Below are 144,179 nucleotides of genomic sequence, written 5' to 3'. Positions count from 1 at the left end.
ACACATTGCACCTCACACAATAATAGTGGGAGATTTCAACACCCCACTCTCATCAATGGACAGATCATGGAAACAGAAATTAAACAGTGATGTCGACAGACTAAGAGAAGTCATGAGCCAAATGGACTTAACGGATATTTATAGAACATTCTATCCTAAAGCAAAAGGATATACCTTCTTCTCAGCTCCTCATGGTACTTTCTCCAAAATTGACCATATAATTGGTCAAAAAACGGGCCTCAACAGGTATAGAAAGATAGAAATAATCCCATGCGTGCTATCGGACCACCACGGCCTAAAACTCGTCTTCAATAACAATAAGGGAAGAATGCCCACATATAGGTGGAAATTGAATAATGCTCTACTCAATGATAACCTGGTCAAGGAAGAAATAAAGAAAGAAATTAAAGACTTTTTAGAATTTAATGAAAATGAAGGTACAACAAACCCAAACTTATGGGACACAATGAAAGCTGTGCTAAGAGGAAAACACATAGCGCTGAGTGCCTGAAGAAAGAAAAAGGAAAGAGCATATGTCAGCAGCTTGACAGCACACCTAAAAGCTCTAGAACAAAAAGAAGCAAATACACCCAGGAGGAGTAGAAGGCAGGAAATAATCAAACTCAGAGCTCAAATCAACCAAGTAGAAACAAAAAGGACCATAGAAAGAATCAACAGAACCAAAAGTTGGTTCTTTGAGAAAATCAACAAGATAGATAAACCCCTAGCCAGACTAACGAGAGGACACAGAGAGTGCGTCCAAATTAACAAAATCAGAAATGAAAAGGGAGACATAACTACAGATTCAGAGGAAATTCAAAAAATCATCAGATCTTACTATAAAAACCTATATTCAACAAAACTTGAAAATCTTCAGGAAATGGACAATTTCCTAGACAGATACCAGGTATCGAAGTTAAATCAGGAACAGATAAACCAGTTAAACAACCCCATAACTCCTAAGGAAATAGAAGCAGTCATTAAAGGTCTCCCAACCAAAAAGAGCCCAGGTCCAGACGGGTTTAGTGCAGAATTCTATCAAACCTTCATAGAAGACCTCATACCAATATTATCCAAACTATTCCTCAAAATAGAAACAGATGGAGCACTACCGAATTCCTTCTACGAAGCCACAATTACTCTTATACCTAAACCACTCAAAGACACAACAAAGAAAGAGAACTTCAGACCAATTTCCCTTATGAATATCGACGCAAAAATACTCAATAAAATTCTGGCAAACCGAATTCAAGAGGACATCAAAACAATCATCCACCATGATCAAGTAGGCTTCATCCCAGGCATGCAGGGATGGTTTAATATGTGGAAAACCATCAATGTGATCCATTATATAAACAAACTGAAAGAACAGAACCACATGATCATTTCATTAGATGCTGAGAAAGCATTTGACAAAATTCAACACCCCTTCATGATAAAAGTCCTGGAAAGAATAGGAATTCAAGGCCCATACCTGAACATAGTAAAAGCCATATACAGCAAACCAGTTGCTAACATTAAACTAAATGGAGAGAAACTTGAAGCAATCCCACTAAAATCAGGGACTAGACAAGGCTGCCCACTCTCTCCCTACTTATTCAATATAGTTCTTGAATTTCTAGCCAGAGCAATCAGACAACAAAAGGAGATCAAGGGGATACAGATCGGAAAAGAAGAGGTCAAAATATCACTATTTGCAGATGACATGATAGTATATTTAAGTGATCCCAAAAGTTCCACCAGAGAACTACTAAAGCTGATAAACAACTTCAGCAAAGTGGCTGGGTATAAAATTAACTCAAAGAAATCAGTTGCCTTCCTCTATACAAAAGAGAAACAAGCCGAGAAAGAAATTAGGGAAACGACACCCTTCATAATAGACCCAAATAATATAAAGTACCTCGGTGTGACTTTAACCAAGCAAGTAAAAGATCTGTACAATAAGAACTTCAAGACACTGAGGAAAGAAATTGAAGAAGACCTCAGAAGATGGAAAGATCTCCCATGCTCATGGATTGGCAGGATTAATTTAGTAAAAATGGCCATTTTACCAAAAGCAATCTACAGATTCAATGCAATCCCCATCAAAATACCAATCCAATTCTTCAAAGAGTTAGACAGAACAATTTGCAAATTCATCTGGAATAACAAAAAACCCAGGATAGCTAAAGCTATCCTCAACAATAAAAGGACTTCAGGGGGAATCACTATCCCTGAACTCAAGCAGTATTACAGAGCAATAGTGATAAAAACTGCATGGTATTGGTACAGAGACAGACAGATAGACCAATGGAATAGAATTGAAGACCCAGAAATGAACCCACACACCTATGGTCACTTGATTTTTGACAAAGGAGCCAAAACCATCCAATGGAAAAAAGATAGCATTTTCAGCAAATGGTGCTGGTTCAACTGGAGAGCAACATATAGAAGAATGCAGATTGATCCATGCTTATCACCCTGTACAAAGCTTAAGTCCAAGTGGATCAAGGACCTCCACATCAAACCAGACACACTCACACTAATAGAAGAAAAACTAGGGAAGCATCTGGAACACATGGGCACTGGAAAAAATTTCCTGAACAAAACACCAATGGCTTATGCTCTAAGATCAAGAATCGACAAATGGGATCTCATAAAACTGCAAAGCTTCTGTAAGGCAAAGGACACTGTTGTTAGGACAAAACGGCAACCAACAGATTGGGAAAAGATCTTTACCAATCCTACAACAGATAGAGGCCTTATATCCAAAATATACAAAGAACTCAAGAAGGTAGACCGCAGGGAAACAAATAACCCTATTAAAAATGGGGTTCAGAGCTAAACAAAGAATTCACAGCTGAGGAATGCCGAATGGCTGAGAAACACCTAAAGAAATGTTCAACATCTTTAGTCATAAGGGAAATGCAAATCAAAACAACCCTGAGATTTCACCTCACACCAGTGAGAATGGCTAAGATCAAAAACTCAGGTGACAGCAGATGCTGGCGAGGATGTGGAGAAAGAGGAACACTCCTCCATTGTTGGTGGGATTCCAGACTGGTAAAACCATTCTGGAAATCAGTCTGGAGGTTCCTCAGAAAATTGGACATTGAACTGCCTGAGGATCCAGCTATACCTCTCTTGGGCATATACCCAAAAGATGCCTCAACATATAAAAGAGACACGTGCTCCACTGTGTTCATCGCAGCCTTATTTATAATAGCCAGAAAATGGAAAGAACCCAGATGCCCTTCAACAGAGGAATGGATACAGAAAATGTGGTACATCTACACAATGGAATATTACTCAGCTATCAAAAACAACGAGTTTATGAAATTCGTAGGCAAATGGTTGGAACTGGAAAATATCATCCTGAGTGAGCTAACCCAATCACAGAAAGACATACATGGTATGCACTCATTGATAAGTGGCTATTAGCCCAAATGCTTGAATTACCCTAGATCCCTAGAACAAACGAAACTCAAGACGGATGATCAAAATGTGAATGCTTCACTCCTTCTTTAAATGAGGAAAAAGAATACCCTTGGCAGGGAAGGGAGAGGCAAAGATTAAAACAGAGACTGAAGGAACACCCATTCAGAGCCTGCCCCACATGTGGCCCATACATATACAGCCACCCAATTAGACAAGATGGATGAAGCAAAGAAGTGCAGACCAACAGGAGCTGGATGTAGATCGCTCCTGAGAGACACAGCCAGAATACAGCAAATACAGAGGCGAATGCCAGCAGCAAACCACTGAACTGAGAATAGGTCCCCCGTTGAAGGAATTAGAGAAAGAACTGGAAGAGCTTGAAGGGGCTCGAGACCCCAAAGGTACAACAATGTCAAGCAACCAGAGCTTCCAGGGACTAAACCACTACCTAAAGACTATACATGGACTGACCCTGGACTCTGACCCCATAGGTAGCAATGAATATCCTAGTAAGAGCACCAGTGGAAGGGGAAGCCCTGGGTCCTGCTAAGACTGAACCCCCAGTGAACTAGACTATGGGGGGAGGCCGGCAATGGGGGTAGGGTTGGGAGGGGAACACCCATAGGGAAGGGGAGGGGGGAGGGGGATATTTGCCCGGAAACCGGGAAAGGGAATAGCACTTTAAATGTATATAAGAAATACTCAAGTTAATAAAAAAAAAAAAAGAAAAAAAAAAGAAAACAGTTTAAAAAAAAAAAAGAAAGATGGATATGTCTGGATACTACTATGTTTTGGATGTCATAAATACAGAACAAAACTTCAGCCAAACACAAAATGCCCCAGCTATTAAACTACTTTTCAGAATGTTTACTTTTATTGATACTTATAATAATGCTAATAGGGAAATCTTGAACACTGCCTAAGTATATTCATTCTTCTTAGAATTAAAATTATTCTTAAAATAGCATAGATCTTTGAGGCATTTTCCTGTGGACTGGCTTTATAGTGACGGGAGACAGCACCAATTCCCCCAATAGCTGTCACTGTATCTGATTTTATTAGTTTTGTCCAAATGGGTCTCTAGTTTCAACATAGAGAAATATGGCTATGTCAACTCTAGACCAAATATTTCATAGGCAATATGTGAACGTCTTATTCACCAACAATATTCCCAAATTGTCAGGCCATGTCATGCAATTGAGCCTCTGGTACATTTCAGTAGGCTCTAGATAACTGTGTACACCCTTTCAGTTATAAAAGGTTACAGCATCATACTCACAGTATATCCATATCCATTTTAATAAGTAATACATTACTACCATATATTTCACTTTTAAAAACAATTTTAGTGTATGTATGTGTGTGGGAGGTATACTACATGTGCCAGTGCCCTTGGGAAGCAGAAGAACACATTGGATCCCTTGGAACTGAATTTACAGGCAATAATAAGCCCTCTGACATGTGTGTTGGGGATGAGACTTGGATCTTCTAGAAAAATAGCAAGTGCTCGTAACTACTGACCCACCTCTCCAGCTGCAACTGCCCTATGTTTCTATGTATAACTTTTTATAATATACCCAAGATAAAGTGAGTACCAGTTAAATAATAAGTTATTCTCAATTTTAATTATTTGTCAGAACATTTACAGTAACTGAAATTGTTGTATATTTTTGAGTTTTATTTGATATTTTATGGTAAACTTCTGATTATATTTTATTTTATAGTCATGATACCTTCAGAAACTACTTCTTAAAGATATTCAGTTCCAAACAGCAATTGAATCAGGCTATCCAAATTTTCCAATTATAAAAAAATGCAATTATCTTAGGAAATATGGGTGTACGTTTTCAACATTCCTGTTCTCAAGCAGATTTCTTATAAGCTTAGTAGAATGCTAAAGAATTTTTATAGTTCTAAATATGCTTTAAAAATTCACTGAGATTGTCTATTTAAAATTCAATTTTCTGTATTTTTTAAGGATGCAGATTTGAGAGATTTAGAAATGACTCAACTTCCTTATTCAAATTAAAAATTATTTTTAAATATTTAAAGATGATTTTTCCATTAGTAAAAGTTTCTTTTGCTCATTCTTATTGAAAAAATATCTTTGAAGAGAACTATTAAGTTTCAAATTATAATTCTTCCTGCAAAATAAAAAAACCAGATGTGGAAATCCACATACTGCATAAGATGCTCTTATGACATTCCACATAATGTGAAAGATGAAAAGTAGAGGTCACCCTAATGCCTGAGGTGAAGCTATGGGTGAAGGAGTAACTACGAAGGACACATTGGAGTTGCAGAGAAAGATAGAGTGGTTTGGTATGACGAGTTATTTATAGAGGCATATTCTTGAACCATGATGAGTTAAGCTAACAATTTGCTATTTGAAAAAAATCAACAGACATGTCCAGAATCTTAAAACAGAAAGCCAACCGTGACCTTGGCCTTGTGTTCACGTGTATATTGCACACATGAGGTGGGGAAAGCGAGCTACGTTAAGTAAAGTTGGAAGCCATTGTTTTGAATGACTTCAGTAAAGGTATATGCATGTAAGAAATAGATACAATGACTATTTATTATTAGTTAACTTCATCCATCAATGGCGCATGTTTTGCCAATTGTGAGACTAATGACTAGTGAAGTTCACAAAGTAAGTATAGGTAATGCAGCCATAATCTCATTTTAGGGAAAGGAAATATAAATTAATGCAGATGGGTATAGGAGTATTAATGGTACGACCACCACTAAACATTTGGTAATAATAATGTTTAAATAATTATTTTATATAAACAATTTGTACAAATATGTGAGAGAGTATGCCTATATGTCTCCTATTCATATCCACAGAGAGACCTGTAGTGGTAAATATTAAAAAAAACGGAACACTAGCCAAGCCGCCACGCCTACGCTCTGAGCCCACGAGCAGCCACCCTCTTACAACTTTCTTGCTGTGGATTCGGCTCACAGTCCCAGCATCTGCCCTTTGTGGTTATAGTCATGACTCCCAGCAACCCTTTAAAATCAAAACCCAATAAGCTTATAATTTAGCAATGAGATTTATAACTTAATTCTCATTCCACAAAATATCCACACAACAAACTCACGACCAATTAATAATGATATAAACCTCCCACCTGGATAAGATAAATCGTCCTTTAAAGTTCCATCCCTCATGAGATATTCATAACCTCCTGTGGCCACTTAAGGCCGCATGCATCTGGGACATCCTTCTTGCTTCCATCTTGGTTCCTCTCTTTTCTTTTCCTCTCTCCTGCCTTACAACGGCTGTCCCAACCTTACTTTTCATGGCCCAGTCACAGGCCTTGCCTTATCGTGTGCCAGCCCTCACCTGCATATAGACACCAAAAACAGAGACCTTGTCCCATCAGGGCATACCTGATGATCTTATAAAGAAATGATCCTTTTATACTATCAGGAAACAACACTTTCAAGAGAAATAGATGGCTGTATGTATCCACAAGATGAGGATGGGAGATCATGGTTCATTTAAACAAAACCAAATCAAAATTAAAGAAAGAAATTCTATGGCTAAAGCTTGAAATTTTTGACCAATGAAATAAATGATGATATGATACTAGCCCCACAAATAAATCAATATCCATAAATCACTTTCCCCAATGGAGGAGTTAGAGAAAGGACTGAAGGAGCTGAAGGGGTTTCCAACCCCATAGGAAGAATAACAATATCAACTAACCAGAACCTGTATAACTCCCAGGGACTAAACCACCAACCAGAGTACACATGGAGGGATCCATGGCTCCAGCTGCATATGTAGCAGACGATGACCTTGTTGGACATTAATGGGAGAGGCCCTAGGTCTTAGGAAGGCTCCATGTTCCACTGTAGGGAATGCCAAGGCGGGGAGGCAGGAACAGGGATGAGGGGGAGGGAGGATGGGATAGTGTGTTTTTGGAGGGGAAACAGAAAAAGGGGATAATATTTGAAATATAAATAAATAAAATATCCAATAAGAAAAGAAAAAAGTCCTTAGGCCAGTATAGTTGTAAATAAATGTGTAGAACAAAGTAGAAGTGGTATGTTTCATTCAAAAATCCAAATAACAAGTACAGAAGAATCAAAAGAAATAAAAAAACCCCACATAATTAGAGAAAAACCATAGTGCTAATTGCTATAACATGCTAGATCTTTGGGTAGATTCAAAAACTAGTGGGTAAAATTTAAAACAAAAGTCTTGATAGTTCCACAAAATGAGCCTCTCCAATTTTGTCATCATGATGGATTTTACACAGTCCCACAAATTACTTTGTAACTATCTCTTTTCAAGGTATAAATTTTAATTTCTCACCTTTAAGTTTGAGCAGGATCCAGTTAGAATCCTAATGAATATAGTTAGAAAATGGAAAATAGAATTTTCCATGGAAGTTGCATGGACTCCCATGACCAACAATGAAAGATTTCCCATGTCTAACATGGGTGTTTAGTTAGGTAACTATGGATCTTTGGTGGAATGGAGACCATTGTCTCGTTAACTGGATAACTTCAATTGAATGATATATACATTTGTATGTGTACATATAAACATATATATGTAAGTTTAAGTAATTATAAAATAATATAATTCCTGTGGCTTTTCAAACATATTTTTTCCTCTTCATTCACTGTACATAGGAGGGAGTTCATGGCGACCTTATAAGCTTAGTCAACTATGGATGATTAGCTGTAGCAGGGCCCATGGTGTTGTCTCTATGTAAATGCTGGGGGCCTACACAGCCAGAAAATCATCTCCTGCAAAAGTACCTAATTGAGGGCTTCCTGAGAGAGCACGGATTGCTGGTGCAAATAATGCCAGGCAGTCAGGAACTACTGTTTAGAAGAGATGCTTTTTTGGGATCAATGGGGGTGCAGGTGGAGGGTATTATGGGAGCTTCCCGCAGTGTTCAGAGAGCTTGCTGCTTTGTTTCCCACCTGCTCCCAGAGTCTGTGTTGATGACTCTGCACCAACTTGCCTCCAACCCTCAAGGGCAGGTAGGGTCAGGCAGATAAATGACCAGGGCACAGGCATCAGTTATCAAGACCATGGAACCTAGAGGAAGACCAATTACTGGCAGTTTCCTAAACTAATATAATTTCTAATTGCATTAAAAATACGTATTTTTATATACACATAACTGTAGCTCTCCCCTACCATCAAAGCAGTTTCTTTTTGCAGTAGATAGAGACCATTACAGAAAATCATAATTGGTCAAAATGCAGAGATCAACTGACATGTGCCCACCCCCATTAATACATTTATGGTACTAAACCCGAACTTAAGGTTTAGGAAACATTACAGAAAAAGGGTGAGAGCAACAAAAATTACCAGAGGACAGGAAAATCTGACATGAGATAGTGTTTTCTAACAAACAAAAATGGCAATAAACTGGGCAAGTGTAGAGAAGAGAAAGAGGTGGCTCTAGGAGGAGCTGAGAGAAGGATAAGGGAAGAGGAGGAGGAGGGAATGTTTAATAGCTGTTATATGAAATTGTAAAAATATTAAATATACTATTTTTTTTAAAAAAGATGGATTTAAATGGACTTGGAATGGAGAAGATGAGAAGATAATGTGGATAGAATAACAAATATTGTGTACTTTTATAAGTAGCATCTAGATGAGATAAACATTTGAATGTATATGTCTATATAAATATATATTGTGAAATTATAAAGAGAACTATGAAAAGAGGAGAGGAATGTTTAAACTAAAAGGACCAGAAGGAGAGATATAAGGTGACCAACCTGTAGGAAGCTTGATCCTGGAAACTGACCAGCAGCCATGATGGAAGGAAGAAAAGCCATGCACACACGCGCACAGGTACAGCACATCAGCTATCAAGTGTGCTGTGCTTTCTCCGGTGGAACCACACCAACTATGCACCACTGGGAACCTCTGCATGTCCACTGTGTGCAGCACAGGGGGGAGAGTTGCCGAGTCTCCTCTGTACCCAGTTTCTGTGGGTAAGCAGTCTCTGGCTGTAAACATTCAGAGCAAGATGCATTTGCTAGGTTTGCACACACTGGTAAATGTTTCATACATGCTTGTATTTGCACATACTCTCAATATTCTCACTTGGACCAGAGAAGAGCTTTGCCATATCTCTGACGGGATGCTGGAGGTGAGGAGGTAGGGGATTGTGGAAGTGTGGGTGGGACAAGATTTGCTAATTTTCCATGAGCCTGAGGCATAGCAGTGCCCATGTCAAAACCAGAAATTTACATGGGATTTGAGCCCTATCTTCTATAAGTATGTATACCTTTTAAGGTGCTAGCAACAACAGGAAGTAATAACCCCTAAACATATTATGTCTGCATATAATATAATATATTACTTATATACGATTTCATATATATGCATAATTTCATAATGTCAAAATGAAAGCATTTTTACTCAGAACTTAATTTTCCTGTCCAGTGTGTGTGGTTTGTTACTCAGAATTTCAAGTGCTGGTAACTTGATTCTTTTTTTTCTTATTTTTTATTAGATATATTTCTTTACTTACATTTCAAATGTTATTCCCCTTCTTGGTTTCCTGTGATAAGTTCCCATCCCCTCCCCTTACCCTCCCTCATATGGCTATTCTCCCCATATATTCCCCTTACTAACCTCCCCACCCAGATATTCCCCTGCACTAGGGGTTCAACCTTGGAAAGACCAAGGGCTTCCCGTTCCACTGGTGCCCCTACAAGGCTATTCTCTGCTACATATGCAGTTGGAGCCCTGGGGCAGTCCTTGTATAGTCTTTCAGTAGTCATTTAGTCCCTGGGAGCTCTGGTTGGTTGGCATTGTTGTTATTACGGGGTTGCAAGCTCCTTCAACTCTTCCAATACTCCCTCTAATTCCCCCCCAAGTGGGTCCTGTTCTTAGCTCAGGGGTTTGCTGCTAGCATTAACCTCTGTTTTGGACATGCTCTGGATGTGTCTCTCAGGAGAAATCTGTATCTTGTCCCTTTCAGCATGCATTTTATAGCTTCATCAATCTTATCTAGTTTTGTATATATATGGGCCACATGTGAGGCAGGCTCTGAATGGCCGTGCCTTGAGTTCTTCAGATTCTGTTCTTATGTCTCCCTTTTCATTTCTGATATTGTTAATTTTGATACACTCTCTGTGACCTCTGGTTGGTCTGGCTAAGGGTTTATCTACCTTGTTGATCTTTTTCAAAGAACCAGCTCCCTGTTTTGTTGATTCTCTGTACAGTCCTTTTTGTTTCTACTTGGTTGACTTCAACTCTGAATTTGATTATTTCTTGCCTTCTACTCCTCCTGGGTGTATTTGGTTCTTTTTGTTCTAGAGCTTCTAGGTGTGCAAGAGCTGCTGATGTATGCTTTCTCCTGTTTCTTTCTGCAGGCACTCAGAGCTAAGAGTTTTCCTCTTAGTATCAGTTTCATTGTGTCCCATAAGTTTGGGAATGTTGTATCTTCATTTTCATTAAATTCTAAGAAGTCTTTAATTTCTTTCTTTATTTCTTCCTTTACCAAGTTGTCATTGAGTAGAACATTATTCAACTTCCATGTATATGTGGGCTTTCTGCCATTATTGTTGTTATTGAAGATCAGTCTTAGTGCGTGGTGATCTGATAGGATGCATGGGATTATTTCTATCTTCCTGTATCTGTTGAGGCCTATTTTGTGATCGATTACATGCTGAATTTTAGAGAAGGTTCCATGAGGTGCTGAGAAGAAGGTATATCCTTTTGATTTATAATGTTCTATAAATATCTGTTAAATCCATTTGGTTCATAACTCCTGTTAGTTTCTCTATGTCTCTGTTTAATTTCTGTTTCCATGATCTGTCCATTGATGAGAGTCGGGTGTTGCAATCTCCTACTATTATTGTGTGAGGTGTAATGTGTTCTTTGAGCTTTAGTAAGGTTTCTTTTATGAATGTAGGTGCTCTTGCATTTGGAGCATAGATATTTAGGATTGAGAGTTGATCTTGGTGGATTTTTCCTTTGATGAATATGAAGTGTCCTTCCTTACCTTTTGTAATGACTTTTGGTTGAAAGTCAATTTTATTTGATATTAGAATGGCAACTCCAGTTTGTTTCTTTGGGTCATTTGCTTGAAAAGTTGTTTTCCAGCCATTTACTCTAAGGTAGTATCTGTCTTTGTCTCTGAGGTGTGTTTCCTACATGCAGCAAAATGCTGGTTCCTCTATACATATCCATTCTGTTTGTCTATGTCTTTTTATTGGGGAATTGAGTTCATTGATGTTGAGAGATATTAAAGAATAGTGATTGTCCCTACTTGTTATTTTCATTGTTAGAGGTGGAATTTGTTTGTCTCTCTTTTGGTTTCATTTCTTGCTTTCTGTACGGTGTAGTTTCTCTCCTTATGTTGGAGTTTTCCATCTATTATCCTTTGTAAGGCTGGATGTGCAGAAAGATATTGTGTAAATTTGGTTTTGTCGTGGAATATCTTAGTTTCTCCATCTATGTTAATTGAGCGTAGTGGATACAGTAACTTGGGCTGGCATTTGTGTTCTCTTAGGGTCTGTATGACATCTGTCCAGGATCTTCTGGCTTTCATAGTCTCTGGTGAGAAGTCTGGTGTAATTCTTATAGGTCTGACTTTATATGTCACTTGACCTTTTTCCCTAACTGCTTCTTATATTCTTTCTTTGTTTGTGCATTTGATGTTTTAACTATTATGTGACAGGAGGAATTTCTCTTCTGGTCCAATCTATTTGGAGTTCTGTAGGCTTCTTGTATGTTTATGGGCATTTCTTTAGGTTAGAGAAGTTTTCTTCTATAATTTTGTTGAATATATTAACTGGCCCTTTACCTTTGGAGTCTTCACTTTCTTCTATACCTATTATACTTAGGTTTGATCTTTTCATTGTGCCCTGCATTTCCTGTATGTTTTGGGCTAGGAGCTTTTTGCGTTTTACGTTGTCTTTGACAATTGAGTCAATGTTTTCTATGGTATCTTCTGCCCCTGAGATTCTCTCTACTATCTCTTATATTCAATTGGTGATGCTTGTATCTACGGCTCTTTGTCTCTTCCTTTGGTTTTCTATGTCCAGGGTTGTCTCCCTTTGTGCTTTTTTTCTGTTTCTATTTCCATTTTCAATTCTTTCACATGTTTGGTTGTGTTTTCCTGTAATTCTTTCAGGGATTTTTGTGTTTCCTCTCTAAGGGGTTCTATTTGTTTACTTGTGTTTTCCTGCATTTCTCTAAGGGAGTTCTTTACGTCTTTCTTAAAGTCCTCCATCATTATCAAAAAATGTGATTTTAAATCTAAATCTTGCTTTTCTGATGTGTTTGGATATCCAGTATTTTCTTTGGTGGGAGAAATGGGCTCTGATGATGTCAAGTAGTCTTGGTTTCTGTTGCTTAGATTCCTGCACTTGCCTCTAGCCATTGTGTTGTCTCTGGTGCTTGCTTGTCTTGCTGTTTCTGGGAGTGACTTGACCCTGCTGTACGCCTCCGTTTCAGCACTCCTGTAGAATTGTTTTCCTGTTTCCTTCCAACATTTCCTGAGAACAGGTGCTCTGATTTCAAGTGTGGAGGTGCTCCTGGAGACTGTCTTTTAGTTCTATGCGTGGGAACGTATCAAAAGGTCCTGCCCCTGATTGCTGCTAGGTCCTTGAACCCAGGGGACACAGTTGGCACTAAGTGATTCCCTCTTGCATCTGGACTGTGGGGAGAGGGTAGTCTCTTCTGACTTCTCAGGAGTATCCACACTTTTGAGGGTCTAGCTTCCTCCACCTCGGGATTTGGGTGCAGGGAGCTGTTTGACTGATTCAGTTCGGTCCTGGGTGCAGACCAGAACTGTGGGTACCTGTGGATGGCTGTGTCTATATTCCTTTGTCCAGAGGCACTGTGCACTTTCTCCTTGGACTAGGGATGTGGGACGAGGTGTGTAGAGGTGGCAGTCTGCCCTGCAGTCTCAGGATGTCTGTACTCCTAGGTGTTCAGCTCTCTTCCCCACAGGATATGGGTTCAGGGAACTGTGGGATGGGAACTGTTCACTTCTGGGCAGAGCCAGAAACAGGAAATGCCCTGACCCAGAGGACATCTGCCTCTGTATATCCTGAGTCCACCAGGCAGGTCACTCAGTAGCAGAAAAGTGTCTTTTACCTCTGCTTTCGGTTGTGTCAGCACTTCTGGTGACTGTCTTCCAGCTCTAGGTGTGGGCAGACTTGATTTTTAATGTAATGTTATTCAGTTGTGAAGTACTTCCTATATTTTAGTCATTTTTAAATTATTTTATTCTTTGACAATTTTACCCCATATATATAAAGGATTCTGGGGACAATTTTAACACCTCCCTTTCTTTTTTTTTAATTTTTTTAATTTTTTTTAATAACTTGAGTATTTCTTATATACATTTCGAGTGTTATTCCCTTTCCCGGTTTCTGGACAAACATCCCCCTCCCCCCTCCCCTTCTTTATGGGTGTTCCCCTCCCCATCCTCCCCCCCTTGCCGCCCTCCCCCCAACAATCTAATTCAATGGGGGTTCAGTCTTAGCAGGACCCAGGGCTTCCCCTTCCACTTGTCCTCTTACTAGGATATTCATTGCTACCTATGAGGTCAGAGTCCAGGGTCAGCCCATGTATAGTCTTTAGGTAGTGGCTTAGTCCCTGGAAGCTCTGGTTGCTTGGCATTGTTGTACATATGGGGTCTCGAGCCCCTTCAAGCTCTTCCAGTTCTTTCTCTGATTCCTTCAACGGGGGTCCTATTCTCAGTTCAGTGGTTTGCTCCTGGCATTCGCCTCTGTGTTTGCTGTATTCTGGCTGTGTCTCTCAGGAGCGATCTACATCTGGCTCCTGTCGGCCTGCACTTCTTTGCTTCATCCATCTTGTCTAATTGGATGGCTGTATATGCATGGGCCACATGTGGGGCAGGCTCTGAATGGGTGTTCCTTCTGTGTCTGTTTTAATCTTTGCCTCTCTATTCCCTGCCAAGGGTATTCTTGTGCCCCTTTTAAAGAAGGAGTGAAGCATTCACATTTTGATCATCCGTCTTGAGTTTCATTTGTTCTAGGCATCTAGGGTAATTCAAGCATTTGGGCTAATAGCCACTTATCAATGAGTGCATACCATGTGTGTTTTTCTGTGATTGGGCTACCTTACTCAGGATGATATTTTCCAGTTCCAACCATTTGCCTACGAATTTCATAAACTCGTTGTTTTTGATAGCTGAGTAATATTCCATTGTGTAGATGTACCACATTTTCTGTATCCATTTCTCTGTTGAAGGGCATCTGAGTTCTTTCCAGCTTCTGGCTATTATAAATAAGGCTGCGATGAACATAGTGGAGCACGTGTCTTTTTTATATGTTGGGGCATCTTTTGGGTATATGCCCAAGAGAGGTATAGCTGGATCCTCAGGCAGTTCAATGTCCAATTTTCTGAGGAACCTCCAGACTGATTTCCAGAATGGTTGTACCAGTCTGCAACCCCACCAACAATGGAGGAGTGTTCCTCTTTCTCCACATCCCCGCCAGCATCTGCTGTCACCTGAGTTTTTGATCTTAGCCATTCTCACTGGTGTGAGGTGAAATTTCTGTTTCCATGATCTGTCCATTGATGAGAGTGGGGTGTTGAAATCTCCCACTATTATTGTGTGAGGTGCAATGTGTGTTTTGAGCTTTAGTAAGGTTTCTTTTACTTATGTAGGTGCCCTTGTATTTGGGGCATAGATATTTAGGACTGAGAGTTCATCTTGATGGATTTTTCCTTTGATGAATATGAAGTGTCCTTCCTTATCTTTTTTGATGACTTTTAGTTGAAAATTGATTTTATTTGATATTAGAATGGCTACTCCAGCTTGCTTTTTCTGACCATTTGCTTGGAAAGTTGTTTTCCAGCCTTTCACTCTGAGGTAGTGTCTGTCTTTGTCTCTGAGGTGTGCTTCCTGTAGGCAGCAGAATGCAGGGTCCTCGTTTCGTATCCAGTTTGGTAATATATGTCTTTTTATTGGGGAGTTGAGGCCATTGATGTTGAGAGATATTAAGTAATAGTATTATTCCTTCCTGTTATATTCATATTTGGATGTGAGGTTATGTTTGTGTGCTTTTCTTCTCTTTGTTTTGTTGCCAAGATGATTAGTTTCTTGCTTCTTCTAGGGTATAGCTTGCCTCCTTATGTTGGGCTTTACCATTTATTATCCTTTGTAGTGCTGGATTTGTAGAAAGATATTGTGTAAATTTGGTTTTGTCATGAAATATCTTGGTTTCTCCATCAATGTTAATTGAGAGTTTTGCTGGATACAGTAACCTGGGCTGGCATTTGTGTTCTCTTAGGGTCTGTATGACATCAGTCTAGGATCTTCTGGCCTTCACAGTTTCTGGCGAGAAGTCTGGTGTGATTCTGATAGGTCTGCCTTTATATGTTACTTGACCTTTTTCCCTTACTGCTTTTAATATTCTTTCTTTATTTTGTGCATTTGGTGTTTTGACTTTTATGTGACGGGAGGAGTTTCTTTTCTGGTCCAATCTATTTGGAGTTCTGTAGGCTTCTTGTATGCCTATGGGTATCTCTTTTTTTAGGTTAGGGAAGTTTTCTTCTATGATTTTGGTGAAGATATTTACTGGTCCTTTGAGCTGGGAGTCTTCACTCTCTTCTATACCTATTATCCTTAGGTTTGATCTTCTCATTGAGTCCTGTATGTTTTGGACCAGTAGCTTTTTCCACTTTACATTATCTTTGATAGTTGAGTCAATGATTTCTATGGAATCTTCTGCTCCTGAGATTCTCTCTTCCATCTCTTGTATTCTGTTGGTGAAGCTCGTATCTACAGCTCCTTGTCTCTTCTTTTGGTTTTCTATATCCAGGGTTGTTTCCATGTGTTCTTTCTTGATTGCTTCTATTTCCATTTTTAATTCCTTCAACTGTTTGTGTTATCCTGGAATTCTTCCAGGGATTTTTGTGACTCCTCTCTATGGGCTTCTACTTGTTTATTTATGATTTCCTGGAATTCTTTCAGGGATTTTTGTGACTCCTCTCTATGGGCTTCTACTTGTTTATTTATGATTTCCTGGAATTCTTTCAGGGATTTTTGCGATTCCTCTCTGTAGGCTTCTACTTGTTCTCTAAGGGAGTTCTTCACGTCTTTCTTGAAGTCCTCCAGCATCATGATCAAATATGATTTTGAAACTAGATCTTGCTTTTCTGGTGTGTTTGGATATTCCGTGTTTGCTTTGGTGGGAGAATTGGGCTCTGATGATGCCATGTAGTCTTGGTTTCTGTTGCTTGGGTTCCTGTGCTTGCCTCTCGCCATCAGATTATCTCTAGTGTTACTTTGTTCTGCTATTTCTGACAGTGGCTAGACTGTCCTATAAGCCTGTGTGTCAGGAGTGCTGTAGACCTGTTTTCCTGTTTTCTTTCAGCCAGTTATGGGGACAGTGTGTTCTGCTTTCGGGCGTGTAGTTTTTCCTCTCTACAGGTCTTCAGCTGTTCCTGTGGGCCTGTGTCTTGAGTTCACCAGGCAGGTCACTTGCAGCAGAAAAGTTGGTCTTACCTGTGGTTCCGAGGCTCAAGTTTGCTCGTGGGGTGCTGCCTAAGAGCTCTCCGTGGCAGCAGCAAACAGGAAGATCTGTGCCGCCCTTTACGGGAGCTTCTGTGCACCAGATTTCCAGGTGGTGTTTGTTGTTTTCCTCTGGCGTCAGAAATGTGTGCAGAGTGCAGTCTCTTCTGGTTTCCCAGGCATGTCTGCCTCTCTGTAGGTTTAGCTCTCCCTCCCACGGGATTTGGGTGCAGAGAACTCAACTCTTCCCTTTCTTATGCTTCTATGATTGACCAAATGTTCCCTCCTACCAACAAAGAACTCTCTCATATGCAAAAGCCACATCACGTTTAGAAGTCAGTTTTTCCACACTGTCTACTCTTACATTTTTTTTCTTAATTTTATTTTTCTTGGATATTTTATGTATTTACATTTCAAATGTTATCCTGTTTCCTCCTCTCCCATACCTCCTAACCCAACTACTATGAGGGTGCTTCTACTCCCATCAACTCACTTCAATCTCAGTGCCCTGGCCTAACCCTATATTGGGAAAACAGTCCTTCACAGGACCAAGGGATTTTCCTTCTACTGATGCTGGGCAATGCCATCCTCTCCTACACATGTGGCTGGGGTCATGTGTGTTGTTGTAAAAATAAAAAAGTATGGGTTGTCTTTTTTTTTTTGTTTTTCTTTTTTTTTTTTTTTTATTAACTTGAGTATTTCTTATATACATTTCGAGTGTTATTCCCTTTCCCGGTTTCCGGGCAAACATCCCCCTCCTCCCTCCCCTTCCTTATGGGTGTTCCCCTCCCAACCCTCCCCCCATTACCGCCCTCCCCCCATAGACTAGTTCACTGGGGGTTCAGTCTTAGCAGGACCCAGGGCTTCCCCTTCCACTGGTGCTCTTACTAGGATATTCATTGCTACCTATGGGGTCAGAGTCCAGGGTCAGTCCATGTATAGTCTTTAGGTAGTGGCTTAGTCCCTGGAAGCTCTGGTTGCTTGGCATTGTTGTACTTTTGGGGTCTCGAGCCCCTTCAAGCTCTTCCAGTTCTTTCTCTGATTCCTTCAATAGGGGACCTATTCTCAGTTCAGTGGTTTGCTGCTGGCATTCGCCTCTATATTTGCTGTATTCTGGCTGTGTCTCTCAGGAGCGATCTACATCCGGCTCCTGTCCATCTGCACTTCTTTGCTTCATCCATCTTGTCTAATTGGGTGGCTGTATATGTATGGGCCACATGTGGGGCAGGCTCTGAATGGGTGTTCCTTCAGTCTCTGTTTTAATCTTTGCCTCTCCCTTCCCTGCCAAGGGTATTCTTTTTCCTCATTTAAAGAAGGAGTGAAGCATTCACATTTTGATCATCCGTCTTGAGTTTCGTTTGTTCTAGGGATCTAGGGTAATTCAAGCATTTGTGCTAATAGCCACTTATCAATGAGTGCATACCATGTATGTCTTTCTGTGATTGGGTTAGCTCACTCAGGATGATATTTTCCAGTTCCAACCATTTGCCTACGAATTTCATAAACTCGTTGTTTTTGATAGCTGAGTAATATTCCATTGTGTAGATGTACCACATTTTCTGTATCCATTCCTCTGTTGAAGGGCATCTGGGTTCTTTCCATTTTCTGGCTATTATAAATAAGGCTGCGATGAACATAGTGGAGCACGTGTCTCTTTTATATGTTGACGCATCTTTTGGGTATATGCCCAAGAGAGGTATAGCTGGATCCTCAGGCAGTTCAGTGTCCAATTTTCTGAGGAACCTCCAGACTGATTTCCAGAATGGTTTTACCAGTCTGCAATCCCACCAACAATGGAGGAGTTTTCCTCTTTCTCCACATCCTCGCCAGCATCTGCTGTCACCTGAGTTTTTGATCTTAGCCAATCGCACTGGTGTGAGGTGAAATCTCAGGGTTGTTTTGATTTGCATTTCCCTTATGACTAAAGATGTTGAACATTTCTTTAGGTGTTTCTCAGCCATTCGGCATTCCTCAGCTGTGAATTCTTTGTTTAGCTCTGAACCCCATTTTTAATAGGGTTATTTGTTTCCCTGCGGTCTAACTTCTTGAGTTCTTTGTATATTTTGGATATAAGGCCTCTATCTGTTGTAGGATTGGTAAAGATCTTTTCAGTATGGGTTGTCTTTTACCCTGTTAGGTCCACACCGCGGTGTCCCAAGATATCTGCTAGATATCTTGGCGGAAACACATCCCAACTCCTCGGCAGCCCAGAGTCTCCTGCCACCGCACAGTTTCCTAAACTCAAACTATCACTTAAAAGAACACACAACACAATAATCTTTGACCCAATTGATAAGATATAATTGCCCACTTAAACATACAAAGCTCGGTACTATCCATCCCTTAGGAACATTGATAATAACCTGTAAGTACACACAGCAGAATCTTAACATCACCTGCCATGGCTTCTCACCCTCTCCTTTTCTCTTATCTCTCTGTTCTAGACTCCTCCTCTTCCTTCAAACTTCTCTCCCGCCCATTCTTCCTTCTCCTCCAATGACAGGACTCCTCCTCTCCTGTACCTGCCCCTCACCTGTACTTTACAAATTCAATGGGGATGTTCTGATGAAGTCACCTGATTCCTGAGTAAGGGACTAGGCAGCTGTTCCTGGGGCAATGGAATTAGCATCAAAATACAGATAACTTCAGGGCAAAGGACAACAGAACAGAAAAGAAGAGAGACTTTACTTTTTCTCACATAGCTTATATTTCCCAACAAAATCTTTCAAGCAGTATAAAAATCACAATATGGTTACATTCTATTTTTCATTAGTGAATTATTACAATGAGTATACATAGAAAACATGTTCTGAATATCCTTACATGAATAAACATTATGTATTATGCATAAAAATTATTCCCAAGAACCCACATGCATTTGTAGTTAAGCAAGGTAATTTTATGAGCCAGTTTCTCTTACTGGCAGGCTGCAATTTGCAGTTACAAAGAAAGGATCAATTATTTTATTATTATCTTAAAAAGTAATCTTAAAAACACTTAAGAGAATGATAAATCTAAACTATTACATAAAAATCAATTAGTCATTTCTACTTTAAATCTTCAGGGTTCATTAACAACCTTTTAAAAATTAAATCCTATCAGGATGCTGAGGGCAAAAATGGGTACATGAAATTAATCATCACCTTGATCAGCAGCCAAGCTTTAGCAAGAAAGGCACATAAGGTGGTCCTTGTTGGGCTACCATTGTTCTTGATCTCTGACCTTATAAAACACTTGCTCAATAATCAAAAGTATGACTTTTTGAACTCTACATTTTTCCCTAAAATTTTTTAAGTCAAAGCTGTTTGCAAAAATATCTTAACCTAATTTTACTAATAGTCTTCTCTAAATTCTTTCTAAGGGTGATGGTCATTGCTCGCAATCTACATCTTAAAATTCTTTCTGAGTGTGGTGGATGAGTCATTAATCTGTGACTGTAGCAATGCTTGAAAATGATCAGTAGATATTATTGTGTCAATGATACTGCCCAGTAAGGAGCTAGAAGCCACTTTAGAGTTTACCAGTGATGTGGTAACTGTGAAGACTACAAAAAGAAAGATGCTTCATAACAGTGTGAAGTCCTCAGGTCCTCAGGCTTTGCCTCTGTGAAGGACACTCTCAGGGCTAATGATTGAGCTGAATATTATGAATTCCAAAGCTGTTTTACTGTTCCTCTTACACAGCCCTCAATATTTGACCTTTCATGAATCTCTTCATTAACTGCCACTCACCAAAAATTTAAATAAATGAATAAATCAATCAATCAATAAATACCCATCTCCCAGCAACAACAGCAGCATCAGTAGCAGCAGCAACGACAACAACAACAACAACAACAACAACAACAACAACAACAACAACAACAGACTGCCAGTTCATGCCTGGTTGCAGCAGGAAACACTGAGACACCACCTCAGACTGAGCACAACCTTCCCTGCACAGAGCATGACTAGAAAGTTGATGGTGAAGTGATGGTGAAAGAAAGAGAAGCAGAGGGCTTTGTGCACTATATGGATAAGGAGAAGTAGAATAGGAGAAGCAAAGGTCATTGATGAACTTGCTCCTTGAGAGATGCTGAATTTCATTGACCATCAGTGAAGCCATTGACCATCAAGTGCCAATGAACCTGTGACTTCTTCCTTTGAGAGAGCCACCCACTGTTTGAGTCTTTTTGACTGCCAAAACTTCATCATAGCCCAGGAAGAAGTGCAGTGCCTGAAGAATGGAGAACCACAACTAACTCAATGTGTTCTGCTGTGTTTATTTGTAATCATTGGCCTATTTGCTGATCTCTTTGGTTGATTGTAGTAGCAGTTTAGCCATGTGACTGGATGGCTCTATGATGAATTATAATTTTTCTATGCCATGTTTCACCTTGGACAGGGATTTATTTCCTTTGGAGTCTTTGTGTTGGACAAGCCTTTGACCATCCTACCTTTCAAAAGATGTCATTGCTGACACAGCACAATGAAGAAATATATAATGGAGAGATGGGAGAGATGGGAGAGCAGAACAGTTTAGGTACTATGAGGAGAAGTAGAACTTGAGACACTAGGATGGTTGTAAGGAATAGCCTGATATATGTAGCCTGAGCTGCCATCTGAGGTCACAGTGTAGTGTGGCCTAATGCTGCCACTAAAGGCCAGGTTTGGATCCATGGCCCTGACCAGCAGTGGTCTGTGTCTATGTCCCTGCTAACACCAAAGGACATGCAGATGGTCCTGGTCTGGGCTACTACTGTCTAGGTCCATGTAAATATCTGAGGTCTGAGCAGGACTGGCCCTTGCAACTTTGCTTGCGCAGCACAGTAGAGCTTGCTTTGTTGGTGGGCCATGAGTGAGGCAGCCTAAGGGTGAGCATAGGAGAGCTGGCTCAACCCCTCCTGTGTCCTTCAATGGCATGGTTGGGGACAGATAGCCTCTGTAGCCCCTAGACTCCTGTAGCACACAGAAGAGCTTGCCCTGCTCCTTTCCTGTGAATCATGAAGGAATGGACTCCTAGGGCCAGAAAAAAGGAGAATAAGGCCCATTCCTCACCTAAGCAGCATTGTAGAACTGTTCCTGGTGGCATGGGTATGAGAGAGCTGGTGGGATCCAGGACTTTGGAGTTAGCCCACACCAACATATACTCCATCTATTAACTACTGGAACATATGAAAAGGCCAGTCCTGCAGAACAAAAGCTGCAGGATCTCCTTGACACAGGACAACAACAAGATATCAGATTGTAAGAGTGGCAGAAGCCAGAGGCTTAGAACTAGTCCAATGACTCATTGCAATAAACATTTGCACACAAAGAAATGTGGACAAAGAGGGTATACTATATGAAACAGTATAGCTTCCCTGCTGAGATTTTTGTTTTCTCTTGTTTGAGGGGAGGATGAGGTTGCAAGGGAGGAGGGCAGATATAGAGGGTATATTTGGGAGCTGGTGAGTGTAAACTCTTGAGTACAAACATAAACATTTAGAAGGTAGTTTGACAAATATCCACTTAACAAGGCAGAAGCAGTAGAAATAGTATACACTAGGGCATATAACTTTCCATTCCATGTATCTTTGGCCAGGTCCATAGTACCAAGTATTTCTTCATGTTGTTGAGCAGCCCTCAGATACAGTAAAAATGTAGTTGGTTATTCCCATAATGGTCATCTCAAAATTGCACCAGTAGACACATCTTGCCTTACAAATTGGTGTTATAGCATGTAAAGTCTATAGCTGTTTTTTTTCTTCCTAAATATTAATCCTGTGGCAACTTAAAAAGAAGGCATCTCTTAGCTCAGTTCTAACATAATTTTTCTATATCTTACATCCAAAGGGTTGCCTTCAGCTCTAGGGTCTTCTTTGCTAGTTCAGTTGGGAAAGCAATAGTAATAGCAACAATCAATATTTGGTGGTGGGGCTTGCTTAGATTCCTTGGCCAGCAAGTCATAGAGAAGTTATCTTTTAATGAGCTATAGTTTCTAGGGTAAGTATTATCCACATATGCAGGGTAAAGAGGTGATTTCTTTAAGAGATGGTTAGGTAAGTAAACAGGACTGATTCTTTTCTTGGAAAAATGATTCATTGCATTTTTATGGCATTGAATTGATCACATGAACAGGTGTTAGAATAATTTTGTTTTCCTTAACTTAATCTTCTGCCTTGTTTTTGTCACATGGCCTCTCTCTTTTTTTAAATTGGCTATTTTATTTATTTACATTTCAAATGTTAACTTCTTTCCCAGTTTCCCCTCTGGAAGCCCCCTACCCCAACTTCCCTTCCCCTTCTTTTATGAGAGTGCTTCCCCCCTACATCCACCAACTCCTGCATCCCTGCCCTGGCATTCTCCTACAATGGGGCATTGAGCCTTCCCAGGACCAAGGGCCTTTTCTCCCATTGATGTCCAACAAGGCCATCCTCTGCTACATATGCAGTTATATACGCCAGCAATGTAAACCCCCTCTATCATTAAAAGATAACTTCTCTATGACTTGCTGGCCAAGGAATCTAAGTAAGCCCCACCACCAAATATTGATTGTTGCTATATATATAGCCAGAGGACTCCTGTCATTAGAATTGTGAGCCAAATAAAGTTGTATTTCTTATACATTATTCCACATTAAGTACTTTATTAAGGAGCACAAAATAGACTGAGAGGAAAGAATTGAACAAAGGTAAAGGAAGGCATGGTTGCTATCAGTGAGTGGTGAAGTCACACCTACTAGGTCCAAAGTCCGTGTTCTTAATGCTCTCTGTACTGTCTTTCTAAGGTTGCCTCAGTAAGGCATTTCCAGAACCATAATTTTGACAACTCTAAATTAATTCATGGTTTGACTTTTATGTCCCCAGAGTCACATGATGCTGTAGATTACTATGTTTATTGGCATTCTATTGCAACTTACAATCTCTGAGTCTGCAGCTTTGTACCAGGAAAGTGTTCTCTTTATGCAAACTGAGAAGAGTGGTGAGCTTAGTTCTAAAGTTCCTAGTGTTGTGGCCATTGAACTTGTAGATTATTGGATGAAGGGATTCTAATCACAGTCCCATCTAGACCAGACTCAGGGCTTAGATGTTGGTCAAACGTTTTGATCTCAAACCTGACTGGAAATACTTATTGTAGACTATTTAACCATTTTTCTTTAAGAACTAGAAAGTATTCAAAGAAAGTAAAATGTAGTATGTTTGAATAGTACTATTATATCATCTGCAAATAGTAACACTATGACTTCCTTCTTTCTGATTTATAATTGCTTAATCTTCACTGGTTGTCTTATTGCTCTGGCTAGAACTTTCTGCTTTTTCTGCCTGTGAAAACTTTTGCATGGATTACATTGGCCAACATGTCTCTTTCTGTACCAAAACAATACCGTTTTTATCATCATTGCTCTGTAGTACAGCTTGAGGTCAGGGATGGTAATTCCTTCTGAAGTTCTTTTATTGTTCAGCTTATCCTGGGTTTTTTATTTTCTCATATGAAGTTGAGAATTGCTCTTTCAAAGTCTACAAAAAATTTTATGTGGAATGCATTGAATCTGTAGATTTCTTTTGGCAAGATGGTCCTTTTCACTATGTAATTCTGACTGTCTATGAGCATGGGAGATCTCTCCATTTTCTGAGGTCTTCTTCAATTTCTCTCTCCAGGGATTTGAAGTTCTTATCATACATATCTTTCACTTGATTGGTTAAGGGTACACCAAGACATTTTATATTATTCATGATTATTGTAAAGGGTGTTGCTTTCCTAATTTCCTTGTCAACCAGTTTATCATTTGTATAAAGAAAGGTTACTGATTTGTTTGAGTTAATTTTGTATCCAGCCATTTTGCTAAAGTTTTAGCTGTAGAAGTTTTGTGGTAGAATTTTTAGGGCCACTTATTTATACTATCATGTCATCTGCAAATAGAGATACTTTGATTTCTTCTTTTTCTGAGTTGCATTCCCTTAATCTCCTTTACCTGTCTCATTGCTTTGGCTAAAATTTCAAGTACTATATTGAATAGACAGGGAGAGAGTGAGCAGCCTTATCTTCTCCCTGACTTTAATGGAATCGCTTTAAATTTCTCTTCATTTAGCTTGATGTTGGCTATTGGCTTATTGTATATTGCTTTGAGTATGTTTAGGTATATGCCTTATATTTCTGATCTTTTTAATTCTTTTAACATTAAGAGGTGTTGAATTTTGATAAAGTTGGTTTTTTGCATCTAATGAGATGATCATGTGATTTTTTTCTTTAGTTTGTGGATTACATTGATGGATTTTCATATATTGAAACATCCCTGCATCCCTGGGATGAAGGCTACTTGATAATGATGGACGATGTTTTTGATGTGTCCCCCAATTTGGTTTGAGAGTATTTTATTGGGTATTTTTTGCATCAATGTTCATAAGAGAAATCAGACTAAAGTTTTATTTCTTTGTTGAGTCATTGTGTGGTTTAGGAATCAGGGCAACTATAGCCTCATAGAAAGAATTAGGCAGTGTTCCGTCTGTTTCTCTTCTGTGGAGAATTTGAGAAAGATTGAAAACCATCTGGCTCTAAGTTATTTTTTGGTTGGGAGGCTTTTAATGACAGCTTCTATTTTCTTAGAAGTTATAGGACTGTGTAGATAGTTTACCTGAACTTGATTTAGCTTTGGTAAGCAAATTCTGTCTAGAAAATCATCTATTTCACTTAGACTTTCCAGTTTTGTGGTATATAGGTTTTGGAGGTAAGACCTACTGATTCTTTGAATTTCCTCAGTTCTCAGTGTCTATTATTATGTTTCTCTTTGTGTGTGTGTGTGTGTGTGTGTGTGTGTAAAAACTTTTTTATTGGCTATATTTTTTTTGACTGTTTGCAATGTCTAGAACCCCTGGCCTTTATTTTTTTCCCTCCATCTTTATTAACTTGGGTATTTCTTATTTACATTTCAATTGTTATTCCCTTTCCCGGTTTCCGGGCCAACATCCCCCTAATCCCTCCCCCTTCCGTTCTATATAAGTGTTCCCCTCCCCATCGAACAACCATTACCACCCTCCCCCCAACAATCACTTTCACTGGAAGTTCAGTCTTGACAGGACCAAGGGCTTCACTTCCACTGGTGCTCTTACTAGGTTATTCATTGCTACGTATGCAGTTGGAGCCCAGGGTCAGTCCATGTAGTCTTTGGGTAATGGTTTAATTCCTGGAAGCTCGGGTTGGTTGGCATTGTTGTTCATATGGGGTCTCAAGCCCCTTCAGCTCTTTCAGTCGTTTCTCTGATTCCTCCAATGGGGGTCCCGTTCTGAGTTCAGTAGTTTGCTGCTGGCAATCGCCTCTGTATTTAACATATTCCGGCTGTGTCTCTCTGAAGAGATCAATATCCAGTACTATAAGCCTGCACTTCTTAGCTTCATCCATCTTATCTAGTTTTGGTGGCTGTTTATGTATGGGCCACATGTGGAACAGGCTCTGAATAGCTATTGCTTCAGTCTCTGCTCTAAACTTTGATCCCTATATCCTCCTATGGGTATTTTTGTTCCCTTTTTGTGAAGCATCCCCATTTTTGTCATCCTTCTTCAGTTTCATGTGGTCTGTGCATCTTGGGTAGTTCGAGCATTTGGGCTAATATCCACTTATCAATGAGTGCATACCAAGTGTGTTTTCCTGTGATTGGGTTATCTCACTCAGGTCGATATTTTCTACTTCCATCCATTTGCCTATGAATTTCATGAAGTTATTGTTTTTGATAGCTGTGTAGTACTCCATTGTCTAGATGTACCACATTTTCTGTATCCATTCCTCTGTTGAAGGGCATCTGGGTTCTTTCAAGCTTCTGGCTATTATAAATAAGACAGCTATGAACATAGTGAAGCATGTAACTTTGTTGTATGTTGGAGCATCTTTGGGGTATATGCCCAAGAGAGGTATAGCTGGATGCTCAGGCAGTTCAATGTCCAATTTTCTGAGGAACCTCCAGATTGAGTTCCAAAGTGGTTGTACCAGTTTGCAATCCCACCAACAATGGAGGAGTGTTCCTCTTTCTCCACATCCTCACCAGCATTTGCTGTCACCTGAGTTTTTGATCTTAGCCATTCTCACTGGTGTGAGGTGAAATCTCAGGGTTGTTTTGATTTGCATTTCCCTTATGACTAAAGATGTTGAACATTTCTCTAGGTATTTCTCAGCCATTTGGCATTCCTCAGCTGTGAATTCTTTGTTTAGCTCTGAACCCCATTTTTTAATAGGGTTATTTGTCTCCCTGCGGTTTAACTTCTTGAGTTCTTTGTATATTTTGGATATAAGGCCTCTATCTGTTGTAGGATTGGTAAAGATCTTTTCCTAATCTGTTGGTTGCGGTTTTGTGCTAACCACAGTGTCCTTTGCCTTACAGAAGCTTTGCAGTTTTATGAGATCCCATTTGTCAATTCTTGATCTTAGAGCATAAGACATTGGTGTTTTGTTCAGGAATTTTTTTCCAGTGTCCATGTGTTCGAGATGCTGCCCTAGTTTTTCTTCTATTAGTTTGAGTGTATCTGGTTTGATGTGGAGGTCCTTGATCTACTTGGACTTAAGCTTTGTACAGGGTGATAATATCCTGGGTTTTTTATTTTCCCATATGAAGTTGAGAATTGCTCTTTCAAAGTCTACAAAAAATTTTATGTGGAATGCACTGAGTCTGTAGATTTCTTTTGGCAAGATGGTTCTTTTCACTATGTAATTCTGACTGTCTATGAGCATGGGAGATCTCTCCATTTTCTGAGGTCTTCCTCAATTTCTTTCTTCAGGGTCTTGAAGTTCTTATTGTACAGATCTTTTACTTGCTTGGTTAAAGTCACACCGAGGTACTTTATATTATTTGGGTCTATTATGAAGGGTGTCGTTTCACTAATTTCTTTCTCGGCTTGTTTTTCTTTTGTGTAGAGGAAGGCTACTGATTTATTTGAGTTAATTTTATACCCAGCCACTTTGTTGAAGTTGTCTATCAGCTTTAGTAGTTCTCTGGTGGAACTTTTGGGATCACTTAAATATACTATCAAATCATCTGCAAATAGTGATATTTTGACTTCTTCTTTTCCGATCTGTATCCCCTTGACCTCCTTTTGTTGTCTGATTTCTCTGGCTAGAACTTCAAGAACAATATTGAATAAGTAGGGAGAGAGTGGGCAACCTTGTCTAGTCCCTGATTTTTTTGGGATTGCTTCAAGTTTCTCTCCATTTAGTTTAATGTTAGCAACTGGTTTACTGTATATAGCTTTTACTATGTTTAGGTATGGGCCTTGAACTCCTATTCTTTCCAGGACTTTTATCATGAAGGGGTGTTGAATTTTGTCAAATGCTTTCTCAGCATCTAATGAAATGATCATGTGGTTTTGTTCTTTCAGTTTGTTTATATAATGGATCACGTTGATGGTTTTCCTTATATTAAACCATCCCTGCATGCCTGGGATGAAGCCTACTTGATCATGGTGGATGATTGTTTTGATGTGCTCTTGGATTCAGTTTGCCAGAATTTTATTGAGTATTTTTGCGTCGATATTCATAAGGGTAACTGGTCTGAAGTTCTCCTTCTTTGTTGGGTATTTGTGTGGTTTAGGTATAAGAGTAATTGTGGCTTCATAGAAGGATTCGGTAGTGCTCCATCTGTTTCAATTTTGTGTAATAGTTTGGATAATATTGGTATGAGGTCTTCTATGAAGGTCCGACAGAATTCTGCACTATACCCGTCTGGACCTGGCCTCTTTTTGGTTGGGAGAACTTTAATGACTGCTTCTATTTCGTTAGGAGTTATGGGGTTGTTTACTTGGTTTATCTGTTCCTGATTTAACTTCAGTGCCTGGTATCTGTCTAGGACATTGTCCCTTTCCTGCAGATTTTCAAGTTTTGTTGAATATAGGCTTTTGTAGTAAGATCTGATGATTTTTTTGAGTTTCCTCTGAATCTGTAGTTATGTCTCCCTTTTCATTTCTGATTTTGTTAATTTGGACACACTCTCTGTGTCCTCTCATTAGTCTGGCTAAGGGTTTATCTATCTTGTTAATTTTCTCAGAGAACCAACTTTTGCTTCTGTTGATTCTTTCTATGGTCCTTTTTGTTTCTACTTGGTTGATTTCAGCTCTGAGTTTGATTATTTCCTGCCTTCTACTCCTCCTGGGTGTATTTGCTTCTTTTTGTTCTAGAGCTTTTAGGTGTGCTGTCAAGCTGCTGACATATGCTCTTTCCTGTTTCTTTCTGCAGGCACTCAGCGCTATGAGTTTTCCTCTTAGCACAGCTTTCATTGTGTCCCATAAGCTTGGGTATGTTGTACCTGTAATTCTTTCAGGAATTTTTGTGATTCCTCTCTATAGGCTTCTACTTGTTTATTTTTGTTTTCCTGCATTTCTCTAACAGAGTTCTTCATGTCTTTCTTGGAGTCCTCCAGCATCATGATCAAGTATGATTTTAAATCTATATCTTGCTTTTCTAGTGTGTTTGGATATTCAGTGTTTCTGTTGGTGAGAGTATTGTGCTCTGATGATGGCTTGTAGTCTTGGTTTCCATTGCTTGGGTTCCTGCGCTTGCCTCTCGCCATCAGATTATCTCTGGTGTCACTTTGTTCTGCCAATTCTGACAGTGGCTAGGCTGTCCTATAGGCCTGTGTGTCAGGAGTGCTGTAGACCTGTTTTCCTGTTTTCTTACAGCCAGTTATGGGAACAGAGTGTTCTGCTTTCGGGCGTGTAGTTTTTCCTGTCTACAGGTCTTCAGCTATTCCTGTGGGCCTGTGTCCTGAGTTCAGCAGACAGGTCGCTTGGAGCAGAAAAGTTGGTCTTACCTGTGGTCCCGTGGCTCAAGTTTGCTCATGCGGTGTTGCTTTTGAGTTCTCCGTGAGGGCAGCAACCAGGATGGCCTGTGCTGCCTTTTCCGGGAGCCCCTGTACACCGGGGTCCCAGATGGCATTAGGTGTTTTCCTCTGGAGTCAGAGATGTGGGCAGAGTGTAGTCTCTTGTAGCTCCCAGGCGTGTCTGCCTCTCTGAAGGTTTAGTTCTCCCTCCCACGGGATTTTGGAGGAGAGAGCTGTTGATCAGGTCCCTTCAGTTCCTGGTGGTGTCTGGAGCGCAGAGGACCTGCAGCTCCAGTGCCATTATCTTCCAGTTCCCAGAGGCCATATACAGTTTCCTTTTGGGCTAGGGATGTGGGCAGGGGTGGGCAATATTGGTGGTCTCTTCCACTCTGCATTCTCAGGAGTGCCCACCTGTCCGGGCGGTGAGCTCTCTTTCCCATGCGGTTTGGGGACAGTGAGGTGAGGACAAGGATCTGCGAGGTTGGGGATCCAGCTAGAAACCGGAAGTATCCGGTCCCAGAGGAATTTTGCGTCTGTGTGTCCTGAGACCACCGTCAGTTTGCTTGGAGCAGAAAAGTTGGTCTTACCTGTGGTCCCGCAACTCAAGTTTGCTAGTGGGGGGCTGCTTTTGAGCTTTCCGTGAGGGCGGCAACCAGGAGGGCCTGCGCTGCCTTTTCCGGTTTATCTGTGCTTGATTTAACTTTGGTACCTGGTATTTGTCTAGAAAATTGTCCAGATTTTCAAGTTTTGTTGAATATAGGCTTTTGTAGTAGGATCTGATAATTTTTTGAATTTCCTCTGGTTCTGTTGGTATGTCTCCCTTTTCATTTTTGATTTTGTTAATTTGGACATACTCTCTGTGCTCTCTGGGTAGTGTGGCTAAGGGTTTATCTATCTTTTTGATTTTCTAAAAGAACGAGCTTTTGGTTCTGTTGATTCTTTTTTTTTTTTCTTTTTTTTTTTTTTATTAACTTGAGTATTTCTTATATACATTTCGAGTGTTATTCCCTTTCCCAGTTTCCGGGCAAACATCCCCCTCCCCCCTCCCCTTTCTTATCGGTGTTCCCCTCCCCACCCTCCCCCCATTGTCTGTTGATTCTTTGTATAGTCCTTTTTGTTTCTACTTGTTTGATTTCAGCCCCGAATTTGATTACTTCCTGCTTTTTACCCATTTTGCGTGTATTTGCTTCTTTTTGTTCTAGAGCTTTTAGGTGTGCTGTCAAGCTGCTGATTTATTCTCTCTGGTTTTCTCTGCAGGCACTCAGATCTAAAGTTTTCCTCTTAGCACAGCTTTCATTGTGTCCCATAAGTTTGGGTATGTTGCAGCTTCATTTTCATTAAATCTTGGAAGGGAAGTCTTTAATTTCTTTATTTCTTCCTTGACCAAGTTATCATTGAGTAGAGCATTGTTCAACTTCTATGTATATGTGGACTTCTTTCTTTATTGTTCTTATTGAAGACCAGCCTTAGTCCATGGTGGTCTGATAGGAAGCATGGTATTATTTCTATCTTTCTGTGTCTGTTGAGGCCTGTTTTGTGACCGACTATTTGCCTTTTTTTGTTCATTTGGGTAATGCCTTTATGAATTTAAGTTAATTTTGCAAAAGGTTTATTTGTCTTGTTCATTTTCTCAAAGAGCCCGCTCTTGGATTTGTTGATTCTTTGTATTGCTTTTTGTTTCTAATTGATTGATTCCAGTTCTGAGTTTATTTTCTGCTATCTACTCCTCTTGGGTGTGTTTTCTTCTTATTTTTCTCCTTCTCCTCCTCCTTCTGCTTCTGCTTCTCCTTTTGTTTCTCCTTCTCCTTCTTCTTTTCCTCCTCCTCTTCCTCCTCCTCCTTCTTCCTTTTCCTCAGTTTGTTTTTGTTTTCTAGAGCTTTTTTATGTACTTTAAAACTGTTAATATAAAACTCATTGATAAGTGAATATTAGCCTAAAAGCTGAAACTACCCAAGATGCAATCCACAGACCACAGGAAACTCAAGAAGGATGACCAAAATGCGGATGCTCCCACTCCTTCTTTAAAGGAGGAAAAAATATCCATAGGAGGGGATATGGAAGCAAAGTTTAGAACAGTAACTGAAGGAATGGCCATTCAGAGCCTGCTGCACACGTGATATATATATATATATATATATATATATATATATATATATATATGTACATATATATATATATATATATATATATATATATATATATATAATCAAAACTATACAATATTGATGAAGCTAAAAATGCATGCTGAAGGGGACCAGATATAGATTTCTCCTGAAAGACATATCCAGAGCATGTCCAATACAGATGTCAATGCTAGCAGCAAGCCACTGAACTGAGAACAGGACACCCTTGGAGGGCATTAGAGGGAATATTGAAAGAGTTGAAGGAACTTGCAACCCCATAAGAGCAACAATGCCAACCAACCAGAGCTCCCAGGGACTAAACCATTACCGAAAGACTATACATGGACTTACTCAGGACTCCAACTGCCTATGTAGCAGAGAATAGCCTTGTTGGGGCACCAGTGGAAGGGGAAGCCCTTTGTCCTGATAAGGTTGGACCCCCAGGACAGGGGAATATGGGGGGCAGTAAGGGGGATGGATGGGGGAATACCCATGTGGTGGAGAGAGGCTTATGGGCACAAAACTGGGAAAGGGAATAAAAATTGAAATGTAAACAAAGAAATATATCTAATAAAAATGAAATGTATCTCTGTAGTTTCTTTATGAAGGCACTTATGCTTTGAACTTTAGCACTGCTTTCATTGTGTTTTATATGTTTAGGTATGTTTTGCCTTCATTTTCATTGAATTCTACAGTCTTTAATTTTTCCCTTTATTTTTACTTTGACTTGGTGGTCATTGACCTAAGAGTTGTTCAGTTTCTATAAATATCTCTGCTGTTTCTGTTGTTGTTGAAATCCAGCTTTAATCCATGGTGGTCAGAGAGGAAACAAGGAGTTATTTCAATTTTCTTGTATCTGGTGAAGCTTGCTTTGTGACTAAGTATATCATCAATTTTGGAGAAGGTTCCATGAGGTAGTAAGAAGAAAGTATAATCTTTTATTTTTGGGTGCAATGTTCTGTAGATATCTATTAGGTGCATTTGATTATTAGCTCTGTTTATTGCATTAATTCTCTGTTTAATTTCTGCCCTGGTGACCTGTTTATTGGTGAGACTAGAGTTTTAATGTCTCCCATGATTAACATATGGGGTATTCTGTGTAATTTAAGCTTTAATAATGTTTCTTTTATGAATGCTTGGGTCCTCGCCCTTTGGGCATAGACTTTCAAAATTCATATGTCTTCTTGGTGTATATTCGCTTTAAATAATATGAAGGGTCCCTCTGTATCTCTTTGGAATAGTTTTGGTTGAAAGTCTATTTTATTATACACTAAAATGGCAACTGCAGCCTGTTTGTTGGGTCCATTTGCTTGGGAAACCTTTTTCTAGCCGTTTACTTGAAGTAATATCTATCTTTGTTGCTGAACTATTTCTTATATCCAGCAGAATGATGATCTACTCTCTTCACTTGTGTCTTTTTGGGGGAATTAGGACCATTGATGTTGAGAGATATTAACAGCCAGTAATCCTTAGTTCCTTTTACTTATGTTGGTGACAATGTTCTCTCTCTCTCTCTCTCTCTCTCTCTCTCTCTCTCTCTCTCTCTCTTTCTCTCTCTGTGTGTGTGTGTGTGTGTGTATTTCTTCTGGTTTTGCTGGTATGGAACAATCAATTTCTTATATTTTCTTAGGTATACTTACGTACCTTTTGTTGGAGTTTTCTTTTTAGTGTTCTCTTATGGTTAGACTAGTGGAAATATATTGTTTAAATTTGGTTTCATCATGCAGTTTCATGTTTTCTCCATCTATGGTGATTGAACTTCTAGGCTGGCATTAGTGATCTCTTAGAGACTGTAAAACATCTGCTCAGGCTCTTCTGACTTTAAGTCTTTGTTGAGAAGTCTGGTGCAATTCTAATAGGTCTTCTTTTACATGTTACTTGGCCAATATCTCTTGTGTTTTTAATATTCTTTCCTTGAACATTTAGTGTGTTCATTATTAGATGGCGGGAAGATTTTCCTTTTTGGTCCACTTTGTAAACTTCTCATACACTTTTAGGCATCTCTTTCCTTAGGTTGGGAAATTATCTTCTACGATTTTGTTGAAGATATTTCCTAGGCCTATAAGTTGGAATTTTAGTACTATCTGAAAGTTTTTAGTTTTAGCATTTTCTTTGACCAGTGTATTGATTTCTTATATTGTATTTTCTATAGTTAAGATTTTCTCTTCCATCTCTTGTATTCTGCTGGTGATACTTGTGTCTGTAGCTCCTGATTTCTTTGTTAGTTTTCTGTCTCCAGGACTCCCTCAGGTTGTGTTCTCTTTACTGCCTCTACTTACACCTTCAGGTCTTGAACAGTTTTGTTCATTTTTCACCTCTTTGATTATAATTTCCTGTACTTTTTATGTTTATTCATTTTCTTTGTTATTGGGTATTTTATTGATTTACATTTCAAATGTTTTCCCCTTTCCCAGTTTGTCCTCTGGAAACCCCATATCCCATCTCTACATACCCCTCCTACTATGAGGGTGCTCCCCCGCTCACCTCCCCATTCCTGCCTTCCTGCCCTGGCATCTCCTACACTGGAGCATTGAGCCTTCACAGGACTAAGGTCCTCTCTTCCCATTGATGTCTGAGAAGGCCATCCTCTGCTATATATGCGGCTGGAGCCATGGGTTGCTCCATGTGTATTCTTTGGTTGGTAGTTTAGTCTGTGGGAGCTTTATGGGGTTTGGTTGGTTGATATTGTTGTTTTTCCTATGGGGTTGCAAACCCCTTCCATTTCTTCAGAGCTTTCTCTCCTTCCTCCATTGGCGACCCTGTTGGCTGTGAGCATCCACTTCTATATTTATCAGGCTCTGGTAGAGCCTCCCAGATCAGTTGTATCAGGCTCCTGTCAGCAAGCACTTCTTGGCATCTGCAATAGTGTCTGGGTTTGATATCTGTATCTAGGATGGATCCCCAGGTGGGGCAGTCTCTGGATAGCCTTTCCCTCAATCTGTACTCTACATTTTGTCTCCATATTTCTTCCCATGAGTATTTTGTTCCCCCTTCTAAGAAGGACAGGAGCACCCACACTTTGGTCTTCCTTTTTGAGGGTCATGTGGTCTCTCAATTGTTTCTTGGGTATTCCACACTTTTGGGGCTAATATCCACTTATCAGTGAGTGCATACCATGTGTGTTCTTTTGTGCCTGGGCTACCTCACTCAGGATGATATTTTTTAGTTCCATCCATTTACCTAAGATTTTCATGAAGTCATTGTTTTTAAAAGCTGAGTAGTACTCCATTGTGTAGATGTACCACATTTTCTGTATTCATTCTGTTGAAGGACATCTGGGTTCTTTCCAGCTTCTGACTATTATAAATAAGGCTGCTGTTAACATAGTAGAACATGTGTTCTTGCTATATGTTGGAGCATCTTTTAGATATATACCCAGGATTGGTGTAGCTGGGTTCTTGGGTAATACTATGTCCAATTTTCTGAGGAACCAGACTGATTTCTCCAATGGTTGTACCATTTTGCAATGTTACCTACAATGGAGGAGGATCTTTCTCCAGATCCTCACCAGCATCTGCAGTCACCTGAGTTTTTGATGTTAGCCATTCTGACTGTTGTGAGGAGGAATCTCAGGGTTGTTTTGATTTGCATTTCCCTGATGACTAAGGATGTTGAACATATCTTTAGATGCTTCATGGACATTTGATATTCCTCAGTTGAGAATTCTGTTTATATCTGTACCCCATTTTTAATAGAATTAATTGATTCTCTGGAGTCTACCTTCTTAAGTTCTTTGTGTATATTAGATATAAGCCATCTATTGAATGCAGGATTAGTAAAGATTTTTTTCCAAATCTGTTGATTGTTGTTTTGTCTTGTTGATAGTGTCATTTGCCTTACAGAAGCTTTGCAATTTTATGAGGTCCCATTTGTTGATTCCTGATCTTTGAGCATAAGCCATTGGTGTTCTGTTCAGGAACATTTCCCCTGTGTCTATGTGTTCGAGGTTCTTCCCCACTTTCTCTTCTATTAATATGAGTGTATCTGGTTTTATGTGGAGGTCCTTGATGTACTTGGACTTCAGCTTTGTACAAGGATGTAAAAAAAGGATCAATTTGCATTCTTCTACATGCAGACCTCCAGTTGAACCAGCACCATTTGTTGAAAATGCTGTCTATTTTCCACTGGATGGTTTTAGTTCCTTTGTCAAAGATCAAGTGACCAGAGGTGTGTGCTGTCATTTCTAGGTCTTCAATTCTATTTCATTGATGTACCTGCCTGTCCCTGTACCAATACCATACAGCTTTTTATCACTATTGCTCTGTAATACAACTTGAAGTCAAAGATGGTGATTCCTCTGAAAGTTCATTTTCTATTTAAGGGCCTCTATTTTTTTCCTGTGTTTCTATAAAGGATTTAATCATTTCCACTTTAAAGGCTTCTATCATTTTCATATGATTTGATACAAGGTAACTTTCCTCTGATTCTGGTATGTGAGGACATTCAGGGCTTTCCGTTGTAGAAGAGTTGGGTTTTTGATGGTGTCATACTACCCTGCCTTTTGTTGATTGTGTTCTTAAGCTGATGTTTAGGCTTATAGCTGTTTCTAGTGTTAGCAGGCCCAGTAGTCCCTGATGGGAGCAGGCTTCTGGGGCTACAGGCAGATATGGTAGTCCCTGATGTAAGTATATCTCTGTCTGTGGAGCTGGTAGTTGCAGTCCTCTATCCTGGAGAGCCACAAGGAGATACTCAAGGAGTTGTGACACGTGAAGTGGAGTGCACTGGGGGTAGAGTAGGTTTGCCTAGAGCAGGTGGCAGGCAGAGAATTGGGTTAGTATCTTACCTGGTGACATGTGATGGCTGCATGCAGGCTTTTGGAATTGTAGTTAAAAGTATGAACCAGAAGATTGAGTGCAGAAGTCACAGGCAGCCTTCATAGCTACTGGGTTTGCTGAGCATCCAGCAGGCAGGGGGTCGAGGTTAGGGATCTCACCTGGTTGACCCTGGCAGCAGTATGCTTCCAGGATTTCAAGTGGACCTGTGACCTTGGGAAGTAAATTGCAGGTGTGGCAGAGAGTTCACTGCTACTGGGTTTGCCCATTGGGAATTGGGGTAGGGGCTTCATCTGGTAGTCCCTGATGGCTGCAGACTTTTTAAATTTTTGGTTAGTGGTGTGGACTGGACTAGAAGATGGAGTGTACGGTGCATTCTCCCAAAAAAACTGTAATAAGTACTGGAAATAGGATTTATTTATTTGTTATATGAGATAGTAGTTGCTAATATGAAGCCCTTGATAGCATCTCAGTCCATTCAAATATTCTTAGCCTAAAATATCAGGGGTCAGAATAGAGGATAATCAACTGTAGGCACAGTGGTTTATTTTTATTGGGAAAATTGACACACATCGATGAGCATTTTTTTGATGGTTTATTCTCGATAAATAGCATCATGTGTTAAATGATGTTTGAGTATTCACAGATGACTGAGCTAGATCGATTTTTATGCTTGGAAGCTTTCTAGTTATCTGTATAACCAAGCAGTGTAATTGCTTCACTGTATTAAAAGTAAGTGGCCTGAACACATCAGATATTTTTCTCAGACAAACTTGCCATCTGAGTATTTTCAAAAATAAATTTGAATAGCCAGACTTATGGAAATTAACAAGGTAATAGCTATGCATAGGAACACAGAAAATTCAATCTATCAGTGCAATGTATTACACAGCATTAGAAGTATATTTTGAATGTCTAGGTCTTTTGTTATATAAAAATCTTTAAGTTTTAATTATATGCTTTGTATGTTAACATTGTAAGAAATTAAAAACTCTGTTAATTTATAAGCATTATACATATAGAAGTATTTCCTTTCTCAGCTAGCTCTTCCCTTTCCTCTGAGCTACAAATCTATTAACGTACCACTTCTGTAACACACATTATTGCTTTAAATCATAATATAGCATAGTCATCTTTTAGAGTTTATGCTTGTCAAATGAAGTGCAATAGACCCTGTAGATACTGGGACTATTAAATGATAAGAATTAACTTTATAATATGGAATATTGTCACTCTCTTAGATTTAAATTAGATGAGATGTGATGGATTTCATTATGGAAATTTCATAAATTATTCCTATGTCTTCTGTAACATACAACTGTGTAACTTCCTCTCAGCCCTGATACCCATCATACTGATTCACTTCACCCCAACCCTCCAAATATTGTCTTTCAAGTCACAAGTAATTCACTACTTCCCTTTTTATTCTTCTCTCCACTAAGATCTCTCTTTCTCCTCCTATTAGGTCATGTATAGTTCCATGACCTCTATTGCCACACCAAACTAACAAACATGTTGTGTCCTTCTGAGTCTGACTTGTTTCATTTAACGTAATGATTTCCATATCATACAATTTTTTCAAATGACATTATTCATTTCCTCCAAGGATAAATAAAATGTTCCTGTATACATGCACCATATTTTCTTTATCCATTCATATTTCATTGGCCATCTAGTCTGATTCCTTTTCCTAGGTTTTATGAATAGTTCTGCAAAACCCATAGATGTGGAAGCATGTCTGGGGGATGACTTAACAGGCCTTTGGGTATAAACTAAGGAGCAGTAAGCAAATTTAGGTCTTAATGTTTTGCTGATTTCCACACTGTCTATACAACTTTCTGTTCTCACTGGTAGTGAACACAGTTTCATCCCTATAACTTCCCTAGCCTTTGTTGTCATTTTTTAAAAATATCATTCATCTTTTTATATATGTCTTCTCAAAGAAATATATTCAAAATGCCTGTGGCACCTACAATTGTCTGAGAATTTTGACTGAAGGGTGTTCATTGAGATCCTGTTAAAAAGAATACTTGTATGGCACAATGGGTATAGACAATTGAATCAATTTGATGGCCTGAGATTTTTCCTCAGAACCTACATGGAACCACCAACCCAAGTTGTCCTCAAAGTTTCATATGTGTACCACCGCCTGTGTGTACATATGTACACATTACATATATATATACAGTGACACACACCTACCTGTAACGCCTGTTACAGAAGATTTAATGCCTTTTGAATTCCACAGGGACCAGTCACACACATGTCAAACAAACCTACTTGAGAGAGGAAAACATTCATACAATAAAATAAACAAAAATGTAGAATTGTAAAAGAAAAATATATTAAGTTGGTATCTGAAGTGTCTCAGTTAGACACTAATAAAATGTGTCTTAGGGTTTCTATTCCTGCACAAACATCATGAGCAAGAAGCAAGTTAAGGAGAAAAGGGTTTATTCAGCTTCCATGTTGCTGTTCATCACCAAAGGAAGTTCGGATTGCAACTCAAGCAGGCCAGGAAGCAGGAGCTGATGCAGAGGCCATGGAGGCTTCACCTGGCTTGCTCAGCTTGCTTTCTTACAAATCTTGAGAGTACAAGCCCAGGAATGGCACCACCCAAAAGGGGCCCCCCACCCTTGATCACTAATTGAGAAAATGCCGAATAGCTGGATCTCAAGGAGGCATTTACTCAAGGGAGGCTCCTTTCTCTGTGATAACTCCAGCTTGTGTCAAGTTGACATGAAGAACCAGCCAGTACAATTGACACCTTGTCAATATGACACACAAACACATCACTATTAAGTCTCAACCCTTACTTTTATATTCATCCCCAAGATCTAATGTTATCTTCCTGTGCCATAATTTCATGGGAGAGGATTTTGTCCAACAATCTCAAGACTTTATGACAGTCATCTTAGAGGTGAATATCTGTGGTCACCTAGCCAGTTTGAGCCATTGCAGTCAAAAAGCGGCCAGGCCAAAATCCAATACGGCTCCCTACACTAAATAACCTTAAAAGTTCCACAGTCTTTACAAATTCTTACATATTAAAATTTCAATTCCTTTAAAATATTCAATCTCTTTTAAAATTCAGGGTCATGATCAGACTTTTACATTTAGCAATCAACAGTATGGGTGAAAAAGGTCTACAGTAAAACCCTTCGTTGGAATGCTTTACACTTTCCATAGGAGAGAAACTAAAATAACCTGTTATACAATTATTCACAGATACAGTCCTGGAGCTTTTGCCCACACACATGAGTATTGTCTAAAACATGTCTTTGTAGCAGCTAGGCCCTGCCAGCACTGTGCTTGGTTGAGTTCACAAATCTGTTGTAACCAGTAGCTCTCTTCGCTTCTCTGTCTCTCCTCTTCTGTTAAGGTTTGTTTTCTGGTTGTAATTAGAACCTCCTGCCACTGCCATAGCTATTGCTGTTCCTGGAATCTCCACAGCCACCTTGGTTTTATGGTTTAGTAACATACTGGCCTCTGCTTTCATAAGGGCAAGAGCTCCTGCCTCCAAAGTGTCCTCCTTTCATCGGTCCAAAATTTAAAGACTGGTTGCTGTAATTGCCTGACAGCACCCACTCTGCCATGGTACTGAGAACCAGGCATAGTCCTGGGGGACTTACCAAAAGACATAGACTCTGGTCATTGGTGCTACAAGAATGCCAAAATTTTACTGAGGTTCACAATATATATGCACCAAGTCCACCAGGTGGAAAAAACCTGGAAGCACAGTGGAAAAACAAGTTTACATTCTCAGGATAAAAACAGGAACATGGAAATGACAAAAACAAGTTTACATTCTCAGGATAAAACAGGAACTGACTCAACAGTGTTACTGCCCATTGGCCAAACAGTAAAGGTGAAGATGTTCTTTTCTTAAAAACAAATGTTTCCATGTGCAGCAGCAAGGTCAGCAGGGGGGGCAAACACTGAGGGAGCCCAGGAGGGTCTGACAATTGCCAAAATCCTTGTAGCTTCCACCACTTCCAAAATTGCTTCCATCATTGCCAAATCCATTATAGCCATCCCCACTGCCATCATATCCACCACCATCACAGCTGCCACCCAAAGCCACCATGACCACTGAAGTTCCCTCCTTGACCAAAATTGTTATTGCCACCAAAACCACCTTCAGAACCTCTTTGACCTCGGAGGTGATTTTCGTGGTTTTGGCTTCAGGCTGGATGAAGCACTAGCCATCTCTTGCTTGATGGAGCCTTTATTACTTCACAGTTGTGGCCATTCACAGTATTGTATTTCCGAATAACAATTTTATCCACAGAGCCATGGTTATCAAAGGTGACAAAACCAAAACCCCTCTTCTTTCCACTGCCTCTATCAGTCATAATTTCAATCACTTCAATTTCCCCATACTGCTCAAAATAATCTCATAGGTGATATTGTTCAGTGTTTTCTTTAATACCACCAACAAAAAATCTTTTTCACAGTTAAGTGGGCACCTGGTCTCTGAGAATCTTCTCTTAAGTTCCGCAACTGTTCCATACCTTGTATGGTCTTTCATGGCAGCGTCCACTTCCGCCACAGTGGCATATGAGAGAAACCCAAAGCCTCCGGATCTTTTGGTATTTGGATCTCTCATTACCACTCCGTCAGTGAGAGTTCCCCATTGCTCAAGATGGTTCCTCAGACTCTCCTCCGTTGTTCAAAGCTCAGTCCTCCAATTAAGTGCTTCTGCAGCTGTTTCGGCTCCTTAGGCTCTGATTTAAATATGATGGCAGGGTGACAAGAGCCTTCAGTGATGCTTCCTCAGCAGTGTCAAAGAGCAGAGAGGCTCAAAGTCTCTTAACTGTGGGCTCAACTAAAATACTTTCTTCTTAAAGAGGGAAAAATATCAGGGCACCATTAAAATCAAAATCAAAATCAAACTCTAACCATCTAATGTTTGGGATCCACTCACAATCTTCTGGGCTCCTCCAAGGATTTGGGTCACTTCTCCAGCTCTGCTGTTTGTAGCACACACCTTTTCTTCTTGGCCCCAATACCTGTACTCCACTGCTACTGCTGTTCTTGGGGGTCATCTCATGGTACTGGCATCTTCAAAATACTGCTGTCTTTTGACTTAACTAGGCTTCACCAATAGCCTCTCATAGGCTCTAATTATGGTGCCAAGCCTCAACTCCCTTGCATGATCCCTTCAGTCCTGAGCCATCAATTGCAACTGAGGCTGCACCTTCATCAATGACCTTCCATGAATTCTCACAGTGCCCAGCCTCAGCTGTTCTTCATGTCTTCAAAATCAGTACTACTTGGTGACTCTTACACAACACCAGGTCCAGCCACAGCATGAGGTACAACCTTGGCTATCTTTAGAACACCGCCTCTTTGTGTTCTCTGAAAACACTTCCAGAAGATTTGATCTCAGTGATTCTGGTCCCTTCTTAATCACCACTAATTACTTAGCTCCAGCTGACCAGTATCAATAGTCCTAGCAATGCAAAGCTTTCACTGTAGTAGTTCTGGTATCTTGTTAATCACAGTTGATTCATCAGCCTCAGCTAACCAAAACCACAGCATTGTGACAATCAAATTAGCAACAGCCCTGAAAAGAGTCTTTAATCTTCCCTCTGAAATTTCATAAGCCAGGCCTCCATTTTCTGCATTTCTCAACATTATTTTCCAAGTTCCTACAGAACTTCCCACAGAGCTCTTAACACCTCAATGGCTTTTCTAATGCAAAGTTCCAAAGTCCCTTTACAGGCCTCCCCAAAACATGGTCAGGTTGTTACAGAAGTACCCTACACCTGGTACCAATTTGTCTTAGTCAGGGTTTCTATTCCTGTACAAACATCATGACCAAGAAGCAAGTTGGGGAGGAAAGGGTTTATTCAACTCATACTTTCCATATTGCTATTCAAAACCAAAGCTAGTCAAGAGTGGAACTCAAGCAAGCCAGTAAGTAATATCCCTCCATGGCCTCTGCATAAGCTCTTGCTTCCTGATCTGCTTGAGTTCCAATCCTGACATCCTTTGGTGATTAACAGCAATGTAGAAAGTGTAAGTTGAATAAACCTTTTCATCCCCAACTTGTTTCTTGGTCATGATATTTGTGCAGGAATAGAAACCCTGATTAAGACACCATGGCAGCTCTTATAAAAGAAAACATTTAGTTTGGGCTAGCTTACAGTTTCCAAAGTTTAGTCCATTATCACCATGGTAAGAAGCATGGCAGTATGCAGACACACATGGTGCCAAAGAAGGAGCTGAGAGTTCTGTATCTTGATCTACAGGCAGCAGAAGGGAGACTCTCACACTAGGCCTAGCTGGGCATATAAGACCTCAAAGCCTAACTGCATAGGAACACACTTCCTCCTACAAGGTCACATCTATTGTAACAAGGTAATGTCTCCTAAAGGGTCATTCCTCTTCACATCACATTCCACTCCCTGACCCGCCCTGGTTTGTAGCCATACCATTATGGAAAGTGCATTCAATCCAACTTCAAAAGTGCCCATAGACTATAGCAACCTCAACCTTATTAAAAGTCCAAAAGACAAAACATCTTCTGAGATCCATGCAATGGCTTAAGTGTAATTCTCTATAAAATTAAAATGAAAAAGCAGATTACATATTTTCAGCATACAATTCTAAAGGATAGTCATTATCATTCTGAAAGGGAGCATAGTGAGGAAATACTAGACTGAAGCAAAACAAAAACTCCAAACTCTGCATGTCTATATTTAATGCCAAAGTGCTCTTCAGATCACCAATTTCTTTCAGCTTTGTTGACAACAGTACACTTCTCTGTCTTGGGCTGGTTCCACTCTCCATTTGCAGCTCACCTTAGCAGGTATCCCAGAGCACTGGAATCTTCAACATTTTGGTGTCTTCAAACAATCTAGGCCTCACCTTCACAGCTTCAATCTAGGCCTCATCTTCACCTTTACCGCACACATGGCCCGAGCAGATTATTTTAGTTTTGGAGGGAGATTCCATAACCCTTTTCTAAACACATATGTGAGAATTCTGTTTGAATATTAAATTTATCAAATGGCTCTTTGGTAATTTATCACTTAATCAATGCTGCACATCAAGATTGTGACACATCTTTATTGTGAAAATAATAGAACTTAAGTGAACAGATAACTCACATTCTCCATGCCAGTGTTTGTGTCCTATAATCTAAGATGGATATTTTAGTAATTTACATGGTATAATATCCAAGTGGATTAATTACAAAATAGTTTAATGGCTTTTAATTTTATTTTAGCAGAATTTTAAAGTGTAGTTTGTCAGTATTAGAAAGGCATGGTAGTAGTCACCATCAATTTTCTTATGGAGTAAAAATAAAAGCAATTTGAAAGAAGTCAGTGAAATGTTGGGCATGTAGACCATTTGCTACTTTCTGACAACTGAAAGCTGAGACAATTGGACACATAAAAATTACATAAAGGTGCGGTAAATGTCACTTTCCAGTACAAATGTTTCACTGGGAAGGTTTCTTGTATTTAAATCTCAGTTGGAAATGTCAACTTATTTACTGATGAATGATGGAGCAATTGTCGTGATTACCAGTGTGAGACTCCCAGACATTAAAGAGAGTGAAGAGACAAAAAAGAAGACTGGACAGATCTTCTAACTTGCAGACTGATATCGACTAGACAAAAGTTCCATTATCAAGCTGTAGAGAAAAATTACAAGAAAATTCTTTACATAGTTCTGCAGAGGATACTGACCCAGTATAAAATAATAGGACTCAATGTAATATGCAACTACTTTGTTCTGCAAAATATTTAGCGGCTATTTTAAACATAAGAACAACTGAACTTTAGTTCACATTTTCTGGAAAACTCAAAAGACAAATATTTAGACTTTTCAAAATGGGAATTTATTGTTGTCATTCTGTTATCAAGAACGAGGAAGACAGAATAGGAAACTACTTCAACTTTTATTATCTAGGGCTTTAGCTGAACCATTGGGTTCCTAATATCTCAATACAATTAATATAGTGTTTCTTCGTTATGACAAACAAGGCCTCTCAAAAACTATAAAGATAACAACAAAGCTGTTAATTTTAAGCTTTATATTTATTTATTACAAAATAAAATAAAAAAACTCATACAGTAGGAATAATGACACCTGCTATAATTCCAGCATTTTGGAAGGTAGTGTCAGGCTGATCATAAATTTAGTCCCAAACTGGGGTACACAGTAAGTAAGAAGCTATACACTGAGGTGATATCTCAAAAAACAACACACACACACACACACACACACACACACACACACACACACACACACCTCCATAGAAATGAGAATGGGTAAGCATTGAAGGGGTCTATTGGTGAGGTTAGAATACTAATTCTTAACGTGGCTCAAATATTGCTGGAATCTTTAATAAAAACTAATTTACAAATATTTGGGCTATGTTCATGGAGTGTCAGAGTAGAGTGACAGAGGTGAGATTCAGTGTTTTCTGAATTCTGTTAAAATCCAGGAATCACTGTGTTATATGAGCTCATAGAGACTGATGCTATAAGCATGGGTCCTGCATGGGTCTGAAACAGGGCCTCTGTTTCTGTTGTGGTTGGCTTTTCCGGCCTGGAGATGAGGGCTTTTATATTATTGAGTCTGTATTTTATGTTGTAGTATTTTCTTGCTGTCTCTTGGAGGCCTGCTCTTTTCTGATAGGAGACAGAGTAGTGGAGCACAGAAAAGGGAATGTGGGATGGAGCTGCGAGGAGAGGAGGGATTGAAAACTCTGGTATGAGAGACAAATCTATTAAAAAGAAAAAAAAAGGAATCTCTAAGCTAGATGAAGGTCCATAAGAACCATTCCCCTGGGGCATGGATGTCCTTTGCACATCTATGAAAAGGGCCAGGATTCTTGTTGTCACACTCTTCTTCACATAGCCTTTCAGTATAGCACCACTGTGACCTTTCTGTATTCAAAGCAGAACAAGATTTATTTGATTTCACAGCAGGATGGTTTTTGAGTCTTGCAACTCATTTAGAAAGAAGAAAAGAGTCTATAAAAATCAACCTACAGTCAAAGTAAGGGTGTTTGGGGACACCTCTTGTAACTCTTTGCTTCCCGTTAAGAGGGTCCCTTTAGTTAATGTCAAGTTATACTTCACATACTCTGTCACAATAATGCGACCGTGCTGCCTACATATTCAGACTTGAGAAATGCTCAAAGTGTTAAAATATATTATCTGTCTGAGAAGAAATTTATTCTTTCTGTAATCTAGTATTGCAGGGTCCTAGCTACACAGGAAGAATATGGTTTGCTGTTTCTATCTTGTATAAATTCGGTGAATTATTTCTTAAGGGTTGTAGAACAAGTTAATGACAATGACATGTCACTTCATTTTCACAACCATTAGCAACATTAAGTGTTAGGTGATGATGCCACAAATGGTTTTAAAGCCATGACATCTCAGCAATGTGGTCAACCAGGGAAAATCCAATGGAAGGAAGTCATTAGTAGTTTTGGTGAACATGGTTCCTGAATGGCTTCTCCATACATAGTATTAATTTTTGGAGTTGTAGCTACAGTAGCAGCAGCAGCAATAGAAACTAATGGTAAAGGAGAGAAAAAAATATGGCTATGCACCAGGTGCAAATATACTATATATTAATATTCTTGCTCTCATTTAATGCCAAGAAGGTGTTTGTTCAACTTATAACATGAAAAACAAAAAGAAGTACAAGTTTGAATCAGAGAGCTCACAAAAAGTATATTCATAAATGTACAAAGTCCTGAACAAACAAAAAGATAAGAAAAAATAAATCATACTGAAAGGTCCCTGAAGCGAGACCCTCACTCAGGTCTCGGGAAGTTGTGGATCCCAGACACATGAGAAACTAATCTTGATGCAATAAGCAGAGGCGAGGTTTATTACGGAGCTCCGGGTCAACATGCATCCCGTGCAGGAGACAGAAGAGTCGACCCTGGGTGGCTAGGAGAAGGGCTATTTAAAGGGAGAAGTCACAAGCCCCAGGAAATGAGGGGATGTCAAAAGAAAATACCAAAAATGTCACAAGGGGAAACTCTCAAAGTCACAGGATTGTTCTTAAAACTCTAGGGTTTAAATCAGGGGAAAGGTCAAGCCCTCATTCTCCTGAGAGCAGATCTTGATTCCTGTTCTTTAGAGTAAATGTTTGTCAGAGTTGACGAAGCAGCTGCATCTGATACACATCTGGTTAGGCTTCAGCCCCGGTTTCCTGGAATACTATCTGCAGGACACAATCGCTGGAACATTATCTGTAGGGCACAATGGGGGCTTGAACAAACATCACAGGGGTAGAACAGAACCCATTACTCATTTACCCTTGTCCTGTGACATCCGGAAGGTCAGTGAGTCAGCACCAGTCCTCCTGCATTTTTAACCATCTGTCTTCCTGAGTCAGATCCTGTTGCTGAGTTTTGAGCTAGTTTAAAACTCTATCTCTCAGTACCACAGCCATTCACTTCTTTTTTCTTCATAAAAGTTGACATTGATGGATGCTACTCATATCTGTGATAAGTGGGTTTCTCAATGCCATGCTAAATAAGACAGGTTGAATTACCTTAGGGCAGGTTGCTTAGGATGCTCTTTTCCAAGAGGAAGAACAGTCAGACAGGAGGGCTGAGCTGTGTGTGCTGCACTTCTATACTCACAAGCCTGGTTTGTGATTCTACTCTTTGAAGACAGAGGATGTAATAGCAAATATAGGTCAGATATGTGGCATCACTAAGATGCAGAATTCGAGAAGAGTGTTCTTCATGGCTACCAAGTCTCAAGACGTTTTTCTTTGCTCAGTGAACAAACCAGTATTACCCATTGAATCAACAATTCATTTTGTTGCAAATTCCCTTCAAACATGAAGCCAACAGTCTATAAGAATCAGGACCCAATTTACAATGTTTCTTTGATATTATCTTGACTGTTGGGAGAATCTCCTTGACCCTACTACTTGATAGTTCAGATTTTATCCTCAGTAGATAAGTTCAGATCTTTTCTTTGAAGATTAACAACTATCTTCAAAATATATTACTTTTTTTAAAGCTCATTATGTTCCACAGTAATATAATCCAACAAAAAATGGATTCACTTTCAATTTCCAATAGGCCTCAAATACTAGTATAGATTAATCCATCATGCCATGTACTTCTACTTCTATATAATATTAATAAAAGGAGACAAAATTATCTTCATAATAAACAAGAAACATTTGACATGCTTAACACAACTTGTTGATGAGTGGCTTGGAACAATATGCATATTTTTGCAACAGATTCATGTATTATAGAAGAGTGGAAAGAAGCAGGGCCCATATGTAATAAGACATCAGGTTCCTATTTTAATGATGTGTATATTAAGATCCAGAGTAATTTTATAGATGAGAAAGTGTAAAGAAATTAGAAATGGAAAATAAGGAAAAACATGAGATGCTACCACCTGATAAGACACAGCATTTACTACAATCATCAATCTCTGTCAGCTATTGATGCTTCCACAAGGTAAGCATGTCAAAAGTCAGGCATATAAGGAGGAAGGCTTCAGGATCCCCAACCCTGACTGCTGAAGTCTCTGCTAGTGATAGATTCAGGGAAAGGCTTTTATTGCCTGTACACATTGAAGACCTCAACAGGATAATGGATAATTCCCATTTAATGGCACACAGATGTCCTTGGCTAAAGTAAAGAGGTCACAAACCCAAACAAAAGTCATCAATCTGTGATAGGAGCTAGCAGGGATGGGGTAGGATAATTAAAGGGAATGGGAAGAAGGTAAAAAGTTTAATCACTATACATTGTGTGCATGAAGTTGCTGACAAAATTAATCAATATAAGTAATTTTGTCATAATGGTGTTAAAAAGTTTACTATTATGAGATTTTAATATATTCTATTTCTTTCTCCTGAAATACAGCAATTTAACCCCTCTCTGATCCTTGTTTTGTTTGTGTATCTTGTATACCTCAAGATCTAGCAAGTAATAGGTCATGCATATCAAATTTAATTTAATTTATTCTTGGCTTCCTTAATGAAAATAGGGAGAAGATGAATCCTTGTAAATTGCTTATGACTGTACCTCATACAAATAAGATATTTATAAAAGTGCTGATTATTATTAGTGGTGCAGTGCACTCAAAATTTAAATCAAAAGCTGATCATTCTGTCACCCATTCCCGTCTTAGTAACAGTATCTGTGCAGTGTGTTACATTATAAATAACACACTTTTTTATGGATAATCTTATGGCGAACACAATTCTCATAAAATATCAGGTAATAGTCAGAGTAAAAGGCACTTCTTGCCCTCTTCAGCCATTGTGGCATTATCTGGTATTCAGGCAGATTTGAATTCACTATGAAACCAAGGATGACCTTAAATTTCTGAAGTTTGATCTTCCTGCTTCCATTTCCTGAGTACTGAGATTAAAATATACACAACCACAGCAAAATTATTGGTCTAGAATCAAACTTTCATGCTAGAAAAGATTGTGCTAAGGGAGCTACATCAGTAGCCACTCTTTCTCCTCTTGTAGTTTTTGTTGTTATTGAAGACCAGTCTTAGTCAGTGGTGATCTGATAGGATGCATGGGATACTTTCTATCTTCTTGTACCTGTTGAGGCCTGTTTTGTGGCCAATTATATGGTCAGTTTTGGAAAGGGATCATGAGGTACTGAGAAGAAGATATATCCTTTTGTTTTAGGATGAAAAGTTTCATAAATATCTGTTAAGTCCATTTAGTTCATAAATTCTGTTAGTTTCTCTATGTCTCTGTTTAATTTCTCTTTCAATGATTTGTCCATTGATGAGAGCGGGGTGTTGAAATCTCCCACTATTATTGTATGAGGTCCAATGAACGATTTGTGTTTCAATAAGGTTCCTTTTATCAATGTAGGTGCCCTTGCATTTGCAGCATATATATTTAAGATTGAGAGTTCATCTTGGTGAATTTTTCCTTTGATGAATATGAAGTGTGCTTCCTTATCTTTTTTGATGACTTTTGGTTAAATGTCGATTTTATTAGATATTAGAATATCTACTCCAGCTTGTTTCTTCAAACCATTTGATTGGAAAACTGTTTTCCAGTCTTTTACTCTGAGGTATTGTCCGTCTTTGTCTCTGAGGTGTGTTTTCTGTATACAGCAAAATGCTGGGTCCTTTTTAACATATCCAGTCTGTTAGTCTAGGCTTTTTATTGGGGAATTGAGTCCATTGATGTTAAGAGGTATAAGGAATAATGATTGTTGCTTCTTGTTATTTTTGTTGTTAGAGGTAGAATTGTGTTTGTGTGTCTTTCTTCTTTTGGTTTCATTGCAATGAGATTTCTTTCTTCGTTTTTCTAGGATGTAGTTTTTCTCCTTGTGTTGGAGTTTTCGATCTATTATCCATTGTAGGGCTGAATTTGTAGAAAGATATTGGTAAATTTATTTTTTGTAAATTTGTAAATTTGGTTTTTTCATGAAATATCTTAGTTTCTCCATCTATATTTATTGAGAGTTTTGCTGGATATAATAGCCTGGGCTGGCTTTTATATTTATATTCTTAGGGTCTGTTTGACGTTTGTCCAGGGTCTTCTGACTTTCATAGTGTCTGGTCAGAAGTCTGAGGTAATTGTCATAGTTCTGCCTTTATATGTTCCTTGATCTTATTCCGTTTCTGCTTTTAATGTTCTTTCTTTCTTTCTTTCTTTCTTTCTTTTTGTGCAGTCGGTGTTTTGACTATTATATGACAGGAGGAATTTCTTTTCTCGTCCAATCTATTTGGAGTTCTGTAGGCTTCTTGTATGTTTATGGGCATCTTTTTCTTTAAGGTAGCAAAGATTTTTCTATAGATTCGAACTTCTCATTGTGTCCTGGATTTCCTAGATGTTTTGGGCTAGGAGCTTTTTGAGTTTTACATTATCTTTGATGGTTGTGTTGATGTTTTCTATGGTATCTTTTGCCCCTGCGATTCATTCTTCTATCTCTTGTATTTTGTTGGTGATGCTTCCATCTATGTCCCCTGACCTCTTCCCTAGGCTTTCTATCTCCATGGCTGTCCCTCTTTGTGCTTTCTTTATTGTTTCTATTTCTATTTTCTAAATTCTGGATGGTTTTGTTCAATTTCTTTTCCTGTTTAGTTGTGTTTCCCGGTAATTCTTTAAGTGATTTTTGTGTTTGCTTCTTAAGGGCTTCTACTTGTTTACTGTGTTGTCCTATAATTCTTTAGGGGAGTCATTTATATCCTTCTTAATCTTCTTCTTCTTCTTCTTCTTCTTCTTCTTCTTCTTCTTCTTCTTCTTCTTCTTCTTCTTCTTCTTCTTCTTTTCTTCTTCTTCTTCTTTTCTTCTTCTTCTTCTTCTTCTTCTTCTTCTTCTTCTTCTTCTTCTTCTTCTTCTTCTTCTTCTTCTTCTTCTTCTTCTTCTCCTCCTCCATCATCATCATCAAGTGTGATTTTAAGTCTAAATCCTGCTTTTCTTGTATGTTTGGATATCTAGTATTTGCTTTTGTGAGAGAACTGGGCTCTGATGATGGCAAGTAGTTTTGGTTTCGGTTGCTTAGGTTCCTTTGCTCGCTTCTTGCCATTAGGTTGTCTCTGCTGTTAGCTTGTTGTGCTGTCTCTGACAGTGGCTTGATCATGTGTCAGCACTTCTGTAGACCTGTTTTTTTAGTTGGATCTGGGAATGAAGAGCTCTGCTCTCGAGTGTGTAGGTGCTCCTGGTGACTGGCTTTCAGCTCTAGGCACAGGCAGATACCCGAACAGTCCCTGACTGCTCCTAGGTCCTTCTGCCCAGAAGGCACAGATGGCAATAGGCAATTTCCTCTTTGGTTAAGAATGTCGGCAGGTTTCAAGACACCACTCCAATAATTGGACAGATCAAGGAAACAGAAATTAAACAGAGACATAGACGAAGAGAAGTCATGAATCAAATGGATTTAACAGATATTTATAGAACATTATATTGTAAAACAAAAGGATATACCTTCTTCTCACGACCTCATGGTACTTTCTCCAAAATTGACCATATAATTGGGCACAAAACATGCCTGAACAGATACAGAAAGATCGAAATAATCCCATGTGTCCTATCAGATCACAACAGGCCACAGCTGGTATTTAATAACAATAAGGAAAGAATGCCCACATGCACATGAAAGTTGAGTAATGCTCCACTCAATGAAAACCTGATCAAGGAAGAAATAAAGAAAGAAATTAAAGACTTTTTAGAATTTAATGAAAATGAAGGTACAACATACTGAAACTAATGGGACATAATGAAAGCTGTGATAAGAGGAAAACTAATAGCTCTGAGTGCCTGCAGAAAGAAATAGGAGAGAACGTATATCAGCAGCTTGACAGCATACCTAAAAGCTCTAGAACAAAAAAGAAGCAAACACACCCAGGAGGAGTAGAAGGCAGGAAATAATCAAACTCAGACCTGAAATCAACCAAGTTAAACAAAAAGGACCATAGAAAGAATCAACAGAACCAAAAGCTGGTTCTTTGAGAAAATCAACAAGATAGATAAACCCTTAGCAAGATAATCAGAGGACACAGAGAGTGTATCCAAATTAACGAAATCAGAAATGAAAAGGGAGACATAACAACAGGGCCAGAGGAAACTCAAAAATCATCAGATCCTACTACGAAAGCCTATATTCAACAAAACTTGAAAATCTGGAGGAAATGGACAATTTCCTAGACAGATTCCAGGTACCAAAGTTAAATCAGGAACAAACAAACCATTTAAACAATCCCATAACTCCTAAAGAAATAGAAGCAGTCATTAAAGGTCTCCCAACCAAAAAGAGCCCAGGTCCAGATGGGTTCAGTGCAGAATTTTATCAGACCTTCATAGAGGACCTCATACCAATACTGTCCAAACTAGTACACGAAATTGAAACAGATGGAGCACTACCAAATTCCTTCTATGAAGGCACGATTACGTTTATACCTAAACCACACAAAGACCCAACAAAGAAAGAGAACTTCAGACCAATTTCTCTTATGAATATTGACGCAAAGATACTCAACAAAATGCTTGCAAACAGAATCTAAGAGCACATCAAAACAATCATGATCAAATAGGCTTCATTCCAGGGATGCAGGGATGGTTTAATATATGGAAAACCATCAACATAATCCACTATATAAACAATCTGAAAGATAAAAACCACATGATCATTTCATTAGATGCTAAGAAAGCATGTGACAAAATTCAACACCCCTTCATGATAAAAGTCCTGGCAAGAACAGGAATTCAAGGCCCATACCTAAACATAGTAAAAGCCATATACAGCAAACCAGTAGCTAATATTAAACTAAATGGAGAGAAACTTGAAGCAATCCCACTAAAATCAGGGACTAGACAAGGCTGCCCACTCTCTCTCTACTTATTTAATATAGTTCTCGAAGTCCTAGCCAGAGCAATCAGACAACAAAAGGAGACCAAAGGGATACAGATTGGAAAAGAAGAAGTCAAAATATCACTATTTGCAGACGCTATGATTATATATTTAAGTGATCCCAAAAGTTCCACCAGAGAACTACTAAAGCTGATAAACACCTTCAGCAAAGTGGCTGGGTACAAAATTAACTCAAATAAATCAGTAGACTTCCTCTACACAAAAGGGAAACAAGCTGATAGGAAATTGGGGAAACAACACTCTTCATAATAGTCCCAAATAATATTAAATACCTTGGTGTGACTTTAACCAACCAAGTGAAAGATCTGTATGATAAGAACTTCAAGCCCCTGAAGAAAGATATTGAAGAAGACCTCTGAAGACGGAAAGAACTCCCATGCTCATGGATTGGCAGGATTAATATAATAAAAATGGAGATTTTACCAAAAGCAATCTACAGATTCAATGCAATCCCCATCAAAATTCCAACTCAATTTTTCATAGAGTTAGACAGAACAATTTGCAAATTCACCTGGAATAACAAAAAACCCAGGATAGCTAAAACTATCCTCAACAATAAAATGATTTCTAGGGGAATCACTATCCCTGAACTGAAGCAGTATTACGAGCAATAGTGATAAAAACCTTCATGGTATTGGTACAGAGACAGACAGCAAGACCAGTGGAATAGAATTGAAGACCCAGAAAAGAACCCACACACCTATGGTCACTTGATTTTAGACAAAGGAGGCAAAACCATCCAATGGAAAAAAGAGCATTTTCAGCAAATGGTGCTGGTTCAACTGGAGGTCAGCATGTAGGAGAATGCAGATCGATCTATTCTTAGCACACTGTACAAAGCTTATGTCCAAGTGGATCAAGGTTCACATCAAACCAGATACACTCAAACTAATAGAAGAAAAAGTGGGGAAGCATCTCAAACACATGGGCACTGGAGAAAATTTCCTGAACAAAACACTAATAGCTTATGCTCTAAGATCAAGGATCGACAAATGGGATCTCATGAAACTGCAAAGCTTCTGTAAGGCAAAGGACACTTTTCGTAGGACAAAACGGCAACCAACAGATTGGGAAAAGATCTTTACCAATCCTACAACTGATAAAGGGCTTATATCCAAAATGTACAAAGAACTCAAGAAGTTAGACCGCAGGGAAACAAATAACCCTATTAAAAAATGGGGTTCAGAGCTAAACAAAGAATTCACAGCTGAGGAATGCTGAATGGCTGAGAAACACCTAAAGAAATGTTCAACATCTTTAGTCATAAGGGAAATGCAATCAAAACAACCCTGAGATTTCACCTCACAGCAGTGAGAATGGTTAAGATAAAAACTCAGATGACAGCAAATGCTGGTGAGGATGTGGAGAAAGAGGAACACTCCTCCATTGTTGGCGGGATTGCAGACTGATTCCGGAAATCAGTCTGGAGGTTCCTCAGAAAATTGGACATTGAACTGCCTGAGGATCCAGCTACACCTCTCTTGGGCATATACCCAAAAGATGCCCCAACATATAACAAAGACACGTGCTCCACTATGTTCATAGCAGCCTTATTTATAATATCCAGAAGCTGGAAAGAAGCCAGATGCCCTTCAACAGAGGAATGGATACAGAAAATGTGGTACATCTACAGAATGGAATACTACTAAGCTATCAAAAACAATGACTTTATGAAATTCACAGGCAAATGGATGGAACTGGAAAATATCATCCTGAGTGAGGTAACCCAATGCCAGAAAAACACACATGGTATGCACTCATTGATAGGTGGATATTAGCCCAAATGCTTGAATTACTCTATGTGCACAGAACAATTGAAACTCAAGAACGATGAGCAAAATGTGAATGCATTTCTCCTTCTTTAAAAGGCGAACAAGAATAACCTTGGGAGGAAATAGGGAGGCAAATTTTAGAACAGGGGCAGAAGGAGCTCCCATTCAGAGCCTGCCCCACATGTGACCCATACATATACAGCCACCAAACTAGATTAGATGGATGAAGCAGAGAAGTGAAGGCTGACAGGAACTGGATGTAGATCTCTCCTGAGAGACACAGCCAGGATAAGGCAAATACATATGTGAATGCCAGCAGAAAACCACTGACCTGAGAACGGGACCCCCGTTGAAGGAATCTTAGAAAGGACTAAAAGAGCTTGAAGGGGCTTGAGTCCCCGTATGAACAATGCTAACCAACCAGAGCTTCCAGGGACTAAGCCACTACCCAAAGACTATACATGGACTGACCCTGGGCTCTGACCTCATAGGTATCAATGAATAGCCTAGTAAGAGCACCTGTGGAAGGGGAAGCCGTTGGTCTTGCTAAGACTGAACCCCCAGTGAATGTGATTGTTGGGTGGAGGGCGGTAATGGGGGTAGGATGGGGAGGGGAACACCCATAGAGAAGGGGGGGAGGAGGGGTTAGGGGGATATTGGCCTGGAAACCGGGAAAGGGAATTACAATGTAAATAAATACTCAAGTTAAGAAAGATGGAAAAAAAATAAGAATGTTTGCAATAAGTAGTTGGCTTCTCTGAGTTCTCAAGAGTGACACACTTCTGAGGGTCTAGCTGTCTCCCCCATACAATTTGGGTGCAGGGAGCTGCTGTTGGATCAATTCAGTTCAATTATAGGAGCAGGCAGAATCCAGCAGATTCCTGTCACTGGCTGTTAATATATTCCTGTATCCAGAAGCACTTTGAAGTTTCTTCTTGGACTGGGAATGTGGGCAGAAGAGGACAGAAGTGGGCAGAAGTGGTGGTCTGTCCTGAGGTCTCAGCATTGTCCGTACTTCTGGGATTTCATTTCTGTCCCCTATGGAATTTGGGTCCAGGAAGCTCTGGGATCAATTCAGTTCAGTTCCGGACACATCCAGAAGGTGGAAGTGTCCTGTCCCAGAGGACTTCTGCCTTTGTGTGTCCTGGGGGCCACTAGGCCACTTGGAGCAGAAAGGTTGGTCTTACCTCTCCTCTCAGATGTAGGTGTTTGTGGGGACTGGCTTTCAGCAGAAGCTCTAAGGGTCCTGCCCTTGACTGCTCCTAGGTCCCTGCACCTAGAGGGCACAGATAGCAGTAGGTGATTTTCTCTTGTGTCAGGAATGTGGGCAGAAAGTAGTTGTCTCCTCTGAGTTCTCTGGAGTGTCCGTACTTCCAAGGGTCCAGCTCTCTCTCCCATGGCATTTGGATGCTGGGAGCTGTGAGACAAGTTCAGTTTGGTTCCAGGAGCAGGTAGAAACCAGCAGGTTCCTACTGCTGACTTCCATATTCCTGTATTCAGAGGCACCATGCAGTTTCCTCTTGGGCTAGCAATGTGAGCAAAAGTGGTCAGAAGTGGCCAGCAATTTTTTTTAACACAGACCTGGAATTATACTAAAATTAAAGATGTGTTAATTATAATATAACATTTATAGATAGTGATACTTTACTGTAAATATATTGTATTGTATTATATTCCAGGCAAATAATTTACTCAAAATTTTACCAGAGTTTGTACATATATTACAAATTAGGAAGTAATGAGTATAGTGTTTATGGATAGGAATTATGAATACTGGAATAATCTGATAATATCTGATAGGGGACACATGAATCATGTTGTGTCATTAATTTAGTTTAATGTCTTAGACAATAATTTCAAGAAACTGAGTATGCTTCTGAACACTGGGAAATAACTTGGATACTGTGATATTTAAAATTAGTTATTGTTGTGATAGGATCTAGAATAACTTAGGAGAGAAACTTCTGGACATGTCTTTGAAATCCACCCAGATGTAGGCAACTCCATCCATGGGTTAGGATCCCAGACTGATTAAGAAGGAAAAAGCAATGAAAGGGCTAGCATTCAACTTTGATTTCTGACTGTGGAAATAATGTGACCGGCCTCTTCAATATCTTCCTGATATGCCTTCCCTACCCCAATAGACTGTATAAGCCTTCAGTCTTTTAATCAAAAACAGCCTCCTTATTCCCTATATGTATATTGTCACTGTGGTAAGAAAATGCCCTTGCACTTACCATTACAGAATTTGACACAAGATGATGAATACAGAAACTGGTAGGTAGGGAAAGGTCTTGAGAGTAGCGGTCTCCAAAGCATTTTAAAATCAGATTAGCTATGTGGACAAGTGTTTTAGAGAGCCCTCTAACTAAAAACTATGTATATTGGAAGATATTACCACCAACACTTGGTTTAAGCAAAGATTTACATTATTATTGTATAGCAAAGCAAACAAGATATAGCTATATAGATCCATTCTGTTGCAAAATTTATGGTGATCTGGGCTAACAGTAGCTCCAAAATGGAGGTTCTCTATGTGCTCAATCAGTACATTCTTCTGCCTTGTTCAGATGAGACTCGAGAGGCTTGAGTTGTTGCTAGCCAACAGGATACCAGTGATGTCAATAACCTCTAGATTTTAGTGGAAAGTTTTTTTCACCTTGTTTTTAGATGTGAATTTTTTTTTACATGATTATAATGTTTGTTCTTTGACTTTTAAGTTTCTTCATCACTTTTATCTATAAGTCAGCTTCCAAGGTTCCAACTACAAGTATGACCCTATTAGGTAAATCTGGGTACTGTTTTGTAGTGAATTAAGCATCTGCCTTTTCAACATCAGAGGAAGGCCTAGTTCCATTGTACTGTAAGATAATTCCATCAGATAGAAAAGTGTTTCTAGCTTCAGAAGCTCAAACATGTTTACATGCATAGAAATAAAATTAGCTGAATAGCAATAATGAAAGCAGCTCATAGGTCCTTATGACTATGTATCCTGTACATGTGATATTAAATTTTGTGACGATATTGATACATCAAATTTCTCATTTAAAATGCTGGTGTACAAAGACTATATACATGGACTGACCCTGGATTCCAACTGCATACGTAGCAGTGAATAGCCTAGAAAAGCACCAGTGGAAGGGGAAGCCCTTGGTCCTGTCTAGACTGAATCACCAGTGAACGTGATTGTTGGGGGGAGGGCGGTAATGGGGGGAGGATAGGGAGGGGAACACCCAAAGGATAGGGGGATGTTGGTCTGGAAACCGGAAAGGAGAATAACAATTGAAATGTAAATAAGAAATACACAAGTTAATAAAGATGAAAAAAAATGCTGGTGTAAATGCCACTTGGAATTGAACATAAGTAAAATTATTTTGTAAATTTCAAATACTTGAATGAATATTCTTTTTATTGGATATTTTATTTATTTACATTTCAAATGCAAATAAACCCTTCTGGGTGTCCCCTCCAGAAATTCCCTATCCCATCCTCCCTCCCCCTGCTTCTATTCTTATATACACAACATAGACTGTATATAAATATATCTAATTTAACCACTTTAATTTTATTTACATGTAATATCATCTTCATTGGTAGGAAAATTGAAAGTATCTTCTATTATAAATTAGGAAACTAGGGTTTTAAGAATTTAAATAAGTTCCAATTACACAGTTAAAAACCTCCTTTGATCTTGTGATACATTTAGTATCTGGCCGTCCGGAAGCTCTATTTGAAGTTTGTAACTAAATGAAAGATTCCATGAATACTCATACACATTTGGATCGTCACAGGATGTGTTTCAATCAATGTCCCTAAGTCTTCATTTTCCAGAATATGATATACTTAAACATTGGTTTCTGAGAAGTTTAGAACATGGAAAATTACGTGACATTTAAACATTTAATAACACTTTTAAATTAGCATAATTTAATGATCATTGAATACATTCCAGTAAGGTATCAGGAATATACTTAGACATAAATTTTTATCTCAAAACTAGATATATTATATATAAATATATTATTTACACACACACACATATATACATATATATGTATATATATATAATTATACATGATTCTTTTATGTAACATTTGCTTTAAAAAGATTGTCATGCTTATTTCAAGAAGTAAAAATGAGAGTAAAGGTCAATACTTTTAAGCAGTCGAGCAACCATTAGAGCATGATTATTTCAGTTATAGAACATGATGGTAAAGCACTGCATTGTTGAATGCAGCTGGATACTTGAATTCCTGGAAATGAATATTTTCATAAACTTTTCAGTTTCTCATTGACACAGTGATTTCATTCTCATCTTTTCTTTTTATCAAAATGAATGTACTCTAAGGCCTATTGTTCATTGGTCAACAACAACAACATAAATTGTTCTGTTCCTGACTTTATTATGTGAACAGAATGTTCTCACCCTGCCAACAGCATACTTTGGTATTTTGGCAAAGGAAAGAAAATGAGTTGCATTTTATTATGATCCGAGTGATTTTGGAAAATTTATTCTTCTGTTATTACGTATTTTCCTCTAGAATATAAGCAAATAGGGCTTTCTGTAGTTAAAGTACATGGTTGGAACTAATTTAGAATTCTAAGGCAGTGCCTACGATACAGACAGTGAAATTCCGCTTTCCACAATTCTCAGTCAAAATAGATTCGCCGTAGCACAGACAGACACCTAGAAAGTTAAGCACAGTGGTAATTTTCCACTATTAACTGACAATCAACAGCAAATTTGTGAAACTCAAGGAATTCTTAGTTGCTCTCACTTGTTTTAACCTCTTTTACTGCTTCTGAGACTCAAAGGCATGCATGTATAGGTGTTATTTCTGAAGTTAATACAGAAAGTTAGTAATTATCCAGGAAAGTTAGTAAATCTGGGATAGTCTGTTTGACTCCAGTGAATGCACAAAAGCCAGTGTTACATTCAATCAATGGTAATTTTATATATAAGAATAAAAAAATCATGTGATTTTTTTTTAGGTAACAGTGTACTCTTATGATGAATATCATAAGAATATCAGGACTCCTTGCTTCCTCAGATTCCTCAACAGATAGCCAAGTCTATATGAGGACGTTTTCTTACCTCCTACATCAGCATAGATGCAAACCATTGTACCTGCACTAAATATTTTCCCATATATCTTTTTATTGGCTAACTTATGTCCTCCCTAGCAGCTTTATCAGACACCATCTCTAACCTGCTTTCATGTAACTACTGCAGCCACATTTCATCTCAGTCCAGTTTCCCATATACAGTCCCATTTAAAGCCTCTCATATGCCATATTCCATAGAAATTTGCCCTTCTCACTAGTCCATGCATTCCTGAAGATAAAGGGAACTCATCACATGTTCAGTTCTAAAATGATCCATACTTTCCTTTCATCTGTCTATAAACCTCAATAAGTTAATTCATAACATGCAGACCTTTAGCCTACTCTGTCTGTCTGGCACATGACATATTAAGATCACTCCATTATGAAAATCTTCCAAATATCAAATGATAAGATATTCACCATTACTGGGCTTTCTATATCCAAACCTAGTAGTCCACTCAAAAATGTGTGCCAGAAAATATATTGTAAATCAAAGACTAGACAGATAACATTTCGTCTCTGAATCTCATCAGATTTATACATCATCCTCTCTCTCTCTCTCTCTCTCACACACACACACACACACACACACACACATCTATCTACCAATCCACTCATCCACCCACCACCCACCATCTCTATCTATCCATCTATCTATCTATCTATCTATCTATCTATCTATCTATCTATCTATCTATCTATCTATCTATCTACTGATTCATCATCTGTCAATTGCTCTATCTCTATTCGCCCAATTACAAATAGTTACTGCACTCCTTAAAGTTGTACCTGAAATGAAGGGCATTATAGCATTCACCATCTTCATTTGAAGCCACTGAAGATGTCCATCATTCTCAACTATTAGTTTTGCCGGTATCAGATGGGTTCATTTCTGAATGTTCTAAAGTATTTGTCAAGATGCTATGCTCAAGTAGAAATTACTAATATGACCTAGTCATGAGTTGTTGTCCAGTATGGAAACATTAAAACATACCAGGTCATCCTCTCAATTGCTGACATTATCTACATTACTCTATTTTATCCTGAAAATTCGGGCCAATTTTCACTGTCAGCAGAGTAATGTTTCTTTCAACTCTTGATGAAGAATAACTTGCAGAGACTAGTTGACAGTCATAGCATAGGTAGAGCTCTGACTTACTTCTCCAACTAGAAGTTTTTCCCCAGTAGAAATCAGGCTCTTTAACCTGATAGAAAATAAAACCAAGCAAGTAGGCAACAAATGTACCCAGTGGACAACTGAGAGTGTGTGCTCGGGGTGAAGATGTTCTAGCAAGTGTGCCACACCCTAGTGCCCAGTGCTTGACCTGAACTCTCATTGTCAGCATCTATATTTCTACCCCCAGATGCCAGAGAATTAATGAGCTCATGATCAATACTCCAAACTATCATATACTAGAAGTATGAAGTATGGCTGCTCTAAATCCTTCATATTTTAGTAAACTATGACCCTGTAACTTGAGTTAACCTACAGAATACAAGCTGATCCATAGCACAAACATCATAGGAGGGTAGCATTTACTCTTCTCCCTCCTTTATGTCTACTGCATGTCTAAGAGGAGTTCTCTTAGACTTCGTGAACATATTGCTTGCGTTTCACTGCTTACCTGCCATGAAAAACCATGGTATGACTCAAAGAGACACACTGTATTTCTAGTCCTCGGATTACTGAATCCAACTATCCTAGCTGTATGGAGCACAGGAGCACCCAATTGTTGATAATATTTGAATATATCTATAACATCTTGAAAGACATTGTGAAAACTTACCAAATCTTGTTTACTTTCCCAAATTGGTACTTACAGAGATGCATTCATGAAGTCATTCAACATTCCTCTCTAGCAATTATTTATGCATAGTATAATACACTTACAGAGTTAGTGAAGTATAATTTCAGAGTGACATCATTATACATTTGTCATTATAAAATAGACCTTTCCTTGTTCAAAACATTGTTGGGTCAGATTCTGTGGTGGTTAGTGGAATTTTCCTTGAGTCTTCTCATGATAATGATGACCAAAAAAGTAAAAAGGGATATCCTATGCATACATAAAATTTGTGTTCTCTTTACTTGATCAATGTAAATGACTTGCTCTCCTTTACCTTGGTAAGAAAAAGCATTTCAATATAGTTGACTTCCAATCCAGGTGTTGGCTCCTTTACTTCAGGAATGATGCCTCAGCAAAACAGATCTAGTTTGTAGTAATAGCGTCAGGTTATATATTTAACAATCATGTTTGCTGAACTAGCTGTTCATACCTTTGCCACATGCAAACTCTCAATCCTTTACTTATAGCTAGTCCATACACGAGTTCATCTGCACGAACATTGTTGTAGTCAAATACACAAACTATGTAGAATCTAATGGACACATTCCCCTCCCTACAAACTTTCGAGACAGTTTGATTTAGACTCTGGTGTCCATAGTATGCGCTTTTGCAAATTACTTTATGTATCCGTAGAAAATCTTTTGATTACTGTACAAAGTAATATAAAGTACCACAAAGTCATAGATAAAACAATAACAAGGTCTACCTTTCAGCTAATCCTCTTCACAAGTCACCTGAATAGTAACTAAAATTCTCACTAACCCAATGATCAAACTAGATAATTGGCTTGTAAAGGTTATTTTTCTTCTATTATAAAAAATTTGTAATGAAAACACATTCCCCCTTCTCTTTTCTCCCTCCCTCTAGCTCCTGCAATGTCCCCTACTCCCTCTCAAATTGAATGCCACTTTTTCTGATTCTTTTTTACTTATTTATATATACATATACACATAGGACCTGCTGAGTCTGTTTAGTATGGTTTGTATGATTATAGTTTCAAGGCAGACCACTTTGCTTGGATGCTCAATTTAGGGTGCTCAGTCCTGAGAAAGGCTAATTATCTCTTTCTCAGCAGTTATTAATTTCTTAGATAATTTCAGTATTTTTATTTAAATGTCATGATGATTTCACTGAAGGGAAGCATACTACAGGTCTCAGTTAGTAGGCTTTCTTCAACAAATTCACACCTTTGGCTTTAGAATAGTAAGTAGAATTTTCATCATACCTGGGCTTAAACCTTCCCAGAATATGTAATCCAACAGTACCAAGGCATTACCAGTGTGTTACAAGAAATACCAGAACTTCTAAAAACTCTCCAGAAATCCTTCTTACAATGTTTCTGTTCAAACAGGGAGGAATTATTTTCTGGTCAGAAGTCAGGAGAAAAATATTTTTTTTCCTAGAAAAGCCAGTAACCAGTTAGAAAGCCACAGATAAAGCTTGTCAAGACAACTTGCAAGATAGTAATATCATGTTAGTTAGCTTTTTGTGTTGACTACAGCATAAGTACACCCATTCCTTTGAGCTGTTGTTACAGCCATTAAAGAAAAAAGTCCATAAAACCGTAGAGAATGTAAAAGGCTGAAAAGCTAAAATTAATCATATAGGACCTTCTAGGTTGAATATATGTACATTACCTATGATTTGACTATTTCTGTCAATTAAGACTTGGGTAAGGTGCTGAAGATATGTGGGTGAAGGAAGGAATTCTTAATTTGATGTGTCATTATATAAATGTATCTTTGAAGACCATTGTAAGATATAATCTGTTGTGTGTGAGATGCCAGTTCTCAGAAACTGCCAGCAATAGAGGCATATGACAAAGTTTGTATTGTTTTCCTATAAATATAGAACAAACATTCTTAACATTTTTAATTTTGATCAGTGACATTCTCAGTTTCCTTTGTTTAGCTTCTATATCTGTCTCCCACTCAGCCATTCTCTTTTTCTCCCACATTTCCTCTCCCCAAACCTTGCTTGCTTCCACCACCTGATTACTTACTTTAGCTTCCACCGAAACTTCTAAGACATTTTATATCTATCCTTCAACACCTTAACCCACTTCCTCTCCTGTCACTCTTTCTTTGTATATACCTCTCTCCTGGGAAATTCTAATTTGAAATAAGGTAGTTTTCTGGCTTCAATGTTTTTCCTCATGATCAATGAGATTATCTTCTCTAGCTTATCAATCATGTGTAGGCAGAGACATCATTTGCCATGTACATATATAGCATTAGTGTCATATCATATCATATCATATCATATCATATCATATCATATCATATCATATCATATCTAGATGATAGTAATCCACTTTTCATCACAGCTGGGAAACTGAGATTGAGTACATTTAAATAAATTGGTGATTGTACAGCTGGTAGAGGGGTAGAGCTGGAATTTGAAGCCATGAATTAAGATTTTTGAACCTACACCCTTTTTTCCTTTTTATTTATTGGATTTTTAAAATTTGCATTTCAAACGTTATTCCCTTTCCCAGTTTTCCTGTCCATAACCCCCCTATCTGATCCCCCTACCCCTTCTTCTATGAGGGTGTTCCCTCACCCACCCACCCTTTCCTGTCTCCCTGCTCTGACATTCCCCTACACTGAGAGGTCCAGCCTTGGGAGGACCAAGGGATACTCCTCCCAATGGTTCCCAAAAAGTCCATCCTCTGCTACATACGTAGGTGAAGTCACAGGTCTGTCCATGTGTACCCTTTGAACGGTGAACCTACACTCTTAATTATCACCTTTACAGACCCTTTCAGAAGCCTTCTGAGCATCTTTGTTGCTTGAGTTTGGGTAAATGGTGAACCTATTAAAACTGAAGGAGATGATGCAGAAGTATGTTATAATATGATGTTGTTTAAATAAGAAAATTTCTGTTACATGTACATTCGTTAGGATTCAATTGTTGATTTTTTTACTATATTGTATAAACCACCTCTAGTCATGGATAATCACTTTGTAAACTATAAAGTTGTTTCTAGATGTTGTGGTTGTGGTAAAAAGTGTCTGTCAATAGTGTTATGGAAACAGTTCACAGCTAGGCAATTGTATGGCCGGGAGGTTATTGAATCATAGTACCTCTACTTTAATTAATGAAGTGCTCACTTGATGAACTAGTAATAGTATGGTGGAAAGGAGGGGACTATGCCATAGAATTGGGTAACAGGAAACGTGCACTGAAAAAAAATATACCTTGCCTTTATCCATCTCCTCCCAAAGTGCCACAGACTGAGCATTCTCCTCTCCTATGCACTTGACCAATGCCATTCTACTTCAGCCACACAGCCTGATAACGAGAGACAAAAACATCAGAATGCAGAGCCAACATGATTCTGATACCTCTTAATTTGTTTTTCAATGTATTTTGTCTCAATAATGTACATCTTACTGTGTATTACATCAGCCAATAATGTTACATCATATCGTGATTGATTCTGGTTTCTGGAGGGATTAGATGGCTTAATATGGAAGGTGTTATTTATAAAACATTTTATAAACATTTATAAAATGTTTTTATAGATCACCTGAGATCTGAGTTAAAGAAGTATTGATGTTAAAAGAATCAAGTACCTCACTGATATTACTAAAAGACTTAATTTAATCATGACTATCTTAGGGTAAACATTGCACTATATTTTATTATTCATTATTCATAGCATGGAATTTACAATACTCCTCACTCTTTCAAATGTTAGGATTCTAGGTGTTGCTTAAACATCAGGCCTACCTTTAGTTGAAACATTAGTCATATAGGAGAAGAATGCATCCCTTGATAATTATGTTTTTTAAGTATTTTATTTTAGTGTTTCTTAAAGTAGGATCATACTATATACCCTTTTCTGTTGAAGACCATAGCCCAAACTCACAAAGATCTACCTGACTCTGCCTCCTAAATATTGAGATTAGAGGTGAGTATCACCATGCCTGGCCTAAATATTTTCTCTGAGATTAATGCTGTTTTTAGTAGTCATAACTTTAAAGTTATTTTTGTGGAAAACATTTTTATTAAAAGAACATTTTGATTCTTTCTTTTTGATATGATGTAGTAAATACAAATACCAAGCCTTCACATTGTAATATGAATCTTCCTTCTTTGATGTTCACTAGTTGGTACTCTCTTAAATATAAATATCGCATTACTTTGAATTAAAGTGATTAGAGACATATTTCACTCTTTTTCTCCATTATCCACTGGGCCAGTATTCTAGTTCACTCATGTTCTATGTAGTACTATACTTTTCTTGTCTTATATTGTTCTCTTCTCCTCCTTGTTTGCACAGTACTACACTCTTGTTTTATGTAATACTACCCATTTGATCAGTCTGTCTTCTTCTTAAAGGCATCATAAATCTGAAAATTATTTCTGATTTTACTTTAAGTATCACATATCCAGAAAGTTCTTCTGGAAGTCAGATTTGAGTTATAAATACTTAACATTATTTGTATTATATACATTTACAACATGAGATATGATGTTCTGATATACTTTAAGAAATGATTTTATAATTAAGAAATATATTTATTACCTTGTGTAATTATCATTATATTTTAGAGTGAGAACAATAAGAACTTAGTGAATTTTGGCATATAACATGCTGTTGTTGGTGATTAATGACACATATTCAATTATAACCGAAGAGCCTGTGCATCTTTTAGCTGATAATCTGTACGCTCTATCCAAAATCATGCATTTTCTCAATGCATGTAACCTTGTTCTATTTGGTTTGATTCATATGGGAGATCTTTCAATATGTTTCCTTGTCTTTCTCATTCCTTTAAACATCGTATCCTCCACAATGTTGCAACAAATTACTGAAGTTTCTTATTTGTTAAGAATAAATAATATTTATATGTATTGATAAATGTTTAGTCAAACATAAATGTATATGGATAGGCATTTTAAAGTGCACTTTTATGTGTAAACAAGTAGCAGCCATGTCCTGGTCACTGTGAGTAATTAACATGTGAGGACAGAGCTACCTGACAGATGTTAATTTCATTTCATTTGACTGCAAACCCACAAGTGGGGTAGCTCAATCATATGATTGCAGGAGTTTTGGCTTTTTGAGGAAATTTTATATTTTTCTTCAAAAGGACTATACCAGCCCTAAGCCTACCAGTGGTTCCCAGAAGTTTCCTTTCTCTTCCACGTCCTTTCCAACACTGTTATTTGCTATTTTTATTTTATATTTTTGGCAGTAGCCATCATAGCAGCTGTAAGATTGGATCTCACTGTGGATTAATTTTGCATTTCTTTTCTAGATTGGTAATCTTGAACATCTTTAGGTGTTTGTGCGTATACATTGCAAGATAAAATCTGTTTTTAATTGTGTCTTAATCAAGGCTCACTTGGCTTATTTTTGATAATGTTCTTTGTGTTCCTCATATATTTTGAATTAACTTTCTTTAAGATGACTTATAAAACAACTTTGATCATTACATAAGTTCACTGTTCAGGCAAATGGGAGATCTCTTGGGTGGTAGAGGAGCTGGAGGATGGAAGTAGAAGATGTTTAACATCTTTTTTTTGTTTTTGAGCCAAATATGAACTCAAACATACATTTATTTATTTATTTATTTATTTATTTATTTATTTATTTATTTGGTAGTTTATGTATTTACATTTTAAATGTTATCACTCCTGGTTCCCTCCTCTCTCATCCACCTTCTCCCTATTTCTATGAGGATGCTTCCCCTCCCACCCAGCCACTTCTTCCTTAACACCCTGGAACTCCCCTATACTCAGGAAAAGAGCCTTTAGAGGACCAAGGGCATCTCCTCCTATTGATGCCAGATAATGCCATCCTCTGCTAAATATCAAGCTGGAGCCATGGGCACCTACATGTTTACTCTTTGTTTGGTGGTTTAAAATGTTGTTTTAACAAATACTAGATAATTGCCTAGTAGTGGGCCCCATGATATTTCCTCTGTTTATTGTGGGATGTGAACTGTTATTGGAACTGTTTGTCTCATTAAGGCAGCCATGCTGTTGAACCTTCATGGATGCAGTTGCCTAGTATCAGACTTACTATAAGAGGGATTTGGAAGAGGTAAAATATTGCTTCATTTTTTATTTCAAGCTAAGAGATGGAAAGAACTAATGGGAATCAAAATTTGTAGACATTTCTTGAATTTGTTAGGACATTCATCCACTTGGGTTTGTACACACTGGAGACCTGTGACAACCATAGAATTTCACCTAAATTGTCCATTCGTTCCCTTAAAGTTGCAGTATTATAATCCATTCATTTTACATCCCCGGAATTCTTCTGATTGGAAATTCAAAACAAGTTATCAACCCATGGAATGAAATTTTCACATTATATACTGAGGGTCTGCCAGACAGTACAATCCTAAAGAACCAGCTTCAAATGTGTGCCTCAACTAACCAATTAAGTACAGCTCTTTCTCAAACAGCTGCCATTATCCAATACTAACAGAAGGCATGGTGGGAAGAAAGTGAGTCCTATGCCTTCCCCTAAGGTAAGATGTTCACGATGTTCACTTTTTGGGACTCAGCACATTCAGGAAGCCAAGGAATGAGCTTTGTGCAAATAACACTCAAAGCACTTAATGATTGGTAAAACTGGACACATCCTCTTCTATTTATGAAGTTCTGATATATATATATATATATATATATACATATATATATATCCAAATAGTAAATAACAAATTAAGGAATGTGTCAATCCAATTTTTCCATAGAAGAAACAGAAATTTATACGCTACTGAGCAATTTTGTTTTGTTTTCTAAGCAGTTTTTAAAGTAGTGAGAACACAGAGTGTGGACTACAGTTTCCCCTACTTCCTATCTGCTCACTGAAAGTTAATCATATTCCAGACATAAGTTTTTAAATTCTATTTTTCAGAACATGCATGTGAATACCTTTTTATGAAAAAATAAACCATTTTATAAATATCAGGAAGATTCCTGTTTTTTAAGCAGAGGTACACTTAAGTGAGTCACTTCACATTGTATCAGCATCAGCGAACTAGAGACCACATGAGATGAAGGCATCAAGCTATCTACAAAGGCTAAGAAATGACTCCAGGTCCAATGCTAAGTGGGGAGGTGCAAAAGGGCACAGCTTCCTGTGCTTTTTATTGGATTAGAAAATGTTACTCTTGGATACAAAGAGACAAACCCTTTGATACATTTGGAACGCTCTGGTAAGCTTTATTTCTTGGGGACCTCTGTTTGGCATTGTCCAGTATTTCTTTGAAGTACTGATCTCAAAGATTTTGATAGGCTTGAGAGGATATAATTTGGAGGGAGAAGAACTGGGAGTACAACTGGAGAAAATGAATGGTAAGAACCCCTTCAGAAGAGTAAGCAAAACAAGTGAATCTGAGGCAAATTCAGGAAAGGGTTGCAGCTGTGAAGTGAGCTCTGGCTCCTGGATCTTGTAAACTAGACAATCATATTTCTGCAAACAGAAGCAGAAGTAAAATTGTGCAGAATTATAATAACTCTTAGATTCATTCTGAGAAATGTACTCTGCAAAGCAGAATGGAAGACTTCAGATAATAAACAAGTTATTTTCTTCTATTTTGGGCATTTGCAAGAGCAAACACCATTGTTTTGTTTTGTTTTGCTCTGTTTTAAACAGTCTCATTCTTATCAAATGTTACTTATTAACTTACCTTTTGAGTTCTTTATTCAGACATAAACTACATATTTCTTATCCATCTCTGATCCCATGCAAATTCTTTTTTTCTTAATGGTACCTGTCCATAGGCATACCTTGGAGCTATATAAAGACCAAGACCTTTGGAGTCAACAATAGACATAAATTCCTCAGAAAAATTGTTAATTATGTATGAGTTTCATCTTTCCTGTCTGTAATATCGAATAAGCATTTGCCCACATTGATAGTTTTACTAAGCTTATATTTGTAATTTGACCTTCTGCTGCATGAATAAATTAGATGTTTGGGAAGCTCTTCCCCATTCCTTTTCTTAACATTTAATTTCATATCTCCATGTGACAAATGTCTGTTTCAAAACAGAATATTTCAGCTTATATGTACAGGGTAGAGATCAATGAATAACTTTCTAGACAGGGCTTCTCTAGTCTAACAATTTATAAACACCTCTATTTCACCATAGATGGTTTAATTTGAGATGGTCAATACATTAACAAAGCAATAAAAATATTTTAAAGTAGACAAGCATAAAACTCAATTGCTAAGTGTTTGGAATTTTAGCTTATAGCTTGCACGATATCTTATCAGGTCCAGGCTTTACACACACACACACACACACACACAGACACACACACACAGAGAGAGAGAGAGAGAGAGAGAGAGAGAGACAGACAGACAGACAGACAGACAGAGAAAGAGAAAGAGACTAAATAAGTGAATAAATACAAATGCGAATTTTTTAATAGTTTGAATATTATATGAAAGAAACCTAGCAGTTAAGGAAGAAGGACCATCAGGAAAGAAGCAAAAACAAAATATTAAAAATAGGGAAAAAAAGAACAAAAATACTAAAATCAGAACTGGAAACAAAGACTGACTATTACTTTATGGATACTGTGTTAAGTATTACACAGATTATTTTCCTTAGCTTTGGTTTACAAAGAAAGAGACTTCATCCAATTTGGATTTAATCTGATTCAATTTTCCTTCTGCACAGCCAGTTACATGAGTATTAAATCAGCAAGGGGCCAAGAATAAACAAAGTGGATCAAAAAGAGAAAATCAGGATCTAAGGCTTCCTTCGCTCAGAACTGAGAGCAGAAAATAGTATGGCCCAGCAGTGTGCTCGGTGAAATTCACTTCATTCTCTGGATCTTCTCAGTTTAATCCTCACATTATATGTATTACCCATCTGAACCCTCCTGAAAGTAATGTATTTCCTGCCTTCCCCTTGTGCATGCTCAAAACAACATCCCATGGTTAGTTATGAAATGGCCCTCACAAGGGAACATTCCTCCATATTGCTACCTCACATTTAAAATTCACTGAAGATGATGAGTTAGTTGTCTTTAATGTAAAGTTCCTGAAAATGTTTAATAATTATATTCTCTGTTTTAAAGAGGCTAATGGTTACTCTACCTCATTCCTTAAATGCTTCTAAATGATAGATAATGCTCAGTATTAAATGCCATGAAGTGTTCCCATTTGTGGCAACGAAAACATGAATAGCCTTCATGTTCAATGGAAATACCTTCTGAACTGGCTGGTGGCCTTACTTCTTTTCTATTTTTTTCATTCCAAATTGGCTGCTTCTTGGAAGTTTAATTCTTTCTGATTCTTAAAAATCTGTTGTACAGCAGGACAAGAAGTGGAGGAGGAAGGATGAGAATGTTCTTCAGAAGTGGAAATCAAGGTCACCGGGTCCAAGTCTTCTGTTCTTCCAAATAATATGCATATATATTTGATTTTTAAAATTAATTGACCTCTGAAAACTTTCACATTTCAAATATTTTAAATAAGATGCTCAAATGTTAAATTCCTTTAGTGTAAAAAAAAAAATCCAGTAACTCAATTGAAGTTTCAACTTTACTTAGCTTTTGCAGTCATAAATGGTACATAATCACTAAACTCAAAACTAGCTTAGTTTGCTTAATGAAACTTCATATCCCTAGTATTCTTCTAAGATTCTAAATATAAGAATATTTTATTAAAAACTATTACTTCTGCGTATTCACAGTTGGCTCAATTCTCTACGCCAATTCTTTTAAATAATTTCTGGTTGCAGAAAGCATAACAGTATTTGTAGAAGTCATAGAACTGTTAGCTGAAGCAATTATGCCATTTAACAGTGTTACAGGCCTGTGGTTGCAGAACTCAAGATGCTAAAATAGTAAAATCATGAGTTTTAAGACCTTCTGAACTACTCAATGAGTTTAAAGTCATTCTGGTATATATAATCCACGACTGTGTCTGAGGGAGAGAAAGGAGTTTGGAAAATGAACAAAATAAGAAAATTTCCTTGAGAGTGGAATGAGCAGAACCATGAGGCCATTATTCAACAGTCAGTTCGTATCAACATTTTCTCAACCCTCAGTATACATAGTTTGCTTTTGCATAGTTTCTAGGAGGATAAAACTGCTTAAACTAAACTCACACCCTCATTAGAGACTATGATTGACATTACAAATTAATTTCAGTGCTTCTATAATATTTTTACCAAGTGGGCCTTTGGACCTACAGCATAGTGTAGCATAGTGTAGTATAACCATATCGGTTCCTGTCTGGTCTACTTGATGAATTCTTTGACAATCTCCATGGAGGCTAGGATAGGGTCTGGGTATGACTTGAGTGCACTGTCTGTTAAAATACAGTGGAAAACCAGTCATCTTTGATAGTCAATAGCTCCAGGGATTATGAAAAATGGACTCCATAACATAGTTTGGTTATCTTAAAGCACGCAGGAAGCTCAAGAATTATTAAAGAATATTTATTTATCAGCATAGCCAGGTAATGATAACTATGTCGTTATCTTTTTGGAATACAGTATTTCTTGAATCTCCTTCTATAACAGAAATTGCTGCCAAGTATAATCTTTCTTCTGCATGGATATATTTGTTATGACAGAAACAATACTATAAATATTCTTAGTTTTGTACTTTGATTTAATATAGAAAAGTACAGGCTGTAAAAGTGATATGTAAAGCATGATCCTAATATTTATGTTAAAAGTATATGCATTTTCCAACTTTATTTTACCAAAAGACTCTACTCAGGGGAAAACTATATCTATGTTTAATGAACAAAACAGAATGAAAATAGACTGTCTCTGGTAAAATGAGATAGGGGCCCTTGCCTTTGAATTTGTCTCACCAAGGTTTGAGATGCAGATCTATAGATATGAACATAATTATTTGGAAGGCACTTTGGTAACATTACCATTAAGACAGTCATCAATATGTTCTTCCAGGGTGTGTACGTTAGCTTGTCATAGGTTTTAACCATATTTACAGCATCAAGTACTCTTTCTTGTGAAGAAGTCTAATAAAAAGAGTGGTTGATTACCCCAGTAAAACCTCTTCCTACTAGTACACCCATACTAGAAGGTTGATATAGTAGCATGCAGGGCCCAGTACTTGATAAGACATTGAGAGTCATCCCCTTCTCCACCCTCCACCTTCCTGTGTGACACCTTCCAATATGTTAATTCAAGCTTAAGTTCTCTATATCCTACACCATAGTATATAGTTTTCTTCACAGTAGAGTCTTATCCTGTAGTTATGGTGGGCAACCAAGAACAATGGCAATAGCATGTATTTTCTTGGGTTCTTTTGGGATCCATATGGTCATACAGATATAGTCTGTGTCTAGCACTGAGCTTTTCATTTAATATCCTCTCTTTTAGGAAAACCTTTGTTTACTAAGGTTGTATAGGTCTATTCATACTCCTTTTAAATTTTTTATATTGATCTTCCTTTTGGCCATTGCCTACACCAGTCACAGAGCAGCGCATGCCCCACCACACAGCTTTGCCTGCCTCAAAGGAGGCCAGGTCAAACCAGAGCCAGACAGCTCTACCTGCCTCCTGGGAGGCCTGGTAAAGCCCAGGACACCCAAACCAACTAAAACCATAGACAACTAGATGGCAAAAGGCAAGCATAAGAATATAATCAGCAGAAGCCAATACACTATGGCACCATCAGAACATCAAAGATTGGACCGGAAGAGGAAATCCTCCTGCCACATAATAACCAAATATTAAATGTACAGAACAAAGAATGAATATTAAAAACTGTGAGGGGAAAAGGCCAAGTAACATATGAAGGTAGACCTATCAGAATTACTCCTGAATTCTCAACAGAGACTCTAAAAGCCAAAAGATCCTGGACCTTAAGTGACCATAGATGTCAGCACAGATTACTATGCCAAGCAAAACTCTCAGTTTCCATAGCTGGAGAATCCAAGATATTCCGTGGCAACACCAAACTTAAAGAATATCTTTCTACTAATCCAGCTGTACAGAGGATACTAAGAGGAAAACTCTGATAGAAGGAGTGTAACTACATCCAGAAAACTCAAGTAATCATCTCACAGCAAAAACAAAACACATGAACACACACACACACACACACACACACACACACACACACCCCTCTGAGATTGAAATATGAAATAACAGGAACTAACAATCATTGGTCATTAATATCTCTGAAAATCCATGGGCTCAATTTACCAATAAAAACACACAGGCTAACAGACTGAGTATGCAGGTAGGATCCATCATTCTGCTTCATACAAGAAACATACCTCAGTGGCAAAAATAGATATTACCTCAGAGTAATGAGCTGAAAAAAAGGTTTTCCAAGCAAATGGACCCAAGAAGAAAGCTGGAGTAGCCATTCTAATATCTACTAGAATAGACTTTTAATCAAAAGTAATCAATAGTCATCAAAGGAAAAATCCACCAAGATGAGATCTCTATTATGAACATATATGCCAAAAATAGAAGTGCCCCACATTCATAAAAGAAATTTTAATAAAGCTCTAATCACACATTGAACGCCACACAATAGTAGAAGGGGACTTTAACACCCCACTTTCACCAATGTGCAGATCATTGAAACACAAAATAAACAGAAACAATGAAAGTAACAGAAGTTATTAACCAAATAGGTTTAACAGTTATCTACAGAACTTTATACCTCAAAAGAATATACCTTCTCAGCACCTCAGAGAACATTCTCCAAAATTGACCATATATATAGTCGGGAACAAAGCAAGCATCCCCAGAGACAATGAGATTTAAATAATCCCTTGTATTCTATAAGATCCCCACAGAGTAATGCTGGACTTCAACAACAGAAGAAACACCAGATAGTCCACATACTCATGGAAACTGAACAAATCACTAATCAGTGATAACTTGGTCAGGGAAGAAATAAAGAAAGACAGGCATCCCAGTCTTCATGACTATCCCAGTAGGAGAGGGTGTGCCTAATTTAACAGAGATTTGACGTACCAGTGTGTGGAGATACCCGGGGTCTCTACTCTGGCGAGGAGATCGAAACTCTGTGAAAGAGAGACTGGGACTGGGGAACAGTGTTTGAATGTAAATAATATTTAAAATAGAGTATAGTTGCTTTTACTAAGAAAAAATTATTACCTTAGAAAGTACATGTCATAAAGCTTCTTCAAACATCATTTGTCTTGGTTAATCCACCACTTACATGTCACTGCCCACACCTTCTTGTCCTTTCACCACTCAAACTTTTCTTTCCCAGTATTTTTCCCCCTGCTCAACAGCAGTAGATGAATGAAGTGAAATAAAATGCCTTGACCTCTAGGCTTCCATCTTTTTCATTTATAAATGGTTTAGGTCAGCTACACGAGCACATCAAACACTAATCCCTAGTCCAGCAGCAACAGATTGAGCAATGATATTAAAAATTAGATTCTTGGATCCCGGCCCGCAGCAGCTCTCTGCTCCCAGACCCGGTGAGAGAGAGACCCAACCGCCTGGTCAGGTGGGCACTCCTGAGGCTGCAGAGCAGAAGAGACCACCAACATTGCTCACCCCTGCCCACACCCCTGGCCCAAGAGGAAACTGTATAAGGCCTCTGGGCTCCCCTGGGGGAGGGCCCAGGAGCGGCAGGACCCCTGCCTGAGACACCTCCGGAACCTGAAAGAAACAGACCGGATAAACAGTTCTCTGCACCCAAATCCCATGGGAGGGAGAGCTAAACCTTCAGAGAGGCAGACAAGCCTGGGAAACCAAAAGAGACTGCTCCCTGCACACACATCTCAGACGCCAGAGGAAAAAGCCAAAGACCATCTGGAACCGTGGTGCACTGAAGCTCCCGGAAGGAAGCGGCACAGGTCTTCCTGGTTGCTGCCGCTGCAGAGAGCCCCTGGGCAGCACCCCATGAGCGAACTTGAGCCTCAGGACCACAGGTAAGACAAAATTTTCTGCTGCAAGAAAGCTACAGATTCGGAGGAAATTCAAAAAATCATCAGATCTTACTATAAAAACCTATATTCAACAAAATTTGAAAATCTTCAGGAAATGGACAATTTCCTAGACAGATACCAGGTATCGAAGTTAAATCAGGAACAGATAAACCAGTTAAACAACCCCAAAACTCCTAAGGAAATAGAAGCAGTCATTAAAGGTCTCCCAACCAAAAAGAGCCCAGGTCCAGACGGGTTTAGTGCAGAATTCTATCAAACCTTCATAGAAGACCTCATACCAATATTATCCCAACCATTCCACAAAATTGAAACAGATGGAGCCCTACCGAATTCCTTCTAGGAAGCCACAATTACTCTTATACCTAAACCACACAACGACACAACAAAGAAAGAGAACTTCAGACCAATTTCCCTTATGAATATCGACGCAAAAATACTCAATAAAATTCTGGCAAACCGAATTCAAGAGCACATCAAAACAATCATCCACCATGATCAAGTAGGCTTCATCCCAGGCATGCAGGGATGGTTTAATATACGGAAAAACATCAACGTGATCCATTATATAAACAAACTGAAAGAACAAACCACATGATCATTTCATTAGATGCTGAGAAAGCATTTGACAAAATTCAACACCCCTTCATGATAAAAGTCCTGGAAAGAATAGGAATTCAAGGCCCATACCTAAACATAGTAAAAGCCATATACAGCAAACCAGTTGCTAACATTAAACTAAATGGAGAGAAACTTGAAGCAATCCCACTAAAATCAGGGACTAGACAAGGCTGCCCACTCTCTCCCTACTTATTCAATATAGTTCTTGAAGTTCTAGCCAGAGCAATCAGACAACAAAAGGAGATCAAGGGGATACAGATCAGAAAAGAAGAGGTCAAAATATCACTATTTGCAGATGACATGATATTATATTTAAGTGATCCCAAAAGTTCCACCAGAGAACTACTAAAGCTGATAAACAACTTCAGCAAAGTGGCTGGGTATAAAATTAACTCAAATAAATCAGTTGCCTTCCTCTATACAAAAGAGAAACAAGCCGAGAAAGAAATTAGGGAAACGATACCCTTCATAATAGACCCAAATAATATAAAGTACCTCGGTGTGACTTTAACCAAGCAAGTAAAAGATCTGTACAATAAGAACTTCAAGACACTGAGGAAAGAAATTGAAGAAGACCTCAGAAGATGGAAAGATCTCCCATGCTCATGGATTGGCAGGATTAATATAGTAAAAATGGCCATTTTACCAAAAGCGATCTACAGATTCAATGCAATCCCCATCAAAATACCAATCCAATTCTTCAAAGAGTTAGACAGAACAATTTGCAAATTCATCTGGAATAACAAAAAACCCAGGATAGCTAAAGCTATCCTCAACAATAAAAGGACTTCAGGGGGAATCACTATCCCTGAACTCAAGCAGTATTACAGAGCAATAGTGATAAAAACTGCATGGTATTGGTACAGAGACAGACAGATAGACCAATGGAATAGAATTGAAGACCCAGAAATGAACCCACACACCTATGGTCACTTGATTTTTGACAAAGGAGCCAAAACCATCCAATGGAAAAAAGATAGCATTTTCAGCAAATGGTGCTGGTTCAACTGGGGGGCAACATGTAGAAGAATGCAGATCGATCCATGCTTATCACCCTGTACAAAGCTTAAGTCCAAGTGGATCAAGGACCTCCACATCAAACCAGACACACTCAAACTAATAGAAGAAAAACTAGGGAAGCATCTGGAACACATGGGCACTGGAAAAAATTTGCTGAACAAAACACCAATCGCTTACGCTCTAAGATCAAGAATCGACAAATGGGATCTCATAAAACTGCAAAGCTTCTGTAAGGCAAAGGACACTGTGGTTAGGACAAAACAGCAACCAACAGATTGGGAAAAGATCTTTACCAATCCTACAACAGATAGAGGCCTTATATCCAAAATATACAAAGAACTCAAGAAGTTAGACCGCAGGGAAACAAATAACCCTTTTAAAAAATGGGGTTCAGAGCTAAACAAAGAATTCACAGCTGAGGAATGCCGAATGGCTGAGAAACACCTAAAGAAATGTTCAACATCTTTAGTCATAAGGGAAATGCAAATCAAAACAACCTTGAGATTTCACCTCACACCAGTGAGAATGGCTAAGATCAAAAACTCAGGTGACAGCAGATGCTGGCGAGGATGTGGAGAAAGAGGAACACTACTCCATTTTTGGTGGGATTGCAGACTGGTACAACCATTCTGGAAACCAGTCTGGAGGTTCCTCAGAAAATTGGACATTGAACTGCCTGAGGATCCAGCTATACCTCTCTTGGGCATATACCCAAAGATGCCTCAACATATAAAAGAGACACGTGCTCCACTATGTTCATCGCAGCCTTATTTATAATAGCCAGAAACTGGAAAGAACCCAGATGCCCTTCAACAGAGGAATGGATACAGAAAATGTGGTACATCTACACAATGGAATATTACTCAGCTATCAAAAACAACGAGTTTATGAAATTCGTAGGCAAATGGTTGGAACTGGAAAATATCATCCTGAGTGAGCTAACCCACTCACAGAAAGACATACATGGTATGCACTCATTGATAAGTGGCTATTAGCCCAAATGCTTGAATTACCCTAGATCCCTAGAACAAAGGAAACTCAAGACGGATGATCAAAATGTGAATGCTTCACTCCTTCTTTAAATGAGGAAAAAGTATACCCTTGGCAGGGAATGGAGAGGCAAAGATTAAAACAGAGACTGAAGGAACACCCATTCAGAGCCTGCCCCACATGTGGCCCATACATATACAGCCACCCAATTAGACAAGATGGATGAAACAAAGAAGTGCAGACAGACAGGAGCCCAATGTAGATCTCTCCTGAGAGACACAGCCAGAATACAGCAAATACAGAGGCGAATGCCAGCAGCAAACCACTGAACTGAGAATAGGTCCCCTATTGAAGGAATCAGAGAAAGAACTGGAAGAGCTTGATGGGGCTCGAGACCCCAAAAGTACAACAATGCCAAGCAACCAGAGCTTCCAGGGACTAAGCCACTACCTAAAGACTATACATGGACTGACCCTGGACTCTGACCCCATAGGTAGCAATGAATATCCTAGTAAGAGCACCAGTGGAAGGGGAAGCCCTGGGTCCTGCTAAGACTGAACCCCCAGTGAACTAGTCTATGGGGGGAGGGCGGCAATGGGGGGAGGGTTGGGAGGGGAACACCCATAGGAAGGGGAGGGGGGAGGGGGATGTTTGCCCGGAAACCGGGAAAGGGAATAACACTCGAAATGTATATAAGAAATACTCAAGTTAATAAAAAAAAAAACGGCACAAAAGTCAAAAAAAAATTAGATTCTTGAGCCTCTAGTTGGAAACAGGTAATTGATTTGGTCATGTATACCACTTTGATCCCACACTGTGAAACAATATGCTAAAAATGAGAGCTTAAGATTTTCAGAGGAGGGGTTGGGGATTTAGCTGAGTGGTAGAGCGCTTGCCTAGGAAGCGCAAGGCCCTGGGTTCGGTCCCCAGCCCCGAAAAAAAAAAAAAGATTTGCAGAGGAGAGGACATCTGATATTCCTTTCCAGTCATTAATGTTTAACTCTTTTCTGCAAAACATTTACTTACAGAAATTTAGAAAAAAAGTTAGGAACAAATAATAAAGAAAAATTAATACTGCTTACATGCTTTGATCAAATGACCTTTAGAAAACTGCTCAAATCTAAATTAGCTTTAAATAACAAAGAGGACTCTAAAGTCCCTTTTCAGAGTTGACTCCCACCAAGTGTATCATTTGCCATAGGCATTTAAAACAGGAATCTATCAATTTGTTGTGAGCAGCAGAGTTTGTATTGAGCAAGTGAAGTATGAAAAGTATCCCTCTTAAGCTAATTATACCTTTTACTGTCCAATTTTGCCCACTCATTTTTATAATCTTGGTTCCTCAAGACTAACAGTTTGCATACCGTGCTGCATATAAAAACTCCATTATATTAAAATGGTTAATTCTGGAAAGTGTGATACTATAAAGTGTCTGTCTAATCCGTAGAGTTTTTCATTTTAAAGACTAAATATTTCAAGAGTGTGATTCACTTTTGAAAGTCAGTGGAAAATTGAGGTTGGTATACTAAATTTGAGGTGACATGTAGAGATGAGAATTCATAACAGTTTTGTGAATCTTTAGGGAGCTCAGTATTAGCAAATTAGATAGTCAATACAGATTTGATGAAAAGGTTGCAAGGTGTCCTAAGGCAATGACAGAGGTTTTAGGAAAGCATTCCTCACAAATATGAGATTTGGCGGCTGACAATAAATGGAGTTTCTGAGTCCTTTGTAATTAACTCTCTTATGCAGCATTATCAGTTGAAATGGAGATTTGTGGCATTCACAATGGGAATATAAGAATACACATATTTCAGAGAAAAGTTTGCCTTGAGACATAACCAGGTTTAGGGGAGAGAGAGAGAGAGAGAGAGAGAGAGAGAGAGAGAGAGAGAGTTGTGAAAGTGTTAATTCTCATCTCCATTTCCCCCTACGCTTTAGTTTATAGTAGTTATGAAATACCTATAATAAAATAAAAATACAAATTAAAAATGAAACCAAATAAAGTATGTTGAATCAATCAAGGAATGACAGAATAAACATCAACATAGGGTTGCTCAATCAAGGACTATGAATCAAGACTTTATAATTATGTAGGAAAGAGTACTGAAATCAGTAGGGTAGATTAAATTATGAAGTGAGAAAGTATCTAAGCAGAGACTTTAAGGGATGTAAAAGTTGATAAATATAGAGGTAACAATAATCAGCCCCCTAGATACAAAGCCTAGGAAGACTTATTCTTAAGTAATGTTCTGCATTTGATTTCTAAGTACACACATTCACACTCATACACTCACATTTTTGTTGTAGCTAGGAACCATGCATAAACCAGTGAAGTTTCCATTAGAATCAAGTGGCATACTCAAATATCCCTCGTGTTCTCCTCAGATTGCTACTACATCAATGTAGAATTGTTTCCAAAGGCTATTTACATAATTGTGGACATCCATATTATACTGTCACATGTAGAATTTGTTTGCTAAGTTCTTTAATTATGTTTTCCTCATTGTCATTACTACTAAAAGAAAAAAGTGAGAAAATACATACTGGATAATTTGTATGCTTATATTATCAAAAATTATAGATTGAGGGTTATGAATATTTTATCTTTCATAAGCTTGTGTTTCTGTGAGATAATAAAATGATTCTATTCACATATATTTACACAGCTCTTTTAGTTTATACTATTTATTCTTGTTTAAACAATATACTGACATATAAATGCTGCAGATACCATAAGGATAAGTTGAAGTTTCAAAACAACAGACACAAGACAAGTGACAGGATGTATGGCCCGTTTAGTGGACTATGTCTTGTTTAAAACTGGAAATCATTAAGATCTCTGCAAACAGAAAGTATTAATTAGCAACTAAGCATGACTAGACAATGTCCTCTTGTAAATCTTCAAGTCATGAGGTGGAAGCTAAATAAGAAGTAAAATAGATATGATTTCACCTCTGTAGATATCACATCTAATTCTGGATTGTACATAATAGGGCAAAAATCCATTTTAAAATACTAAAGACAGTTCATGTTCTTTCCAGGGCTTAGGTAAAACAAATTTATTCTTCCAACAATTTTTAATATATAAACTGCTAATTTTAGCAAACAGCTTTAATACCATATATTTTATGCCTGTAAGGAATAGAGTTTAATGTCCCAGGAATTAAACATTCCAGCTAGCCTGTATAAAAGACATAAATTCCAGGGTTTTTATTTACAAGCTATAAGCCTGGAATGGGCAGGAGTGGTGCTATTTTAACTTATTGCCCAGCCTTAATGCCCCTTGCAACTTGTTTTCCTGGTCGTGTTCTCATGGTCTGTCTTCTCTAATGGTGGTCTCCTCCACTCTCCATGCTCTTCTTCTCTCCTTTTGTCTCTTCTAAGATGCCTCACTTGGTCCTCAAGTCCCACTTTTCTCCATCTACTGCTCAATCACAGGCTCTGTTATTGGGGAGCAAGGTTTACATAGTATCACGCAGTGTAAGTAAGGAGCAACTTGATTTAGGAGCCAGCTTCTAGCATTAGAATACATAGCAGCATCAGACCTACCCACTACAGTTTAACCCACACATTATATGACCCTTGCATGTAAATAGGACCATATGGCTTAATCTACTTTTTAGATCAATAGAACGCAAGACACTGGATGAAATAATTAGTTCCAACTTCCCACAAATAGTTTTATATGGAGGAATATTTAGGGGAACAAAAATATTTATATCTGGTTGGAATATAAAATAATGTTCAGATTTGCTTTTTCCACCAATTGTACACATTGAAGCGGTGTGTTCTGAAGAGTCATAGAAAAGAGATTAGGGCTCCCAGACACCGTGGGAGAGAGACACGACCGCCTGGTCAGGTGGGCACTCCTGAGGCTGCAGAGCAGAAGAGACTACCAACACTGCCTACCCCTGCCCACATCCCTGGCCCAAGAGGAAACTGTATAAGGCCTCTGGGTTCCCGTGGGGGAGGGCCCAGGAGCGGCAGGACCCCTGCCAGAGACACCGCCGGAACCTGAAAGAAACAGACCGGATAAACAGTTCTCTGCACCCAAATCCCGTGGGAGGGAGAGCTAAACCCTCAGAGAGGCAGACATGCCTGGGAAACCAGAAGAGACTGCTCTCTGTACATACACCTCGGACGCCAGAGGAAAACACCAAAGGCCATCTGGAACCCTGGTGCACTGAAGCTCCAGGAAGGGGCGGCACAGGTCTTCCTGGTTGCTGCCGCTGCAGAGAGCCCGTGGGCAGCACCCCCCGAGCGAACTTGAGCCACGGGACCACAGGTAAGACCAACTTGTCTGTTGCAAGAAGGCTGCCTGGTGAAATCGGGACACACAGAGGCAGAACTCCTCTAGGACTGGGCACGTCCTGTGTTTACCGGGTGTCCCACACCCAAGGATCCCGGCCCGCAGCAACACTCTGCACCCAGACCCCGTGGGAAAGAGACCTCACCGCCTGGTCAGGTGGGCACTACTGAGGCTGCATAAGCTCCCGGAAGGGGCGGCACAGGTCTTCCTGGTTGCTGCCGCTGCAAAGAGCCCGTGGGCAGCACACCGCGAGCGAACTTGAGCCTCGGGACCACAGGTAAGACCAAAATTTCTGCTGCAAGAAAGCTGCCTGGTGAACTCAAGACACAGGCCCACAGGAACAGCTGAAGACCTGTAGAGAGGAAAAACTACACGCCCGAAAGCAGAACACTCTGTCCCCATAACTGACTGAAAGAGAGGAAAACAGGTCTACAGCACTCCTGACACACAGGCTTATAGGACAGTCTACCCACTGTCAGAAATAGCAGAACAAAGTAACACTAGAGATAATCTGATGGCGAGAGGCAAGCGCAGGAACACAAGCAACAGAAACCAAGACTACATGGCATCATCGGAGCCCAATTCTCCCACCAAAACAAACATGGAATATCCAAACACACCAGAAAAGCAAGATCTAGTTTCAAAATCATATTTGATCATGATGCTGGAGGACTTCAAGAAAGACGTGAAGAACTCCCTTAGGGAAACACAGGAAAACATTAATAAACAAGTAGAAGCCTACAGAGAGGAATCACAAAAATCCCTGAAAGAATCGCAGAAATCCCTGAAAGAATTCCAGGAAAACACAATCAAACAGTTGAAGGAATTAAAAATGGAAATAGAAGCAATCAAGAAGGAACACATGGAAACAACCCTGGATATAGAACACCAAAAGAAGAGACAAGGAGCTGTAGATACAAGCTTCACCAACAGAATACAAGAGATGGAAGAGAGAATCTCAGGAGCAGAAGATTCCATAGAAATCATTGACTCAACTGTCAAAGATAATGTAAAGCGGAAAAAGCTACTGGTCCAAAACATACAGGAAATCCAGGACTTAATGAGAAGATCAAACCTAAGGATAATAGGTATAGAAGAGAGTGAAGACTCCCAGCTCAAAGGACCAGTAAATATCTTCAACAAAATCATAGGAGAAAACTTCCCTAACCTAAAAATAGAGATACCCATAGACATACAAGAAGCCTACAGAACTCCAAATAGATTGGACCAGAAAAGAAACACCTCCTGTCACATAATTGTCAAAACACCAAACGCACAAAATAAAGAAAGAATATTAAAAGCAGTAAGGGAAAAAGGTCAAGTAACATATAAAGGCAGACCTATCAGAATCACACCAGACTTCTCGCCAGAAACTATGAAGACCAGAAGATCCTGGACTGATGTCATACAGACCCTAAGAGAACACAATGCCAGCCCAGGTTACTGTATCCTGCAAAACTCTCAATTAACATAGATGGAGAAACCAAGATATTCCATGACAAAACCAAATTTACACAATATCTTTCTACAAATCCAGCACTACAAAGGATAATAAATGGTAAAGCCCAACATAAGGAGGCAAGCTATACCCTAGAAGAAGCAAGAAACTAATCGTCTTGGCAACAAAACAAAGAGAGTGAAAGCACACAAACATAACCTCACATCCAAATATGAATATAACGGGAAGCAAATATCACTATTCCTTAATGCCTCTCAACATCAATGGCCTCAACTCCCCAATAAAAAGAAATAGATTAACAAACTGGATATGCAACGAGGACCCTGCATTCTGCTGCCTACAGGAAACACACCTCAGAGACAAAGACAGACACTACCTCAGAGTGAAAGGCTGGAAAACAACTTTCCAAGCAAATGGTCAGAAGAAGCAAGCTGGAGCAGCCATTCTAATATCAAATAAAGTGACTTTCCAACTAAAAGTCATCAAAAAAGATAAGGAAGGACACTTCATATTCATCAAAGGAAAAATCAACCAAGATGAACTCTCAATCCTAAATATCTATGCCCCAAATACAAGGGCACCTACATACGTAAAAGAAACCTTACTAAAGCTCAAAACACACATTGCACCTCACACAATAATACTAGGAGATTTCAACACCCCACTCTCATCAATGGACAGATCATGGAAACAGAAATTAAACAGTGATGTCGACAGACTAAGAGAAGTCGTGAGCCAAATGGACTTAACGGATATTTATAGAACATTCTATCCTAAAGCAAAAGGATATACTCTCTTCTCAGCTCCTCATGGTACTTTCTCCAAAATTGACCATATAATTGGTCAAAAAACGGGCCTCAACAGGTACAGAAAGATAGAAATAATCCCATGCGTGCTATCGGACCACCATGTCCTAAAACTGATCTTCAATAACAATAAGGGAAGAATGCCCATATATGCGTGGAAATTGAACAATGCTCTACTCAATGATAACCTGGTCAAGGAACAAATAAAGAAAGAAATTAAAAACTTTTTAGAATTTAATGAAAATGAAGGTACAACATACCCAAACTTATGGGACACAATGAAAGCTGTGCTAAGAGGAAAACTCATAGCGCTGAGTGCCTGCAGAAAGAAACAGGAAAGAGCCTATGTCAGCAGCTTGACAGCACACCTAAAAGCTCTAGAACAAAAAGAAGCAAATACACCCAGGAGGAGTAGAAGGCAGGAAATAATCAAACTCAGAGCTGAAATCAACCAAGTAGAAACAAAAAGGACCATAGAAAGAATCAACAGAACCAAAAGTTGGTTCTTTGAGAAAATCAACAAGATAGATAAACCCTTAGCCAGATTAACCAGAGGACACAGAGAGTGCGTCCAAATTAACAAAATCAGAAATGAAAAGGGAGACATAACTACAGATTCAGAGGAAATTCAAAAAATCATCAGATCTTACTATATAAACCTATATTCAACAAAACTTGAAAATCTTCAGGAAATGGACAATTTCCTAGACAGATACCAGGTATCGAAGTTAAATCAGGAACAGATAAACCAGTTAAACAACCCCATAACTCCTAAGGAAATAGAAGCAGTCATTAAAGGTCTCCCAACATAAAAGAGCCCAGGTCCAGACGGGTTTAGTGCAGAATTCTATCAAACCTTCATAGAAGACCTCATACCAATATTTTCCAAACTATTCCACAAAATTGAAACAGATGGATCACTACAGAATACCTTCTACGAAGCCACAATTACTCTTATACCTAAACCACACAACGACACAACAAAGAAAGAGAACTTCAGACCAATTTCCCTTATGAATATCGACGCAAAAATACTCACCAAAATTCTGGCAAGCCGAATTCAAGAGCACATCAAAACAATCATCCACCATGATCAAGTAGGCTTCATCCCAGGCATGCAGGGATGGTTTAATATATGGAAAAACATCAACGTGATCCATTATATAAACAAACTGAAAGAACAGAACCACATGATCATTTCATTAGATGCTGAGAAAGCATTTGACAAAATTCAACACCCCTTCATGATAAAAGTCCTGGAAAGAATAGGAATTCAAGGCCCATACCTAAACATAGTAAAAGCCATATACAGCAAACCAGTTGCTAACATTAAACTAAATGGAGAGAAACTTGAAGCAATCCCACTAAAATCAGGGACTAGACAAGGCTGCCCACTCTCTCCCTACTTATTCAATATAGTTCTTGAAGTTCTAGCCAGAGCAATCAGACAACAAAAGGAGATCAAGGGGATACAGATCGGAAAAGAAGGTCAAAATATCACTATTTGCAGATGATATGATAGTATATTTAAGTGATCCCAAAAGTTCCACCAGAGAACTACTGAAGGTGATAAACAACTTCAGCAAAGTGGCTGGGTATAAACTTAACTCAAATAAATCAGTTGCCTTCCTCTATACAAAAGAGAAACAAGCCGAGAAAGAAATTAGGGAAACGACACCCTTCATAATAGACCCAAATAATATAAAGTACCTCGGTGTGACTTTAACCAAGCAAGTAAAAGATCTGTACAATAAGAACTTCAAGACACTGAGGAAAGAAATTGAAGAAGACCTCAGAAGATGGAAAGATCTCCCATGCTCATGGATTGGTAGGATTAATATAGTAAAAATGGCCATTTTACCAAAAGCAATCTACAGATTCAATGCAATCCCCATCAAAATACCAATCCAATTCTTCAAAGAGTTAGACAGAACAATTTGCAAATTCATCTGGAATAACAAAAAACCCAGGATAGCTAAAGCTATCCTCAACAATAAAAGGACTTCAGGGGGAATCACTATCCCTGAACTCAAGCAATATTACAGAGCAATAGTGATAAAAACTGCATGGTATTGGTACAGAGACAGACAGATAACCAATGGAATAGAATTGAAGACCCAGAAATGAACCCACACACCTATGGTCACTTGATTTTTGCGAAGGAGCCAAAACCATCCAATGGAAAAAAGATAGCATGTTCAGCAAGTGGTGCTGGTTCAACTGGAGGTCAACATGTAGAAGAATGTAGATCGATCCATGCTTATCACCCTGTACAAAGCTTAAGTCCAAGTGGATCAAGGAACTCCACATCAAACCAGACACACTCAAACTAATAGAAGAAAACCTAGGGAAGCATCTGGAACACATGGGCACTGGAAAAAATTTGCTGAACAAAACACCAATGGCTTACGCTCTAAGATCAAGAATCGACAAATGGGATCTCATAAAACTGCAAAGCTTCTGTAAGGCAAAGGACACTGTGGTTAGGACAAAACGGCAACCAACAGATTGGGAAAAGATCTTTACCAATCCTACAACAGATAGAGGCCTTATATCCAAAATATACAAAGAACTCAAGAAGTTAGACCGCAGGGAAACAAATAACCCTATTAAAAAATGGGGTTCAGAGCTAAACAAAGAATTCACAGCTGAGGAATGCCGAATGGCTGAGAAACACCTAAAGAAATGTTCAACATCTTTAGTCATAAGGGAAATGCAAATCAAAACAACCCTGAGATTTCACCTCACACCAGTGAGAATGGCTAAGATCAAAAACTCAGGTGACAGCAGATGCTGGCGAGGATGTGGAGAAAGAGGAACACTCCTCCATTGTTGGTGGGATTGCAGACTGGTACAACCATTCTGGAAACCAGTCTGGAGGTTCCTCTGAAAATTGGACATTGAACTGCCTGAGGATCCAGCTATACCTCTCTTGGGCATATACCCAAAAGATGCCTCAACATATAAAAGAGACACGTGCTCCACTATGTTCATCGCAGCCTTATTTATAATAGCCAGAAACTGGAAAGAACCTAGATGCCCTTCAACAGAGGAATGGATACAGAAAATGTGGTACATCTACACAGTGGAATATTACTCAGCTATCAAAAACAACGAGTTTATGAAATTCGTAGGCAAATGGTTGGAACTGGAAAATATCATCCTGAGTGAGCTAACCCAATCACAGAAAGACATACATGGTATGCACTCATTGATAAGTGGCTATTAGCCCAAATGCTTGAATTACCCTAGATCCCTAGAACAAACGAAACTCAAGACGGATGATCAAAATGTGAATGCTTCACTCCTTCTTTAAATGAGGAAAAAGAATACCCTTGGCAGGGAAGGGAGAGGCAAAGATTAAAACAGAGACTGAAGGAACACCCATTCAGAGCCTGTCCCACATGTGGCCCATACATATACAGCCACCCAATTAGACAAGATGGATGAAGCAAAGAAGTGCAGACCGACAGGAGCTGGATGTAGATCGCTCCTGAGAGACACAGCCAGAATACAGCAAATACAGAAGCAAATGCCAGCAGCAAACCACTGAACTGAGAATAGGACACCAGTTGAAGGAATCAGAGAAAGAACTGGAAGAGCTTGAGGGGGCTCGAGGCCCCATATGTACAACAATGTCAAGCAACCAGAGCTTCCAGGGACTAAGCCACTACCTAAAGACTCTACATGGACTGACCCTGGACTCTGACCCCATAGGTAGCAATGAATATCCTAGTAAGAGCACCAGTGGAAGGGGAAGCCCTGGGTCCTGCTAAGACTGAACCCCCAGTGAACTTGACTATGGGGGGGAGGGCGGCAATGGGCGGAGGGTTGGGAGGGGAACACCCATAAGGAAGGGGAGGGGGGAGGGGGATGTTTGCCCGGAAACCGGGAAAGGGAATAACACTCGAAATGTATATAAGAAATACTCAAGTTAATAAAAAAAAAAAGAAAGGGCGGGGCTAGTTATGACAGCCACCTGGTGATGTCCTATTCCAAAACCCTTTCTCTTTCTCTATCATTAAATTCTTTTTCTGAGAAAAAAAAAAGAGATTAGATTTAGCTCTCTTCCCTCTCTAGAATCCAGTGAGATAAAAGGAAGATCAACTTGGCATCCTCAATTAATACACAAGCAGGGTTGGGGTGGAGAAGCGGAGCAACTAGAGCTTCCATGCCCTAGGCTAGTCTGTGCTACAAGCATGGAGGCTTGTCCCTTTTCTTCTCCCCAGCCTCTGTGGAGGGAAGCATGGATGATGACTATCTGTTTGCTGAATGGCTCGGGCTATTAACTTGAAGCTTTTAGTTTTAAATTATTGGCAAAAACCTTGCAGTTTTATTGACTTTAGTAGGCTTAAGATAGAGATAGATACTAATCTATCTGTGCACTGGACTTCTAATGTACCTGACAGATTCTTTTGTGGCATCACATGGTTAACTACATTGCTTGTTCACAAACTCTTAGAGTCAGTCCACTTGACTCAGCGAAAGAACTTAAATGGCATGTTTATGTAAATTGGGCCAAGATTTACATTTTGCTACTACATAATGGCCCTCAAATGTTTGGGTTATTGCATATTAGAACAAAGTACTTAATATGAACTGGTCAACCACAAATACAAACCAAGCAAACATACTTGATTGCCTAAATATGAAGTATAAGGATTAGTCCTTCCTAAATGGCAAGGATAGTATTTGGCTGTCACTCAGGTTTGTAAAATTAATCTCTGCTCCTTTCTCTATTTTTAAATTGCATTTGTTTTAGTCCTGGTATGGTGGACAGACCTTTAATTCTAGCTCATGGAAGGCAATGGCAGGTGGATTTCTGTGAGTCTGAGGCCAGCCTGATCTATATAGTGGGTTCTAGGACAGCCAGAACTACATGATAGAGAGACCCTGTTTCAAAAAAGCACAGATTATTTTTAGGTTTCTTTATTTTTATCTTATGTGTATGAGTGTTTTGCATACATCTATGTATGTGTACTTCACATATGTCTCTTGCTCTTAGATATCAGAATAGTAAGTTTCCCTAAAATTGAAATTGCTAGCAGCTTTGAGAACCCATGTAGGTCCTAGGAACTGAACCAAGTCCTCTCCAAATGTACCAAGTGTTCTCCACCACAGATGCACTTCTTCATTCACTAATTTATTTTATTTAGTCTTTTATTGTAAATTATTTTCAACTGTATAAATGTGCACTGTATTTACTCTCATTCATTTCTTCTCCCTTTAAGTCCTTTTATTTTCCTCATGACCCTTAAAAATTCATGGTGGCTATAATTATTGTATACATAATGTAGAATATATTTACACACCCACTGAGATAAATATTTAAACGTAACCTGCCAAACATGACTATTGCTGCTCCAATGTTCACACTTTAAGACTTTCTACTGGATGGGTATTGTATTCTGTGGAGGCCTCAGACTTTTGGGAAAGATTAATTCTCCCTCTCCAAATTAGCAGTTGGTAATTTCCTATAGATCTTCATCTGGCCATGGAACAATGTCAGATTTCCATCATTGTTGATATGTCAGCTGGTGGTGTCATTGTTCTGGTATTTTAAGCAGACAAAAATGTTGAGATTTCATTGACATAGCTTCCTGGTCATATCCAGAAGACACCAAAGGTCTAGACCTTAGCCATTCTGTCTCCTCTTCTGAGATTTTTCCCTAATGTTGTGCATAGGAATTTTTTGTGCACATATCAGTTGGGACTGGGATCACATGTTCTTTGTATTTGAATAGTTACAATTTTCTATAATGATCTCTTGAAGTTAAAGTTTCTGGTTATGTTAGGAGATGCAGACTCATGAAATGTTTTGCTAAGACAGACTCATGTGATATTTTGCTGAGGGAAGAACCAAGGGAAGACGTAATGTTCGGCGAAATTAAAAATAAGATTTGATGGACAGTGACAGTGTGCTTGCATAGCTAGCTTTGCAACACTTCATTAACTTCACAACTTCTTTGCTGATTTTCACTTCATTGTGAGAGGTACAGCAGAGAACTTCTCCTGGTTGCTTCCATTGATTTGTATTGATTCGGCCGAGACCTGGCAATTTCTGATAGATTGTGCCACTGCGGATGACTTGTGTTTGATATCCTGACACTATTGCACTGGACTGTTGCTATCCTGACAAACAGAGATTGGAATCGCCCCCCAAAACTACTTCTAAACAGGTCCATATCCCCTTGTCCTATTTATCATCTTTTATCTCCTACTTTCATACGGTGGGCTAGAAGAGAGGTTGAAGCATTTAAAAATCCATATTAAAAGTGGATTTTAAAAAAATCTAAGTTTCTATCTGCTCCAAAAAGAAGTTTCTTTGATAAAATTTGGGAGCCATACATATCTGTGAGTAGAAGGTTAAGTATTCAGAGTGCAGTTGGAATTTAACCTAGTTTAAGAAAGTGGTAGCGTAGATTTTATTCTAAGACTTATCAGGACCTTAATAGAAATTGGTAGTTGGCTGTGTTCATATTATACATCATGAATTTCCTCCTAATAAATGGGCCCAAAGCCAATTAATAAAATAATTTGTTTACCCACAAGACATAAAAGCCACTACAACTTCTTTAGAAATATCTTGAATTACTGGTCATTGGCATGATGACAAAGCCATGCAGTACCTCTGGAAATTTGTACATATATCAATTTGGTACATATACACTATGGAATGCTATTCAGCTATAGGTAAAAAAAATGAAATAATGTAAATTTTAGGGAAATGGGTGTTCCTCAAAAAATATATTTAGTGAGTTAACCCAGAGCAAGACAGACAAATGCTCTGTGTTCTCTCTCGTTTGTGGTTCCTACCTACAAATCTGCAGATGTGAGTATATAACCTGAAGTTCTGCAAAAAATGGGAAAGTAGAAAGGCGAAGGTGAAAGAGAACCTTAGAGAGGAAACAGCAATGATGGAAAAAAGTGGAGAAAGTGATGGGTGGATATTAGGGAGGGGGAAGGAGGATAATGCAGAAATAGAAGGACAGATGAAGAATAAATGATAAGCTAAGGATGTATGAAAATCCTAATGCATCATATAATTGTGTATGTACTCAAAATTACATATACAATATAGGTACATTTTTTTTATTAACTTGAGTATTTCTTATTTACATTTAGAATGTTATTCCCTTTCCCGGTTTCCAGGCAAACATCCCCCTAGTCCCTCCCCTTCCCCTTCTTTATGGATGTTCCCCTCCCCTTCCTCCCCCCATTGCCGCCCTCCCCCCAACAATCACATTCACTGGGGATTCGTTCTTAGCAGGACCAAGGGCTTCCCCTTCCACTGGTGATCTTACTAGGATATTCATTGCTACCTATGAGGTCAGACCAGGGTCAGTCCATGTATTTAGGTAGGGCTTAGTCCCTGGAAGCTTTAGTTGCTTGGCATTGTTGTTCATAAGGGGTCTTGAGCCCCTTCAAGCTCTTCCAGTCCTTTCTCTGATTCCTTCAACGGGGGTCCTATTCTCAGTTCAGTGGTTTGCTGCTGGCATTTGCCTCTGTATTTGCTGTATTCTGGCTGTGTCTCTCAGGAGCGATCTACATCCGGCTCCTGTCGGCCTGCACTTCTTTGCTTCATCCATCTTGTCTAATTGGGTGGCTGTATATGTATGGGCTACATGTGGGGCAGGCTCTGAATGGGTGTTCCTTCTGTCTCTGTTTTAATCTTTGCCTCTCTATTCCCTGCCAAGGGTGGTCTTGTTCCCCCTTTTAAAGAAGGAGTGAAGCATTCACATTTTGATCATCCATCTTGAGTTTCATGTGTTCTATGCATCTAGGGTAATTCAAGCATTTGGGCTAATAGCCACTTATCAATGAGTGAATACCATGTGTGTTTTTCTTTGATTGGGTTACCTCACTCAGGATGATATTTTCCAGTTCCAACCATTTGTCTATGAATTTCATAAAGGCATTGTTTTTGATAGCTGAGTAATATTCCATTGTGTAGATGTACCACATTTTCTGTATCCATTCCTCTGTTGAAGGGCATCTGGGTTCTTTCCAGCTTCTGGCTATTATAAATAAGGCTGCGATGAACATAGTGGAGCGCATGTCTTTTTTATATGTTGGGGCATCTTTTGGGTATATGCCCAAGAGAGGTATAGCTGGATCCTCAGGTAGTTCAATGTCCACTTTTCTGAGGAACCTCCAGACTGATTTCCAGAATGGTTTTACCAGTCTGCAGTCCCACCAACAATGGAGGAGTGTTCCTCTTTCTCCACATCCTCGCCAGCATTTGTTGTCACCTGAGTTTTTGATCTTAGCCACTCTGACTGGTGTGAGGTGAAATCTCAGGGTTGTTTTGATTTGCATTTCCCTTATGACTAAAGATGTTCAACATTTCTCAGCCATTCGGCATTCCTCAGCTGTGAATTCTTTGTTTAGCTCTGAACCCCATTTTTTAATAGGGTTATTTGTTTCCCTGCGGTCTAACTTCTTGAGTTCTTTGCATATTTTGGATATAAGGCCTCTATCTGTTGTCGGATTAGTAAAGATCTTTTCCCAATCTGTTGGTTGCCGTTTTGTCCTAACCACAGTGTCCTTTGCCTTACAGAAGCTTTGCAGTTTTATGAGATCCCATTTGTCGATTCTTGATCTTAGAGCATAAGCCATTGGTGTTTTGTTCAGGAAATTTTTTCAGTGCCCATGTGTTCCAGATGCTTCCCTAGTTTTTCTTCTATTAGTTTGAGTGTATCTGGTTTGATGTGGAAGTCCTTGATCCACTTGGACTTAAGCTTTGTACAGGGTGATAAGCATGGATCGATCTGCATTCTTCTACATGTTGACCTCCAGTTGAACCAGCACCATTTGCTGAAAATGCTATCTTTTTTCCATTTGATGGTTTTGGCTCCTTTGTCAAAAATCAACTGCCCATAGGTGTGTGGGTTCATTTCTGGGTCTTCAATTCTGTTCCATTGGTCTATCTGTCTTTCTCTGTACCAATACCATGCAGTTTTTATCACTATTGCTCTGTAATATTGCTTGAGTTCAGGGATAGTGATTCCCCCTGAAGTCCTTTTATTGTTGAGAATAGTTTTAGCTATCCTAGGTTTTTTGTTATTCCAGATGAATTTGCAAATTGTTCTGTCTAACTCTTTGAAGAATTGGATTGGTATTTTGATGGGGATTGCATTGAATCTGTAGATCGCTTTTCGTAGAATGGCCATTTTTACTATATTAATCCTGCCAATCCATGAGCATGGGAGATCTTTCCATCTTCTGAGGTCTTCTTTAATTTCTTTCTTCAGAGTCTTGAAGTTCTTATTGTACAGATCTTTTACTTGCTTGGTTAAAGTCACACCGAGGTACTTTATATTGTTTGGGTCTTTTATGAAGGGTGGTAGGTACATTTTTAATGAAGTTATACTTCTTGGGTTTATAATATCATCCCCCAGAAACCAAAGATTTTCTAATAAAAACCCCAGTATGAGGTGCTATAAGCCTCCCTTTGAAGTTTTGATCAGGTAAATCCAAATAACTCCCAAATAGTATATAGGCATTGCTCTTGGATGCTTTCCAGATGTTGAGTGTAAGTCCCTATTGCTGAAGATGCCACATTTCATTTATATTTAGAACTCTAAAGATTCTGTCTGAACTTTACTCAAAAGTTTCCCTGTCTGAGAACTCACTTGCATTGGACTAGCAGCTGATGTGCAAGCTACAAGGGAAGCAGTCAATCATCCTGACTGGTTGTGACACCTATAAATAATTTATTTTAATTATGGTATGCATGATTTTGTTGTGGGTTTGTGCATATGAGTACAATATTCACTAAGAACAAAGACTGTGCTGGATCCTCTGGAGCTGGAATTCTAGGAAGTTATGAACGATCTACCATGCCAAGCAACCTGCTTGTTGTTGTTGTTGTTGTTGTTGTTGTTGTTGTTATGTTGTTGTTGTTGTTGTTGTGTTGTTGTTGCTGTTGTTCCTTTGCTGTTTGGGGAAAAGGAAAAAGTAGTACGAGCCCTTAATTGCTGAGCAATCTCTAGCATTTTATTTCAGATCCTCATTGTTAATGACAGAATAACAGACTTTAGGAAAACTGGTGAAAGAGTACTACGTCGATGAACACAGATTACCCTAACCTTTTATTGATCCTGGGAAATAAAAACAACTAATGTGACTGTCTGGTAAATTCAAGCCCTAAAACTGCTAAATCAAGGGAGTGAATGAAAACAAATGTTAATTAGAAGGATCCCTGTCTCAAAAAGCAAAACAACTAAAAACAAACAAAAATTAGATAGGAGAAAAAAACTGAAATTAAAATCTCATGCCAAAAAAAATACTGAAAATCATTGAAATTATATTTCCTGTAGTAGATGACTAGTTTTAGATCATTTCTATTAACGTCTGTGGACTTGAGCTGTAGGATACAGCTATGTGCCTTCTCTACTGCTTTGATATTTCTCTGCTTGGAAAAATCTGCTCCTGGGTAGAGATAGATGCTATCCTGACATTTTCATAATGTTAGTGCAGCCGAGGATGAGAAATTCTTGGAAATGTGGTCACATCAAAAATAACATCCTGAGAAATTCACGCATAAGAAGAAAATAGGAAAGTACACTCAGAGCTGATTGAAGCTCAGAATCAACTCATCTTCAAAATCCTCTAATCACTCTACATTCCTAGAGTAAATCATTTGATTTGTCTAATGGCTGCTCAAAAGATGTAAACACATCAAGATTTCACACACACACACACACACACACACACACACACACACACACACACACACACCTCACGAAAAGGAAATCAAAATGAATTAAATAGTCTCCCTACATGAGAGCCATCACATCGGGTGTTTTATGTCTGTCCACATATACATGAGTATACAGACAGAGCAGTGGGTAATGAAGAGGTCAAGTGCAGGAGATCATGAAGGGTTATGTCCATTTTCTTCCACTGAGAGAATATACTACCATTTATTTTTTTTTCAAATAATGATCTATTTATTATGTACACATTGCTCTGCCTGCATACATGTGTGTGTACCAGAAGAGGGCACCAGATCTCATATATGGTTATGAGCCATCTTGTGGTTGCTGGGAATTGAACTCAGGACCTCTGGAAGAGCAGTCAGTGCTCTCAACCTCTTTTTTTGTTGTTGTTGCTGTTGTTTTGCTTTGTTTTTCTTGTTTTTGTTTTGTTTTGTTTTTCTTGTCCCCTGTTTTGTTGTTGTTTCGTTTTGTTTTTAACACAAGGTCTTCTAGCTCCTTTAAATTCCTCCTTAAAGCTTTAAAACTCTTTGCAGAGTCTTTTGAATACTAGAACAGCAGAACTTTATTTTAACATTCCTAGAGTATTGGAGCAAACAATAAGCAATCCTTCTACATTTATCTCATGTAACTGTGTAGGTGTCACTTTAGCAATGATCCTTTGCAGAGATGTCTTATAAAAGCAAGGTATGGAATACTCAACTCTCCCTGAAAATTCATATGATTTGCTGTTTAAGCTTGGCAATAATGATGGCTGTAATAGGTTTTAAAGAAGGGATTCAGTAGTTAGACCTGCATCAGGAATCATTTTGTTGATAATGAGGAATGTATGTCCCTGAGCTAAGTAGGGAGCAAAAACAGTGATCTGAATATTATTTTTGTCTTAGCTCCTGAAAGTCAAGATCTCTGTAAGATTGACCAGTGACTGTGTTTCACATGGAGCTGGAAAGATATAACATTTGAATATGAACTTTGGGGAAAGAAAGTTAAAATATATGAAGTAGATTGTACTTTACTGTATTATTTATAATAATACTAATATTTATTTATTTATATATTACAGACATGCATATTTAGACAAGCTCAAGCTTTGCTTTGACAAGACAATTTCTTAAATTTTGCATATGAACTTAATTTTATCTATTCATCGAATGTTGCAGAATATTACTGAAAATATCCAACAGTGGGAATTCATGAAATGTTTCCTAAACAAAAGGACAGATAGTATAAAAAATTTCCTCTAGTACCTTGACCTTTTGGCTATCTCACCCGTTTTCAATTGGAAACAGATTCTCTGACTCAAGTTTCTTATCATTAACACCTCTCAAATACCCCTGGCTGAAATTCTAGGCCAGACGGAGCCATCTTACTGTTGCTGCTACTTAAGTTGTCATGGTGCCAAGCTGCCTTCTAAATATTTACATTTACAGACATAATAACTTATTCTCCTAGCTTTAATCAGAAAAGCTTCTTGTAGCTTTGGTTTTTTTTCAAAACCTACTTTTAATATGCGCTTTTAAATGCTTTAACCTCCCTTCTAGCTCACCACCCACCAGAGAGGCAGTGGAAAAGAAAGGTTATTAGGATACAGGGGAAGTAGACTTGTTTATAAATTGTTCTTTGGAGCAAATCCAACCTGTGTTGTCAGGAAATTAGCAGTTCAGTTTACAGAAATCCACTTGCAAACACGTCACAAATATGCTAGCAGTCCAGTTCAGTAGTATCTGGATAGCAAACACAGATCCACAGTGGTGGCATGACCTAGTAGATATAGCCAGGCCTCCACCAATCAAGTCAGCAGGAGCAACCAGGACCAAGAGAGATGCCAGAAGTTTTCTGATGTGACTTTGCAATGCAAAGATGTGTTGCAAAGCTAGCTATGCAAGCCCCTGTCACTGTCCGTCGAGTCCTATTTATACTCCCTCTAAACATCAAGTGTCTTCCACAGGTCCTGTCATACCACATATCTTGACTTAGCATGTGAATCTTAGTAAAACTCTACCTGAGTCTATATTATCTGACATCACTCTGCTAATCAGCCTGAGTCTGAGGAAGTGGCAAGAAGCCACCAAAACACTACCATAATTTTTGGTTCATTTCTCAATATGGAGTCACGACAAACAGAACTAAGCTACACAATGTAAGCTAAACCAATACATGTGTGTCATTAGCAAAAAATCTTTCATCATTCGTTCTTTCAAGTGCTCGCTTTAGCAAAATGTCCTTATACCTATGTCTGCTTTGGGAAAACACTCCTTCACATTTCTGCTCCAGCAAAACACCATCTGACACAACTGACTTTCCAAAGAAATCCTAAGTTTCCACTTCACCTTCTCTTCCCTAAAAATGGCAGTGCTAATGAGTGCATAAAAACCTGACAAAAAGTCACTTTTGAATGTTTAGTTGTTGTTAGGACAGTTACACTATACTCTCAAACATGGATTCTTACAAAAGGTGGGTAGGAGAACAGAAAGAATGTAGAAGGGCTGTGAACATGACACAGTCACTGAAGTCAAGACATCACAACAGCTGTGGCTGCCTACAATGTATGTAGACAAGATTGGGCTGACCAACAATAAATCATGGTTACTGAGGGACACTGGAGGAGGAGACATTACCTTCCATTGCATACTCATTGAGAAGCCCATTAGGCTGTAATAGATAGCTGCAAATTCACAGAAACACAGTACATCCTGATTAAACTCAGTAGGTCACCAAATAAAACAAAAAGACCTGAATAGGGGAAAAGGATATATAGGGAGAAAGGAGCGAAGAACCAGGAGGGCAGAGAAAGTAAGCAAAAGAAATAACAATTCAATAAAGCAAAACAATAAAGGAGACATGAATGTAGGAGAGGAACATATAGGGAGGAGGAAGTAATAAGGTGGGAGGAGGACTGGAGAAGTGGGGCCACAGTCATCGGTATACACTTGATGCATGTGTGAACTGAAGGAACAAACTCAGTAAAAGCCTTTTTTAAAATCTAAGTTTGCATAGATTCGACTGAGGATACATGTTTAGGCATCAACACTATATTTCTAGGGGAAAACAGTTTGATCCTTAGTAGCCATTTCAACTAAAATGAGTAAAAATAATTCTACAATGAGTACAAATAATTGATTATTCAAGACAGTTTTTACTAAAGCTTCACTGTGTTCTTTCTTCCACAAAGTCTTTTTCTATTGAATTACTTATTTTCAAATGCAATTAATTACATACACATCTTTATTTTTATTTTATTTTATTTTATTTATTTATTTTTTTATTAACGTGAGTATTTCTTATATACATTTTGAGTGTTATTCCCTTTCCCGGTTTCCGGGCAAACATCCAGCTAATCCCTCCCCTCCCTCTCTTTATGGGTGTTCCCCTCCCCAACCTCCCCCCATTGCCACCCTGCCCCCAACAATCACTTTCACTGGGGGTTCAGTCTTAGCAGGACCCAGGGCTTCCCCTTCCACTGGTGCTCTTACTAGGATATTCATTGCTACCTATGAGGTCAGAGTCCAGGGTCAGTCCATGTATAGTCCTTAGGTAGTGGCTTAGTCCCTGGAAGCTCTGGTTGCTTGGCATTGTTGTACATATGGGGTCTCGAGCCCCTTCAAGCTCTTCCAGTTCTTTCTCTGATTCCTTCAACGGGGGTCCTATTCTCAGTTCAGTGGTTTGCTGCTGGCATTCGCCTCTGTATTTGCTGTATTCTGGCTGTGTCTCTCAGGAGCGATCTACATCCTGCTCCTGTCGGCCTGCACTACTTTGCTTCATACATCTTGTCTAATTGGATGGCTGTATATGTATGGGCTCCGTGTGGGGCAGGCTCTGAATGGGTGTTCCTTCTGTGTCTGTTTTAATCTTTGCCTCTCTATTCCCTGCCAAGGGTATCCTTGTTCCCATTTTAAAGAAAGAGTGAAGCATTAACATTTTGATCATCCGTCTTGAGTTTCATTTGTTCTAGGCATCTAGGGTAATTCAAGCATTTGGGCTAATAGCCACTTATCAATGAGTGCATACCATGTGTGTTTTTCTGTGATTGGGTCTCACTCAGGATGATATTTTCCAGTTCCAACCATTTGCTACGAATTTCATAAAGTCGTTGTTTTTGATAGCTGAGTAATATTCCATTGTGTAGATGTACCACATTTTCTGTATCCATTCCTCTGTTAAAGGGCATCTGGGTTCTTTCCAGCTTCTGGCTATTATAAATAAGGCTGCAATGAACATAGTGGAGCACGTGTCTTTTTTATATGTTGGGGCATCTTGTGGGTATATGCCCAAGAGAGGTATAGCTGGATCCTCAGGCAGTTCAATGTCCAATTTTCTGAGGAACCTCCAGACTGATTTCCAGAATGGTTGTACCAGTCTGCAATCCCACCAACAATGGAGGATTATTCCTCTTTCTCCACATCCCCGCCAGCATCTGCTGTCACCTGAGTTTTTGATCTTAGCCATTCTCACTGGTGTGAGTTGAAATCTCAGGGTTGTTTTGATTTGCATTTCCCTTATGACTAAAGATGTTGAACATTTCTTTAGGTATTTCTCAGCCATTCGGCATTCCTCAGCTGTGAATTCTTTGCTTAGCTCTGAACCCCATTTTTAATAGGGTTATTTGTCTCCCTGCGGTCAAACTTCTTGAGTTCTTTGTACATTTTGGATATAAGGCCTCTATCTGTTGTAGGATTAGTAAAGATCTTTTCCCAATCTGTTGGTTGCCGTTTTGTGCTAACCACACTGTCCTTTGCCTTACAGAAGCTTTGCAGTTTTATGAGATCCCATTTGTCGATTCTTTATCTTAGAGCATAAGCCATTGGTGTTTTGTTCAGGAAATTTTTTCCAGTGCCCATGTGTTCCAGATGCTTCCCTAGTTTTTCTTCTATTAGTTTGAGTGTATCTGGTTTGATGTGGAGGTCCTTGATCCACTTGGACTTAAGCTTTGTACAGGGTGATAAGCATGGATCAATTTGCATTCTTCTACATGTTGACCTCCAGTTGAACCAGCACCATTTGCTGAAAATGCTATCTTTTTTCCATTTGATGGTTTTGGCTCCTTTGTCAAAAATCAAGTGACCATAGGTGTGTGGGTTCATTTCTGGGTCTTCAATTCTGTTCCATTGGTCTATCTGTCTGTCTTTGTACCAATACCATGCAGTTTTTATCACTATTGCTCTGTAATACTGCTTGAGTTCAGGGATAGTGATTCCCCCTGAAGTCCTTTTATTGTTGAGGATAGTTTTAGCTATCCTGGGTTTTTTATTATTCCAGATGAATTTGCAAATTGTTCTGTCTAACTCTTTGAAGAATTGGATTGGTATTTTGATGGGGATTGCAATGAATCTGTAGATCGCTTTTGGTAAAATGGCCATTTTTACTATATTAATCCTGCCAATCCATGAGCATGGGAGATCTTTCCATCTTCTGAGGGCTTCTTTAATTTCTTTCTCCAGAGTCTTGAAGTTCTTATTGTACAAATCTTTTACTTCCTTGGAAAAAGACACACCGAGGTACTTTATATTATTTGGGTCTATTATGAAGGGTGTTGTTTCCCTAATTTCTTTCTCGGCTTGTTTCTCTTTTGTGTAGAGGAAGGCTACTGATTTATTTGAGTTAATTTTATACCCAGCCACTTTGCTGAAGTTGTTTATCAGCTTTAGTAGTTCTCTGGTGGAACTTTTGGGATCACTTAAATATACTATCATATCATCTGCAAATAGTGATATTTTGACTTCTTCTTTTCAGATCTGTATCCCCTTGACCTCCTTTTGTTGTCTGATTGCTCTGGCTAGAACTTTAAGAACTATATTGAATAAGTAGGGAGAGAGTGGGCAGCCTTGTCTAGTCCCTGATTTTAGTGGGATTGCTTCAAGTATCTCTCTATTTAGTTTAATGTTAGCAACTGGTTTGCTGTATATGGCTTGTACTATGTTTAGGTATGGGCCTTGAATTCCAAATCTTTCCAGGACTTTTATCATGAAGGGGTGTTGAATTTTGTCAAATGCTTTCTCAGCATCTAATGAAATAATCATGTGGTTGTGATCTTTCAGTTTGTTTATATAATGGATCACGTTGATGGTTTTCCTTATATTAATCCATCCCTGCATGCCTGGGATGAAGCCTACTTGATCATGGTGGATGATTGTTTTGATGTGCTCTTGAATTCGGTTTGCCAGAATTTTATTGAGTATTTTTGCGTCGATATTCATAAGGGAAATTGGACTGAAGTTCTCTTTCTTTGTTGCGTCTTTGTGTGGTTTAGGTATAAGAGTAATTGTGGCTTCAAAAAACAATTCGGTAGTGCTCCATCTGTTTAAACTTTGTGGAATAGTTTGGATAACATTGGTATGAGGTCTTCTATGAAGGTTTGATAGAATTCTGCACTAAACCCATCTGGACCTGGGCTCTTTCTGGTTGGGAGACCTTTAATGACTGCTTCTATTTCCTTAGGAGTTATGGGGTTGTTTAACTGATTTATCTGTTCCTGATTTAACTTTGGTACCTGATATCTGTCTAGGAAATTGTCCATTTCCTGCAGATTTTCAAGTTTTGTTTAATATACGCTTTTATAGTAATATCTCATGATTTTTTGAATTTCCTCTGAATCTGTAGTTATGTCTCCCATTTCATTTCTGATTTTGTTAATTTGGACACACTCTCTGTGTCCTCTCGTTAGTCTGGCTAAGGGTTTATCTATCTTGTTGATTTTCTCAAAGAACCAACTTTTGGTTCTGTTGATTCTGTCTATGGTCCTTTTTGTTTCTACTTGGTTGATTTCAGCTCTGAGTTTGATTATTTCCTGCCTTCTACTCCTCCTGGGTGTATTTGCTTCTTTTCGTTCTAGAGATTTTAGGTGTGCTTTCAAGCTTCTGACATATGCTCTTTCCTGTTTCTTTCTGCAGGCACTCAGCGCTATGAGTTTTCCTCTTAGCACAGCTTTCATTGTGTCCCATAAGTTTGAGTATGTTGTACCTTCATTTTCATTAAATTGTAAAAGTCTTTAATTTCTTTCTGTATTTCTTCCTTGACCAGGTTATCATTGAGTAGAGCATTATTCAATTTCCACGTATATGTGGGCATTCTTCCCTTATTGTTATTGAAGACCAGTTTTAGGCCGTGGTGGTCTGATAGCACGCATGGGATTATTTCAATCTTTCTGTACTTGTTGAGGCCCGTTTTTTGACCAATTATATGGTCAATTTTGGAGAAAGTACCATGAGGAGCTGTGAAGAAGGTACATCCTTTTGCTTTAGGATAGAATGTTCTATAAATATCTGTTAAGTCCATTTGGCTCATGACTTCTCTTAGTCTGTCTACATCTCTGTTTAATTTCTGTTTCCATGATCTGTCCATTGATGAGAGTGGGGTGTTGAAATCTCCTAGTATTATTGTGTGAGGTGCAATGTGTGTTTTGAGCTTTAGTAAGGTTTCTTTTACGTATGTAGGTGCCCTTTTATTTGGGGCATAGATATTTAGGATTGAGAGTTCATCTGGTGGATTTTTCCTTTGATGAATATGAAGTGTCCTTCCTTATCTTTTTTGATGACTTTTAGTTGAAAATTGATTTTATCTGATATTATAATGGCTACTCCAGCTTGCTTCTTCCGACCATTTGCTTAGAAAGTGTTTTCGAGTCTTTCACTCTGAGGTAGTGTCTGTCTTTGTCTCTGAGGTGTGTTTTCTGTAGGCAGCAGAATGCAGGGTCCTCGTTGCGTATCCAGTTTGTTAATCTATGTCTCTCTATTGGGGAGTTGAGGCCACTGATGTTGAGAGATATTAAGGAATAGTGATTATTGCTTCCTGTTATATTCGTATTTGGATATGAGGTTAAGTTTGTGTGGTTTTCTTCTCTTTGTTTTGTTGCCAAGACGATTAGTTTCTTGCTTCTTCTAGGGTTTAGCTTGCCTCCTTATGTTGGGCTTTACCCTTTATTCTTTGCAGTGCTGGATTTGTAGAAAGATATTGTGTAAATTTGGTTTTGTCATGGAATATCTTCGTTTCTCCATCTATGTTAATTGAGAGTTTTGCAGGAAACAGTAATCTGGGCTGGCATTTGTGTTCTCTTAGGGTCTGTGTGACATCTGTCCAAGATCTTCTGGCTTTCATAGTTTCTGGCGAAACGTCTGGTGTAATTCTGATAGGTCTCCCTTTATATGTTACTTGACCTTTTTCCCTTACTGCTTTTAATATTCTTTCTGTATTTTGTGCGTTTGGAGTTTTGACTATTATGTGACGGGAGGTGTTTCTTTTCTGGTCCAATCTATTTGGAGTTCTGTAGGCTTCTTGTATGCCTATGGGTATCTCTTTTTTTAGGTTAGGGAAGTTTTCTTCTATGATTTTGTTGAAGATATTTACTGGTCCTTTGAGCTGGGAGTCTTCACTCTCTTCTATACCTATTATCCTTAAGTTTGATCTTCTCATTGAGTCCTGGATGTCCCGTATGTTTTGGATCAGTAGCTTTTTCTGCTTTACATTATCTTTGACAGTTGAGTCAATGATTTCTATGGAATCTTCTGCTCCTGAGATTCTTTCTTCCATGTCTTGTATTCTGTTGGTGAAGCTTGTCTCTACAGCTCCTTGTCTCTTCTTTTGGTTTTCTATATCCAGGGTTGTTTCCATGTGTTCTTTCTTGACTCCTTCTATTTCCATTTTTAGTTCCTTCAACTGTTTGATTGTGTTTTCCTGGAATTCTTTCAGCGATTTTTGTGACTCCTCTCTATGGGCTTCTACTTGTTTATTTATGTTTTCCTGGAATTCTTTCAGGGATTTTTGCGATTCCTCTCTGTAGACTTCTACTTGTTTATTAATGTTTTCCTGTGTTTCTCTAAGGGAGTTCTTCACGTCTTTCTTGAAGTCCTCCAGCATCCTGATCAAATATGATTTTGAAACTAGGTCTTGCTTTTCTGGTGTGTTTGGATATTCTGTGTTTGCTTTGGTGGGAGAATTGGGCTCCGATGATGTCATGTAGTCTGGGTTTCTATTGCTTGGGTTCCTGCGCTTACCTCTCACCATCAGATTATCTCTAGTGTTACTTTGTTCTGCTATTTCTGACAGTGGCTAGACTGTCCTACAAGCCTGTGTGTCAGGAGTGCTGTAGACCTGTTTTCCTGTTTTCTTTCAGCCAGTTATGGGGACAGTGTGTTCTGCTTTCGGGCATGTAGTTTTTCCTATCTACAGGTCTTCAGCTGTTCCTGTGGGCCTGTGTCTTGAGTTCACCAGGCAGGTCACTTGCAGCAGAAAAGTTGGTCTTACCTGTGGTTCCGAGGGTCAAGTTTGCTCGTGGGGTGCTGCCTACGAGCTCTCCGTGGCAGCAGCAAACAGGAAGATCTGTGCCGCCCTTTCCGGGAGCTTCTGTGCACCAGAGTTCTAGGTGGTGTTTGTTGTTTTCCTCTGGTGTCAGAGATGTGTGCAGAGTGCAGTCTCTTCTGGGTTCCCAGGCATGTCTGCCTCTCTGAAGGTTTAGCTCTCCCTCCCACGGGATTTGGGTGCAGAGAACTGTTTATCTGGTAGGTCCCTTCAGGTTCTGGCGGTGTCTCAGATGCAGCGGACCTGCTGCTCCTGGGCCCTCCTCTACTGGAACCCAGAGGCCGTATACAGTTTCCTCTTGGGCCAGGGATGTGAGCAGGGGTGGGCAGTGTTCGTGGTCTCTTCAGCTCTGCAGCCTCAGGAGTGCCAACCTGACCAGGCGATGAGGTCTCTCTCCCACAGGGTTTGGGAGCAGAGAGCTGCTGCGGGCTGGGATCCATGTGTTTGGGACTCCTGCTAACCACCGGAAGTGCCCGGTCCTAGAGGAATTTTTGCCTCCGTGTGTCCTGAGTTCACCAGGCATGTCGCTTGCAGCAGAAAAGTTGGTCTTACCTGTGGTCCCGAGGCTCAAGTTTGCTCATGGGGTGCTGCCTACGAGCTCTCCGCGGCAGGAGCAACCAGGAAGATCTGCCTTTATTTTTATTTTTATTAGATATATTTCTTTACTTACATTTCAAATATTATTCCCATTCCCTGTTTCCTGTCCATAAGTCCCCATATTCTCTCCCTCCCCCATATGGGTATTCCCCCCTCCATCCCTCTTACTGTTCCCTCCCATATTCCAGTGCCCGGGGTGTCAAACCTTGACAGGACCAAGGGTTCCCCTTCCACTGGTGCCCCAACAATGCTATCCTCTGCTACATATGCAGTTAGAACCATGGGTCAGTCCATGTATAGTCTTTCAGTAGGGGTTTAGTCCATGGAAGCTCTGGTTGGTTGGCATTGTTGTTCTTATAGGGTTGCAAACTCCTTCAACTCTTTCAATACTTCTCTAATTTCCCCCAAGGGGGTCCTGTTCTCAGTTCAGTGGTTTACTGCTAGCATTGACCTCTGTATTGGACATGCTTTGGATGTGTCTCTCAGGAGAGATCTACTTCTGGTCCCTTTCAGCATGCATTTTCTAGCTTCATCAATCTTACCTAGTTTTGGTGGCTGTATACATATGGGCCACATGTGTGTCAGGCTCTGAATGGCCATTCCTTGAGTTGCTGCTCTAAGCTTTGCTTCCATATCCCCTCCTATGGATATTTTTCCCCTTTTAAGAAGGAGTTGGGGCATCCGCATTTTGGTCATCCTTCTTCTTGAGCTTCCTGTGGTCTGTGGATTGCATCTTGGGTAGTTCCAGCTTTTGTGCCAATATATACACACACACATCTTCAAAATTCTCCCTTCTAGTTATTTTTTAGTGCTGTACAATGATCTCATACAATAAATATGAATAAAAAAATCTTGCCTAATAGGTTACATAACAGGGGAAACAGTAGACCTCTCTTCACCTAGAAATTAGATGCACTTAACTTTATGTTGTGCTGTTCAATTGCATTATTGCATAGATCAATGGGGAATAATTAGACTCCGGCATATGCAGTGAAAATATACTGTTTTTTGTCCACACTGATGAGTCTGCTTATCTTTGCTTTTAGATTCCCTAATAATATATGATACACTGTGGTTTTTATTTTTTATGCCATACAAATTACTTAGTGGTAAATAGGATCAAGAGACTTTTTGAATCAAAGGGAGAATATACAAATATGATATCCATACAACAGACAGAATGTCAAGATTATAGTAAAGAAAAATATTTAAAAAAACTTGGTATGATACAATTCAACTGAATAAATTAAAGTACATTAAATCAGAATGGAACTACTGGTAGGAAATGGTTAAGGAAGCACCTACAGATGACAGATTGACAATACCAACAATGACAACAATAACTACACAAACGTCATCAAGAAACAGGATAATAGTGGATAAAGCCTTTTACTGATCAGAAACTGCATGAAGAATAGAAAATGATATTCACTTTATATTAGCTTTTGGTTTTTAAGTAATAAATGGAGATTGATTAAGGAAACGATTCTATGCACAGTACAGGAAAGGATTCCCTATGTTATCTGAAGTGGGCTTCATAGAACAGTGGGATGCTCTCAGAGAGGCAGAAGGTGACTAAGCAGAAGAAAAGTCTAAGAGGAGGATGACTGAAGATATTTACTGACTAAAATATCCACAGTAATGTGGCAGCTCTTTACTTCCAGGGACTCTGGTCAGATAACTCCTTCTTTATTGTGACCACTTCAGCCATTCACATCAACTCTGTTTATCAACATTCTGAGAGTCATTTTCTGATTTTCTCTGGATCTAACAATCTGGGAGATCTATTAGAGAAAGATTAGCAGCATGAAAACCAAATTCCCACTCAGCCACTGCTGATTGTCAAGTCAAAAGTAAGATGCAATTCTTCCTATATCTATCCTCTCAAGTTCTCTCACCCTCAACTAGCACCCAGACCAATATTATTAGTTTGATAACACAGATCTCAGCATAAGGACCTTGCATCTCCATACCCTTCCATGGCCTAGTGTACTGCATTGTCTGCATTGCCTACTTTCAATTTAAAATGAAGACAGGAACACAAAAAGACACTCAAATGAATGATCTTGTCCCTAAGTTCACTTCTCTATTTCAGGAAAGGTGTGGGTGTGGAATGATGATTCAGTTAAACTGAAACCACATAATTTTAGCCTGCAGTAAGTCTTACTTTAACTAAATTTCGGTTTACCTTGACACAGCTGGGTATAAAATTTTTATTTGATTTGTGTGTGTGCACAAGTATGTATGCATGCATGAATGTGAGTATGTGTGTGTGTGTGAAACCTATACAAAAGTCAAACTTCTTACAAAATTTTTCTTTTGTAAGAAGAAAAATTACTGTTTAATGTAATATAATATTAATATAACCTTTATGTATGATAGGTGAAGATAATAAATGTTACATAAAAGCAGTGCATTCATATGGAATAGTACTCTGTAGATAAGATTAAAGAATATGAATCTGTCATAAGCATATACATTGAGGTGATAATGAATAATTAAAAACTATACTGTTTTGGTAATAATCCCAGGAGTCATAAAAAAGTGGAATATAAATGTTCCCAGGCTACATTTACTGAATTACTGAGTTATTTATAGCATGTACTTTAATTATAACTAAAATTCTTATAGAAACATGAAAACTGGTCTTCACAATAATCAGTAGAAGAATCCTTATAGTATCAATACTAAGAAGTTCATAGATGACTATAAGTTTCCTTATTCTGCAGAAGTAGAATCAGCTTAAACTGGTAGCTTTAATTAACTTTCAAAATGTTACATTCAGCATGTATGTTCACACATCATATATATATATATATTATATATATATACATATATATACATATATATACATATATACATATACATATATATATATATATCATTTCAGTCACTGACTAAAGAGAGGGACACCTAGAGAAAACCGAGGTGTCCAGTTGGTAGGTATAATTTGTATGCTTTCTTTTGAACCCAGACTGCTTCCCTTTTCTACACACTGTGTAGAAGACATCAAATGCAACTGTGTGTGTATGGACAGAAAACATGCTCAGTAACCACTGGTTGTCTTGCTTAACCCTGATGAAGCGTTGGTTGTTCCCTTTCAGCCACAACAGTTCCACTATTCTGCTAGTGTCAGAAAGAATTTGAAACACTAAAAGGAGCAGATCTGAAAAAACAATGGACTTCAAATGAGCTAAGTTTCCAATTTTCACATTTTAAAGAGCAAACATCAAGGCTCAAGACTTTCATTTTAAACAATATTACTCCGTGCATCAAATAGTATGGCATTTTTATGTTTTTATAGGCATTTTAGGTAGAGATTGTTCTGGGTCTCATTTGCTGCTGCTGTTCTCTTTGCATTTGTATGACTGGTTTCTGGTTTGTTTGCTTGGTTTGGTTTCGTTTGTGTTTTATCTCAGAGCACAGAATAATAGAAGCATTTTTCAGGCTCATATGACTTCCTAGGATAGAGAGTCAGCCTGTAATTTTAACTAATTTATGAGTAGAACTATGGCTGATTTAGTGAGGTTGTGATTCTTGTTCTCTCATCCCCTGACACCAACACACTTCTTCCTCATTGTTGTTCTTCTTTCCGCAGGCTTCAGGACAGTTATCTCGAAGGAGAATGAAAATGTAATTTGAAGTTTATTGGTAGGACATAGTCATACACTAAGCACTTTTCCCTCATCACTCTAGCTCCTTTTCAGGGAGCAGACCCATCTTCTGATCCTGGGCAGATATCATAGAGTCCCTAAGGGAACACAAATGCCAGCCCAGACAACTATACCCAACAAACTCTCAATTAGCATAGATAGAAAAGTGAAAATACTCCATTATAAAACTACGTTTACAAAATATCTTTCCACAAAGGAGGAACCTACACCCTAGAAAAAGCAAGAAAGTAATATTTTTCCAACAAATCCAGAAGATAGCCACACAAACATAATTTCTACCCCTAACAACAAAAATGACAGGAAGAAACAATCACTTTTTCTTAACATCTCTCGACATTAATAGACTCAATTCCCCAATAAAACAACGTAGAATCACAGACTGGATTCCTAAACAGGACCAAGCATTTTGCTGCAAACAGGAAATGCATGTCAGTGACAAAGACAAAAACTATCTCAGAGGAGAAGGACGAAAAGATAATTCCAAGTAAATGGTCCCAAAAAAACAAGCTGGAGTAACAATTCTAATTTTGAACAAAATCAAATTTCAACCAACAGATATAAAAAAAGATAAGGAAGGATACTTCATACTCATCAAATGAAAAATCTACCAAGATAAACTCTCAGTTGTGTACATCTATGCTCTAGATGTAAGGCACCTACATTCATAAAAGAAACTTGATTCAAGCATGCATTGCATCTCACACAATAATAGTGGGAGACTTTAACATCCCAATCTCAGCAATAGACAGATCATGGAAACAGAAACTAAAGAGAGATACAGTGAAATTAACAGATGTTATGTAACAAATGGATTTAAAAACATCTATAGAATATTTCATCCTAAAGAAAATAATATACCTTCTTCTCAGCATCTCATGGTACCTTCTCAAAAATTGACCATAGGTCACAAAGCAGGCCTCAACAGATACAAGAAGATTGCAAAAATCTGATACATCCTATCAGATCACCACAGACTAAGGGTGGTCTTCAATAACAAAAAAACAACAGAAAGACCACATAAACATGGAACCTGAACAATACTCTGCTAAATGATAACTTCGTCAAGGAAGAAATAAAGAAAGAAATGAAAGACCTTTTGAATTTAATACAAATGAAGGCACTACATACCGAACTTATGGGATACAAGGAAAGCAGTGCTAAGAGCAAAACTGAGTGCCTCCAAAAGAAACTGGAAAGAGCATACACTAAGAGCTTGACAGCACACCTAAAAGCTCTAGAACAAAAAGAAGCAAATACACACAAGAGGAGTAGAAGGCAGGAAATAATCAAACTCAGAACTGAAATCAACCAAGTAGAGACAAAAAGAACTATACAAAGAATCAATAAAACCAGGAGCTGGTTCCTTGACAAAATCAGTAAGATAGATGAACCCTTAGCCAGATTAACCAGAGGTCACAGAGAGTGTATCCAAATTAACAAAATCAGAAATGCAAAGGAGACATAACAACAAACACTGAGGAAATTCAAAAATTTATCAGATCCTATATAAAAGCATATACTCAAAAAATTGGAAAATCTGGATGAAATGGACAATTTTCTAGACAGATACCAGGTAGCAAGGTAAAGTCAGGATCAGATAAACCATCTGAACAGTACCATAACCTGTAAAGAAATAGAAGCAGTCATTAAAAGTTTCCCAATCAAAAAAAGCCAAGGACCAGATGGGTTTAGTGCTAAATATTATCAGACCTTCAATGAAGATCTAATACCAATACTCTTCAAAATATTTCACTAAATAGAAACAGAAGGAATACTACCCAATTCTTTATTAGAAGCCACAATTAATCTTATAGCTAAGCAACTCAAAGACCCTACATAGACAGAGAACTTGAGACCAATTCCCCTCATGAAGATAGATGCAAAAATACTCAATAAAATTCTCACAACAGAATCCAAGAACACTTCAAAACCATCATTCGCCATGGTCAAGTAGGCTTCATCCTAGTGATGTAGGGATGGTTCAATATACAGAATGCTATCAATGTAATCCACTATATAAACAAAATCAAAGCAAAAAACATGATCATCTCATTAGATGCTGTAAAAACATTTGACAAAATCAACACCATTTCATGAAAACAGTCTTGGAAAAATCAGGAATTCAAGGCCCATATCTAAACATAGTAAAAGCAATGTACAACAAACCAATAGCCAACATCAAACTAAATGGAGAGAAACTTGAAGCAATCCTACTAAAATCAGGGACTAGACAAGGCTGTCCACTCTCTCTCTACTTATTCAATATAGAACTCAAAGTCCTAGCCAGAGCAATCAGACAACAAAAAGGGATGAAATGGATACAAATTGGAAGGAGAGATCACTATTTGCAACAATATGATAATATAATTTAATGATCCCAAAATTCCACCAGATTACTTCTAAACCTGATAAGCAACTTCAACAAAGTGGCTGGGTACAAAATTAACTCAAACAAATCAGTAGCCTTCCTCTACTGTAAGGGTAAACAGGCTGAGAAAGAAATTAGGGAAATGATAGCCTTCACAATAGCCACAAATACCTTGGTGTGACTCTAGACAAGCAAGTGAAAGATTTGTGTCACAAGAACTTCAAGTCTCTGAAGAAAGAAATTGAAGATCTCAGAATATGGAAAGGTCTCCCATGCTCATAGATTGGCAGGATTAATATAGCAAAAATGGCCATTTTGGTGAAAATAATCTATAGGTTCAATGCAATCCCCATCAAAATTTCAACTCAATTCTTCATAGAGTCAGACAGAGGAATTTGAAATTTTATTTCAAATAACAAAAAACCCAGGCTAGTGAAAACAATCCTCAACAATAAAAGAACTTCTGGGGATTCACCATCCTTGACTTCAAGCTTTATTACAGAGTAATAGTAATTTAAAACTATGTGGTATTGATACAGAAACTAGCAGGTAGATCATTGGAATAGAATTGAAGACCCAAAAATGAACCTACACACCTATGGTCACTTGATCTTTGACAAAGGAGCTAAAACCATTCAGTGGGAAAACAACAGCATTTTCAACAAATGGTGCTGTTTCAATTGGTGGTCAGCATGTAGAAGAATGCAAATTGCCCCATTATTATCTCCTTGTACAAAGCTCAAGTCCATTTGGATCAAGGACTTCCAAATAAAAGGGGATACATTGAAACTAATAGAAGAGAAGATCCTCAAACATATGATCACAGGGGAAAATTTCCTGAACAAAACAGAAATGGTTTATACTCTAAGATCAACAATAAATAAATGGAAGTTCATGAAATTGCAAAGCTTCTGTAAGGCAAGGGACACTGTCAATAGGACAAAATGGCAACCTACAGATTGGGAAAAGATATTTATCAATCCTATATTCAATAGAGGGATAATATCTAATATATACAAAGAACTCAACAAGTTAGATTACAGAGAACCAAATAATCCTATTGAAAATGGGGTACAGAGATAAACAGAATTCCCAACTGAGGAGTATTGAATGGCCACGAAGCATCTAAAGAAATGCTCAACATCCTTAGTCATCAGGTAAATGCAAATCAAAACAACTCTGAGATTTTACCTCATACCAGTCAGAATGGCTAAAATCAAAAACATGTATGACAGCAGATGCTGGCAAGTATGTGAAGAAAGAGGAACACTCCTCCATTGTTGGTGGAATTGCAAGCTGGTACTTGCAATTGTACTCTGGAAATCAGTTTGGAGATTCCTCAGAAGATCAGACATAGTTATAACTGAGGACCCAGCTATATCCATATACCCAAATATGGGCATATCCCAAAAGATTCTTCAACATATAAGAGCACATGCTCCACTATGTTCATAGCAGTCATATTTATAATAGCCAGAAGCTGGAAAGAACCCAGATGTCCTTCAACAGAAGAATGGATACAGAAAATGTGCTACCTTTACATAATGGAGTAGTACTCAGTTTTTAAAAACAATGACTTCATAAAACTTTTAGCTAACTGAATGGAATTAGAAAATATCCTCCTGAGTGAGATAACCCAATCACAAAAGAACACACATGACATGCCCTCACTGATAAGTAGATATTAGCCCAAAACGTCAGAATACTCAAGATACAATTTACCAACCACAGAAGGAAAACCAAAGGGTGCATGCTTCAGTCCTTATTAGAAGACCGAACAAAATAATCATATCAGAGATTTGGAGACAAAGTGTGTAGCATAGACTGAAGGAAATGACATCAGAGACTATTGTACCTGGGGATGCATCACACAAACCCAGACCCTACTGGGGATGCTAATAAGTACATGCTGACAGGAGCCTAATATAGCTATCTCCTGAGAGGCTCTGCCAGAGCCTGACAAATACAGAGGAGGATGCTTGCAGTCATCTATTGGACTGAGCACGGGGTCCCCACTAGAGGTGCTAGATAAAGGATTGAAGGAGCTGAAGCAGTTTCAACCCCATAGGAAGAACAACAACATCAACCAAGGAGAACCACCAGAGCTCCCAGGGATTAAACCACCAACCAAAGAGTACACATGAAGTGACCCATGGCCATAGCTACATATATAGCAGAGAATGGCCTTGTAGGGCATCAATGGGTGAAGAGGTCTTTGGTCTTGTGAAGGCACAGTACCCCAGTCTAGGGGAATACCAGGGCATGGATGCAGGAGAGAATATGTGGGTGGGTGGGAGAGCACTCGTACAGAAGCCGGGGCAGTGAAGAGAATAGCATTTGAAAGGTAAATAAAGAAAATATCCAATAAAAAAACAGATTGAAAAAATAATCTTTTAAAGGTTTCATTGATGTTGTGCTTATCTATGTTGTGGATAAATAGAAAAGGAAACTGTAATCTGATGTTATTCTAACTGTATGAGGAACATTGAAAACGTCTTCATTTGGGAATATTATTGTAATACCAAATATATTTTTAGTAGATATATAAAATATCCACAGACTCTTGCATTCAATATTTGTTCCTCATGTGATGGTGTTATTTTTTAGGGCGGCCTGGCTGGGGGAAGTAGGTAACCAATCATGGATTCTGAGGTTTCATATCTTGACCTGAGCCTCTCTCTTTGCTGTCAGTCTTTCTTGTCCTCCATGACATTAACCGCCCCCCTCCTTTCTTCTTCATGTTCCCATCGCCATGATGATGTGGATCATCCTGGATTCAGAATCAGTAGACCATTGGCTCTAGTATGACATCTGTTAAATGTTCTACTACAATCATGTCAATCTTGATTACTTTTTCATTCCTATGATTGGGAATCATGACTAAATCACCTTCTAGAAAGAGTTTCTTTATAGCTTAAAATTTCAGACTTAGAATCCTTGATCATCATGGTCAGGATTATGGGAACAGGAAGGCAAGCCCACTGCTGGGACAGTAGCTAAAAGTTACATTTTGACCCTCCAGTGTATGTGAGAGCTAACTAGGAGGCACAGGGGATTTTGAGACCTTAATTCTTGCCCTTAGTGAAAACTTCCTCCAACAGGGCTACATCTCTTAATCCTTTCCAAACAGTTCCACTAACTGGGGACTGAGTGTTCAAATATAGGAGACTAAAGAGGCCATTCTCATTCAAACCAACATACCTTCCTTCCTTAGGTTGTTCCTACCAAGTGTATTGTCACTGTAATAAACATGGTAAGTGATCCAGTCAGTGTGAATTCTACTCTCAGACTTAGGATCTATTATTTCTGGCATCCATTCTACTTAAGTTACTTTATTATGAGTTCATAAACCTCTTGTTAATTAAGTCTCTGAGTTTTGTTTCCTTACAAATGAAATGTAAGCATAACATAGGGTGTTCTCTAATTCTGGCGCTAAATTTACTCTGTCTTTTTGTTTGTCTGTTTCTTTGTTTGTTTGTAACACACTATTCATCATCCTCATGAGCAATTTATTCATCAATTAAACACAGTGGTGGCTCAGTTAAAATATACTCCCTTTAAGTCTCCATGTTTGCTCATTAAAAATGTCTTAGATGGCCTAATGTAGATTATGTGTAAATACTGAACAAAATAAAAATATACTTTAAAGTGGTTTGACATTTTTGCCAATTTGACACAACCTAAAGTCATCACAGAGAAAGAAACATCAACTGAGAAAATGCTTTTATAAAATTAGCCATAGGACAGCCCATGGGGTATATTCTTGGATCATGGCAGACTCTACTATTGATGGTACTACTCCTGGGTAGGTTATTTTGATGCACATAAGAAAAAGGAGCCAAAATAATCCAATGGAAAAAAGATAGCATTTTCAGCAAATGGTGCTGGTTCAACTGGAGGTCAACATGTAGAAGAATGCAGATCAATCCATGCTTATCACCCTGTACAAAGCTTAAGTCCAAGTGGATCAAGGACCTTCACATCAAACCAGATACACTCAAACTAATAGAAGAAAAAGTGGGGAAGCAACTCGAACACATGGGCACTGGAGAAAATTTCCTGAAAAAACACCAATGGCTTACGCTCTAAGATCAAGAATTGACAAATGGGATCTCATAAAACTGCAAAGCTTCTGTAAGGCAAAGGACACTGTGGTTAGGACTAAACGGCAACCAACAGATTGGGAAAAGATCTTTACCAATCCTACAACAGATAGAGGGCTTATATCCAAAATATACAAAGAACTCAAGAAGTTAGACCGCAGGGAGACAAATGACCCTATTAAAAATGGGGTTCAGACAGAGCTTCTACAGACTAAGCCACTACCCAAAGACTATACATGGACTGACCCTGAACTCCAACCTCATAGGTAGCGATGAATAGCCTAGTAAGAGCACCAGTGGGAAGCCTTTGGTCCTGCCAAGACTGAACCCCCAGTGAATGTGATTGTTGGGGGGAGGGTGGTAATGGAGGGAGGATGGGGAGGGGAAGCCCATATACAAGGGGAGGGGGAGGGGTTAGGGGGATGTTGGCCTGGAACCCGGGAAGGGGAATAGCAATCGAATAACAGTAGAAATGTAAATAAGAAAGAAATACTCAAGTTAATAAAGATAAAACAAAAAGGAAAACCAACAGAGAAAGATATGAGGAGCAAGCCAGTAATCTGCATCCCTCCATAGTCTCTGTTTCAGATCCTGACCGTGGGTTCCTGCCTGAATTCCTGTTGGGACTTTCCTCAGTGACTGAATGTCACAGATTGTTGTAAGCTTAAATAAAGCCTTTCCTCCCAATGTTGCTTTTATTTATAGTGGTTTGTTATAACAACGAGAATCATAAGTAATTCTATGCTTATAAATTTAATGTTATAAAATTGAAAAAAGGTCATGAAATGTTGAGAAGGAGGAACATATTGCTAAATTCCACAAAACTCACTCAAACATCATTATCTTTTAATGCATAAATGCTCAACTTAATGTATATACATTCTAACTGTGCATCTGTATGTACAATAAATTTAAGTTACATGACATTTGGATTCTATTTATAATGATCTAAGTATCTCCATTTATCTGATAAATGATACAAGAGGGTTAAGAATTTTTCACAGATTTTTAAGTTCTAATATCAATTGTAGTTTACAGTCTAAACACCTTTCTTCACTTTTTCCTCAGGGTGAAATTATGACTAAAAATGTTTGGTGGGTGGCTCATGAAGTGTGAATACCAGTGCTCTTAATAGTGTACAATTCTTAAAGTAAATGTTAGGTTTTTTTTATTTCCTCATAGTGTCTGGATAGAAAAAAAGAAATGCAGACTAGGGGATCTCCTTGGAAAAGAAAAACAAGGAATATTTTTCAGCAAAACTAGTAAGTCTTCAAAATTTGTTTCACTGCTTACTTGATCATCAATATGTTTTTAATTTTTCTCCAGGTGTCAGAGATCAGACACAAGCTCTCAAACATGGTACATAAATATACTCTAACAACCATGACTTCAGCTCCCAGCTCCTATTATGGGATTAGTAATAAGATAGCTATAAATTATGTGTCAAGATCAAGTTAGTAAATACACTGAGAAACGTGGCAAGACATTCTCTTTATCTAAGCCCTCATTACAGTAATTTATAAATGATGGAAAGGAATACATTTTATTTATAATATCTTTTATTAAGTCTTTTGTTCTTATTCTGCATTAATCCTATCATGTAAGAGGATATACCTCATGTCCAAGTAATTTTGAAGTTGCTAAATATTTCCTTGTTTTGTTGTTGCTATTTTATTTATTTATTTATGTGCGTGCGTGTGTGTGTGTGTGTGTGTGTGTGTGTGTGTGTGTGTGTGTGTGTGTAGGTATGTATAGGTACCTAAACAGGATGCAATAGGATATAAGATTCTCTATAGTTAGAGCTGAAGTTACAGGTAGTTGTAAGCTGCCAGATGTTAGCACTACAAATTGAATTCAGATTTGTTGCAAGAGCAGCAAGCACTCCTATCTAGTAAGCCATTTGACCAGGCCAAAGATTTATTTTTAGTTTTGAGTATGCAAGCAGACCAGTATGTATTTCTCATGTACTTTAAATTTCTCCAGAAGCCAAGAGATGGTATGAAACCTTCTGGAACCAGTTACAGGAAACTGTGATCTGCCTTACATGAGTACCAGGAACAGAACTAGGTACCCTGAGTCAGATATCCAGCCCCTAATGATATACTATCATGTCAACATTGACTAATATAGCAGTTCTAAAGATAACTAAGACTAACAGATATCAAACATGTTTAAATGTCAAGAGACTTAGCTGAATATTAACATGGAAATTTCAATTTAAAAAAATAATCCAAATCTTTTTTAAAGTCATAATCCAAGATTTAGAAAAATCTTTAGATGAAGATCTAAATCTTCATCTAAATTTAAACCTCTAGAAACAAAATTTTCATGGTCTAATAGATATGGCCAGCTACATGTTTTGTATATTCTTCAAATTCATCAAAGCAAAGTGCAAATACTTTATATGCCCTTGTTCATTATTTCTGAGTCCAGTGACTTTTTTTCTCCAATTTTCCTCTTTCTGTTAATGTCCCTTCACTGCCAAGTGTTCTTGAAGACTGTCTTATATCAAACTCAATAATTTCCTTTTTAAACATTAATTCTACCTTTAGTTGCTCATATCTCTTAACATATTGTTTAAGTATGGTTTTATCCTCAGTTTACTATTATTAATTACTTGAAATTACTCTTAATTCTGCTCGTTTCAAATTGAATTTTGTCAACTTCAAACTTAGAAGTTAAAGTCCTGATCCTACAATATCAGAATGTCATCTTATTTAAAGATGGTGCCTCTGAATGAGAATTCAATTTAAAATTATATTAAAGTAAGTTCAAAACCAATATATGATTTGTTCTTTTAATTTTAAAAGACAATGTGGTGGTAACACAGATACACACAATGAGAGTACTCATCAAGTATGATGGTAAAGATGGTGAGATACATCGCTGAGCCATGAAACATATAATATTACCTGTAAACCATAACAGTGCTGGAGAAAAGCATAACACAGGCTATCTCTTACAGCATGTAGAGAAAATAAGACTGCTAATATTTGATCTTATATTTATAATTTTTATAATTTTAAGAAAGTTTAGTTCTGCTATTGATCTGCTATGTTTGGATTTTATTATAGTAAGCATAGCGAACTGGCACTGAAGGAGAAATCTCTGGTTTCTCTGGAGACTCAATTGTGTCAAGTGATTATTTCTGTAAACTGTCTTAGGAGAGGATGTTTTGCTGAAGCAGATGTGTGGGAGAATATTTTGCTGAGAACAAACACATGGTGTTTTCCTGGATTCTGCCTGGATAAAAGGCATGTGATGTTTTGTTGGAATGGACTGTTGATAGAGAATATCATGTTTGGAAGGGGTATAAATAGAACTGGATGGTGGATGGTGCTATATAACACTGGTTCACCTTGCCACTCTTTGCTGGTCTTCATTGGACTTTGCTGACACTGGTCTTCACTGATGATACTATGGCATTGGTTCCCCTTGCCTTCTCTGACAATCATCATTTGTCATGACTTTCTAGAGAGAAATACACCAAAGAACTTTTTGTCACATTCCAGATGCTGCTGCTTCTCCAGACTCAGGCTGGTTGGCAGAGCCTTGTGGTTTCTTCTGGATTTTGAACAGTGTTTGCAAGTAGATTGAACTACTGCTGGTTCATGTAAACAGAGCTGCTGATATCCTGACAATGAAGATTGGATCACCCAACTTGGAACTATTTCTAAACAGGTCCACGTCCTCCTTTGCCCTATTAACCTTTCCTTTCTACTACCTCTAGTTGGCGGTGAGCTAGAAGGAAGGTTAAAGCTTTAAAAAAACTTATTAAAGTAGCTATAGGAAAATCTAAGCCTATACATCTACTTGTTCACTGATGTCTAATTTGGCATTAAATTTCTGAACCAAAATTTTGATTCATTATAATGCATTCTTTTTTCATCAAATAGGATTTATATTCTCAACTCCTGCCTTCAATAGATTTTATCTTTCTCCAGATCCATTTCTCTCTATCTGGAAAATACATAATCAAGTCTAAGTCTACTTATAACAGAAGTTTCATTTATCTTAACTTCCCTGAGTAAATTCAGTGGGATCAAGAGATAAAAATAATGTATTACTGTATGTACTCTTAAATGCTGGCTTTTGGCAAAACAATATAACATTAACTAGTAAAAATGTTTACTTTATGTGTAGTCTTCCCTTAACTCCTCATTTGTGATTTAAAAAGCTGAAAACCTAAAGAGATGGTAGGGAAATGGCATAGACACTCACAACCATTAAAGAACTGCTGTCACCTTAGGAGTAGGGGAACAAAGGAATGGGGCAATGTATTGAAGCCCAAGGTATGGCTTCCCTGGTTGGGAGGAACATGGTGGAAGACACATGTAACATCAGTAAGAGCAACACAGAAGGCTCAATGGCTTCCAGAAGATCAGTGCAAATGAGATAGGTAGAGAAATGCCTCAACTTACCCTTTCATTTCCTCCACTAATGGTCTGTCAGTGCTTTGCACTAGACATAATAAACTAGATGCTAAAGGATACAAATGCTGCTGTATAGCATTTTATGATTAAAAAAATGGTATAGACAAGAATGAGAAATAGATTTGATAAGACAGAAATGAATCAAGGCAGAGTTTAATGATTTTCTTAGGTGTGCCCCCATTTGTCAGAACCCTGTTTGGTCTTAGACAGATGATTTTAGAGGTGTGTTGCTCTGCAGCACTAGAACTTCATTGTTTTTTCATTCTATATATCTTGAGTTTAGTCAACATGGACAAATATGAAAATGCAACGTGCCAGAATTCTTACATCCACTTTCAGAATGAATTACCGTGCCACAGCTCCTCCACCATTAATATCAAAGTACAAAGTGAAGGCCCCTGATAATTCATTCTGAATTATGAGTCCTCTGGCCTCAAAGGACAGCTCAGCTCATCTCTGCTTCCCAAGGAGACAGATGAGAGGGATGACCTAAGAATGCACAACTAACTGTGGATGTCTAAGGCAGGCACATTGTCTTAGCAGAATAAGAGCAAAAGGAAACCTCATGGGCAGACAATGCAGCATAGATGGAGGTGAATCACAGAGAACAACAAGGACTCAGGAATGGGCAAAGAGAGGGCATAGGTTAAAATACCTGAATTTACAGAACATATGGCATTTCTTTTACTCATGTTTGTAGCAAAGCTATGATTTTTTCTTTTAGTTAAGTTCTCTCATTTTCTGTTTCATACATGTATGTAATACATTCTGATTATTCTCTTCCCTATTTTCTTTCATCTCTTTCCTGCTCTTATGAACTACTCTCCTTCCTACCAATCATTTTCCTACAAAATTCATGTTTATCTTGCTATTTGGTCTACTGAATTTAAGCAGGGCCACATTGGTGACCATGGGTTTGTATCCATCCTTTCTGTGATAAGAAGTGAAAACCATCCTTCTCTCTCATCTACTATGCTCACCAGTGGGTTTGCAAATAAAAATATTAACCTTCCCTCTCTTACAATCTATCAGTAGTTCCTAGTTCAGCAGGGAACTCCATAAGCTCTTCCCCTATCCATGACTTAATATTAACATGGTTAGTGCAATTTTGAAGATTTTTTTTGTGTTTATGAATATTTTGCCAACATATATATGTATATATATATGTATATATGTGTGTGTGTCATATATATATGGGCACACACAATACAGATATTTATTAAGCAGCTCCTGTGAGGTATGATTAGACCATTCTTTAATTTTAACGGGTTGGGTTTTATGGTATACCTGTAATATGTTTTATGTTATAATATGCAAAAGAGTGAATCACTGGTATTACTAATCAGCATCAATGGTAATTCATTCACTTCCCTGCTTGGTTCTTCTTCATGACCGAAGGTGAATCCTGGAACTTTGATTCAGATAGCAAGTTGCAGGAAGAAGGAACAGGACGAAGAGCTTTGACTTCAGTGTGTAATGGAGTTTATTCCCATTACACAAAGAAGCAGGATTCTCTACCTATTTAAACTCCAGGCTTGATGGGAAAGGGAATGGTTTCTTAATATTGGAAATCAGTGAGTGTTGCTCAGTCATTTGGTCTCAATTATGTTTTGTATATTTCTTTGTTATCTTATATCTCTTAGTTTCTTTCTTTCTTTTCAAATATAACTTAAAGTAATCAGTTTCAGAGGCATCTGAAGACTGTGCATATGACATATGGTTTTCTTAATTCAGTGTTGTAATTAAAGAAGAAACTATGTATTTCATAATGAAAACAGGTACTTGATAGATACCAAAATCCATCCTAAGTAATTTATGTACAATGTTTAATCTTTTCGATAGCTCTATACATTTGTATTTACTATTCTTTCTTTTCATTTTTGTAGTTGGATAATATAGCTACTCAATAGCTATATTTGTCTCATGTATGTGAGAATTTAGATGACTGAAATATATAATGTAAATGAGATTTTAGTCAGTTGACCAAAAATATATTATCACAAACCAATATAAGAAATCTAGACTTATTTTTAATAATGAATTCACTCCTTATATAGTCACTACATATCTGTGTACACATGCATGTTTTCTACAGTATATACAATAATTTAAATATATAGGCACGGTACATATAAATGAATAATAATTGTTTATGTATTTTTATTTCTTTGTTAATAAGAAGGCATGTTTTTCATAATTTTACAATCCCCTATAAGTGTATATAGAGTCATATATATATAATATATATAAGCATAGGTATTTATTTCTTAAGATGCAAATCAGGTACTATTTGTTTCAAAAATTTTCTCATTCTCTTTGTCACTGGAACAGAGAGACACATTATAGTTACAGCCTAGAGTTTAACCTGGATTTTATTCATAACCATGTTTCATTTCACTCATCCATACAATATATTAGTATTTTATAATTCTATGCCTGTGGTTAACCTTATACACTTGACAGCAATAATGATCTTTATATTCTCCTTGCTTTCGTATGTAACCAAATGCACACACATCATGCATGTCTCTTACTCACACTTAATTGTAAAGTCAACACTTATGTTTTAAGAATAAATGTGGCAGTTCTTTCTTTATTAGTTTGAATTTTGTTCTCAAAAGTTAAGTTTTTTCTTTGGACAATATGATGGTGACGTGGTAGGTGTTTGTAACAGTGAAAGAGACTTACCCTCGTGCTTTGCAGCGATCGTAAGATCATGCCTCCAGTAGCTACAGGGTACATTCCACACTACCATATTAACCCGCTGCGCTACAGTAGCAAGCACCTCCTATTCTGCTCACTTTCCTTTTTCTCATTATCTACAGAGAACCTTCTATAATTCACCACTAAATCACACATAATCTTATTTCCAAAATAAAAATTACAGTCCCCTATTTGTTCATATTCACAAAAAATGTTCCAAGATGCTGTTAAAATTTTAAAAATTTGTTCTAAACAACGTTTTTCTGAAACTAAAATGATTTCCTTCTTGTATCCTTTACTGACAAGATGTACTACACAGTATGTGGGGGAAGATATAATAAACAAAAGTCATAGAAAGGACGTCACTACATCTTTTTTAAAGTAGATGCTGCCTAGGACTTTAGAGTTACTGAACAAAATTAAATCTACCAATGTAAGAGCAAAGCAAGGTTCCAAATGATTTATTTCTAGATTTGATTGAAAAATAAGTCACAGATAATTAGTGGTATGTGGCTTGTTAAATACAGTGACATCATTGTCTCCACTACAATTACATCATCCCCATTGAATAGTACTGTGGTGTTTGGTTAATTTCCTGGGCTCACATTTCTTGTGCAAATAACTAGAACTAGAAGTCTTGTTTGCAGTGATACTCTGGGTGTCCTAGTGTGTATTACTGTGCTATTGCTGAACATTTGGGATCCATTACCCTTTAAAAGTCTAAAAACAATTTATGTAGTTTCTATATTTAAAAAAAGCATGTAAACAAATGTGCTTAAACGTTCATAAAATTTCCGTGGATCTGTACACAGCAGGCCAGTTGACCCCAAGTTAAATGTATAATTTTAGAAGACACTGAATCCTTAATTGCTAGTTATTCTGTATCCTTCAAATTCTCCTAAACGTGCAACCTAAATCTTTGGTAAAAAAAGAGTACCTCATGATAATGTATTTTCCATTTATATATGTGAAACCAATAATTAGTATGAAGCTCATTACAACACATCAAGAAAGAAAATAACAAAAGAAGAAAATCTGTAATTAAATAAGTTTTTTCCTGGGTTGCTTTACTGTTCTCTTGCATGGGAATGATGCATGGCCAGGTCCACCCCAGAACAGCTAGATGACAAGAAAAAGTGGAAAAATGACATCTTTCCAATTTTTTGAAAAAAGGAATAAAATTACATAATTTTAGAGTTATTTTGTATTCTGAAAAAGAAAACAGTAAAGTTTGATTTTCTTGATTCAATCAAAAGGAACTTAGTTTGGTGCTTAGATTTTGTTATGTGTGCATGTACCTGTGAGTGTTGAGGAAGGCACACTCATCTTATGGAGGCCATAGGGCAGCATGTAGATAAATTCATTCTTTAGTTGTTTTCCATCTTTTACCTTTTAAGGCAGAATCAACTATTGAATCTAGAACTCACCATATCAGGTAGGCTTTAGACCCAGTGAGCCTCTGGATTTGCCTGTCCACAGCTCCCCACCCCTGCTCTCTCATTTATTAAGTGATAGGATGACAAGGGGCTAATGCTGCCACGTTTGGTTTCCACGTAGGTGCTAGGGATACAGGTCCTCTTGCTCGCACAGAAATTACTCATTCAGCCATCTTCCCAACCTTTCTTTTTATCGTTTTTAACTGAACAATATATAAATTCCAAGTAAAGATTAAATATATTCAAAGTACCTAGCATGTTTTGGTATAGGTTTGCATTGTGTAATGAGTGCTTACTGAACTCTTTGCTCTTAACCCTTCAGGTACATAATGATTAAAAGGAACACATCCCCAGTGCTCTCCTGGAATGTTAAATCTATTTAACTGCTCCCAGTTTTCTTTTGGTAGGTGGGAATGGGAAGGTAACTATGTTTAGGTACTACCCTTTCTCTTCAAGGTTGTTTCACTAATGGATACATTACACATACATATAATGGTAAAACCTTCATGAATTTAATAAATCTATAAACCATTCCTATGATCTGAAGTAGTGTAACTAATACATGCTACATCTTTTAAACATATGTTAGAGGTTAAGGAGATTTTTGAATACCCTTTATGAGCAATGCATCTACTGAAGTCTACTTATACCTTAATGTGAAGTTGTTAGTACAAACATGTACTTTAAGAAATGATGTCATCTTTGAAATACCAAAACAAATGGTGTGGATTTGTCTGACTCATTTGGTTGTTAAAAATAGGTTTCTTTCCAGTGGAAAACATGCCCTATGCCCTACTCTACAAAGTAAGATGAAAATTAATGATAAAGTTCTTGGGTAAAGTCCTCAAACTTGAGAGGACTGACTTCTAAATTAGACAGGGAAAAAGAGAAAAATACAGTATGGATGCTGAGGATAATTTTTCTGATAACATCCGAAGGCAGAAGTGTGTTTTTCTCCCATGCTTGAATCTCGATAAACAGCAGCAATCAGAGAAGAATGCAGCAGATCTGTTTGGATAACAGCTTTGGCAATCCGCAGACATGTTTTCTTTATTTACCACCCCCACGTTATGACTCAGAATTCAGATTCTGAAGAAGGCTTCTGAAAAATAAATTCCAATATGCTCATTGGTGCCCAATTTTTTTCGTCTATGTTTCAAATAGAAATGTAAGTGGGAGTAGAAATAACAAAGAGCTCAGATAATTAGCATACTAAGATTGTGGATATTATTTTTGGTGAATATAAATAATTAGTAAAACTACATTTATTGGAAATGGACAAACTGTGTATAGCTAAAGACAGAAGAAAAATATTAGAGCAATGATGTCATCAGATAACATTCTTCATAGAACTGATGTATAAAGATATTTCAAAGCAGACTGAAAAAGTCAGGTGTTTTACAAACTAATCTCCTGTTTCATCACTATGAGCCAATAATTCTCCAAGTCCATACTGACTGCTGTTTATCTATTGTATTACCCAAGTTGCTATCTATGCAGTTTTCTCATTGTAGGAACCCTTGCAAAGGAACCAATATCATTGCAGTCATGACAGGATTATACACAGTATTATGCCTTTATGTGGATGAAATCTTGGACACTCTTTACATGCACTTCTAGCATATTATAAAACATTCAGTATTATAGTTTTTATGTTACTCCACTTCTAGTGTATTATAAAGCATCTATACTGTCATGTGTAAACAGGTAAATATTGGAAGCAATGTTGTAAATTATAATGGTATTTATCAAATCATTCACACATGGCTCATGGAAGAGTATTGTAGTCTCTAGAGATGTTGCACAGTCAATTCAATTCTTGTTGCACAAGCTCTTGCATATAAAATATATGCAAAATATATAAGTCCTGGTCTTATATATAAAATCTGAGTACAGTGGTGCTAGTTCTTAACTTCAGCACTGGAGGTGGGAGGAGGGAGAGACAGATGGGTCCCTTGATCTTACTGACTGATCTAGCTGAGAAAAAAAAAAGCTAACAGTGCAACGAGATACCCTATGTCAAAAAAGTAGAAAAATGAAAAGGTTAATCAAAGAAGATACCCAATGTTCATCACTGCCCTCTACAGGCATTCACACCTACACAGATATATACAAACAAGTCCACACACCCACACATATACACCCAACCTCTAGACAAACAAAACCTGTATTGCCCAAATCAGTACAGACCACAAAGCATTAGCTTCTTCTTTGGGTTCACTATCCCTTAAAAGGACAAGTCTTAATGTTAATAGAGATCCAAGAAAGGAATTTTGGGTTCATCAAAACAGTTTTTATTAAAACAATTTCACATAGCTTGTTTTGAAAATGAGAAAATATACTCACATTTAGACAGTGATTTATTCTTTAAAAAGACTCATACAACCACAATGATGAATTCTATATAAATAGTCAGGGACACTGTAGTCAAATTAATAAATGAAAGAGTAAACTGGGATGTTCTGAGTACATTGTTGACCATTTCCTGTATTGTAGCACCACAGGCTTGAGTAAGAATTCACAAAAATAATCCATTTAAATTTATCACATGACCCTTTCCCATGTAAAGGGAAAAAAGCTTCTTTTAATTTGTACTGTTAAATCGATATAGGAATCATCTTCAAAGCTTTCTTATCAATACAGAGCAGTAGAGTAGATAGCTTGTAGGATATGGATTTCTGTTTTAAGTCTTAAATGAAGATGGAGGTTCAGGACCTAGGTAGGACTGTCATAACTGGTCATAAACCAACTTTTCACATTGGGTTTCAGAGCGTCACTCTGGCTGTTCTGTTCCTATATGACCTTTCCTCTGCATATATGCACTCTTTATGTCTCTTGTTATAGCCATACCTGTTATAACTGGTCTCATCAGATTAAGGCTCTTTGTTTAAATTTGGTTAATTTTTTAATGACTTTATCACCAAATACATACATATTGGAAGCTGATTTTACAAATATTAATTATAAGAGTGAGAAAATCTGTAAATAACACCATCCTACTTGAAAGGTTTATTTGATAATACATACAGTTATAAGGAAAACAAAGTGTTGCATTTTGATTTATTTTTAAAATAACATTCTAAAAATTAAAGTCTAAGAATAAGCCTAATCAATAGGTAAAAGACATTTATAATGAGAACTTTAAATCTCTCCAAAAAAGAGACTGAGGAAGACACTAAAAATGGGACAACCTTTTTATAGATTGGTAGAATTAATGTTGCAAACTTGGCCTACTTATAAAAAGCACTTTACAGATTCAATGTAATTGCAATCAAAATCCTCAAAACATTCTTTATAGAAATAGAAAAAAATCCAGCAATTTATGTGAGGCCACAAAATATTCCAGATATCCAAAGCAATGCTTGAGGAATTGTTATTACAGAATTTGCGATGTATTACAGAGCTATGGTAGCAAGAACAATGTGACACTGGCCACAAAGCAGGTATATGTACCAGGGCAACATAATAAAAATCTCCAACATGACATTACATGACTACTGCAATCTGATACTTGAGAAAGATGCAAATAAACATATACTGAAGAATAGACATAACTTTCAATAAGCAATGTTGAAAAAGCAAGAGCACACATGCAGAATGAAATTAAGCCTGTGTCCATGTCTATCACTCTGAACAAACATTAATTGTAAATGGAACAAATGTGTCAATGTGAAATTGAAAACACTGAAGCCACTGGAAGAAAACAGAGAGTACCATCCAGAACAGAAGTCTGGGAAAATACTTCATAAATTGGACCCCACTTGTCCAGAATCTAAGGACACATTTGACAATTGGAACATCATAAGATTAAAAGGTTTCTGTAAGCAAAAGAAATAATCAATCAAGTGAAGATGAAGTCCACATGGAGTAGTAGAGAATCTTTGCCAGCTCTTCATCTAATAGAAGATTAATATCAAAATATATAGAAATATTAAAAACAACAGAGTAAAGAAAACAAACAACTCAATTACAAAATGGACTATGTATCTGAGCAGAAAGTTCTCAAAATAACAAATAATATTGATTAGTTGATACTACAGAGAAGGCTTAACAATACAAGTACTGGATGATCTTCCAGAGGACCTGAGGCTGTTTCTCAGCATCTACACAGTGGATCACAGGGACCTGTAACCCTAGATATCAGGGGTTGGGGGTGGATCTAATGCTCTCTTCTGGTCTCTAAAAGTATTGCACACATGACATGGAAAAGCTACCATGTACATAAAATTTAAAAAAATAAAGAAGACCTTTGAAAAATGGCTTAAAATTATCTCCCAAAGTGTTCATATACTTAGCTATTAGGGAAATAGGAATTAAAGCTACTTTGAGGCTTCATCTTACCCAAATATGACTGGCTAATTTCAAGAAGAAAATTGCCAGCCAAGCATATTGGTACACACCTTTAATCACAGCATTCATAAAACAGATGCAGACAATCTCCATGAGTTTAAGGCCAGCCTGGGCTATATAATTAGTTCCAGAATAGGCAGGGCTACAAAACGAGATAGAGAGAGAGAGAGAGAGAGAGAGAGAGAGAGAGAGAGAGAGAGAGAGAGAGAGAGGAGGGAGGGAGGGAGGGAGGGAGAGAGAGAGAGAGAGAGAGAGAGAGAGAGAGAGAGAGAGAGAGAGAGAGAGAGAGAGAACAAATGCTGGAGCTGTATCTCCAAAGAAAGAGAACCATTCATTCACTGTTGATAGTCTTTTCAAACTGGTCAGCTGCTCTAAAAACCAGTTTAGATAATTACAAAAAGCCAAAAAGAAAAAAATTTGCCTACATGGCTATATCATGCCTCAGCATTGGCCAATGTTCACAACTTCTGCCTCCACACATGCTTGCTCAGCCATTCTCATACGCTTCTATTGGTAATAGTTGGGAAATAAAAATAACTCTAAAGTCATTCATTAAAGGCTCTTTGCTGTGTATCATGATGGAATATTATGCTACTAAAAAGAAAAATGAAATAATAAAAATTGCAGGTAAATGAATAGACTTCAACACTTTTATGGCAAATAAAGTAACCCAGACCCAGAAAGACTAATGTTGCACGTTCTCCCATCTTTGTGGTTTTGATCTTTTGATATAAGTTTATAGGCTGGATAATTCACAGAAATCAGGGAAATAAAAATAGATTGTTAGGTGAAAGGAGAAAGTAGGAAGAGCTCTCTTGATGGGGATAATAGGACACTGTGCAATGAAGGGAGAGATAGGGAAAGCAGTGATTTAACTGAGAAGTGGGAGGGAAGCCAGTACAGAAGGAGGGAGGCAGTACAGACAACACTAAGGTCATTTTTTAAAATGTTATAGGAAATAATCATTTTATGTTTACTTAAATTACATAGAACATGTACAAATATTATATGTATTAAAATTTAAATGAAGCTATGCCACTGGGAACAACAAGGGTTTTTCCAAGAAACACAGACTATCTAACAAAAAGGTCAGGGGATCCCCGTACATTTCCAAAGCAATATATACTGTTGCAATTTTGTTTGTCTCCCAGAATTTGAAGGTATGAACTTATTGGTGGAGGTACAACTCAATTCAGATTCAGAACTTGAAGAAACTGGAGTGAATCTGACCTGAAAACCTCCTTCCTGAAGACTGGCTATCATAGTATCAGAAGTAGATATGAAAGCTACCAAAGGAGAAAAGCAGTCAGTCGTCCTACTGTGATTTGACACCTATCATGTACAACAAGGAACAGTCCAGCAAGATAGACCCAAAGGGATTTTAAAATTTTTTATTGGATATTTTCTTTATCTACATTTCAAATGTTATCCCCCTTCACAGTTTCCCTTCGAGAAACCCCCAATTTCATCCCCCAACCCCTGCATCCATGAGGGTGTTCCCCCATCCATCTACCTACTCCCTCCTGCCTTCCTGCCTTGGCATTCCCCTGCACTGGGGACCCTGTTCTCAGTCCAATGGTTGACTGTGAGCATCTGCCTCTGCATTTGTCAGACTCTGACAGAGTCTCTCAGGAGACAGCTATATCAGGCTCTGGTCAATATGCACCTCTTGGCATCCATAATAGTGACTGGGCTGGTGACTGCAAGTGGGATGGTGTCACGCCCAACCTCGACCAGCAAGAAAGACACGACCAGCGAAGATCTTCTTCAAGCAGTTTTACTCAGGAACCTTGATACAATCTTCTGACCCCGGGGAACCCCCATACCACACTTAAATAGCTAGTGTTGGCCAATCCTAGCAAGCCACGTGGGTCATGCAGATAGGCTGTGACTATGCGGAAGCTAGCAGGCCAGGCAGGCATAGCCAAATAAAGACTTGTTTACTACAAGGAGCGCTCACTGTTGGGTGGGTGGAAGGTGGAAACTAGTGCCATCTTTGAGGCGCGGCACATTGCAGCTCCCTACAGGATGGATCCCCATGTGTGGCAGTTTCTGGATGGCCTTTCCTTCAGTCCTTGCTCCACATTCACTCTGTATTTCCTTCTGGGAGTATTTTGTTCCCCCTTCTCAAAAGCACTGAAGCATTCACACTTTGGTCTTTCTTCTTTTTGAGCTTCATGTGGTCTGTAAATTATATCTTGGGTATTTTGAGCTTTTGAGATCATATCCACTTATCCGTGAGAATTTATCATTTGTTTTTTGTGATTGGGTTTCCTTACTTAGGCTGATACTTTCTACTTCCACCCTTGCCTAAGAATTTCATAAAGTCATTATTTTTTAATAACTGAGTAGTGCATCTCATTAGATTGTGAGAAAGCATTTGACAGAATCCAACCTCCTTTCATGGAAAATGTCATGGAAAGTTCAGGAATTCAAGGCCCATCTTAATAAAACTAAACTTAATAAAAGCAATATACAGCAAATCAGTAGTCAACATCAAACTAAATGGAAGGAAACTTGAATCAATCCCACTATAATCAGGGACTAGACAAGGCTGCCCACTCTCTCCCTACTTATTCAATATAGTACTTGAAGTCCTAGCCAGAGCAATCAGACAATAAAAGGAGGTGAAAGGGATACAAATTGGAAGGGAAAAAGTCAAAATATCACTTTGCAGATGATATGATTGTATACTTCAGTGACCCCCAAAAGTTCCACCACAGAACTCTTACAGCTGATAAACAACTTCAGTAAAGTGGCTGGATATAAAATTAATTTCAAATCAATAGCCTTCCTCTATTCAAAGGATAAACAGACTGATGAAGAAATTAGGGAAATGACACCCTTCACAATAGCCACAAATAATATAAAATACCTTAGGTTGACTCTAATTAAACAAATGAAAGATCTATATGTCAAGAACTTCAAGTCTCTTAAGAAAGAAATTGAAGATCTCAGAAGATGGAAAAACCTCCCATGCTCATGGATTGGCAGGATTAATATAGCAAAAATGGCCATCTTGCCAAAAGCAATCTACAGATTCAATGCAATCTCCATCAAAATTCTAGCCCAAAAGGTTTAATAGCACCATATAACATCTTGAAAATAACCACCAGCCATCTAATTGGATATAAGACCTTCACAATAGGTGATAATTTATGCTTCAGGCTGCCAATCATTGCTCATGTATGGTCAGGTCATGTTTCCTAGAGGATTAGACACTACTGCCACTTCTGTACACCATTCCTAACTCCATTGTAAATATGTCACCTTATATCCACAGATAATTGTGGGTGTCATCCCCCCACCATAGGAAAAATGTTTGGCAGCATACAGAGAGATTAAAGAAAGGCACAACTGGTCAAAAGGCAGAGAACTGGCTGTGGGATGCCTGTCTCCAAATAACACGTCTACAATATAGCCTCAAAAGCCAAGGCTCAGAGAACTACAGAAGAGAGGACAAGATTGTGAGAACCAGAGAACTGGGACATCTGCTGAAGACTTTGTTGTTTATATTTGACAGGTATGATAAAGACATGAAATATCAACATTATGCCAAGAGCCCTGACAACACTAGGTGACATCACAATTGATCAGGGAAAATCTCACAAGACCCCATCCCTAGATAAAAGTTAGAGTAACTGCTTGGGAGGGATGATTGATCTTCCTTAGGGATGATCACCCTAATTCACTCTCATTTTATACATATATGACACTAAATAAATTTAGTAGGTTGTACACATGCACATGCACACACACACACACACACACACACACACACACACACACACACTAAAAAAGAAAAGAAAAAAGCCATGAATGTGAAAGGGAGCAGGGTTCAGGGAAACATTGGAGGAGTTGGAAAGAAGAGAGGGAGGGAAAATATAATACAGTATTCATACTTGAGATTATTTTAAAACCTTACATAAAAAGAATTATATTATTTGACACAAACCTGTATCTATGAGATAGTGTGAACTCTAGTCCTTTTTGCTATTCTGTACTATGTGTAGGAGTCAGCTTTTAGCAAAAATATTCAAGGACAATTTTTAAAAATGAATATTGAAATAAGACTATTGCCATGTTAAAAAATTCTCCCTCATGTTTACTTTCCAAAAAATTTCAAATTGACTTTTGAATATGGACATGATGTTTACATTAAAATAAATGGAGAGGAGCAGATTCCACTCTGGAAAGATTATTTATACGTTGAGTCTTATGAGAGGGTCATTTTCACTATAGAATAATCAGTAGCATAATTTTATGAATCTCTAATCATGATTTACAATGGTTACTCCTCCTCCACTGTTCTTATTTTTTTATTTAACAGTTTTATTAGTAAACTGATGAGGGCAAAAACAATGTATCAAACAGCCTTTTATCATGAGTTAAACTGAAGAAAAAAAACCCTACAATTTTAGCTTAAAAAATTAAAGTCAGGTATGTTCTTTTGCTTTTATAAAGTGGAAATTTGCATCTTAATATCTCATTTTTATTTTATTTCAATTTTATATTTATTTATATTTACTCATTTTGCATCCTGATTGCTGTCTCACCTCCTGGTAACCTCCCTCACACAAGTCCCTCCCCTCATTCCTGTTCTCCTTCTTCCCTGAGAGGGTGGAGGCCCACCTGAGTATCCCTCAACCCTTGTACATCAAGTCTCTCTAGGGCTTTGTGCATGCTCTCCCACTGAGGCCAGACATGGTAGCCCAGTTAGGGCACCATATTCCATAGACAGGCAACAGCTTTTAGGTCAGTCAGCTGCTGACTGGAGCTTCTCAGAGGAGAGTCAGCTAGGTTCCTGTTTGCATGTGCAGAAGAATAACATTAATAATGTCAGAAGTTGGTGCTTGCCCATGGGATCAGTTTCAATTTCTTTCTAACTAATTTGTTTCTAACTGATCGATTTTAGCTCTGATTTTGATTATTTCCTGCCTTATACTCCTCTTTGGTGTGCTTGCTTCTTTTTTTTCCTAAGAGCTTTCAGATATACTTTTAAATGGGTAGAATAAGAACTAATTTCGTTATGGAGGCACTTGGTACTATGAATTTTCCTCTTAGCACTGCTTTCATTGTGTTCCTTAAATTTGAGTATGTTGTGCCTTCATTTTCATTTAATTCTAGAAAGCCTTTAGCATTTCTTTCTTTCTTCCCCCACCCAGAGATCATTGAGTAGACATTTGTTCAATTTCCATGAGAGTGTAGACTTTTCGTTATTTCTGTTGTGAAGTCTAGCTTTAATCCATGGTGATCTGATAGGATAAAGGCATTGCTCCAATTTTCTTGTATCTGTTGAGTCTTGCTTTGTGATCACCTGAATGGTCAATTTTGGAGAAGGTTCCAGGAGGTGCTGAGAAGATTTTATATTCTTTTGTGTTTGGGCAAAATGTTCTGTAGATACATATTAGGTCCATTTGACAGTCATAATGTCTGTTAGTTTCATTATTTCTGTCTTTAGTCTCTGTGTTGACGACTTATTATTTGCTGAATGTGGAGTGTTGAAGCCTCCCACTATGAATGTGTGAGGTTTGATGCATAATTTAAACTCTAGCAATGTTTCTTTTACAATTGTAGTTGCCCTTGTATTTGTGGTATAAATGTTCAGAATTGAAATTTTTCCTTTCATGAGTATGAAGTGTCTTTTCCTATCTCTTTTGATCAATTTTGATTGAAAGTCTATTTTATTAGACATTAAAATGGCTACTCCAGCTTGCACTCTTCTTATAATTGTTGTGGCAGTTCATTCTAATGTTACTGCCATTCATTGGATTGTGGATCACAGAGACAGAATTCTACATAGTTCTAATTAACAAATAACCTTTTAGCAAAAGCACTTCGAAGGTTTCTCTTAGTAATCAAGAAAAATCTTTAATTTTATCTCGAGTTGTGTTTGCATTTCTAGAAGTCTAATTGGTTTCCTCAGGTTCAATTTATATTGATTGTTCTTTTCTCAGATGGATCCTCACATCTCTACCACATTTATAATATGAACTTACCTTTTGTAATTATTTAATCTAAAAGTAATTACAACAAATAAGACATACAGCTTTGATCATTTTTTCATATGATTTAATATGTATTAAGCTGTGTATTCTTTATGCCACTACCATTTTCAGAGTTTGAAAGATGATATAATTGGATAAAGATACTCATTTTATGATTATGAATGTCACATATGTAGAAATAATAGAAAAATGCCTGAAACAATTATGCTCAAATGTAGAAGAAAATTACTGTTTTGTTCTTTATGAAGTATAGAAAAATTATGTGAAACAGCATAGGATGAAGTTTTCTAAATATGTATTAGACACTGTCCCAGAGTTTTATTTCTAGGAAAGGACATCATGACCAAGGCAACTCTTATAAGAGAAAGCATGTAATTGGGGCTGGCTTACAGTTTCAGAGGTTTAGCCCATTATCATCATGGTGGGAAGCATAGTGGTGTAAATGCAGACATGGTACTGGGAGTTCTCTTGATCTACAGGCAACAAAGAGGAGACTGTCTGTCTCACTGAGCATAGCTTGGGTATATGTAATGACAAGGCCCACCTTCAGGGTGACACATTTCCTCCAACAAGGCCACAACTATTCCAACAAAGCCACATCTACTCCAACAGAGCCACACCCCAACAGTGCCACTTCCTATGTGTCAAGCATTCAAGCACATGAGTCCTATTCAAACTACCACAGATACTAAAGCTGTCAGTGGAAAGCATCATATGTTCCTCAGAAATGGATAGCCCTATCAATTAATTCATATTCAACTTTAGTCCTGTATGTGAATAGTGAACGGTGGTTAAACTCAACCTTGGCATTCAGACACTTATTTGTAACTTTTATAATTGTGAGAAGTATAAACCATCACTGAGGTTATGATGTAATGTGTGTCTTTATTCTGACTGTCTATCAGTTGGACCCTTGGTATAGCATCACTGACATATTTACAACTTCTTTATTTAAGCCAAAAACCATTATGGAGGGCTTGTGAATGACTCAGTCAATAAAACACTTACTGCCAAGTCTAAGAACCTGAGTTCAATTCATGGGACTCAAGTTTTGGAAGGAGGATATCAACTCTCATGGATTGTCCTCTCATCTCCACACACATGGAGTGCCATATGCATTCATGCATACATGTACATGCACAGTAATAATTAAATCCAAAAATAATAAAAGAAAACCTTAAAAAAATTCCAGCACAGATGGGAAGGAGTCCTCAAGTCCCCACCTCTAATGGCTGCTGGCTGTTGTTAACAGAGGGAGATTCACTAATTTTAAGAATGCGGTCATTAGGAAGTAATTCACTCCTCATGCCCCAGTAGATAGCACTATACACTCTCACATATTGTTAGCATTACAGGAACTCAATAGTAATCATTAGAAAATAACAAATTTGAAGGGGAATGTGTTTAGTGAGTTAATGTAGGAGATGGAGAGATGTAGTGAGAAGAATGGAGAAGGCCAAAATATATTGTATGCATGTATGAAAAGTGCAAATAATTAATAAAAATTGGAAAAAAAAACTTTTAGTTGTTGGATGTGCTCCCTAGTATGTTTAAACTCTCACATTCATGTATATGGACTCTTTAACTGGACTTAAAAGATTATCACAAAAATATACAGGGAGTTCAATGTAGCATGTTGGGAGAAAACACAAGTTTTTAGGGGGAAATGAGGGTACATATGCTCATGCTTAATTTTATACATTTATAAAATTTTTAGAAATACAAAAATTATTGGATGTTTGTATTTCTTCTATGAGAGCCACTAGTCTATTTTCTTAACCCATGACGTAGAAATTTCTGGTTTCTTTGGAGACTCAACTATCTCCTGTGATGTTTTCTGGAAATTGTGTTATGAGACAATGTTTTTGCTGAAGTGGACAGCTGAGATCAGACCTGTGGTGTTTTTCTGGAAGCAGGATGGAAAAGGGGCACGTGATGTTTTGTTAGATCAGGTACTAGAGAGAACATGTGATGTTTGAAAAGTGTATAAACAAAACACAAAAGAGAGTGGACGATGCTGTATAGTATTGGGTTGCCTTGTCATTCTTTGCTGTCCATCATTTTGTGTGACTTCATAGAGAGAAGCACTATCAAAAAACATCTGGGCGGGGGTTCCAGCTGTTTCTTGCTGCTTCTACTGACGCAGGCTGATTGGCAGAGCACTGCAGTTTCTTCTGGATTAAACTGCTGTTCCTGATTTGTAAATGGTATTTGTGAGTAGATCAAGCTATGCTTGTTGATTTGTATGAACCAAACTGGTGATATCCTGACAACACATATTGGATTTGCTAGAACGAACTATTTCTTTAAAAAATGTGTTGGATATTTTATTTATTTTCATTTCAAATATCCTCTTTCCCAGTTTCCCTTCTGGAAACCTCCTATCCCATCCTCCCTCCCCTACTTCTATGAAGATGCTCCCCTACCCAACCACCTACTCCCACCTCCACACTCTGGCATTTGCCTACACTGGGGCATTGAGCCTTCCCCAGGACTAAGGGCCTCTCCTCTTATTGATGTCCTCTGCTACTTATGCAACTGGAGCCATGGATCCCTCCATATGTACTCAATGGTTGGTGGTTTAGTCCCTGGGAACTCTGGGGGGGGGGTCGTCTGATTTCTTTGTGTGCCCTATTAACTTTTCCCTTCCATTACTACTGATGGGTGGTGAGATAAAAAAGATTAAAAGAGTTAAAAATCTTTATTGCAATAGGATTTAAAAATATAAGCTTACAGGCCTACTTATTAATTGTCAGGAGAACTGATAGTCTAATAGTTCATTCAATTTTGATATCAATTCCTATATCTAAGATATAAATGATAAGTATTTTCTCCTATCCTCTTAGCTGTATTTTTTTTTTTGGCCGAGAGTTTCTGTTGATGTACAGAAGTCTGTTTACTGTCTTTGACTCTTACCTTAATATCTAGTTGACCAATATAACATTAAAATCATGGCAGCATTCAGATTATAAAGCTTGGTCATTAGAGGAGATTAAATTTCTGTTGACTCATCTGATTTACTCTGTATGAAATTCTTCCAACCTGAGGTTGTTAGGATATGAGAGAATTTAAATTAACCATGTTGTGAGATTGAGTGAATGGGTTCATAAGCTAAGTAGATGCCATTCCCACTTCCAAATATAGGAATTCCAAATACAGTTGTGTAAGATATACAGAGCATCTCCACCAAAGTTGTCTCTTGCCAAAATCTTGATACTTAGAAATTATGAAATACAGGGGTTGGGGATTTAGCTCAGTGGTAGAGCGCTTCCCTAGCAAGCGCAAGGCCCTGAGTTCCGTCCCAAGCTCCAAAAAAAAAAAAAAAAAAAGAAAGAAATTATGAAATATCATAAACTTACTTCAATGCATTCAGCATTGGGGCAATTTTAAAAAATATAGCAATAGATAACTATGCTGACTAGATTTATTTTTTTTTGATTTTTTTTTATTAACTTGAGTATTTCTTATATACATTTCGAGTGTTATTCCCTTTCCCGGTTTCCAGGCAAACATCCCCCTCCCCCCTCCCCTTCCTTATGGGTGTTCCCCTCCCAACCCTCCCCCCATTGCCGCCCTCCCCCCATAGACTAGTTCACTGGGGGTTCAGTCTTAGCAGGACCCAGGGCTTCCCCTTCCACTGGTGCTCTTACTAGGATATTCATTGCTACCTATGGGGTCAGAGTCCAGGGTCAGTCCATGTATAGTCTTTAGGTAGTGGCTTAGTCCCTGGAAGCTCTGGTTGCTTGGCATTGTTGTACTTTTGGGGTCTCGAGCCCCTTCAAGCTCTTCCAGTTCTTTCTCTGATTCCTTCAACGGGGGTCCCGCTCTCAGTTCAGTGGTTTGCTGCTGGCATTAGCCTCTGTATTTGCTGTATTCTGGCTGTGTCTCTCAGGAGCGATCTACATCCTGCTCCTGTCGGCCTGCACTACTTTGCTTCATACATCTTGTCTAATTGGATGGCTGTATATGTATGGGCTCCGTGTGGGGCAGGCTCTGAATGGGTGTTCCTTCAGTCTCTGTTTTAATCTTTGCCTCTCCCTTCCCTGCCAAGGGTATTCTTTTTCCTCATTTAAAGAAGGAGTGAAGCATTCACATTTTGATCATCCGTCTTGAGTTTCGTTTGTTCTAGGGATCTAGGGTAATTCAAGCATTTGGGCTAATAGCCACTTATCAATGAGTGCATACCATGTATGTCTTTCTGTGATTGGGTTAGCTCACTCAGGATGATATTTTCCAGTTCCAACCATTTGCCTACGAATTTCATAAACTCGTTGTTTTTGATAGCTGAGTAATATTCCATTGTGTAGATGTACCACATTTTCTGTATCCATTCCTCTGTTGAAGGGCATCTGGGTTCTTTCCATTTTCTGGCTATTATAAATAAGGCTGCGATGAACATAGTGGTGCACGTGTCTCTTTTATATGTTGAGGCATCTTTTGGGTATATGCCCAAGAGAGGTATAGCTGGATCCTCAGGCAGTTCAATGTCCAATTTTCTGAGGAACCTCCACACTGATTTCCAGAATGGTTTTACCAGTCTGCAATCCCACCAACAATGGAGGAGTGTTCCTCTTTCTCCACATCCTCGCCAGCATCTGCTGTCACCTGAGTTTTTGATCTTAGCCAATCGCACTGGTGTGTGGTGAAATCTCAGGGTTGTTTTGATTTGCATTTCCCTTATGACTAAAGATGTTGAACATTTCTTTAGGTGTTTCTCAGCCATTCGGCATTCCTCAGCTGTGAATTCTTTGTTTAGCTCTGAACCCCATTTTTTAATAGGGTTATTTGTTTCCCTGCGGTCTAACTTCTTGAGTTCTTTGTACATTTTGGATATAAGGCCTCTATCTGTTGTAGGATTGGTAAAGATCTTTTCCCAATCTGTTGGTTGCCGTTTTGTCCTAACCACAGTGTCCTTTGCCTTACAGAAGCTTTGCAGTTTTATGAGATCCCATTTGTCGATTCTTGATCTTAGAGCATAAGCCATTGGTGTTTTGTTCAGGAAATTTTTTCCAGTGCCCATGTGTTCCAGATGCTTCCCTAGTTTTTCTTCTATTAGTTTGAGTGTGTCTGGTTTGATGTGGAGGTCCTTGATCCACTTGGACTTAAGCTTTGTACAGGGTGATAAGGATGGATCGATCTGCATTCTTCTACATGTTGCCCTCCAGTTGAACCAGCACCATTTGCTGAAAATGCTATCTCTTTTTCCATTGGATGGTTTTGGCTCCTTTGTCAAAAATCAAGTGACCATAGGTGTGTGGGTTCATTTCTGGGTCTTCAATTCTATTCCATTGGTCTATCTGTCTGTCTCTGTACCAATACCATGCAGTTTTTATCATTATTGCTCTGTAATACTGCTTGAGTTCAGGGATAGTGATTCCCCCTGAAGTCCTTTTATTGTTGAGGATAGCTTTAGCTGTCCTCAAGATTTTCAAATTTTGTTGAATATAGGTTTTTATAGTAAGATCTGATGATTTTTTGAATTTCCTCTGAATCTGTAGTTATGTCTCCCTTTTCATTTCTGATTTTGTTAATTTGGACACACTCTCTGTGTCCTCTCGTTAGTCTGGCTAAGGGTTTATCTATCTTGTTGATTTTCTCAAAGAACCAACTTTTGGTTCTGTTGATTCTTTCTATGGTCCTTTTTGTTTCTACTTGGTTGATTTCAGCTCTGAGTTTGATTATTTCCTGCCTTCTACTCCTCCTGGGTGTATTTGCTTCTTTTTGTTCTAGAGATTTTAGGTTTTTTGTTATTCCAGATGAATTTGCAAATTGTTCTGTCTAACTCTTTGAAGAATTGGATTGGTATTTTGATGGGGATTGCATTGAATCTGTAGATTGCTTTTGGTAAAATGGCCATTTTTACTATATTAATCCTGCCAATCCATGAGCATGGGAGATCTTTCCATCTTCTGAGGTCTTCTTCAATTTCTTTCCTCAGTGTCTTGAAGTTCTTATTGTACAGATCTTTTACTTGCTTGGTTAAAGTCACACCGAGGTACTTTATATTATTTGGGTCTATTATGAAGGGTGTCGTTTCCCTAATTTCTTTCTCGGCTTGTTTCTCTTTTGTATAGAGGAAGGCAACTGATTTATTTGAGTTAATTTTATACCCAGCCACTTTGCTGAAGTTGTTTATCAGCTTTAGTAGTTCTCTGGTGGAACTTTTGGGATCACTTAAATATACTATCATGTCATCTGCAAATAGTGATATTTTGACCTCTTCTTTTCCGATCTGTATCCCTTTGATCTCCTTTTGTTGTCTGATTGCTCTGGCTAGAACTTCAAGAACTATATTGAATAAGTAGGGAGAGAGTGGGCAGCCTTGTCTAGTCCCTGATTGTAGTGGGATTGCTTCAAGTTTCTCTCCATTTAGTTTAATGTTAGCAACTGGTTTGCTGTATATGGCTTTTACTATGTTTAGGTATGGGCCTTGAATTCCTATTCTTTCCAGGACTTTTATCATGAAGGGGTGTTGAATTTTGTCAAATGCTTTCTCAGCATCTAATGAAATGATCATGTGGTTCTGTTCTTTCAGTTTGTTTATATAATGGATCACGTTGATGGTTTTCCATATATTAAACCATCCCTGCATGCCTGGGATGAAGCCTACTTGATCATGGTGGATGATTGTTTTGATGTGCTCTTGAATTCGGTTTGCCAGAATTTTATTGAGTATTTTTGCGTCGATATTCATAAGGGAAATTGGTCTGAAGTTCTCTTTCTTTGTTGTGTCTTTGTGTGGTTTAGGTATAAGAGTAATTGTGGCTTCGTAGAAGGAATTCGGTAGGGCTCCATCTGTTTCAATTTTGTGGAATAGTTTGGATAATATTGGTATGAGGTCTTCTATGAAGGTTTGATAGAATTCTGCACTAAACCCGTCTGGACCTGGGCTCTTTTTGGTTGGGAGACCTTTAATGACTGCTTCTATTTCCTTAGGAGTTATGGGATTGTTTAACTGGTTTATCTGTTCCTGATTTAACTTCGATACCTGGTATCTGTCTAGGAAATTGTCCATTTCCTGAAGATTTTCAAATTTTGTTGAATATAGGTTTTTATAGTAAGATCTGATGATTTTTTGAATTTCCTCTGAATCTGTAGTTATGTCTCCCTTTTCATTTCTGATTTTGTTAATTTGGACACACTCTCTGTGTCCTCTCGTTAGTCTGGCTAAGGGTTTATCTATCTTGTTGATTTTCTCAAAGAACCAACTTTTGGTTCTGTTGATTCTTTCTATGGTCCTTTTTGTTTCTACTTGGTTGATTTCAGCTCTGAGTTTGATTATTTCCTGCCTTCTACTCCTCCTGGGTGTATTTGCTTCTTTTTGTTCTAGAGATTTTAGGTGTGCTGTCAAGCTGCTGACATATGCTCTTTCCTGTTTCTTTCTGCAGGCACTCAGCGCTATGAGTTTTCCTCTTAGCACAGCTTTCATTGTGTCCCATAAGTTTGAGTATGTTGTATCTTCATTTTCATTAAATTCTAAAAAGTTTTTAATTTCTTTCTTTATTTCTTCCTTGACCAGGTTATCATTGAGTAGAGCATTGTTCAATTTCCACGTATATGTGGGCATTCTTCCCTTATTGTTATTGAAGACCAGTTTTAGGCCGTGGTGGTCCGATAGCACGCATGGGATTATTTCTATCTTTCTGTACCTGTTGAGGCCCGTTTTTTGACCAATTATATGGTCAATTTTGGAGAAAGTACCATGAGGAGCTGAGAAGAAGGTATATCCTTTTGCTTTAGGATAGAATGTTCTATAAATATCCGTTAAGTCCATTTGGCTCATGACTTCTCTTAGTCTGTCTACATCACTGTTTAATTTCTGTTTCCATGATCTGTCCATTGATGAGAGTGGGGTGTTGAAATCTCCCACTATTATTGTGTGAGGTGCAATGTGTGTTTTGAGCTTTAGTAAGGTTTCTTTTACGTATGTAGGTGCCCTTGTATTTGGGGCATAGATATTTAGGATTGAGAGTTCATCTTGGTTGATTTTTCCTTTGATGAATATGAAGTGTCCTTCCTTATCTTTTTTGATGACTTTTAGTTGGAAATTGATTTTATTTGATATTAGAATGGCTACTCCAGCTTGCTTCTTCTGACCATTTGCTTGGAAAGTTGTTTTCCAGCCTTTCAATCTGAGGTAGTGTCTGTCTTTGTCTCTGAGGTGTGTTTCCTGTAGGCAGCAGAATGCAGGGTCCTCGTTGCGTATCCAGTTTGTTAATCTATGTCTTTTTATTGGGGAGTTGAGGCCATTGATATTGAGAGATATTAAGGAATAGTGATTATTGCTTCCCGTTATATTCATATTTGGATGTGAGGTTATGTTTGTGTGCTTTCATTCTCTTTGTTTTGTTGCCAAGACGATTAGTTTCTTGCTTCTTCTAGGGTATAGCTTGCCTCCTTATGTTGGGCTTTCCCATTTATTATCCTTTGTAGTGCTGGATTTGTAGAAAGATATTGTGTAAATTTGGTTTTGTCATGGAATATCTTGGTTTCTCCATCAATGTTAATTGAGACTTTTGCTGGATACAGTAATCTGGGCTGGCATTTGTGTTCTCTTAGGGTCTGTATAACATCAGTCCAGGATCTTCTGGCCTTCATAGTTTCTGGCGAGAAGTCTGGTGTGATTCTGATAGGTCTGCCTTTATATGTTACTTGACCTTTTTCCCTTACTGCTTTTAATATTCTTTCTTTATTTTGTGCGTTTGGTGTTTTGACAATTATGTGACGGGAGGTGTTTCTTTTCTGGTCCAATCTATTTGGAGTTCTGTAGGCTTCTTGTATGTCTATGGGTATCTCTTTTTTTAGGTTAGGGAAGTTTTCTTCTATGATTTTGTTGAGGCTATTTACTGGTCCTTTGAGCTGGGAGTCTTCACTCTCTTCTATACCTATTATCCTTAGGTTTGATCTTCTCATTGAGTCCTGGATTTCCTGTATGTTTTGGACCAGTAGCTTTTTCCGCTTTACATTATCTTTGACAGTTGAGTCAATGATTTCTATGGAATCTTCTGCTCCTGAGATTCTCTCTTCCATCTCTTGTATTCTGTTGGTGAAGCTTGTATCTACAGCTCCTTGTCTCTTCTTTTGGTTTTCTATATCCAGGGTTGTTTCCATGTGTTCTTTCTTGATTGCTTCTATTTCCATTTTTAATTCCTTCAACTGTTTGATTGTGTTTTCCTGGAATTCTTTCAGGGATTTTTGCGATTCCTCTTTGTAGGCTTTTACTTGTTTATTAATGTTTTCCTGTGCTTCCCTAAGTGTGTTCAGGTCTTTCTTGAAGTCCTCCAGCATCATGATCAAATATGATTTTGAAACTAGATCTTGCTTTTCTGGTGTGTTTGGATATTCCATGTTTGTTTTGGTGGGAGAATTGGGCTCCGATGATGGCATGTAGTCTTGGTTTCTGTTGCTTGGGTTCCTGCGCTTGCCTCTCACCATCAGATTATCTCTAGTGTTACTTTGTTCTGCTATTTCTGACAGTGGCTAGACTGTCCTATAAGCCTGTGTGTCAGGAGTGCTGTAGACCTGTTTTCCTCTCTTTCAGTCAGTTATGGGGACAGAGTGTTCTGCTTTTGGGCGTGTAGTTTTTCCTCTCTACAGGTCTTCAGCTGTTCCTGTGGGCCTGTGTCTTGAGTTCACCAGGCAGCTTTCTTGCAGCAGAAAATTTGGTCTTACCTGTGGTCCCGAGGCTCAGGTTTGCTCGTGGGGTGCTGTCCAGGGGCTCTCTGCAGC

The 144,179-nt window shown here is 38.3% G+C and overlaps 1 pseudogene; it reads right to left on the bottom strand.

The window, feature by feature from the left end:
• Window positions 1-39,962: 39,962 nt before the first annotated feature.
• On the bottom strand, window positions 39,963-122,708 carry Hnrnpa1-ps25 (heterogeneous nuclear ribonucleoprotein A1, pseudogene 25; annotated as a pseudogene).
• Between the last annotated feature and the right edge of the window lie 21,471 nt (window positions 122,709-144,179).

Source organism: Rattus norvegicus, chromosome 2 (genome assembly GCF_021556685.1).
Source record: "Rattus norvegicus strain SHRSP/BbbUtx chromosome 2, alternate assembly SHRSP_T2T, whole genome shotgun sequence".
Lineage (NCBI taxonomy): Eukaryota > Metazoa > Chordata > Mammalia > Rodentia > Muridae > Rattus > Rattus norvegicus.
Note: the sequence above shows the minus strand (reverse complement) of the source record. Positions and strands in the feature narration are given on the sequence as shown.